The 141,208-nt window shown below is 36.6% G+C and overlaps 3 protein-coding genes across 3 annotated transcripts; 2 read left to right on the forward strand and 1 right to left on the reverse strand.

The window, feature by feature from the left end:
* Positions 1 to 3,031: 3,031 nt before the first annotated feature.
* Positions 3,032 to 4,145, forward strand: PMCH (pro-melanin concentrating hormone). Its single transcript, XM_066356534.1, has 2 exons — positions 3,032 to 3,608; positions 3,933 to 4,145. The coding sequence occupies exons 1-2, from the start codon at positions 3,360 to 3,362 to the stop codon at positions 4,137 to 4,139; spliced, it is 456 nt and encodes a 151-aa protein (XP_066212631.1). The 5' UTR covers positions 3,032 to 3,359; the 3' UTR covers positions 4,140 to 4,145.
* A 5-nt stretch (positions 4,146 to 4,150) lies between these two features.
* PARPBP (PARP1 binding protein) lies at positions 4,151 to 68,054 on the reverse strand. Its single transcript, XM_066356519.1, has 12 exons — positions 68,037 to 68,054; positions 64,393 to 64,548; positions 48,448 to 48,681; positions 45,022 to 45,078; positions 41,112 to 41,219; positions 34,332 to 34,502; positions 32,926 to 33,080; positions 23,372 to 23,555; positions 19,713 to 19,891; positions 17,632 to 17,713; positions 5,667 to 5,802; positions 4,151 to 5,170 (listed from the first exon to the last, which is right to left on the reverse strand). The coding sequence occupies exons 2-12, from the start codon at positions 64,543 to 64,545 to the stop codon at positions 4,830 to 4,832; spliced, it is 1,800 nt and encodes a 599-aa protein (XP_066212616.1). The 5' UTR covers positions 64,546 to 64,548; positions 68,037 to 68,054; the 3' UTR covers positions 4,151 to 4,829.
* A 132-nt stretch (positions 68,055 to 68,186) lies between these two features.
* On the forward strand, positions 68,187 to 116,882 carry NUP37 (nucleoporin 37). The gene is made up of 10 exons (XM_066361213.1): positions 68,187 to 68,251; positions 69,578 to 69,798; positions 75,872 to 75,996; positions 81,557 to 81,629; positions 85,132 to 85,226; positions 106,744 to 106,834; positions 113,221 to 113,402; positions 113,890 to 113,940; positions 116,074 to 116,167; positions 116,638 to 116,882. Exons 2-10 carry the CDS (start codon positions 69,643 to 69,645, stop codon positions 116,749 to 116,751), a joined length of 981 nt encoding a protein of 326 aa, XP_066217310.1. The 5' UTR covers positions 68,187 to 68,251; positions 69,578 to 69,642; the 3' UTR covers positions 116,752 to 116,882.
* The last annotated feature ends 24,326 nt before the right edge of the window (positions 116,883 to 141,208 follow it).

Consider the following 141,208-nt stretch of genomic DNA (forward strand, 5'->3'; position numbering starts at 1 on the left):
TGGCAATCTTTGAGTGGGATGATGCTCTAACCAACTGAGCTACCCGTCGAGGGCTAAAAGACAACATTATTAATAATGTTATATTGGCAAATTTGAAAACAAATGAAATAGACAAAGTCTATAATAATTTAATTTCTTTAAACAAACTAAAACAACAACAACAACAAAAAACAGAATATAAACATTTCTACAACTACTGAAGAAAGTAAATCAACCATTAAAAAAAAATCTCACCAAGACAACAACAAGCCCAAATACTTTTACAGGAGAGAAAAGAAATAAACCTTGCTCCCCAGTTCATTTTATGAAGCTAGTATAAGCTTAATGCCAAACCAGACAAAGGCAATATAAGAAAGGGAAATTACAGATCAACCTCACTCATAATAAATACAAAATGTACTAAATCACATAATACCAAATTGAATCCAGTAACATTTTTAAAAGGTCTGTGTCATAAACACATGGTTGGTTTAACATGAGAAAACTCTGTTCATTTCATTTACTAAAGAGTAAAGGAGAAAAATGGCATGATCATCTCAATAGATGTAGAAAAGTATTCAGTAACATTCAACAACAATTCACAAGCAAAACTAATAATAAGCCAGAAATAGAAGAGAACATCCTGTAAGTTATAAAGAATGCCCATAAAAAACCTAGAGCCAACATCATGCTCAATGGTGAAACATTAAAAGCATTCTCTGTAAAATCAGTAAATCTGAAAAGCTGTCTTTATCTCCATTTACACTTACTGGAGGTTTTGGTTAGTTTTTAGGTGCACCCTGACAGACACAGATAAAACCACACACAATTATATAGAAAGACTTGCAAGGAGGAAATAGAATTCCATTACTTTATTATTTATATCAATTGTCTTCATAGAAAACCTCAAAGAATTAATACATTTATAAACTATTTGGAATTAAAGAGTTTAGAAAGTTTTTTATAAGAGCACTACACAAAAGCCAATTACATGTGTACAAACCAGCAATAATGTTAGAAAAGGTAAAAGTTTTTAAAGACACCATTTACAATAACTGAAAATAAGAATTTTAATTACAATTATCAAGAATTATAATTCTTTCAACAAAAAAATATGTAATAAGGTTTTATGAAGAAAACAATAAAATTTTATTGAAAGATTAAAGAAGTTTTAAACAAATACAGAAAAGTACCATGTTCATGGATAAAAAAATTGTCTTAAGGGTGTCAATTTCCCTCTGAAATCAATCTATGGAACCAAAGCCACTCCCTTCATAATCCCATCAAAGTTTCTCACAGAACTTAAAGAACTGATATTAAGCTGTATATGAAAAAGAAATGGACAGTAGCCAAGGATTTGCTGTAGAAGAAAAACTAATGGGTGAGTAGGAGGCTGAAAAACTTGTCATATATTGAAGGTTGTTACAAAGTTATAATTATTACAACTATAGATTTAGCAATGGATTAAAGAGTTTATAAAGAGACCCATATATATCATATATACACAAACCTGATACACTGCAGAAATGGTATTGCAGATTAGAGGAGACAGGATGAATTATTCAAGAATGTGTAAAGACTTTTAGAAAAATAAAACTGTATTCTTGTGTTGTAGGAGAAGACCCTGCACCAATATAAACAGCAGTTAACTGCAGAACAAGGGTTATTTGGAGACAAGAGATCTTGGAGTATATTAGCCATAATAGGAGACTGGCCTGGGTTACTTGAATGCAAGTACGCAGGATTCTTGAAGGAATGCCTCCAAGAACCAGATGTCCTTTATGACTGATAAGCTCTGAGACTCTGACTCTTCTCATGTCCTTGTTCATGAAAGAAACAACAGACATGCAGGGTTGGGGATGAAACGGATAGGAATAAAGGCTTGTGTAGCTTTCTAGTTTTATCTGCTGAGCTATGGCTTTTGGAACTCAATAAATATGCAGTGGCGCAGTTTCTCGGGGCTGAATCTGCCTAAGAACTTCAGCCCTCTGCCCAGTTATCTGAATCTGGTGTGTCTTTTGCCTCGTGAGTCCGAACCGTAAAGAAATTCGTAACATTGTGTCATACACAAAATTCCAAATAAATTAAGAATTTAAATGTGAAAGTAAAATCATTTAAACTTTTAGAATATAAAGAAATATGTTAATTATTTCAGGGTACATATAATTAACACATAATTAATATCCAGGATATATGTATATATATAAAGAAGTCACATGAATCAAGAAAAAGACAAACCACACACCAGAAAATGAACAAGTATTTTCTTAAAAGACATTTTACATAAGAGGAAACACAAATGGCTCATAAACATATAAAAAGACACTCAACCTCTTTGGTAATTACAGAAATACAAATTCAAAAAACAATAAGATATCCAAGTGTTGGCTAGGACATGGAGCCATAGCAACTCTCATAGCCTGCTGGAGGAAGCTTAAATTGGTTGCTACTATTCTGTAATTATTTTGGCATCAGTAAACATCAGCTGAACATGCACATGCTCCATGACCTAGCAATTCAATACTTAGAAAAAACTCTTACACATATGTATCAGAAGACATATAAAACATTGTATTCTCTTACTTAGTGTGGTGAAAACTAGAAATTAACTTCAAAATGTTTAAGTAGAAATCATACAAGATAGTCATCATCCAAAATTAATATTTAAGGACCACATAAATATTCCCTTTATAAACTTATTCATTGATTTCTAAATTCATTAATAAATACCAGTAATATACTTTTGTAAATGCAGGGATAAAGCACACCTGACAGGTATAGCACGAATGACTTTTTTTCACACTGACACTTTAACAATCAGTCTATTTCAAGCACTTACACCAATGTCACCCCACTAAATTCAATTTAAAAGAAAAAAAAGCATTTATGAAAGAAAAATGTTTTGAAGATTATTTCAATTTAATCAGGATTAAAAGTAAATAAAACTTTTATCCTTATCATCGAGTGAAATAACTTTGGTTTTAATATGTTAATCAGAAAATACACAGAAGCAAACAGTAAGAATATGGAAAGCCTGATGTCCTGTGGTCTTCCTTAATAGCCACCCATTTCAAGAGACCATAATCTGCTCAACAGACAGCATTCTACCAAGATCTTAAGGTATCTTAATTAGATTCTGAGAAAATTCACACTCCAAATAAACAATATGCCACTAAAACCAAAACAATGTAGGTATTAGCAGCTACACAAAAGGTTAGTTCTACCTGATGAGTCATTTCTTAAAGTGATGAAAGCCTGTCTTTGAAGTGCTTTCTATTCAAGCTAGAAAATATATAAAGGTAGGAATCATTGACAAAGCAGGTGGAGAAATCTTCATTTTACACATCCTTGTTTGCCTCTATGCAAACATCAAACTAAGAATGGCAAAAATGAGTCTCTCCTCCTACATAATAATACTAACTTTTTCTTTGCTTTCTCAAGGCATTTTACTTTCATCATCAAAGTCCATAAGAAATTTAGAAGATGACGTGGTATTTAATACACTTAGGCTAGGGAAAGCCTTTCAGAAGGAAGATACTGCAGAAAAGTCGGTCGTTGCTCCTTCCCTGGAACAATATAAAAATGATGAGAGCAGCTTCATGAATGATGAGGAAAACAAAAATTCAAAGGTAAGTGGCAATATGACCTGTCCTTTATTTCAATGGATATTTGAGTGGTTTTTATGAATCTTTTGAAAGTAAAATTGATACTTTTTTATTTTATAAACAGAAGTATATATAAACAGACACAATATACATTAGGACAATTGATGAAATTTCATACATACCAGAACAACATCTGATATCTAAAAGTTATTTTTCCAAAAATGGAGGATATTTTTTAAAAGTTGAAACAATGCATCTTTGAATTAGTCAATAAGAATAATTATGCAATTGTATTATATTACCATTCGCAATAAGACAGCTAAAACCAAATCAACCTTTTCTTTGCAGAATGCAGGCTCCAAACATAATTTCTTAAATCATGGTCTGCCACTAAATCTGGCTATAAAACCTTATCTCGCATTAAAAGGATCTGTAGCTTTTCCAGCTGAGAATGGAGTTCAGAATACGGAATCAACACAAGAAAAGAGAGAAATTGGGGATGAAGAAAACTCAGCTAAATTTCCTATAGGAAGGAGAGATTTTGACAGTGAGTAGTCCTTTAAAATTCAATTCCTGTATCTTAGTACCATAAAATAGAACTCTGAGTTCAAATAAATTTGGATCCAATCATAATAAAATTAAGTAAGACCATGGTTTAATTACACTTGATATTAAGTGATCCCTGTCATATATGTGGAATTAAAAGGCATTTAATGAGTTATGTTGCTTTATTCAGAATTAGCTATACTAGATCCATTGTTTTCATTTGTGATAAATTTTGTGTGATAATAACAGTCCTTTAAACAATTTAAACTTTGTCTTTCCTTTTCAGTGCTCAGGTGTATGCTGGGAAGAGTATATCGACCCTGTTGGCAAGTCTGATACCTGTTGGTCCACATCATCTTTTCAGAAGAAAACAAAATCATTTACTTGCTCGTGGGGGAAAAAGCCCTTAATGTTACTATGATTTATATTATTTTAAATGTCTGCTTTAAAAGAAAGTAGTATTAAGAGATATCAGTAACCTAAATGACATGATTATTTCTGCATTAAACTTTGTGAATATTCTGCATAACTATGACTTAGTAGTATTTTTTAAACAATGCTTGACATACTAACCTTCCATATGCTCAAAACCAAAACAGTAAAGCATCATAATTTACACCTTGATCTCTTAAAAACTATAAACGCCTTTGGTGAATGGTTTTTATACATACACAAATCTGAAGCACATAAAAGACAAATTCATAGTCTAAAAAACTGAGTTAACTTTGTCTGGCCAGTAATCAATTTGTCCTTGGCGGCATACTTCTTGCTTTTTGCTACTCTCGCTAGTTTGCCATCCAATTTATTCCGCAAATCGTTTGATGTCTTAGGTATCTTAACATTTTTATGTCGGGGTGGTTCATTTCCGTTATCACAGAGAATGTTTTCATCATCTAAATCCACCTGTTTCCTTTTTGAGCTTTTATTTCCTGTCCGACTACTTGATTTTCGTTCTACTTTTTCATTTTTACTTCTGTCCAGATGAACATTTCCAGAACTTGTTCCAATTGTTGGTCTTCCAACAGATGAATTTACACCTTCTGTTATGCAAGATGGAAAGAGGGAAGGGATTATATAATACTTAGTATTATTACACATGAGAATTTTACAATAAACATTAAAAATGCTTAAAAATATTTAAAAATGTTTGATTTGCAACCAAATAATGTTATAAATTATGACTATATTATTATCACATTACTTTTCATTTTACTGTATCACTTTTCATTCCTAAAAACAACAAATATTTGCTTTGTTTGGATGCATGGCACTTAGTCCTTAAATGTTACAAGTTGGTTCTTAAATACATTTAGGTAAATCAAACTGTGTCCTATCCCTATCCATAAATTTGTACTTAAGTACAAATTTATGGATAGGGATAGGACACAGTAAATAAACCCAAGCCTTTATGAATACACACCTTTACATTTCACATTTTATACTTTGCAAAAAAAAAAATCTAGTTTTACTTAAGTTAAAAACAATTAGCATACTGAAATTAAACTGTTATTTAATTGCTCAAATAAGGTTACTTACCAGAAAGCTCATTTTCCATGTGAAGAACACACAATGGTTTTGATGCTGAATGAACATTGCTCCATGTATTCCTGCTTATCAGGCAGTCATCTTTATAAGTACAAGAAAACTGGGATCTAATTAAGACTTGCTTCATCTGGTAATGGGAAGAAAGAGGAAAATATGCAATTTATTCTTTATTTTTATTTAATTTTTTCATCTATATAGAAATACACTCTGTGAAATATACTCTGGTATCATAAAAATTCCCCTTACAAATTCCATTATTCATTAAGAACTTTTAACCCTTGATGTTTTGTAGTTTTCAAATTCATTCATTGTTACAACTAGCATTTTTATGCATTTTAGTAATACCAGTTCTATGTATTCCTTTCATATTTTTTGTAAGTTTAGAAAAACCAATTTTTAGACTGTTCAGAAGCCTTCTTACACATTGCTGTGTCTCAGCTGTTTTGGAAAGAAAGTTTTATAAGTTTAATAATAATATGTGTCATACATAATCTTAGAAAAATAAAAGTTCTTCATCCTAAGAACTACAGAGTATAACTCTTTTAAAAAAAAACAGCATATGTAATTCAAGAACTTAAGAAATTGATAAAGAGAAAAATGCTCAGATAGAAAAGAGAATTAAGAAAAGGCAAAAAAAAAAACCCAAAATAGAAGACTAACAAAGAAATAAACTGAAGGGGAAAAAAATGGTAACTGAGGCATTATTTTTTTATTAAAAACTTGAATATTTAAGAAAATAAGAAAGATGATTCAAATATATCACTCTAAGAAAATCTGACCATGTGATTTAATGGTTGAATATTTGAAATACACACTTGCATTTATCTTCAAACGTCATAAATAGGAGAAAATTAGAAAGCTAAATTTAATTCTTAACCACTGAAAAGAATGCCAAGAAAGTAAGTTTTGGAAATATATTCTGCAAACATAAAACCAGTGTTTGTTTTAGGGATAGATATTAACTGCAGAACAAAGTAATCTACACAGATAAAGCAAATTTCAACATCTGATGTGTAAGTCAACTCAGTTAAAAGGAGATTTCTCCAAACCCAAAATCATCCCAAATCCTTTTAGAAACAAATGAAGTTTAAATTTCAAGCAAATAATTAAATAAAGAGGACTTTAACATTTTAGAGTATAGCTACATTATGCTGAAGATCACTTACAGAACATTTATTTATATAGTTCATAAAGCCTAAAATAGCACAAGTTTATAATATATATTCAGTAGTTACATATTATGTTATATATTAAAAGAGATCATTAAGTTAAGCCACTCAGATGTTTGCAAAGACACTGGCAGTGAAACCCATTGACTATGGTTTAGAAGAAAGCAAACTAGTCTCCAGTCCAGGTGCTTCATAAACTCAAGTTTTCTCAGAATAACAAATTTTAGGTCTTTCTGACTAATGACATTTATGAGAGCCTTCAGTTCCCAGATCACTTATAATATTTCATTAAGATTTAAACCATTGGAATTTATCTTCCATTTAAGCACAAAAATACATAAAATTGAAAAAAGAATGTAAAAATTTAAAACATCAAAACTATTTCTGATTAAATTAAATAGAGTAAGCTCGATAATATATATATCTGTAATCCCCTATCTTCATGAATCCACATGGACACAACTACTATTATATACATAGTTTCCATCATGAGATGTCCTAAAATATAACTGAAGGTTTTAACTAGCCCTTTCTGGACTTTACAACTTCCATATGTATAGAATTAAAGCAATTAACAAAGCTATTAAATAAATTTTGTTAATAAAATAAACTTTATATTATACTACATCATATCATTATTATAGTAACATTATCTAAAAACTTATTTTCATCTGCAAAACCAGTACTAACTCTTGACATTATCTTTTTACTCAATTTTTCTTTCATTTCACCAGAGTTATTGCTTCTAGAGAATCATAAACTTACTGCTTATAGAGAACTACAGGGTATGGTAAGCCCATGAAGGTAAACGAGTGTGAAGTGGCTGCCTAGGGTTACTCCCATAGCACCTAGAGAGTGATGGGGGGCTTGGGAGACTTTAGCCTCCTACCACAAAGTCTTCATCAGTACCACCCATAAAGTACTCTAAATAAAAACACAATAATTATTTAGTACAGATAATCAATAGTTTCTCTCAATCTCATGTTTAACATGAACAAAAATTTCTTTAGAAAGCAGTGTTATTTTTATTAATTTTTAATATACATCCAAGTATAAAAACCTTTCTCTGCTGTTTAAATACAGTTAAAAACAAGTGCCATAGCCTTCCTTATCATAACTGAATTTCTTCTCCTCAGGACTCCACTGAGAAATTTTCGAGACTTTAGCGACATTATGGAAATTTCAGAAAACTAGAGTTACAAGGCAAAAGATTCTTAAAATCCTGAGAATAGATTCAAGTGTGGGGAAAAAAATAGTTAACCTCTTTATTTTTACCATGAAAAATATTATTTATATACATATCAAAACATAAGAGAGACCACAATTGTTCTATGGAAATCTTAGAATACTTGTGTCCAAAAGAAATAACTGAGTTATATTGAGGATATTTTTTCTTTTTACAAATGATATATATAGGTTTTCCTTTCCCTACCCTATACAAAAGCCTTTTTTTATTAATTACTACTTATTAAGTTCCAACTTTATGTGAAAGGCACATAGTATATTACAGAGAGTGCTAGGATAGCTTCCATAATCACACAGACATTCTACTTATAAAATATGCTGTTGACACACAGCTGGAAGGAATAATAAATAAATTGGATAACAAAATCAAGATTGAAAAGATCTCAGATGGCAAGAACCATAAGTAGAAAATAATAAGATGAAAATGAATGAGGATAAACAAAGTCCTGTATTTAAGTTCAAAAAATCAATTACAGATGTACAGGATGAGAAGAGCCTAACTTAAAAACAACATATGAAAAAGATCTAGAGATTTTAATTGATCATGACCTTGACTGGAGCCAACAATATAATGTCCAGCTAAGAACACTACCCAAAAAGCAATGATAGCAATGATGTGATGGGAAAGGCACCAGATTTGCAGTCAAAACACCTGGCTTATAATTCTGGCTCTATCACTTATTAACTAGATGATGTTGAGTAAACTTCTAAACTTCTCACTTATCCACATATAAAAGAGAACAGTATTTATCTCATAAAATTGTCAGGATTAAATGCAGTTAAAATATGAAAGGGCTATATAAACTCTAGAGATCTGTGTCAATACTATACCATTATTAATTGCAATAACATATATGAAGACAGTATTTCTACAGAATGAGAAATCTGTTTACTTAGATTTCTCAGGGCAGGCCAACTCTAAAATGATTCTAGGAATGCAGCTCAAAAAAAATAAGCTTACAATCAGCATCTTCATTTTAGTTATTAAAACAATACAAGCTACATTGGCTTGTATTTATAACTTAAAAGAGAACGCTTTTCCTTTGTTCATACAAGTTGAATTTTTCTGCACAAGATTAGTGGCTACATAGAATTGAGATTACTTCCTGTTGCAAATCTTCCAAATCTCTCTGTGTATTTGATTTGGAATCACAAATAAGCAAAACAATTCCCTCTTGAAAGTGCTTTTGAAGTACTAAACAACTAAGAATAATGTCCAGATTCATACATGGCTGTTAAAATCATTTTATGTTCAAGTCACATGAGAGAAAAGGATTGAAAGTTTTCCTTTGTAGAGTGATTTCCCCTCTTTGGAAAGATTTCTATCCACAGCAAAATTGCAATGAACTTCAAACTTGCCAAGAATTGGAAAAGTCTTTTTGCCACAAGTTCTTTTTAAATTGAAATTATTAGTAGGTTCCCAGTTTGAGGAAAATAGTACTGCACATAGGAAAGCCTGACTCCAGTTAAAATGAGTGAGTCAAAATATTGAAAAGTTGCAGACACTCTCAGAGTATTATTAAGGAAAAAAAAAAGTTCTATTATTTTGGAAATTAACCCCTTATCAGATGTATCATTGGCAAATACATTCTCCCATTTAGTAGGTTCCCTTTTCATTTTGTTGATGTTTTCTTTGCTGTGCAAAAGCTTTTTAGTTTGATGTACAGTAGTCCCAGTTGTTCATGTTTTCCTTTGTTCCCCTTAACACTCCATAGCACTAATAACCCACTTGACCAGGTGGTGGTGCAGTGGATAGAGCATCGGACTGGGATGTAGAGGAGGACTCAGGTTTGAAACCCTGAGGTTGCCAGCTTGAACGCGGGCTCATCTGGTTTGAGCAAGGCTCACCAGCTTGAGCCCAAGGCTGAGCAAGCAAGGTCACTCGCTCTGCTGTAGCTCCCTGGTCAAGGCACATATGAGAAGGCAATCAGTGAACAACTAAGGTGCTGCAATGAAGAATTGATGCTTCTCATCTCTCTCCCTTCCTGTCTTCCTATCTGTCCCTCTCTCTGACTCTTTCTCTCTCTGTCTCAATCACAAAACAAACAAAAAAACAAAAAAGAAACACAGCCCTGATAACCTTCTAACATACCATATAATTCACTTGCTTGTCTTGTTTATTGTATGCCTCTCCCAACTTAAATATAAGCTCAATGAAAACCCTTAGTTTGGCAATTAACTGGTGGCCTATTCTGGCCCGCTTGTGGCCCTCCCCTCCCCACAGGAAAAGGAGTCCAAGCGATCTCAGAGTTGCCCACTAAGAGGCCATGACTCCCCTTTTAGGTACTTTTGCAAGTATCTGGGACCCCAGAATTCTCTGTTCAAACTGTGCTAGGCCCTGGGCTGGCACTGGCCTCTTCCTCTAGACTGAAGGGCTGACTGTTTATGGCAAGAGCAATGGAAATTGGGTGTGACACCTCTTGGTGAAGTGTCCCTAACAGTACAAAACAGAACCAGGGTTGAAGGGTGTAAAAGTGGTCAGGGACTTCCTTCTGGATTCTTTCACCCAGCCCCCAAAGTATTTGAAGAAGACTTGTACATAAGGGGGCTTTGGTCTGATTTGTTTAGTAATGTTTCTCCAGTGCCTAGGACAGAGCCTAGTATACAGGAAGCATTTAATACATACTTTTTAAATGAACTGAGTAAAATTATAGCAGACTATAACAGGTGTATGCAAGCAGAAGGTATGAGGAAACAAACATGAGTAAGCAAAAGCATAGAGGTACAAAAAGATGCACAAAAGCTATTCTACTCTTCTAAACAGAGCAAAGAAACCACATGATAGAGAAATTAGAGAAGTAGACTGACAAAAAATAGCTAAATAACCCTCAGGACAAAAGCTTTGAGATACAAAAATATGTACAGAGTGAACTCTATTCAATAAAGTAATGAAACCATTTGATTTAGAAACTAGACAGAAGTATACACGCAGAGAAAAGCTAAATCACATTTAAGCACAGAGAACCATGCAGCTGAAGTCCTTAAGCTCCATTATATCAACCATTCCTTTCAAGTTCTTAAATATTCCGCCTTCCTCTGGTTCTCATGCACATATCCTTACAATTAGCCCTACAAAAAATAACTGTTCCTTAAAACCACAATAGCCACATTTCCTTAATCTTGTCCCACATTACTTATTCACTTATTATGCATGACTACCCAATACACAGTCACTTTATACCTGTAAGGCAATCTAATACTTTCATCAGGTTGTTTGCTCAGCCTGAAATGCTCTCTTTCATTCTCTCTGCTTGTTTAAATTCTATTTACTCTAATTCCTCATGTTCAAAACACCATTTTCTCTACTTATTATGGATTTTTAGTTATTGCATTCATGGGTATCCCTAATCAATTAGAACTGCAATTGTTTAACATGCTAGCCACATGTAATTAATTTAAATTAAATAAAATTAAAAATTCAGTTCCTTAGTTGCAGTAGCCATGTTTCAAGTGCTCAGTAGGCAAATATGGCTATCACCTCTAGTATCAGCATAAATATAGAACATCTCCACAGAAAATGAAAAGCTCTGTTCTAGAACAAAGCTTGACAATCTATGTCCTGTGGCACTTTCATGTGCTATAAACAGATTCTCAAGGGACTCTGAGACATTTTTCTTTGTTGGGCCCATAATATCAGAACCCATATGCAACTCTGTACTAGTAATGGAAACCTTACATGTATTCCCCATGTCTTCTATTACTTGATGTGAAACCAATTAAGCTTTGGGAAAAATTACAATCACTGTATATTCAAATATTGTTTCCATCCTTTTTCTTCTCTTGTTCTGGGGCTCCAAATAGGCAACTGATAGACTTTTTCTCTGTGCCCTGTCTCTTTTGTTTTTTCATTCTGTATTCTCTCTAATGACCTATCTTTAGGTCCGCTTACGCTACCTATTGCTGTCTGATCTACTATAAACTCATCTAATGAATTCTTAATTTTAGATAATGTTTTTATGGTTCTGAAATAACAATTTGGTTCTGCTTTATAGATTTTAACTCTTTTGAAATTCCCCAATTTTCCATCCATTTTGTCCATGTTTTTTACATGTTGAAAAATTTTAAATTCCTTGTCTGCTAATTCTAGTATCTGGATATTTGTTAGTTTTTTTCTCTTGACTGAAGGACAAATCTTCCTTCCCCTTTTCATACCCAGTATATTTTATTCCATGCAGGTTATTGTGCAAAAAGGAAGTGTACAGGCTCTAGAAGAACCATCTCCTATCACAAAGGGTTTCTTTCCCTTGTATCTTCTAGGCAGACACAGGAAGGGCTGACAGCCTCAATGCAGTCAGGACTGAGCGGGGTTAGAGCTGGGTTGCAGTAGTCATAACTCCTGTTTGTTTTCTGGCTCTTCCTTCGTCCTCGGGAATGTCCTTCCCAGGCTTTCAATGGAGAACCTTGTGTATCTCTATGACCTGTGACCTGAAAGTTTGGAGGATTCAGTCTGTCCTTCAGAGGCTTTTATATATATATATTGTACAATATATATATTGTACTCTTTGGTCTTCCATCTCACTTCATGTCCAAATGTGGCACACATCTTGGGAAGGAGACAGCCATGTGTCAGGGAGGTGCCAGTCCTCAAGTAGAGTGTTTTATCCTAGCTACCTCAAGACCACAGCTGATGTTAAAAATAGTGGATTGGGGCTCCTTAGCCTTACTCTCAGCTTCAAAAATTCAGCATATGTGTGTTAAGTAAAAATAACTGTGCATTCAGGGCTCCTGAAGTTTCCACATTGTTGCCAACCTTTCAAGACACCCAAGATCTTTGTCAGTTCCTCTTTTCCTCTTGAGTTCCTTTATATGGGCCAACACTAATCCTTAGGTCACACCCAAACTGGCAAATAATCCCAGGGGAGAAACAACTGATAATAGCTGGCTCACCTCAGAAGAAACTTACCCTCCCCAGATTTTTAATCTATTTAAACTGTTTTAGTTATATAGATTTCCTAATGTCTTTAAAATATATTGTCCCCATTTTTTCCTGTCTTTTACTTTGTTATTGTAGCAGAAATGACATTCTGCTATGACCTACTATATCCTAGTTAGAAATACTGTCCCTCCAAGTCTGTGAGTGACTTTTTTATTCTGTTCCCTCCTTATTTGAGAGCATTTTATTTTCTCTTCAGTTATATTTTAAAGGTTGTATACTTTGTCATTCATCATTTTCCTGTAACCTGAGGGATGGTAGAAGCAGAAAGAAGGGTTCAGCTGAGAAGATACATAGTTTGAAAAAAAATTCTGGGTACTGCACTCTCCTCTGAGAGCTTATTACACAGTTTGCTCCCCCTACTCAAGGGACTGTCTTTCATTAAAATCGAAGGGGTCATTCAGATAACTTCTCACACTCACTGTGTCACCCTAGAGTAGGTGTATGAGTTCCAGGGTTCATTTTTCTACGTTTTATCCACATTACTATCCACTTGCCCTTTCTACTGTTTCTCTGACAAGAAAAGAAAGAACAACAAAAGAAACACACATTAGTTGGCTCCTCAGTTTTGGAAATATTAGTGAGCATTCTCAGGATTTTGTCAACTTGGTAGTACAATATTTGTGTACTGGAGCTAGGTTAAGTCACTAAGTCATGCTGTCCCTCTTTACTCTGAAATCTTCAGTTTCTTTTCTTGGCCATAGATTTTGATACTTATTATTTCTAATCACATTATTCTTTGTTGTTTGCTCTTGGTGAATATTTTTGCTAGTTTTTACTGTATTTTTACTCATTTTAAGGGGAGGAAAATTCTGTGAGTTGAACTAAGTCCACCATTTTCATTTGGATATACTCAGAGTTTTCTAATGCCAAAAGGTTAAATTTGGGTACTCAATTAAGAATTTGCTAACACCAGGAGCACAGGACTGGCTGGCAGCTTACAAAAGTACCAGTGATAGCAGTCAATTTTTCACACTACCTTAAGTCCAAATTTTCACTGTCCTGATTATTCCATCTTTTAAAGATCCAGTATTTATTTCTAATCAGCTCAATTAAGTTAAGTCAGTTAACCCTGATGATTATTCTGACATACATATAATATAGAGTAATGGAAGACAGATCTGTATATATGACCTCTCAGTTGTGCCTGATGTGCAAATGCAAAATATTACAAAACCAAGCTGGAATGAATGAAACACATTTATTACAGAGATATAAGGAGGTAAGTATCCTTGATAATTTTTTAATAAGAGAGTATAAGGGTATTTGTATAAATTGCTTGGAAATTGGGGGTAAAAAAATAAGGAGAAAACATTCTCTACAGGTTCCTATCAAAACCATGAAGATTCTAGAAGAACCTTCTGATTTCCTTTGCAGGAAAATTTACTGGACCATAATAGACAGGATTCCTAATAAGCTACAGTAGGACATAAAACTTGAGGACTTAAAACAATTATGTTAATAAATACTTTCCATAATGGTTTCATAGAATTTTGTGTTCAGAAGAGTATCTATTTCTATTTATAAATGAGGAAACAAAAATCTAAAAGTAGTTAATTTGCCCCATATAATAATGATATGGATATTTCACAATCAAGTATCATCTACATCCACATTCTACATTCCTCATATTGTCTACAGTTGCAGTGCTCTTTCCAAGACAGTATTTTAAGTGTAGATCATATACTATTTCCATGACTTAAGAAAAAAATAAACTGTATGCCACAAGAGAAAAGTAACAGGATAATAATAAGATAACAAGCTGTTAAATTACTTTTCCATAGTTACTTAGTAGTAAATATTAGCAACACTTAAAATTATAACATTTTAAAAATATTGGCAACAATATTAAAATTATTAAAAAATAACATATTAAAACTATAGTTTGGCTGTATACCTGGCTAAAACAATTATTTTCACACTCTTTTAGAAAGAATACTATACCGCAAAATATAAATATAAATACCAATTCCTTGGTTTCCCTAGTGTCATTTAGATTCAGAGCTATGTACACTAAGCCAGCTCCACTATTAAATAATAAAAGTAATGTAATTATAATCTCAGTATTTAACCATGGCTTTGCAAACTGGCTTAAAATATTTCCTGGTAGTCATGAGATATTGGGTAAGGTGCTTTCTCAGGATTATGGTCTCCTCATCTACAAATGAGATTGGATTAGACAATCTCTCTTCTACTTTCCAAAACTTTGTAAATTTCTCTATGCATTAAATTTATGGGTATTATATATTATATAGTATTAGTTGACTCTTACCATATCTAAAAAAATACCCTTCTCACTCTTCAGATAGATATTTTCATTTTAATATTCTTAGTTCTAACAAAATATCTCAGTTGATCTTTTTTTGTTGTTTTATTTTATTTTATTTCATTTTATTTCTTAAGTGAGAGGAGGGAAGATAGTGGGATAGACTCCCACATACATCTCAACTGGGATCCACCCAGCAACACCTATCTGGGGCCCATGCTCAAATCAATTGAGCTATTTTTAGCATCTGAGGGCTGATGTATTCAGACCAACAAAACTATCCTCAGTACCTGGAGCTCACGCTCAAACAAATTGAGTCACTGGCTACAGGAGGGTAAGAGGGAGAGAAGCAGAAGAGGGAGGGGGAAAGAAGCAGATGGTCACTGCTCTTGTGTGCTCTATTGGGGATCAAACCTGGGACGTCCATACACCAGGCCAACACTCTACTGAGCCACTGGCCAGGACCAATGATCTTTAAATAAAAATATTAAAGTCTGTCAGTATCTACAGCAGGAGAAAAAAAAAAAAACTTAAGAATTTATATGTTCCTAGCGTGCAGAGGACCCGGGTTTGATTCCCGGCCAGGGCACACAGGAGAAGCACCCATTTACTTCTCCACCCCTCCACCGCGCTTTCCTCTCTGTCTCTCTCTTCCCCTCCCAAGGCTCCATTGGAGCAAAGATGGCCCGGGCGCTGGGGATGGCTCTGTGGCCTCTGCCTCAGGCGCTAGAGTGGCTCTGGTGGCAACATGGCGATGCCCAGGATGGGCAGAGCATCGCCCCATGGTGGCCGTGCCAGGTGGATCCCGGTCGGGCGCATGCGGGAGTCTGTCTGACTGTCTCTCCCTGTTTCCAGCTTCAGAAAAATTAAAAAAAAAAAAAAAAAAAAAAAAAAGAATTTATATGTTACATTTCTATTTCTAACCAAATCTAAAGAATAGACTTTTTTTTTAAATCTCATGCTTTAACTACAAGTTCTTACAGTTAATATAACAAAATTGATAAATTTTATTCATAGAAAAATTGTATAAAACCCAATAATGTATTCCACAGGTATTCATTATTAGCAACTACTAATAACCAATAGAAAGATAAGACATTAATACATATAAACTAAATGGAGTTGGGATATATAGATGAAATAGATGATAACTAAAAGCTTTGCTAATTGGAACTAACTTTCCAAATGAGAACATAAAGAACATACAAATTAGAGGTCTCAAAGTTGTAACAAGATGAATAATTATTTGATAATTTTAGAAAAACTGTAAATTTTACATGAAAATTTTGTTAAATGAATTCCTCACCATAGAAAATTTTGTTAAATGAATGAATTCCTCACCATATTCAATAAATGTATGTTAAATAAATGAATGAGTTAAGACGAAATTTTTTTTTTTCCTGCATTTTTCTGAAGCTGGAAATGAGGAGGCAATCAGACAGACTCCCGCATGCGCATGACCAGGATCCACCCGGCACGCCCACCAGGGGGTTAACGCTCTGCCCATCCGGGGTATCATCCCGCTGCGACCAGAGCCATTCTAGAGCCTGAGGCCATGGAGCCATCCCCAGCACCCAGGCCATCTTTGCTCCAATGGAGCCTCGCTGCAGGAGGGGAAGAGAGAGACAGAGAGGAAGGAGAGGGGGAGGGGTGAAGAAGCAGATGGGCGCTTCTCCTGTGTGCCCTGGCCGGGAATCGAACCCGGGACTTCCACACGCCAGGCCGACGCTCTACCACTGAGCCAACCGGCCAGGGCCAAAACCAAATTTCATTTTGACAAATAAGATCAAAATAATTTTAAAGGACTGAAAAACACATTATTGACTACTTATGATAGGAACAAATGTTTCAAGTGAGAACAGAAAAACTTAATTTAAACCAAATGAAAATGTAAAGAGCAGCTCTAGTTAATGAACAATGTGAAATGTTCTTCTTGTCCAGATCTACAATTAATTATATTCTGCCATTATGTCTTTAGACGAGACCAAAACTGGTATTATGCATTTTCTCAAGATTCAGTATAAGATACAGAAATGTAAATGAGAAAACATGTTCCTTATTTCCCCCTTCATTCACTGAGCAGATATTTCTTGAACACTTATCATAGCAGGTGCTATTCCTTCCTTTTTCAGATCCAGTGGAATGAATAAACCAGAGACAGATTAGCCAAGATTGTATTGATATAAAAGAGTTTCTGTATGTCAACTGTTGTAACTCATTTCCCAGTTTAATTCCTATTGTTCCAAGCACAATGCATATTTACTATATCCAGGTCAGCTTTATATAATTCTTCTAAAAATATAACAATTTCTATCACGTTCATGATAATTCGTTAAATTATACCTTAGTTTTTTTCTCTTCCATTGAGTTACGAATGCGTTCTCTTAGTGGTTTCACCAATGAATTATTCACTTGTATGGGCGATCTATGTCCAAATAAAGCAAAAATTTATAAACCAAAGTAGCTTTCTTAAATCTGGTTTTCACCCTTCCCCGACCCAAAAGCAATTATGAAATAAAAGACAACTGAACCTAGTTGTTTACTGTATGACATAAAAATACCAGTATCCCTATTCTGACAGTTCTAAATATTAGTAATTTGCTTGATTAATCCACTCACTAGATAGAGCTTCTACTATATGTATAACATATTGTGAAGACTAGAAAGTTCATCCATTCATTCAGTATCCCTTAATTCACGTATCATGAAGTCAAAGTAAGGAAAATAAGACATCCACCTAACTAAAATTAAATTTAAAAAAGGACAAGTGCCATAGCAGAGAAATTCAAAAGAGAAAGCATAGTTTATAAATAGAAGTGTTAAACAAGGCACAATCTGAATTCCTCAAAATTCCTTTTTGGCTTCACAGAGCCAGTCACGACACCTTCAACTCAAAAGACCATTATGTAAGAATAAAGGATAGTCTATTCTAAGAAACCCTTGTGTATAACCTTAAATTGACATATATTCATACACCACATTGTCCTTAATTTTATCATTTCAATGAAGACCATTAAAAATTTACTTTACTATGGACAGGTCCCTGTCTGCACAATGACAACTGGAAGTACCAAGGCAACTTGTAAATAATTAAAATGTTTTTGTGCAAATGACTGAATACAGAAAAATACCTCTCGAACATGGATGTGAGATTAATTTTTTTTAAAAATTGTCTATTAACACAAAACAACTTTCTCTAAGAAAATGATAGAGTTAAATGAGAGAATATTTAAACCATTTATATTTTTACATAAAAAGCAAACTTTGTTAAACAGAAGGTAAAAGGAGGAAAAAACAAAGATTCATTTTCTTGTCTCATCTATGGGATTCTAACACGGTATAAGTAAGTCATTGATAAAATATATTTTCACTGTTAGGAAAATATTTGGGCATTTTTAAGGTAGAATATGAAAGAATTGTATTATGCCCTGATATAAAAGAATAATTATCGGAAGCTGGTAAAGAAGACAAGATTTAAAGGCATTACAGGACAAAACTGAATTACAGATCATTAAGGTTACTCTTGAAAGAGAAAAGACAGCAAGGCACAGGAGATCCTGCATGAAGCAATCATGCACAAATGGATACGAACAATTCTAGACTAAAATTAGATTTCTAAAAAGAAGCTCAAGCAGAAAACGGAAAGGATCAAACAGTAGGATGACATTGTAAGAATTCTCCACAATGTACTAAACACAATCTAAAAAGGTTGTTTTAAAATTTTTAATGTTTCTATAACTGAACAATCATTAATTAAAAATACTGTCAAACTACTCAATTTTGACCTAACTTGGTAAAACTGGACAGTATCAATGTCTTGCATGGAATACCCAAACCAATTTAGTATTTTTCTTTGTATTGTGAAGAAGCCCAGTAAGTGTCAGTTTTAGTGGAAGTTTGGTGTTATGCTCTCTCCTTTTCTCGGGCAGAATAGCACAGTCCTTGGAGGAGAGACCTCGGGCTTTAGAGAAACACACCTTTGCTGCTTGCTAAATTAGCTCTCTTAGAAAAACTACTTACTATTGCTCTCAATCCTCTAATTCTCACTTAAAAAGTAAGGATACTATTACAAGAGGTTACTATGAGGGCTGAGATAATATAATTGAAAACACTGAGCAAGGTTCTTGGCACACGTAACAAAGCAATTAAATATTTCCATAGCAAAAAAATAAGAACAAAAACACAAAATCAAAATACACCTGTCATACTCTCATAAAATACTACCTTTTTATATAAAACTCTCTCGCACACAAGTGTTCAATCTCCTTTTCACTAACTTTTGCTTTCTCTCTTCATACTTTTCTTTGTCTTCAAGTTTCCTACCATAGCATGTATTTGTTTTATAATCAATGAAGTACTTTTTCAAAATCTCCCTTTATAGACTAGAGTTAACATTCACGTACATATAACTTCCCATTACTTACCTAAAAAGTGTAAGGATTGAAGTTCCATTATGATGAATGGTGTTTTCATCGTCATATAAAAGCTCTGCTTTGTTTTTGGTAGGAGCACTGGCTGCTTCTTCATCCAAAAGAACTAGTAAAATTTTCACAGTATCTCTGCCACAGTATGCAGTGCCATGGTTTATGGCATAAGATTTTGGCTAGAACAAAAAATAATTTTAAGGAAATGTTATAATCACCTCAGCTGGGTCAATCAGCCCCTCTTTTCCATACCATGTGCCGCTCTTCTCCTTCCTCCTCTGCTGTTTAAGGAAAGATCAGCCATGAGAAATGGCTTTTGCAGGGGTCCCCAAACTTTTTACACAGGGGGCCAGTTCACTGTCCCTCAGACCGTTGGGGGGCCGCCACATACAATGCTCCTCTCACTGACCACCAGTGAAAGAGGTGCCCCTTTCCGGAAGTGCGGCGGGAGCTGTATAAATGGTTTCAGGGGGCCACATGCGGCCCACGGGCCATAGTTTGGGGATGCCTGCTTTAAGGCATGAATATATTTCTCCCTCCAGCCATACTAAAATCAACCTTATCAACTTTCAGAAGCACAAAACAATACAAAAAACAGTATCATAAAAGAGAAAAAAATTAGGTTCTAGTCAAAATAACATTAGGCTTTAAGTCAGAAAACATAGCTACTACCAAGTTATGCAACCTCAGCCTCATGACTTAACTTCTCTGAGTATTTTTTATCTTACACCAAAGAGTGATGGGGTTGGCGATCTAAATACCAACCCCACAGAGGGCTGTAAAGATCTACTCAAACACAAAAAATGGAAAAACTAATTGACATTCATTCATTCAGTAATCATGGATAAGCATATACTAAGTCTCAAGTGCTGTGTTTGAAGCTAAGACTACCAAGATAAAAACCACTGCCACAGAAACACACAGTTTCCTTGATAAAATGAGTAAGCAATAACTACATTATACACTGCTCAGTGCTATTTCTAATATAATGAATACATGATCAGACAAAAGGTAGTGATCAATTCACCTTGAACTCAAGGATGGCTTCATGGAGGAGGAGACACAAAGGGGTAGGAGAGAACAAGCTACTTTCAGGGACCAGGTAGTATGATATGGCTGAAGAACAGGGTAACAGATAGGGAGTTAAGTGAGATGAGCCTGGGAAAGCTTTGTGTATAGGGCAAAGAGGTTATAAGTCTATTACAAAGTTAAGAATCTGTTGGTTTAGCCTAATCGGTGGTATGCAGTGGATAGAGCATCAACTTGGGACGTTGAGGTCCCAGGTTCGAAACCTCAAGGTCGCAGGATTGAGCACAGTCACTCCAGTCACCAGCTTAAGTGTGGGATCATCAACATGATCCCATAGTCGCTGGCTTGGCTGGAACCATCTGATCAAGCCACGTATGAGAAGCAATCAATGAATAACTAAAGTGACGCAACTATGAGTTGATGCTCCTCATCTCCTTTTCTGTCTCTGTCTCTCAATCTCTCTCACTGAAACAAACAAACAAACAAAAACCACTTGGTTTATTATGGAAGGAAATAAAACAATGGCACTTAGATTTTAGAAAAATGATGGCAATGTATAAAATACATTCCTGGGTAAGAATGTTATTAAATCTGAAGATAGAATGACAAATTAAGAGACTAGAATAGTTCAGCCCAGAACTGAAGAAGATCATAGCTAGTGGAGATAAAGAAAAGGCAGATTAAAAGAGGAGAGCTAGAAAAATTTAATGACTAGATAGAAGAATAAGCAAAAATATATCATAATAAAATATACATAGATACATATAAGCATAAACTCTGAAGGCAGTTCTGCCTGATTTTGATACCAACTTACTAGTTGTATGTGCTAAGTCTGGGAACGTTGCTTAACCTCAATGTGCTTCAGTTAAATCACTGGTAAAACAGGGGTAATTATAGTGTCCACCAATAGGGTTACTAAAAACTGTGCCTAGATATCAAAGTTGCCCTTTCTGGGACATTCCTCAACTTTCACCAACATATTCTTGGCCTCCCTTCTCTACCTGGCTGACTCAGGCTCGTGCTACCAGTGAACTATAATGCATACCTACACTGGAATTTTAACCAGTTCACTATGACAATCCAATCCTTAATATATGTATTTTTCTTTAGCACCAGATAAATCCATATTGATTAATACTAAATTCACTGAGGATTATTAAACTGGATTTTTCAAAGTTTTCTGATTTGGTTAAACATACAATTAGGAGCCACGTTCCCATTTTTATATCTTGTGACTGAAAAGGGGAGAGACTGATACTCTTAATTATCTGAGTTGTGACGATCCTGGATTTATACTGATAGTAACAACCTGGTTGTCATTTGAGCCAAGCTAGTCACAGGAAGTGTTAACACAACAATGGGATAGATAAATGGGGAGCAACCCAGAATCTCAAATTAATCCTAAAACATATATTGTTATCTTAAAATAATCTAAATATAGTCCCCAAGAATAAATAAGCAATAAAAAATAAGCAAGTCTTTCTTCATACACTGGATGTCACAAATAGCACCAAATGAAAAGGGGCCTTTTTTGTTTGAATAATTAAACTGCAACAAATTTTAACACATACTCCAAAATTATGTTCTAGAGCTAAACACATGGTAGTCATTTTTTCCCTATTAACACTAGAGTTGTAATGCTACACAATGTTCAAAAATCTATGTAAAATAAAAAACAAAAAAAAAGTGAATGTTCTGGGATATATAGTTAAACAATTTCTAAGTGTGGGAGAAATCCCCTATGTTCATACCAGGCTGGCAATGGAGATAGAAAAAAAACATCATGAAATGAAAATATTCTATAAAAGAAAAATAAACTGCTAAATAGAAACCATTTCCATTGCTCTTCTACAGAGTGCTTAGTACTGAGGTCAGAACGAAAAAAATCAAGTTCTTATTTTTATCTCAGTAAATGAAATAATAAGTTTCATAAGAATAATTATTGAGCTCTACCAGGTAGTAGCTCAGTGGGTAGAGTATCAGATTGGGATGCAGAGGACCCAGGTTCAAAAGCCCAAAGTTGCAGGCTTAAGTACGGGCTCATCCAGCTAGAGCACAGGCTCACCAGCTTGAGTATGGGATCGCTGGCTTGAGTGTGGGATCACAGACATGACCCCATGGTTACTGGCTTGAGCCCAAGGTCACTGGCTTGAGCAAGGGGTATACTCGCTCTGCTGTAGCCCCCCAGTCAAGGCACATATGAGAAAGCAATCAATGAACAACTAAGGTGCCACAACAAAGAATTGATGCTTCTCATCTCTCTCCCTTCCTGTCTGTCTGTCCCCATCTGTCTCTGTCTCTGTCAAAAAAAAAAAAAAAAGAATAATTACTGAATAACATGACAAAACACCTTAGTATCCATCAAGAATTATAAATTTCTCATGCTCCTAGAGATGCTGAAGATTATCCAATGCCCTACTTTAACAAATACAATTTGGTCCAAAGATGTTAAGATTTATCCAAGTCAAATATAATCCTACATAATCCTTTTGAGAAACTTAAATTTTCAACAACACAACACAGGAAACACACTCTTTTGACTTAAGTGGCAACAGCAAACCATTTCCACAACAAAGAGAAAAGAAAATGTTTTGTATAGAAGGATAATAAATAATAAAAAAGTTCATTACCCGTGCAGGACTGATGTCAGTGGTGCTAGCAGCTACGTATCCTCGTTGAGAACTGATAATACTTTTAATCCTCAAATCCAAATCCTGAGCAACTTCCTCCACTGCTTTATAGAAAGGATCCCTGCTGTTCTGGCCTTTAATCAACTGCAATTTTATCACTGAGAGTAGCCGACCCCCTGCCATGCTGAAAATAGAAATCAGATCACCTTCATAATAGTATTAGAAAAGACAATATACTCACAAGCTTGAAAATATAATTCTCAGAGTTAATCAACACTCATCAAAGAATATAGCTTTGATTTTGAAAATCAAACAGTAACACATTTAAGAAAAGAAATAAAATGAGAAGCAAAATTTAAACATTTTTCTAAAAGCAAGTTATTTCAACAAGGTAAGTTACTGATTTGAAACCTAAAGGGAAATAATTTAGTTATATACAATACAGATTCAGATGCAGTTATATATACACAATACACTTAAAATATATACCTTTAGATACAACTAAGGTAACAAAAGCTACCTTTTATTGAATACCTAGAATCCTACTATCATTTTTTAATCTTAAAACCTATTTAGTCAATATTATTACCCTTAAATAACAAGTGAGAAAATTGGGTCTCAAAATGGATAGATAGCTTGTCCAAGAATATACACTGTTCTAGACTAGGAAAGAGGTGGTAAGGAAGGAGACAGACCTGAAACACAAGTTACTGCACTATAATATGAGATGAGTTATTATATGGAAGAGGAAAGTAAGCTAGTTAATACTGACCTAAAGCAAAGCAGAAACTGGAATAACTATGGCCAACAGATAAGTGTTTTAAAAAACCTGAACTCATTTGTTTATTTATACTAAGCCTGAACCTGAATGAATTTGAGTTGCAATTTCTGCTCTAGAAAACAGACCTAAAACCAATGTGAGAAATAGAGAGAGGAAAGGATTTTGGTCCATTACAAGAAAGAAATTATAGGTGTTCAACATTAGAAGAAGGCTTTTTTGAAGTTAGAAGATCTCCATCCTGGTGGAAAGGTTGCACTGTGCCAAATGAGAAGAGGATGTGGTCTGAGCGTGGAGTCAGCCAGCCTGAGCAAAATCACAGCCCCTCACTTCCTACTCTGGGTATGCTTTTCAACCTCTCTGTGAATTTTATACTGCCAGAAAGGAAATTATGAATTAAGGTGTTCATCTTCACTGCTTCATTCCTGACTTTATGTTTTGGGGAACAAGTCAGGTTCCCCAAAAGTCACTGGAAATACATTTTTTCACATTTAGATAGCTGGTCCAAATAGAGAAGGAAAGTTAGAAAAAAAATGCGGAGAGATTTAATATATAGTGCCTTAGACAGTGTCTCCCAAATCTGCCTGATCATCAATCATATTCAACATTAGTTTAAAAGATGAGCTCCAGTTCCCACCCTAATGAATCACAATCTCCAGAGAAGGACATTGAACAGTGTGTGGTTTTACAAGTACCACAGGTGATTCTTATGACTAGACAAGCTTGAGAAACATTTCCAGAAAACATAAGCTCCTTGACAAAGGAACCGTATTTTAATAATCTTCATATTACCAGTTTCCACTTAGGACACACAAGGGATGACTGTTATGCTTGCTAAATTGACCACTATCACACACAAAAATTCTTAAGTCTTAAGACAAAAGATATATATTTTACTATGATCCATATTGTTATTTTTATTTGCAATACAAAAGCACTTAGGGGGTGTCCACTGGATACTAGATACTCTTTGGGAACATATTACTGAGCTTGGCAAAAATAGGGGAAAATCTCCAAGTATCACCCAATCTTTCCCCAGGAAAAGAAACAAACGAGCTGGAGTGGAGAAATGGAAGCTGTGAGTGGTAAGCCAGCAGGATGAATGGGGTTTTCCTAAAGACAAAAATCTCTCGTAGCACATTAATTAGGACACAAAGCTCTGGTTTACTTTCTAAATGTGTCGAACCTTCCAAGGAAAAAGAAGTAGTATGTCTTTTATTAGATTTACTCCACGTACTTTATATTTTTGATGTTACTTTCTAATATTTTCCATTTGGTGGTGTTGAAGAAATACAACTGCTTTTTGTTTACTGACCTTGTGTCTAGTAACTCTGATATAAAGTCTATCATTAATTTCAATAATTTTTCTTTTGATTCTTGGAGTTTTCTAAATATATAATCATATCATCACCAATTAGGGTTGTACTTCTTCCTTTTCAGTTGTTATATCTCCTATTTCTTTTTCTTGCCTTACTACAATGAATTGGATGGACATCTAATACGATGTTGAAAAGAATGAGATTAAGAAATCTTGTGTTGTTCAAAACAGTAAATAGGATGCTAGAATATTTTAGCATTAAGTAGGTTTTCATAGAAACCCTTCATTAGATTAAAATCCTTGTTCTTAATTCATTTTGCACTGAGGGAGTAGCCATGTAGGGTGGGTATTCCTAATAGACTCCTCACCTTGGGCAGTCCTAGGGCTTTGTCCTCTGTCCCCTCAGACGTTGGCGGGTATAAGAACAGACTCTTCAAACCACCAAGTTCAGCAAATATTCTCAAAATAAAAGCTGGCTTCCTTTCTTGACTTCCCTTTCTGGATTTCTTCATTTCCTTAGTTTCTATCTGTACGTTCATTGCATTTGCCTGCTTATTGATGCATTTAAAAAATGTTATCCAGCATGATTAATTATTGTCAAAGGAAGGGTCAATCAGCCCACCTAGTCTGCTACACATTTGTAATCAGTAGACTCTAAGATTTATTTTATGTATACAGGCACTTTCTTTTTCAGCTAGTTTTTTCTCAGTTTTCTATTAAAAGCACAGAAAGTAATTAGATGAAATGTAGCCAAAATAAAAACATAATTAACATTATGTGCTTTTTCTGGGAATTAATCTCTAATGAAAAAGTTTTGGAAAAGATTCAAAAGGATAATAAAATATGAAAGAGTGCCTTGGTCAATTATAAGAACCAAAAACAACAACAAAAAACAAAGGTTTAAATAATACTAGGTAAAATCATCTTTGTCCCCCTTTCTCATTCTTTCCACAGAATATACTAAATTTTGAAAATAATATAGCCAGACAAGGCAGTGGCACAGTGGATAGAGCATCAGACTGGAACACAGAGGACCCAGGTTTGAGACCCTGAGGTTGCCAGTTTGAGCGCCAGCTCATCTGGTTTGAGCAAGGCTCGTCAGCTTGAGGCTAAGGTCGCTGGCTTGAGCAAGGGGTCACTTGGTCTACTGCAGCCCCCTGGTCAAGGCACATATGAGAAAGCAATCAATGAACAACTAAGGTGCAGCAACAAAGAATTGATGCTTCTCATCTCTCTCCCTTCCTGTCTGTCTGTCTCTATCTGTCCCTCTCTCTGACTCTGTCTCTGTCACACACACAAAAATAATAATAATAATAATAATAATATAATTCACTGATTGTATTTTATTTAGCAAAGAATGTATGACTTGTATTTAATATACTTGTCAAGGTCGATATATGGACCCCTGGCAAAATACTCCAAGCACTAGTGTTATGACTAGTCTGTTGCTATACATTCACTGTGTACTAGCCAACCACTAACTATTCAAATATCTGCTCAGCAACACAGTGGTTTAATTCAAACACTTACTTCTAAAGCCTGGAAACTCCTGAAGTTTTAACTCAAATAACATGAGGACATTCGTGCTAGGCACTAGAAATATAAAATGAAAACTTTTCTCTTCAAAAGGTCACCATTGATTATATGACACAATTAGATACTAAAGGTATAGAGACAGTTTGAGTGTGGAAAAAAGAGAAAAAGGAGGTATTCGAGAAGGCTTCCCAGAAGATACTTCATGATGATGCTGGATAAACAATCATAGAAGAATTTAGGTGACAAAGGTAAACTGCAGCTCCTAACTACTAAATGTATCACATTCGAGCCCTATAGCAGAAAGAGAAAAATGGGGATAGTGAAAAAAACCACAAATAAACCTCCAAGCTTGTATCAAACCATAGTGACTGAAAGAGAACAATTAAGCAATAATAAAAACAAATGATTAGTAATAATTTAATGTAATTACCAGCTATCTTTATCAGATAGAGCAACTGGTTTTTCCTCACCATCTTCATAAATTTGATAACTATTTGTTAAAATAAATTATATCTCTACTAATTAAATATAATTAAAGGCGCTACATAAAACATATCAAGATGCTTCTAAAATATTTTTAAATGAAAAAAATGTAACATTAGAATTCTGGACTTGATCATTTCAATCAGATATACTATTCTATAAATGCATAATATTTAGTCCAATGCATATATAATTCAGGTGTGCTATTAAAGAGTTGTTTTGTAATAAACTCAAAATACAGAATTTTAAACATCTGAACAACAGAGAACTATGCAACCTGAAACCTCTTTTTTTCAGGTGAAAGTATAGGATGCATTTTCTGGTGGCACCCACTGGCAAAGGGCAGGAAAGCAGCCAAACTCTAGCTAAAATGGCCAAATGAAAACCTGGCAGTGGGGAGCTGTGACAATGGACTCCTCGATTTCTCCCCTGTTGGCCTATTTCTAATCCTCTTTGGACTCAAAGATTACTGTGGTTTTCCCTATCACCACCACCCTATTATAACACAAGTAGTACAAACTTACCCTCAGTTATAAGAGTTAAATATATTTTTATTTCAAAGTTTTAACAATGAAAGACAGAGTGAGTTACAGGCAGGAGTTAGAGTACAAAAAAATTAGTATATCATACTGAAGTTACTAGTATTATCCTTTACCTTAATGGGATCTTTAAAGTGTCTTAATCAGGGAAGTAACATCTGCTGGTTCAGAAAGATCCCTGGCAGCAACGGGACAACAGGAAGGAAAGCTCAAGATTGGAGGCAGAATGAACAACTCAGAAATAAGTGAAAAAAATCCAGGGAACAAAGAGTGAGAATCTAAAAACAGGCAGTGTAAAGAATGGAAATAAGACAGTAACTATAGGAATAGAGAATATCAAAAATGTTAAGAAGAATTGATGGATCTTAGTGACTGAAGAGATAGAGGAAGAAGAAAGATGAGTTTAAGACATGGTCCAGATTTCTGCTTGGGTGACTAGAGGGAAAGAGGCTTCATTAAGCCAGGGGGATAAACAGGTTTCCAAAGAAAGAAGACAATTTCGGACATGTTAAGTGTGAGGTGTCTATCAGTTAATGGCCTATTTATATAGGGAATTAAAGATATATTTTTGAAATTCAGAAAAGAGGTTTAAATTTCACTGAAATATATGCTTAGAATTTGCATTATATGCAGCCATAGAGGTTAAGGTAGAAAATAAGAGAATGGAACCTGAGAAGTTATGGGGAAAAGAGAAAATGATCCAATTTGAGGACTCAAAAGAGACCAAAAGACTACAACAACTTGAAGATCAAAAGTGATCTTTGCAGATTAGCTTCAGTAAAGTAGAAAAGTATGAAATAGCTAAATACAGACAAGTTAATAAGTATTGAGGGTCTAAGCTGCCAGAAATGAAGCTAGGGTTAGAGAATATTAGTGAAGAAAACCAATAATGTCCTCCTAGAGTTTACAGCTCAGTAAGAAATGGATAATACATAGACATTGGGAAGTGGAATAAAAAAACAGTATTTTTTTTCAAGAACTTGAGCTATAAAAGGAGAAAGAACTAAAAAAGATAATGGTTTGAGATGATGGTTTCCTGTTTTTCCTTAAAATCTTTACAGATTGGGGCTGAAGTATGAGTAAAGAGAAAGTTGAAACTATAAGACAAAATGAATAATTGATGAAACAATGTACCAACAGATTACCCATATTGTGCCCACTGGAGGAAATATGCCTTCTTCCCATCTGGGCTTCACTTCATCCCCATGATCCACATCTGGCTGACCCTTGAAAGTCATCCTTAGAGATTAAGCTCAACTGTAATGATCCCTGGCTCCCAAAAACTAGGTCAATTAGCCTTTCCTCTGTTCAGCCTTCTGTTGTTGCAAAAGTAGTGCATATGTTTTTAGTTTTTAATACTTTACTTTTTAAAATTATCAAATGAGCCTGGTGCAGTGGATAGAGCATCAGACTGGGATGCGGAAGACCCAGGTTCGAGACCCCGAGGTCATCAACTTGAGCACGGGCTCATCTGGTTTGAGCAAAAGCTCACCAGCTTGTACCCAAGGTCGCTGGCTCAAGCAAGGGGTTACTCGGTCTGCTGAAGGCCCACGGTCAAGGCACATATGAGAAAGCAATCAATGAACAACTAAGGTGTCGCAACGAAAAACTAATGATTGATGCTTCTCATCTCTCTCCATTCTTGTCTGTCTGTCCCTATCTATCCCTCTCTCTGACTCTTGCTCTCTCTCTCTCTCTGTAAAAGATAAATAAATTAATTTAATTTAATTTAAAAAATAAAAAAATAAAATTATCAAATGACAATATACTTAATATATATATATTAAAGACCATATATATATAATATTATATATATGAATATATATATATAAAAGATCACCATAAAGAAGAAAATAAAGATTGCTCAGGTGGTCTATCAAACGTACTCATTATTCAGACATGCACTCTTTCAGTGTCTTCCCTAGAACATAAAGTAATTACTCATTATGACCAGAAAGAATATTCAAAATAACTGGCTTTTAATTTACTCAAGAAATTTAAAAATTTAAATGAAGAACTTAAGTCTATATCTCGCCCTAGATGCCTCTAAAATGTACTTCTATCCTTTTTCACAAATTACATTACAGATATACTTCTACCTTGTTGATAATTTAAGCCAACCAGAAATTCCTCCAAAGGAAATGTAATTAAAATAAATTATATTGGATTGAATATATGCATTTATAAGTTGTCCCTCTCAAAATTCTACTAAAATGAGAAAAAGGCCAAGAAAATTTTTAACTCCATAAAGAAAAAGAGAATGGGAGAGGAGACAACGGTCAATGATAACAGAGACATATCATGAAAGTATGGAAAACTGAAAACCAGATGGACAAGTGGTAACTGACAATCTAGAACAGAGAGCGCTAAAAACTAAGTAACTGCTAAAAGAGACACTAATAAGAAGCAACCTCAGAAATTCTCAGAAACTAAAGGCAATACTGAAGACTATTGTAAAGGTGGAGTTACAAACAAGAAAGTTGGTTCAAAGTCTACATGATGAACACTTCGACCTCTATATCTTCTCTCCTTTCTGACAAATTAGGCTAGCGCACATCTCAGCTCAGCATGATAAGCAGGCTCACTCTGCAGAAATTAAGCCAGGCAGGGTCCAGACCTGGAGGCACAAGGAACTGGAAACAGAGGGATTGAGTCAAGGTCTACATGTTGAAGTGGGAGACTCAACATCAACCTATCTCAAACACCAGAATATTACTGGCCAGACTTATAGCTTTCAGAAAGAGATTCCTCTGTAGAAATTTTTGAGAAAGTCCCAAAGAAAAGACCAACAGCTACTGACTTTGGGAGAATCCCAAACAAAAGAGCCAACTGGCTACCAAGTCTACTGTAAAGAACAGGCTAATCAACTTTACAGAACCTCGTTCTTAAATACGAAAGGACAGTACAGAATCACCACACATTTTAGGAACTCCTCTAACATGAAAGAAAGCAAAACAAAAAGAAAAACAGCTTAGATAAAACAAAGATCACCCAAGCAGATAAAAATAATTTTAAAAATGAAATAACCTCAGAATGAAACATGGAAGTTCACCTACAATCAAGTGTGAGAACAGAATAAAGATATTTGTCATAAATTAACAAACAAAATTAAAATAGACTCATAGATATAGAGAACAGAGGGAAGGAGGGTTGGGGGATTGGGTGAACAGGTAAAGGGATTAAGAAGTACACATTGGTAGTCACAAAACAGTCACAAAAATGTACAGCACAAAGAATATAGTCAATGATATTATAATAACTATGACAGTGCCAGGTGGGTGCTTGAAATATAGGGAAAACACTGTAAAGTTTATGGCTGTTTAATTAACCACTATGCTGTACACCTGAAACTAGTATAAAATATTGAATGTAAACTGTAATTGAATTAAAACAAATTTTTATAGGAGAAAGATATTCATCTCCCATTTACTTTTTCTCAGAAAGCTATTCAAGCAAAATAAGGTGTTTACCAATGAACCGTCATAAGATCCAGAAAGCAAGGCAGAGGTAATGAAAATTCACAAGGAAATGATGAAGCTTTCCCGCCACCACTCTGAAACAGGCCCAGTGATTAAGGCAATGGCTCCAGGGTCAGAACTGGCTGAGCTCAGATCCCAGCTATGCTACTTAATAACCATGATGATCAGTATAAATTACTTAATCCTAGTGTTTCAGTTTCTTCCTCTCTAAATTAGGTACCTATCCATCACGTTAAATCATTGTAATAATCAAATGATAATCCCCGTAAAGAGCTTAGTACAATGTCTGACATATAATAAGCATTCAATAAATACCAACTATTTCTATTAGTACTATGCAATGGCATACCAAACAAATTGACAGTAATGTACTAAAATTGCTAGCATATATAACTCACCTCTGCCCCCAAAATTAATCTAAAAATGACTCATCATCCTATATACCTATACTATAAACAAATCTGTCAGATTATAAAAACAACCTCTTACTTCTGATACCACATAAACACAAATTTCAGGTGAATCAAAGATTTATTCAAAGAAAATGCAAAACAAAATAGCAGAAAATAGACTAGGAAATTCATAGTATCTATCAATTTACTTATTCATTCTCTATAAGGAATTTCTTTATTACTAATTTAAAAGTTGAAAGAAATGATCTATTAAGTCATTTTTAGTCCTAAAAAATCTGTTCCTTCCAGATAAAGACAAATGGTAAACCCTCTTCTCTAAACAATTTTAATTTGAACATGCCTTTTTTTTTTTTAAGATTTTTTTTTTAACTGATTTTAGAGAGCAGTGGTGAGGAGAGAAGGAGCAAGAAGCATCAATTTGTAGTTGTTTCACTTTAGCTGTTCTTTGATTGTCTCTTGTGTGTGCTTTGACCAAGCAAGTCTGGGTTTTGAACCAGCGACCTCAGCATTCCAGGTCAATGTTATATCCACTGTGCCACCACAGGTCAGGCATGAACACATCTTTTGACTTTGGCAAAATTCTAAAATCATTGAGAAGCAGGAATTTAGGGAGAAAGGTCACATAATTATACTGATTCATCTAGATATATTTTCTTCTCCCTATTGTTTGGTCTGATGGTTGGTTATTTCAATAGCTTTTATATGTCTACCTCAGATTCTGTGAAGTTTTTTGTTTGTTTGCTTCTTAAGAGAGACAGAAAGAATGAGAAGAGACAGAGAGAAAGAAAGAGAGAGAGAGCGCACAACATCAATATGTTGTTCCACTTATTTATTCATTCATCAGTTGATTCTTGTATCAACCCTTCTTCATGCCCTGACTGGAGATTAAATCCACAACCTTGGCATATCAGGATAATATTTTAACCAACTGAGCTACCTGACCAGGGCTCTGTGAAGTTTTAAAGATAGAATAATAACACACATTTGTAATTTATGAAAAGTCATTACCTTGGATTTGATATTTCTCCAAGAATCTCATCTAATTTGTCAATGAAATTGATAAACATAGACAATCCTTTTACATGTGTCCTTAAAGGATCAGATGGTGATGGTGCATATCCTTTCCCTCCAAGCTCTATTGTTCTAATAAATGATGTGGCCATCTATAAGTTAAAACAAATGATTTAGTTATGTTTAATGGTTTAAGTAAGTTAAAAATACAATTTACTTCACAAAGCTAGGTTCCTTTCTATAATTCTAGTTATACAAGTGCAGCACTTTTGTGACTCATACCACACTTCAATTCAGAAGCAAATAATCAAAGAAACAGGTGCCATACAAAATTCATAACAGCAAAGGTTAGGAAATAAACTACAGGCATGTTCATAAGAGTATATAGCATTGACTACAAAGAATTGTTTATGAATATATTCTGATATAGATGGACTACTGGCTACTGGAATTGTTACATGGAACAAAGGAATTTTCAGTGTCAATTGTGTTGATTTATTTAAGCTTGGGCCATTAATTCAACTCTTCCAAGCCATAGCTTCTTTATATGTAAAATAAAGATTTAGACTAGATAATCACTAAGTCTTACCTAGTTTCACATCCTAGGATTAGTTGATCATGTGTAGACACAGACAACAGTATTGTGGTTACCAGAGGGAAGGGGGTGGGAGAAAGTCAAGGATAAAACAGGCCAAATATATGATGACGGAAGATACTTCAGGTGGTGGGCACACAATGTAATATACAGATCGTATATCATAGAAATGTACACTTTAAACCTCTATTATCCTATTAACCAATATCATCCCAATAAATTTAAAAAATAAAAAAAAACATATAAAATGGTTATATAGAAAAGCATCTCCACCTAAGAAGAAATATTCTAAAGCAGTATTTTCAAGAGTGTATCCTTAGAAAGACAAATTCTGTGAAATTTCAATACTAAGTGGAAAAGTCCCATCATAAAATACTTAGGAAACAACAGAGTAAATAACAAGGTTAACCTAAGTAGATTTTTTAAGGCAAGACTTCTCAAAGATTTTGATATATAAACATAAATTTATGTATACCCAATAGAGATATATAATACTATTTCCAAACTTTTGCTCTTGGAACATTTATTCAGGAAACATGTAATAGGTCTTTTGCCTTTGGGCTACCACTCTACAGAATACATGTAGGAAAATACTCCTTTAGAGAAATTCTCCCTTGTCAAATTCGAAGGATATGAAAAAATATATATATTATATATATATATTATAGATTTTCAAATATAGAGGTAAGACAAAATAGCACTTTAAAAGTTATGTCATCATAGTTAAAAGAATTCTACATTAAGGTACATGGATCTACTGTTCAGAGTCTTTATTTAAAAACTACTTGAAAATGTGACGTATCCATACCAGAAAGATAGACATCTGTTTCTCTCGAGCAGCATGTTTCAAATCGGTGAAGGCTTCTCTTCCAAGTCCTCTATCAGGAATATTGAGAATATGAGCCAGAGCCAGGTCATTCTTTGAATTCACTAACAGGTTTAGATATGAGTAGATAATTTTTTTTGCTAGTAACTTCACCTGCACAATAAAATATTATTTTATTTATTGAACTTGTTCTAATTCATAATTTTTTTTTATATGTAGTAAAAATACTCCTGATCTTTCAATGACAATATCTCACTCAGATCTTTGGGGAAAAGAAATACCAAATAAACCAAACATTTGGGTTGGACAATTAACATATCTTTGCTCAGAAAACCAAAGTGCTGCAATGCAAAGCTATAAGTAAATACCAGCTATCATAATTATCGGAAAATGGCTCTTAGAAAATGATATAGGCCCTGGCCGGTTGGCTCAGTGGTGGAGCGTTGGGCTGGCGTGCAGGAGTCCCGGGTTCGATTCCCGGCCAGGGCACACAGGAGAGGCGCCCATCTGCTTCTCCACCCCTCCCCCTCTCCTTCCTCTCTGTCTCTCTCTTCCCCTCCCACAGCCAAGGCTCCATTAGAGCAGAGTTGGCCCAGGCACTGAGGATGGCTCTGTGGCCTCTGCCTCAGGCGCTAGAGTGGCTCTGGTCGCAACATAGTGACGCCCCGGATGGGCAGAGCATCGTCCCCTGGTGGGCATGCCGGGTGGATCCTGGTTGGGCGCATGCGGGAGTCTGTCTGACTGCCTCCCTGTTTCTGGCTTCGGAAAAATACAAATAATAATAATAATAATAGTAATAATAAAACAAGAAAATGATATAAAAGACACAGTCCAAAGTCTACATTTCTGATGAGGCCTGATCTCAATTCCCCACATACACCTGCCACTAAATAACAGCCAATAATGAAGCCCCCTGAAGCCTAGAGCATGGGTTAACTGGTACTATTTGGTCCTATGTCCCTTACAGGACTAGATATAAAGGATAAAATTTATGGTTAAACTTTTGGAGAATTATTAAGATACTGACTTTGATAATAAGTTGCAACTAAGCAACTAAGTATTAAAATGAAAAGATTCAACCAAATGCTAAGCATATAGAAGCAAATAATTGATGTGATGTTAACTTGCCAAAAGAGATCTATAGGCCATTCAAGTACAAGATACACAATATTTGAGAGCATTAATATGGGCATCATTTCTTTCATATATCCTATACTTGTCCTTCACGGTCAAATGATTAAACAAGGCATAAAGAGAGTTAAAGAGGTAGCAATTTAAAAATTACAAATAATTTTGAAGTCTCTTAGGTAATTATTAAGGGCAGCTCAAGTTCATATACATCTTAAAAGCACTTTTAAAAATAATACCCTTTTGAATTACTTAAATTTCATGTGAAAATTCTTGAAACATGGGAGACAGGGTCAACTTGAAAAACCTCATTGGACAGGATAAGGTTACCTTAAATATGGACTTAAGCTATAATTCATTAAAAGAAGTCTAGACCTAGCCAGACAGCTCAGTTGGTTAGAGTATCCTTCCGACATGCTGAGGATGCGGGTTTAATCCCTGGTCTGGGCACATACAAGAATCAACCAATGAGTGTATAAGTAGGTGGAACACAAATCAATGCTTCTCTCTCTTTCTCTCCCTTCCTCCATCTCTAAAATCAGTTTTTAAAAATTAAAGAGAGAGAGAGAGAGAGAGAGAGAGAGAGAGAAAGGGGCAAAACGGCCCTTAAAAAAAAAGTCTAAATATTAACTCCAAAGATCTTTTTTTCTTAAATATTAAAGATACTAGAATTTATTACCTTTGCAGAGAGGCTCCCTAATTTCCCAATATAAAATAGCCATTTACATATTCCTTATCGCCCCATTATAACTATGCCTATCAGTCAATTATGTAATTCTCTGCATAGATTTTAATACTTTCTGATACTTTATTTTCTTAATATTTCTACTACTTAATGAGTTCCATGAGAGCAAATGATATATACTTAGGGCATAAAAGAATGATTGGCATTATATTAGGAAATCAATCTTTTTTTTTTTTTTTTTTTTTTTTTTGTATTTTTCTGAAGCTGGAAACGGGGATAGACAGTCAAACAGACTCCCACATGCGCCCGACCGGGATCCACCCGGCACGCCCACCAGGGGGCGATGCTCTGCCCCTCCGGGGCGTCGCTCTGTCACGACCAGAGCCACTCTAGCACCTGGGGCAGAGGCCAAGGAGCCATCCCCAGTGCCCGGGCCATCTCTGCTCCAATGGAGCCTCGCTGCGGGAGGGGAAGAGAGAGACAGAGAGGAAGGAGAGGGGGAGGGGCGGCGGAGAAGCAGATGGGCGCCCCTCCTGTGTACCCTGGCCGGGAATCGAACCCGGGACCTCCGCATGCCAGGCCGATGCTCTACCACTGAGCCAACCGGCCAGGGCCATCAATCTATTTTTGTTAATAGGTTCTTAACCAGTTTTCGTTCAATAATAAATGAAAGCAAATTAATACATGTATTTGGCCCTTTAAGATATTTCAGAATTGAAACTATAGATAAAAACTATTATGGGGAAATAAGTGCTCAGATGTTTTTATTACATTGCCTTAAAAAGAAAAGTACTCTAACATACAATTAAATTATAATCTCTTTAAGATCTGTCCTAAAGTTTTATAAACAAAGATATAACATAGTTTTCATCTTATATTTCAAATATCTTTTTATCTTTACTTGCACAGTAAATCACAATGCTTCATGTGACTCCATAATACAAAAATTTCCATTTTACTGTCAGTGCAATAGTATGTCTAAGTCATCTCTCTTCTTTATCCTTTTGACATTAGAAAGAGCAACACAATTTGCCAAAAATCAAGGCAGAGAAACAATGATATTCACACTGTAATCAGAAACTTTTTTACTTTTCCTGCATTTAATTTCACAAAACTACAGTAGTTTCACCGTGCTTTTTAGTTTTACTGTCCCAAACTAATAAGGATTTACCAGTATGTAAATATCTGATTCTTACTGGGTGAAAAACCTGGTCTAAAACTCCACATCTCCACCTTGATTTTTAAGGCTAGCAAATTGGGACCTTCAGATGCTAGGCAAGTATCAAGGGAAAACATCTTGTAGTCCTCACAGTTATGAGTGTTTCTTTTAACTCCTGGCTGTAATTAGGAATCCGTCCCTATCATTATGGTCAGATAACATAGCAGTTATGGTTTCCCTGCTCTTGTATTTGCAAGTGGGTTTTAAAGAGGCTCTCTGGAAAAGCACTCCACATAAAAACAGTTATAATGTCCAGAAGAAAGAGCCTAAATTGAAAAAATCCACAAGATTGAAGCGTTTACCAAGATGCCAAAAATAAAGATGCTGTTCTATGTATTTGTTTAATAAACTGATTCTATCCATACCACAAAATATTTGCAATGTTTCTTTAAAAGTTAAACAATTTTAAGCTTTCTGAAGATTTCGAGTTTCTTTTCCTATCCCTTAATCATTACTGAAATGCAGATATTCAATCTCAATTTGAAGTCAGTTTTTCTAAATAGATAAGATTAACAATTTATACAGGTATATTTTACTTTCTTTGCCAACACATAAGTAATTACATATAATGACAAAAAGAAAATTGGACTAGAAGTAATACACTGATTTAACTGATGATTTCTTTGGGGACCTTTATTGTATTTTTCCCTTCAGTACTTCAGAATTTCCTAAGCAATAGTTTAGTCGCATAAGAAAAAGAAAATAAGGTAAAAGAAGGAAACAAAAACACTTCCTCAAATTCATTCCATTCATCTACTTGAGGACTCCTGTGTGGCATTAGTAAGTACAATGGCCATAAAAATAAATCTATGCAAGACTACAGTCCAAAAAGTTACTCTGGAATTTTAAAAGAAATACACTGCCTTCCAAAAATACTTTGTAAAAAATAAATTAGAAGTCTGTAAGGAACAGAAAAGTGGCTTAGAGGATGGCTGCTACTTTAATAGACCTCATAAAATTTAATTCATCAGCTAACTAGTAGATAAAATTCTCCTGGAAAATACAACCCAAAAGACAAAGACAAAAGACAAAAAACAGGATTAACATAATCTTTGCTTTTTAAATGAGAAAACTATATGCTTATAACAAGGACCCATTGGTTTCTATAAACTATAACATTTTCTCACAGGTATACCTTTAAGATAATGTTTTGTATCCGTAAGCCAACACTCTAAAAACTGAGGTCATTTTACATGTACAAATTAGTTCATTTCTCTTAATTAAAAGGCACAATAACAATTATTGTTTCCTCCCTGTACAGCTTGTAAGATAGATCAAAAATGAATTCATACCCTCTTGATGTATGAATATGTACTCCTAAGTACTACTGATAAAAGGCCAGGTAATTTAGTAAGTGTTTTGTCAAGATTTAGGGCAGGAGAAAAAAACAAGCAGAATCTAAGGAAAAGCCCATTTCAAACAAGAGATAATAGTTACAAATTACTAAAAGGAATCACAAATCTTAAAGAAATAAAAATAAATATATAAAAGGAATCTTGAATCTCAGCAGGAAACATTCAAAAGTGCCCTTCGGATACTTTCTGGTACTAAAAAGGGGGAAAGGGTTCACAAGTATAACAGGGTCTATGAAAAAGATACAGCAGGCAGCTTGAAAAGCAGCCTCTATTTTAGCATCAAAGATTAATGGCTGTTATTCATTTTAAAACTCTAAATAAATAAAAGTCCATGAGGCCTAGCAATATATAGACACATAAAATAGGAGAAAGATACATAGAAAAAAAATATCTAGTTTGCCTATGTTATGTATAATTATTACATCAACTGCTAAACTGATAATTAAAGAGAAAGAATTAAGTAGCGACCCTGCCATTTTTAGGAAACTGGACTTCATCCCAGTTAATAAGGTAAACCTCTTCTTTATTGAGAAATGGCAGCTAATTAATGTAAAGACATGACAGTAATAGAAACTGGCCGTTCTGCAAATTCTAATGAAATAATTGATTTAGACCAGCATGATCAATGCATGCTTAAAACCATTCAATGAAAGACCGTTGGGGACAGTTAATAACACAGTGCCAAAGTATCACCCCACAGATATTTGCTAAGAGCAAAGGGAAAACCACCTCTTTATACTAGTGACTGGGTAATTCAAGACAAAGTGAGTTTGTGTCTCCTGCTATGATACAAAATGAAATACTCAGCATGAGTTACTGGAGAATTTGTTAAGAAATGTTTCAACCTCAATCTAAGCAAGCTTTTAGATGTAACTCCCAGTTTAATGGAAATAGAGAAACAAGTTAAATAATCAGTAGGAGTTAATCAGATAAATAAGAAGTAAAAATAAAACTGAGGAGAATTCTTGTAGACTGAGTCTAAAGTAAAAGCCATTTTGGGGACAAATAGATAAATGAGAATAGGGGAGACAGCAAATGATACCAGGGGTAATGATATTGTGGTTATGGCCATATTTTCAGGAAATGATATGCTGAAGAAACTTAGGGATTAGGTGTTATGCTATCAGCAACTTTCATGCAGGACAGAAAAATATTAGATGCAGATATAAAGTGAATTATTAAGTCTAGGAAATAGGTATACAGGTATCTATTTGAGGGCAGTGATAAAAAATATTTTTAAACATGTTATCCGTCTAGTATTAGACTTATGAGAATGTTTTGCCATGTTTCCTGAAAAGTGAAGACAATGATTCATCTAATGTGTTAACTTACTGAAGCAGATGGATTTGAAAGTAGGCATATTCTAAACCTTTCATATACCATAGTTTTAGATATGTTGAATGATATTTTACTGCTATTTCCAATACTCTTAAATTTTCATCTTAATGGTGATTGTATCAACCATAGAAACTTTCATAAACATGGCTCTCATGGTCAGTGAAGCGTTACTATATTTAATTTGGCACTTCACTTTACCAGCTGAAGGTAAATGATAGTAGACCAAACCTGTACTTGGCACTACTGCTCCAGGGTGTGTTTGCACAACAAACCCTGTTACCAGAACTCATGGTGCATCAGTTATTCTACCACAAAGGACACAGAACAGAATTTCCAATTATACATAGGTTTCCAAGAAGCAATCATATAAATAGAAATTGTGAAGTTTACCAAATACAGTCAGCTCTCTGTATCCATGGACTCTGTCCGTATCTATGAATGCAACCAACCGCAAATCGACAATATTTGAAATTTTAAAAAAGTTACATTGCTGCTGATGTGTACTATGTAGTTAGGCCTATGATGATTGCATCTATAAGGAACACATACAAATTTTTTTCTTGTCATTGTTCCCTAAACAATACAATATAACAACTATTTATACTGTATTAGGGATTATAAGTAATCCAGAGATATTTTCAAGTATAAAGGAGGATGTGTATAGGTTATTTGTAAATACAATGCATGTTATTTTATATAAGGCACTTAATCATCCATGAATTTGCTATCTGAGGGGGGTCCTGGAACTAATCCCCCACAGTGACCAAGGGACACTACACAAAGATTCAAAGAACTCTGGCAATCTGGACCTTCAACCCCTTCTGATACCTCTTTTTGCAGTGTCTGTTACCTTGGCCCAAATCCACAAAATAACTGACCGCTCTCTCCAGTCTCGCATGTATTACTCTTTGCAAACAGTTTTATTTAAACAAATTAAAAACTTTAATTAAATAAATAGTATCTCTATGGACAATCAAACTTATAGTGATTTGAAAGAGATCATATCCCACTTTACTTTACTCACACTTTATCATTACCTTTTCATTGTCCTGGTTGTCTTTACTTACTGGCGATGTTGGTACATAAAGATCAGTTTCATCATCTACTGCAGACCGTCTGCCAGAGAGAAAATCCCGTAGTTGATACTGTAGGAAATACAGGATATTACTAATAAAATGCTATGCCAGCTGTAAAATATGTCATACCTAGCTCTACTCAGTGTCACTAATGTTCTGGTATATAGTGGATTACCTGACCTTTGTTGTTAGTCAACAACATGTAAACATGGAATTAAACTTCTTAACAAATTGCTTCAATTAATTTTCAATGGTGCCTGACCAGGAAGTGGCGCAGTAGACAGAGCGTCAGACTGGGACACAGACGACCCAGGTTCGAAACCCCAAGGTCACCTTGATCACGGGCTCATCCAGCTTGAGTGCAGAGTTCCTGGCTTAAAGCCCAAGGTCGATGGCTTAAAGCCCAAGGTCACTGGCTTGAGCAAGGGGTTACTTGGTCTGCTGAAGACCCACGGTCAAGGCACATATGAGAAAGCAATCAATGAACAAGGAAGGAGCCCCAACGAAGAATTGATGCTTCTCATCTCTCTCCCTTCTTGTCTGTCTGTCCCTCTCTCTGTCTTTGTCTCTCTCTCTCTCACAGACACACATACACAAATAATAATTTCCATAAGTATCTGGATTCAGTGAGTTTCACAAGTTGTGAGTTAAAAAGATGACCTCGGAAATGTAATCTTAGTCTTTTATTTCTTATGGAAGAAAGTAATTAAAGAGAAAGAAAAGTCTTGCCTAAAGCCCACAATAAATGATTCATTTTGGAATATACATAAGTCTAGTGTCCTAAGCAACACATTATTTAAACAAAATAGTTTTCATGGGCCCTGACCAGTAGTTCAGTGATAGAGCATTGGCCTGGCATGTGGATGTCCCAGGTTTGATTCCCGGTCAGGGCACACAGGAAAAGCACAATCTGCTTCTCTACCCACTCCTCCTCCTTCTCTCTCTCTCTCTTCTCCTCCTACAGCAATGGATGGATTGGTTCGAGAGCATTGGCTGGGTGCTAAGGATGGTTCTGTGGAGCCTCTACCTCAGGAACTAAAAATAGCTGTTGTGAGCACAGCCCCAGATGGGCAGAGAATTGGCCCAGTCAGGGGTTGCCAGGTGGATCCTGGTCGGGGCTCTGCAGGAGTCTGTCTCTGTCTCCCCTCCTTGCACTTAAAAAACAAAAAATAGTTTTCATGAAAAAAATGTATGAAGAGATGTTTGCTTTCACCATGCCATACTACTCAATATCTCCATGGTATTTCATTTATTCTAAGGAACTGAAGATTATTCATATGTATACACATATACACACACACCATTCCCAATTAGTAAACCTGTAGCAAAGGTACAATGGAATTAACAAAGCCCAATGAGATTGCAAATCACTTTTCCTCTCTCATATTACTAAGTTATAAATATAACTCACCAAAATATACCTCTTAAAAAGTAATAGCATTTGCCACAATTCTATTGATATGAACTAGTACTCATAAAGAGTTTGTTGTAAAAAAAAAAAACAAAAAAAAAACCAACTACATAGCCTAGGATTTTGTTCTTTATAATATATACAATTTTTCAATCTCAAAATATAAGATTAAAAAATTATAATTTAGCAAATTTTTGAATAGAGGTAGTCCTCACAGTTGTGGGTCTGATATTTAAAAAGATGTTGAAACCAAAAATTCATTTTTCTTTAAACACAATGTTATTTTTTTAATAGGAGAATGTTACCTTTGGTTTCATATTTAATTACATGTAAAGTCCATATTCTAGATCAGTTCAGTGCATTTCGAAATGTGGTCCAAACTGAGGTCCCCAAGAGCTATACAGGAGATTCAGAAAATCCTACCTTTTCAACTATGTATCAATGTTAACCCAAATTTTCTTTATATATATATGAGTCAAAATGCCATATCAAACAGAAGCAGATATAAGAATCCAGCTATTTCTATCAGATGTGACATTAGAGATATTTGTAAAAACGTAAAACAATATTCCTACCTCCTATTTTTATAAAAGTTATTCTTCATAAAATGTTATTTATGATAACATTTAATAGGCTTATTATCAAGATTTTTAATAACTGGTACTATAAACATGCCTCAATTTTAATTTTTAATATGAAAAATACCAATAGCTATAACCTACATAAACAAAATCTCCTTGTAATTCTAAATAATTATCTTTTAAGAGTGTAAACAGTTTCCCAGACTTGAAAATTTGACAAGGACTCAATAATATAGCATAAAGCTTTCTGAGATAAGTATAAAAATCACAATATATTTGTTGTGATATGCTATTAATTCATTGCTCTTTACCTTTACTGATTTGTTAAGTTGCTACCTATTCTATTTCTATTCTATTAACTTAGAAAATGTACCATATTTTTCCATTCCATTAATGATTACCTTCTCTTTCTCCATACTCAGATCAGACCCATATTTCTCTATCACTGTTTTAAAGTGATAATGCCTGCTACTTGCCCCCAACTATAATATTTAGCAGTTTTAATTCTAAACTAATATCAGAACTTCCCTTAGTGTAAGCCTTCCACTTCAGCACACATGCCCAGTCTATCCCTATTTTAACCACACACACACACACACACACACACACACACACACACACACTCTGCAAGTTTTATTGTTCAACTACCATCTTCCCTTAGATAGCTATCTGTTCCAGTTCATCTGTTTAGTTATTATGATCATTGGAAAAGTAAATTCTTTACAAGAGGTATTAAAACAATATTCTTTAAATTTTTGCACATCCTCACAAATCCCTTCTTTAGTTTGACTAATCAATGATATATTGATTGAGGGTAAAATTCTTAAGCCACTGTCCTCTTCTTTCAGGATAGGCCATTTAATTTTTTGCTCTTTATTCAATAACTTGTTCTTTCTGCCAGAAAACATATATTTATCTTTTTTCCAAAAAAAAATTTGACATTGATTAATAAAACTATATAGGTATCAGTTTTCTATATTATCTGTATATTGCATTGTGTTCACCACCCCAAGTCAAGTCTCCTCCATCACTATCTATCCTCCCTCTATCCTCCCTCTACCCTCCTCCACCTCCCCACCCCTTCGTTCTTGCAACCCCCACACTGTTCTCTGTGTCTCTAAGTATTTTTCTTTGCTTAATCCCTTCATCTTTTCACCCAGCCCTCCACCCCCATCCCCTGAGAGTTGTCAGTATGTTCTTTATATCTAGAAGTCTGTTTCTATTTTGTTCGTTTATTTTGTTAGATTACACAGTGGCCTGACCAGGCCGTGGCATAGTGGATGGAGCATCAGACTGGGATGCGGAGGACCCAGGCTCAGGACCCTGAGGTCGCCAGCTTGAGTGCGGGCTCATCTGGCTTGAGCAAAGTTCACCAGCTTGGACCCAAGGTCACTGGCTCAAGCAAGGGGTTACTCGGTATGCTGAAGGCCCACAGTAAAGGCACATATGAAAGAGCAATCAATGAACAACTAAGGTGTCACAACGAAGAAAAAAACTGATTATTGATGCTTCTCATCTCTCTCCATTCCTGTCTGTCTGTCCCTATCTATCCCTCTCTCTGACTCTTTGTCCCTGTAAAAAAGAAAAAAAAAGGCCCTGGCCGGTTTGCTCAGTGGTAGAGCGTCGGCCTGGCATGCAGGAGTCCCGGGTTCGATTCCCAGCCAGGGCACACAGGAGAAGCGCCCATCTGCTTCTCCACCCCTCCTCCTCTCCTTCCTCTCTCTCTCTCTTCCCCTCCCGCAGCCAAGGCTCCATTGGAGCAAAGATGGCCCGGGCGCTGGGGATGGCTCCATGGCCTCTGCCTCAGGCGCTAGAATGGCTCTGGATGCAACAGGGCAGTGGCCCAGATGGGCGGAGCATCGCCCCCTGGTGGGCATACCGGGTGGATCCCAGTAGGCACATGCGGGAGTCTGTCTTGCTGCCTCCCCGTTTCCAACTTCAGAAAGAAAAAAAAAAAAGATTACACAAGTGAAATAGTAATATAGTACTTGTCTTTCTCTGGCTTATTTCACTTAGCACAATAATCTCAGGTCCATGTATACAGTCACAGAAGGTAAAATTCCCTTCTTTTTTATGGCTGAATAGTATTACATTGTGATAATGTATCACCATTTTTATAATCTATTTTTATCTAATCATCTACTGATGAGCAGTTGGGCTTTACCTATATTTACCATTATCCTTGAGTTCAGAAATTTTACCAGATTATGCATAGGTATATGGCTTTTCTCATCAGTACAGTCTGAAACTTTGTAAGCACTCTGAATCAGCAGACTCAGGGAAATATTTACAACAAAAGTAATCATAATAAATATGTTATTTACTTAATCATGGCTTCTTCTGCATCTGTTCTTTTTTCTCCTTCTGGGACTCGATGTTAAATCCTCTAGATGTAAACTCCAAGTTTCTTAACTTTTTTATAAGTTAAGAATGATTCCTTTATATATTTTTCTCTGTGCTTTAAATATTTATTAAACTTGACTTTCAGGATACTAATTTTGGTCTGAACTTATCTGTTGCATGAGAAAATTTTTCTCCTTTCTTTCTTTTTTAATGTGTAGAAAATCTTGCTTTTAGGTGTGGCCTTGATTTCCTTGCATATTATTTGTTGTTGTCATTCCCCTCTAGCAGCTCTGTATTGTTGGGCATGCGTGTCCTCAGCTGACTCATCTTTCCCTAGCTGCTGAAACTCCTTAAGTGGCTGTTTTATTTTTAATTTTTATTTATTGATTTAGTGAGAGAGAAAGGGAGAGAGAGAAAGAGAGAGGAACAATGATTTGTTATATATATCCCCTGACCGGGAATCGAACCAGCAACCTCTGCACCCTGGACAATGCTCTCAACGACCCAGCCATCTGACCAGGGCGCATGGCTGTTGCTGTTTTTTCATTGGCTCTTTGGGGCTTAGTTCTGACTGTTGAGGTACTTTAAGTGTATTACAGTTCTACAAGTATGCAAGTAAATGGTCTCTCCTCACCGAGCGGCAGCGGAGAAATAAACAAGCTGATAGTCAAATGCTTAGGCCAAGAGAAAGTCTTCTTGCAGCCTCTCAAGCCCCACCAACAGTAAGCCCCATCCACTCAGCTACTTGTCAGCTTCTTCAAAGTCAGGGAATCCTGGCACTTTCACTGAGGACATTTGTTGACCTTCCCAGAAGGTCCCCAGATCTCTGATGACTGCTAAACTCTTCTTATGATCTACCATTTCTGTCCAGGCCTTGATGTTGTCTTCCAGACGACTGCTTGGGCCATGAGAAAGCAAGCTCTGCCCAGGCCTTCTATGCTCCCAGATGCCCATGGGCCCTGCAGCTATGTCCTTGAGACAGGGATTATAAAGTAAGGAAATAACCGGGCACTGTTCAAATTATCATGTTCCCAGAGCTTCCCTATTTTAAGTTTACCTTAATTCCTTATAACTCCTGCCTTACTGAGACTGAAATAAATAAAAAACAAAACAAATAAAACCTTATCAGGATTATAAAACTGCAGCATTCTATAGTTCAGAATTATTTGAAATTTTCTGATACATATATTTAAAGAAACTTTTAGCATAAATTTGGATTATAGTTTGTGCATTTTTGAGGACTCAGTCTGGGGATATTATTTTTCTGCTCATTTTTTTTTCTCACTGGAAATTTTCCTAGAACAAACATAAGTATCAGAGATCAAGTTGTCTGTCTTCCTGGGTTTAAGTACAGAAAATTTTCTGCTTTGTATAGTATCATGTTAGCAGGTTCCACTGCCTTCCTGATGTTCTACAGAGAAGGCATGCTGATGTTTGGGGACACAGAACTTCGTTCAATGCAGACCCTGATATGTCTTATACTATAAGTTGGCTCACTTAAATGAGGAAACTTACTTGAGGACTTAAACAGGGGCAAAGAATAAGAGGAACACCATTTGCCCAAAGACCTCAGGCAGATTATATCTCACTGACCTATTAGATTTTCTTTGTTGGTCCTACAATCCAACACTTACTTTCAATTAGCCTCTCTAACTATGTGAAAAGTAGTCAAAAACCATCTTTGCAAGCAAGCAAATAAAATATAGCAAGGGAGGAATAAAAAAAAACTATCTACACTCACAAGTTCCTTACTATACTGTAGGTGTGTATGTGTATTAACGAATGCATGTGTGCTCTGAGAAAGTTAAAACAGGGCAAAGGCTTCCATCATAGCTCAATGAGACAAAGATAGCAAACTGACCAACAATATCTATGCTCTCCTTCCTCCTTAGTAATGGAGCTTTTATTTTTATTCTGTCATGTGAATACCTAGAATAAAGACTATATGCTCCATCCTCCCTAGCACCTTTATGTGGTCATGGGAGTAAGCTGTGGGCAACGAGATGGAAGAAAAACAGCTATGTCTCTTTAAAATGAAGAGTATTGTGCTGCCTTAGTACTTCCTGCTGCAAGAACTGCTGATATGATGCCTGGAGCTGTAAGCAATTATACACCACAAATAATTTTGAGGGTAGAGGTCAAGAATTAAGATGGGAGAACAGAATAATAGAATAACTTAAGTTATAACTTAGAATAATATAGAGTTATATCAGTACTGGATGTTTGCCTTTAGACATCTTTTATAAAAAAGGTGATATAAACTTCCATTTTCTTAAACCATTGTTATTGTGGAGATTTCTATTATAAGCAGCCAAAATATTATTCCCAAGTATCAGACAAGTATTTAGAAAAATAGTAATATCTTTGAAAATACAGTAAACATTCTCTTCTAACTACAGGTAATTTAGTAATTACCACTATTTAATTACTCTTGATTCACACTCAGTAAATGGTAAAATAAAAAAAAATATTTTCAACCCTTTAAAACAAACCAAATATATCCAAATATATTCTAAAACAGTTTACTAATTCTAATGTAGACTAAACCAAATATCAAGAGTTGCTACTCCAATAATTTTTAAATTTATACTCCATAAAAAAAAGACAATTATGTGTGTGCTAAAAAGGGAATAGTTCCGTTATCTAATCCTCACAAAATGATACCACCATCTCAGTAAAATAATATTATTAATCCATAGAGTCATAGAAATAATTTATACAACACATGCCAAATGAGGCTATTTTTACATTCCAATCAAATAATAACACAAGTTCATCAAAATTTACCACCAAAACATTTCTTTCAAGTAATAACTAGCTTTCTGGTAGCTAAATTTTCCAATCTTAACATGATCCAAAAAGCAAAAGCATTATCAAGTTACTATAAATGTTAATACCAGAGTTAAAAATAAATCTAGTCAAATTTTAATTTAAGATAGAATTGTTTTAAAAAAGTACTTACGGGGGATATGTTGGCATTATTTCCACAATTAGAAGTCAAAACACTACATTTTTTATACACATCAATCAGATCTAACATATTACTATTCTTTAAGAAATTATTGTAAGTCCTCCTAATGTCCTCATAATGGTCAACCACTTCCATATTTTCAACTGGTAAGTTCAATTTATCATGTAGTAAGTGTTTCCAGGTCAATAAGACATCGCTGAGACACACTGTAAATTCTCCGCCGTGCTGAAAGATATAATGTTAAAAATAAAAAGATAAAGTTGAGTACCAGAATATTGATGAACTTACAATTGAGATGTGAAGTATAAACTGAATTGTATTAAATTCTTGCAAATTGGAAGAGAACTTCCAAGTTGAGCTATAAAATAATTTTTAAATCATATATAAAAAAGTATTTTTTTCCAGATGACGTCAGAGTAATGGCGGGGTAGGAAGCGATACCGATAAATCTCCCCCAAAACTCAACAAGATCTTCAACCAGAAACAGAAAAACCTATACTTGGAGCCTCCAGATGATTCGCAATACACCCGAAGGTATGGTCGAGTGAAAAATTGGCTAAATATATAACCAAACCCCGAAGGAAATAAGGAGTAAGAAATGCTCCGCCTTCCTCACTAACCTAAACAGGGCGGCTTTCTCTGGTAACTGTGAATATAGAAACGGAGGCGGGCAAAGGGGGTAAATAGATCCAGGCCGCGGCACAAACGGCCAAACCAGGCTGTGGCACGGAGACCCAAGCCAAGGAAAAACTGATCCTGTGGCAACCCGGGCAATACAGCTAACACTCACGCCAAACCCAAACAAAGAAAGACAAGCGGGCGGCCATTTTACCCGTTCTCCTGGTCTGTGCGCAGTTAGTGGGCGAGAGATTTCTTCCTAAGCCCCGGAAGTGGGTGCCCGTGTTACCCCACAGAGAGGCAGAGTCAGAGGCCTTTCTGTGGGCCGAAAGCAGAATCTCTGAGCAGCCCCAGCGCCCTGGGAAAGCCGCGCAGGGGAGGGAGCGAGAACTAATTCCAACGGTGGAGATTTTCCGTGCTGAAGGGGGTTTCACTCAGAGGGAAACGCGGCCGGCCTCATATCCTGGTCTGCTCGCGCAGATAGTGAATGAGAGATTCCTCCAAGTACCTCGGCAGTGCGCGCCCGTGTTATCGCACAGAGGGGCAGAGTCAGGGGCCTTTGTGTGGGCCAAAGCGGAATCTCGGGCCGCCCCAGTGCCTTGCAAAAGCCGCGCACGGGGACGGAGCGAGAGCCAATTCCAATGCTGCAACTTTTCCCTGCGGTTGGGGGTTTCACTCAGAGCGTGAGACTGCTGGCTGGATATCCTGGTCGGCGTGCGCAGATAGCAAGAGTTTCCTCCAAGCGCCCCGGAAGTGGGCGCCCGCCTGTGTTACCGGACAGAGTAGCAGAGCCAGAGGTCTTTGGGTGGGAGAAAAGCCCACCTGATTATGCTAGCAGCTCTGACTGACTGAGCCTTACCCAGAGCCCTGTGCTGAGTGGAAATAGAGTGGGGAGTTGCCAGCTCTTTGAGCCTCTTACGATCCAGGCAGAGGCAGCAGCAACCCCATAGCTGGATTATCAGGCTACTAATTGAGGAAGGAAAGACTAGGAGAAAGGCTCCAGGAACACGGACTCTCTCACTGTCGGAGCCTATAAATGCTAATGAGCCTCGACTACCAACGAGACTAAAGCACAATACATGACATTGCCATAGAGATTTATCAACTGTAAACCTCTACCTGAGCGTGCCAAAGGGGCAGAACCCGGGGTACAGAGTCACCGACCAGGAAGAGGGAGAGAAAAGAAAAAGCAAGAAGATAACCTCTCAAAATCAAGAATAATCTGCAGACTTTATAACCTATCCCATTTTATTATATTTGTTCGTTTGTTTCTCTTATATTCATTTTTGATACTTTTTTCCTCCTCCAATTTGGCCGATTAACTCTCTGCCGGTCTTGCTCTCTCCTCTCCTTGAACTACACTACCCATAAGTGTTACATCTCCCATTATCTTTTCTCTCCTCTTCCTTTCTCTCTATGAGGGTTGCACTCCAAAACCCTTAACTCTCTCTCTCTCTCTCTCTCTCTCCTTTCTTTTTTCTTCTTTTAGTGGTTCCCTCTTTTTTTCTCTCTCTTTCTTTTCTCCCACTATATTAGTTTCTACCTTTCTCCTTTACATCTCCTCTCATTCAAACCTCAATAACAAATTATCTTATCTGGGACTCAAAGTTATGTTTATGGCATTTTGGGGGGTTTTTACTTCACCTTTTTAACTCACTAGCAGTGCTCCCATCCCTGGCTCTCCATTTTATCTAGTTCTTATTCCACTAAATACAATAGTAATTTTTTAATTTGTCCCCCCATTTTTCTGTTTTCCTCTTATTCCTCCCATCATAACTCTTAGACAACCAACACCTAAAAGCAAATCATTTTATTCTTGACCCAAATTTTTTCCTTATTTGCTTTTTGTGGGTCCATACCCCCCCTTTTTTTTTCTTTTCTTTTTTTTTTTTTCTTTTTTTTTGTTTTTTTTTTGCCCCTTTATTACTTTTCCCCAATTCAGGCCCTCCATCACAGGCATTGTTTGTTATAATTCACAGTTCACCACAAGATTTTCTCAAGAAAGAGGGGAGAAGAGAGGAGAGGAAAAAAGGAGGGGGGGAATAATTTCCTTTTTTTTAAATTTTTATTTTATTTTATTTTTCTTTATTTCATTATTAATTTTAAAAAAAAAAAACAAATCTTTTTGATTTATTTTTTTATTTTTTTTAACTTTTTATTCTTTATTAAATCTCATTAATACTATCAACAAAACCACCCTCAGAGGCCATTAAGGAAGAGAAAATCGAATATCATTGATACAAAAGAAAGAGAGGTAACACAGCTAGATGAGGAAAAATCTATGGAGAAAAAATTTAATATATTGGAAACCTTGGAGCTAAATGACAGAGAATTCAAGATAGAAATCCTAAAAATACTCCGAGATATACAAGAAAACACAGAAAGGCAATTGAGGGAGCTCAGAAAACAACTCAATGAAAACAAAGAATATATGTCCAAGGAAATTGAAACTATAAAAACAAATCAAACAGAGATGAAAAACTCAATTCACGAGCTGAAAAACGAAGTAACAAGCTTAGCTAATAGAACAGGTCAGATAGAAGAGAGGATTAGTGAAATAGAAGACAAGCAACTTGAGGCACAACAGAGAGAAGAAGAAAGAGACTCAAAAATTTAAAAAAATGAGATAGCCCTACAAGAATTATCTGACTCCATCAAAAAGAATAACATAAGAATAATAGGTATATCAGAAGGAGAAGAGAGAGAAAATGGAATGGAGAACATACTCAAACAAATAATAGATGAGAATTTCCCAAGCCTGTGGAAAGAACTAAAGCCTCAAGTTCAAGAAGCAAACAGAACTCCGAGTTTTCTTAACCCCAACAAACCTACTCCAAGGCATATCATAATGAAATTGACACAAACCAACAGCAAAGAAAAAATTCTCAAGGCAGCCAGGGAAAAGAAGAATACAACATATAAAGGAAGGCCCATTAGATTATCATCAGATTTCTCAGCAGAAACTCTACAAGCTAGAAGAGAGTGGACCCCAATATTTAAAATCCTGAAAGAGAGGAACTTTCAGCCACGAATACTATACCCATCAAAGCTATCCTTCAAATATGAAGGAGAAATAAAAACATTCACAGATACAGAAAAGATGAGGGAATTTATCATCAGAAAACCCCCACTCCAGGAATTACTAAATGGGGTTCTCCAATCAGATACAAAGAACAAAAAAAAAAAAACAGAGCCAGAAGTAAAAGCTCCAAGAAGAACACAATAAAACCAAATTTAAACTGTGACAACAACAAAAAGAAAGAGGGGGAGAGGATGGAGATTAACAGTAGCAAAGGACGATGGAGTGCAAAAGTACTCACAAAATAGTTTGCTACAATGAACAGGGTAGGGACCCTTTTCATTACTCAAAGGTAACCACCATTGAAAAAACCACCACAAAAGCACATGAGATAAAAAAGATAGCAACAGAGGAAAGATGTATGGAATACAACCAAATAAAAACAAAAGATAGAAAAACGAAAGAGAAGGATCAAACAAGACACAAAACCAACAGAAAGCAAGATATAAAATGGCAATAGGGAACTCACAAGTATCAATAATTACACTAAATGTAAATGGATTAAACTCACCAATAAAAAGGCACAGAGTAGCAGAATGGATTAAAAAAGAAAATCCAACTGTATGCTGCCTACAGGAAACTCATCTAAGTAACAAGGATAAAAACAAATTCAAAGTGAAAGGCTGGAAAACAATACTCCAAGCAAATAACATCCAAAAAAAAGCAGGTGTAGCAATACTCATATCGGATAATGCTGACTACAAGAGAGGAAAAGTACTCAGAGACAAAAATGGCCATTTCATAATGGCTAAGGGGACACTGAATCAAGAAGACATAACAATTCTTAATATATATGCACCAAACCAAGGAGCACCAAAATATATAAGACAGCTACTTATTGACCTTAAAACAAAAACTGACAAAAACACAATCATACTTGGAGACCTCAATACACCGCTGACGGCTCTAGATCAGTCATCCAAACAGAGAATCAACAAAGACATAGTGGCCTTAAACAAAACACTAGAGCACCTGGATATGATAGACATCTACAGGACATTTCATCCCAAAGTGACTGAGTATACATTTTTCTCCAGTGTACATGGATCATTCTGAAGAATTGACCATATGTTGGGCCACAAAAACAACATCAGCAAATTCAGAAAAGTTGAAGTTGTACCAAGCATATTTTCTGATCATAAAGCCTTGAAACTAGAATTCAACTGCAAAAAAGAGGAAAAAAATCCCACAAAAATGTGGAAACTAAACAACATACTTTTAAAAAATGAATGGGTCAAAGAAGAAATAAGTGCAGAGATCAAAAGATATATACAGACTAATGAAAATGACAATACGACATATCAGAATCTATGGGATGCAGCAAAAGCAGTGATAAGAGGGAAGTTCATATCACTTCAGGCATATATGAACAAACAAGAGAGAGCCCAAGTGAACCACTTAACTTCCCACCTTAAGGAACTAGAAAAAGAAGAACAAAGACAACCCAAAACCAGCCGAAGAAAGGAGATAATAAAAATCAGAGCAGAAATAAATGAATTAGAGAACAGAAAAACTATAGAAAAAATTAATAGAACAAGGAGCTGGTTCTTTGAAAAGATCAACAAAATTGACAAGCCCTTGGCAAGACTTACCAAGGAAAAAAGAGAAAGAACTCATATAAACAAAATCCAAAATGAAAGAGGAGAAATCACCACGGACACCGTAGATATACAAAGAATTATTGTAGAATACTATGAAAAACTTTATGCCACTAAATTCAACAACCTAGAAGAAATGGATAAATTCCTAGAACAATACAACCTTCCTAGACTGAGTCAAGAAGAAGCAAAAAGCCTAAACAGACCTATCAGTAGAGAAGAAATAGAAAAAACCATTAAAAACCTCCCCAAAAATAAAAGTCCAGGCCCTGACGGCTATACCAGCGAATTTTATCAAACATTCAAAGAAGAGTTGGTTCCTATTCTACTCAAAGTCTTCCAAAAAATTGAAGAAGAAGCAATACTTCCAAACACATTTTATGAGGCCAACATAACCCTCATCCCAAAACCAGGCAAGGATGGCACAAAAAAAGAAAACTACAGACCAGTATCTCTAATGAATACAGATGCTAAAATACTAAACAAAATACTAGCAAATCGAATACAACAACATATTAAAAAAATAATACATCATGATCAAGTGGGATTCATCCCAGAATCTCAAGGATGGTTCAACATACGTAAAACGGTTAACGTAATACACATATCAACAAAACAAAGAACAAAAACCACATGATCTTATCAATAGACGCAGAAAAGGCTTTTGATAAAATACAACACAATTTTATGCTTAAGACTCTCAACAAAATGGGTATAGAAGGAAAATATCTCAACATGATAAAGGCCATATATGATAAACCATCAGCTAACATCATATTAAATGGCACTAAACTGAAGGCTTTCCCCCTTAAATCAGGAACAAGACAGGGTAGTCCATTCTCTCCACTGTTATTTAATGTGGTACTAGAGGTTCTCGCCAGAGCAATCAGAGAAGACAAAGAAATAAAAGGCATCCATATCGGAAAAGAAGAAGTAAAGGTATCACTTTTTGCAGATGATATGATCCTATACGTCGAAAACCCCAAAGAATCCACAAAAAGACTACTTACTAGAAACAATAAGCCAATACAGTAAGGTCGCAGGATACAAAATTAACATACAGAAGTCAATAGCCTTTCTATATGCCAACAATGAAACAATTGAGAACGAACTCAAAAGAATAATCCCCTTCACGATTGCAACAAAAAAAATAAAATACTTAGGAATAAACATAACAAAGAATGTAAAGGACTTATATAATGAAAACTATAAACCATTGTTAAGGGAAATCGAAAAAGATATAATGAGATGGAAGAATATACCTTGTTCTTGGCTAGGAAGAATAAATATAATCAAGATGGCTATATTACCCAAAGCAATATACAAATTTAATGCAATTCCCATCAAACTTCCAATGACGTTTTTTAAAGAAATAGAGCAAAAAATCATCAGATTTATATGGAACTATAAAAAACCCCGATAGCCAAAGCAATCCTAAAGAAAAAGAATGAAGCTGGGGGCATTACAATACCTGACTTCAAACTCTATTATAGGGCCACGACAATCAAAACAGCATGGTATTGGCAGAAAAATAGACACTCAGACCAATGGAACAGAATAGAAAGTCCAGAAATAAAACCACATATATATAGTCAAATAATTTTTGATAAAGGGGCCAACAACACACAATGGAGAAAAGAAAGCCTCTTCAATAAATGGTGCTGGGAAAACTGGAAAGCCACATGCAAAAGAATGAAACTGGACTACAGTCTCTCCCCCTGTACAAAAATTAACTCAAAATGGATCAAAGATCTAAACATAAGACCTGAAACAATTAAGTACATAGAAGAAGACATAGGTACTCAACTCATGGACCTGGGTTTTAAAGAGCATTTTATGAATTTGACTCCACAGGCAAGAGAAGTGAAGGCAAAAATTAATGAATGGGACTACATCAGACTAAGAAGTTTTTGCTCAGCAAGAGAAACTGATAACAAAATAAACAGACAGCCAACTAAATGGGAAATGATATTTTCAAACAACAGCTCAGATAAGGGCCTAATATCCAAAATTTACAAAGAACTCATAAAACTCAACAACAAACAAACAAACAATCCAATAAAAAAATGGGAAGAGGATATGAACAGACACTTCTCTCAGGAAGAAATACAAATGGCCAACAGACATATGAAAAGATGCTCATCTTCTTTAGCTATTAGAGAAATGCAAATCAAAACGGCAATGAGATACCACCTCACACCTGTTCGATTAGCTATTATTAGCAAGACAGGTAATAACAAATGTTGGAGAGGCTGTGGAGAAAAAGGAACCCTCATCCACTGTTGGTGGGAATGTAAAGTAGTACAACCATTATGGAAGAAAGTATGGTGGTTCCTCAAAAAACTGAAACTAGAACTACCTTATGACCCAGCAATCCCTCTACTGGGTATATACCCCCAAAACTCAGAAACATTGATACGTAAAGACACATGCAGCCCCATGTTTATTGCAGCATTGTTCACAGTGGCCAGGACATGGAAACAACCAAAAATCCCGTCGATAGATGACTGGATAAAGAAGATGTGGCACATATACACTATGGAATACTACTCAGCCATAAGAAATGATGACATCGGATCATTTACAGCAAAATGGTGGGATCTTGATAACATGATACGAAGCGAAATAAGTAAATCAGAAAAAACCAGGAACTGCATTATTCCATACAGTAGGTGGGACATAAAAGTGAAACTAAGAGACATTGATAAGAGTGTGGTGGTTATGGCGGGGAGGGGGGAATGGGAGAGGGAAAGGGGGAGGGAGAGGGGCACAAAGAAAACAAGATAGAAGGTGACAGAGGACAATCTGACTTTGGGTGGTGGGTATGCAACATAATTGAACGACAAGATAACCTGGACTTGTTATCTTTGAATATATGTATCCTGATTTATTGATGTCACCCCATTAAAAAAATAAAATTATTATAAAAAAAAAAAGTATTTTGATGATTTTATAAAATATGAACAACTATGGCAAGTTCACATGTGACAAATTGGCAAATATGTATACAAACATTGTCTGTTACCTGAACTTCACTAAATTTCTTCTACCCAAATTGGGGGAATAGATTGACTGTACTTAATTAAGTACTACTGATTGGGGAAACATTTGATTCTGTTAATATTTAGCTTCTATTAGTTCTTTTAGCTAATGTATTTTTAATCTCTTATTTAAAAATCGTCAAAAGTCATAGTGAATTCCCACATACCACAAACACTATTTATTCCAAGTGTTAGTCTTAAAATTTGATTATAAAAACTAAATTTTAAAAAATTATGTTTCATTTCATTACTCTTCCAGGTAAAGCAAAATATCAGTTCTAAAACCTTGAATCAAAGAAGATTTCTTTTCTTCCCTGCTCAGGGACACACTAAACTGTATGCAAGCAAGTGCTAAAAAGTCACATGCAGGTTTCTTTCTAAAAGCTGTTCTCTTTTTTCTCTTCTTCAATATCTACATGGTAGATTATTTCAATGGACATTTTGAAGGCTTTTTTTTTATAATGATTACATTCTGCCTTCAGTTTATATCCCAGATATTAATAACAGTGTCCTTCACAAAATGTCAACCCCAATTCAGTAAAAAAAATCCTAACTGCTCCTTTCTAATGCTTCATGAATAACAAATATTTTTAAGTTTCCCTATGTGGTTTTGTAAAAGTATCCATGTTGCTCTCTTCTACAGTTAAGCTCCATTAATATTCTAGTAGTTTCTGCTAACACCTAGTCTTTCCACTAATTGCATTTAATGACTGGTGGATATTTTAACTCATTGGAACTAAATTGTAACATAATATTTAGCCAATGAAGAATAACAGAATGAAATCAAACAGAACTATATAATGTAGTACTATTTCTATATATCTGACTCTTTCCCATCTATACCTTTATATCTTTTATAAAGATTAGCTGTAGTTTCTAGTTACTACTATCCAAATTTAAGACAAAGTATATAAACTGCCTTAAAATAATAAGCTCTCTACTCATCCATATGAAAGCCACTAAGACAATTATCCTTATTGTCCTTAGAGTAGGAACCTGTTACATCAGTTATGAGAATTAATCATATTTCATAAAACTAGTTCAATGAACCCCCAAAAAATCATTAATTCTCAAACCTTAGATCCATAATCCAACACAAGACAATTCGTAATATCTCAGCATTAAATAAAAAATTGCAAACTTTACTTCCCAATCTCACAAAGGTTACATACTATAATATCTCCAAATGCTATTTAAATTAAATAAATCCAGTTATTTCGAGTTTCAAAACTAAATTGTTTTATCTCAAAAATTCTTTTATTTTTTTCTTTTATTAAGTGAGAGGAAGGGAGGCAGGGAGCCAGAGAGACAGACCCCCACATGTACCCTGACCAGGATGCACCCAGCAAGCCCACTAGGAGGCAATGTTCTGCCCATCTGGGGCCGCTGCTCCGTTGCTCTGAACAGAGCTATTTCAGCACGTAAGGCAAGGCCATGGAGCCATCCTCAGCACCCGGACCCAAATTGCTCAAACCATGGCTGCAGGAGGGGAAGAGAAAGAAAGAGAGAGAAAGAGAAAGAGAGAGAGAGAGAGAGAGAGAGAGAGAACGGGAAGGAGTGGAGAAGCAGATGGTTGCTTCTTCTGTGTGCCCTGATCGGGAATCAAACCCTGGACTTATACATGCCTGGCTGACGCTTTACAGCTGAGCCAACCAGCCAGGGCCTCAAAAAATTTTTAAACCATTTTAGTGCAACAACCTTCATGGAAAAATGAATTAAGATTCTGCTTAATGTAAATGTAAAATTATTCTCATTCTGTTGACTATAACTGGTTAAAGTAAAAATATGCAAGTTCTTGATCTTGTGAGAAAAGGCTCTGACTAGATTAACTGTGTTTATACTGGAACTGTAAAAACATTTTAAATCCAAATAAAAATGCACTCCAGATATCAGTTTTCATGATCAGGTGCCTACCATGACAGCATATTCTATTATTCAAACCTGGAACAACTGATTGAGAGAGAGTCTGTGGTCAAATCAGAAAATGTTTTGCTAGGAAAACATGCCAGCTGGCTAATATTCGAAAGAAGTTCAAAATGTTCAAAGCTTTAATTCTTTGATGAACATACGAAGGATTATATTTCACAAGAATAAAATGAGAAAAAGCAAGAGTTACACTTTTTCAGAGCACTCATACTTTGTATATTTTATCCAAGTTATTTTTGTTATTACTCAACATTTTAAATAAACTTTATATTTTTAACTAACTAGAATTTTTATTATTAAAAGAGAAAAGAGAAGATCTACTTAACGGTATTAATTGGCTGTGTGAAATCCTTCTGAGTTAGTTTCCCTGGTTATAAAATGAGATTGTGAAGATTAAATAACACCTTAAGGTTTGGAAACAGCCCAAGTTACCATTAGTAGAGGAATGGATAAAAAAGCTATAGTGTATTTACACAGTGGAATACTACACAGCTGTAATAAAGAAGGAAAACTTACCTTTTGCAACAGCATGAATGGACCTAGACACCATCATGCGAAATGAAATAAGTCAGTCAAAGAAAGACAAGTACCATATGATTTCACTCAGATGTGGAATCTAATGAACAAACTGAACTAATAAACAAAACAGAGACAGACTCAGAGAGCAGGCAGACAGCTGTCAGGAGTGGGAGCTGGGTAAGGGCGGTGGACAAGTGGACAGATTATGCAAAAAAGATGAAAGGAAAAAAAAGGAAAAATTAATGGACATAGAAAACAGTGTGGTGACTTATGGGAGCCATGGATGGGGAGGTGGAAGAGAGTAAGGGGGGATAAATGATGATGGAAGGAGACTTGACTTAGAGTAGTGAGCATACAATACAGTGTACAGAGGATGTGTTTTAAACTGTACACCTGAAACTGCATAATTTTGTTAATCAGTGTCACTCCAATTAATTCAATTAAATAAATAAACAAACAAACACCTTATAAATTGTAGGTAATCAAAAATGTCAGTTGCCTTTCCCTTCTAATTCAATGTAAAATAATTGTTTGCTGGGGGAGGAAACGTATATAAGTGTAATTCAATTTTAAAATCTGTTTCTTCTTGTTATGTCTCTGTTACTCCATTTTCAAATATGAGTCAACCACAGGCTAACAGTGAGTGGTTGCTTTCTACAAAGCTATAAAATTAACATCTTTGTCTGTTTCATCCAAAGGAACATTTGCAATGTTCTGAAGGCTTTTTAAGGTGAAAAGAGCCTTTATAATGCAATTGCAAGACCGAGTCAAGCTCTGAAGCCAATTCCAAAGGAAAGAAAAGCTAAAATATTATTTGCAACTTAATGAAGTCACATATATTTGCCATATAATGAAGTCAATAGTGAATGAATCTACAACAGGTTAAATCTTTAGTGTATAAAACTGCTAGAGAAGTGTAAAATGATTTAAGCTAAAAAATCTGCCTTCTCTGAAAACATGCCGAAAACCTAAAACTCAAAGATTATTATCTTTTTTTTTTTTTTTTTTTAGAGACAGAGAAGAGGGATAGATAGGGACAGACAGACAGGAACAGAGAGAGATGAGAAGCATCAATCATTAGTTTTTTATTGCGACACCTTAGTTGTTCATTGATTGCTTTCTCATATGTGCCTTGACCGTGGGGCTACAGCAGACCAAGTGACCCCTTGCTCGAGCCAGTGACCTTGGGTCCAAGCTGGTGAGCTTTGCTCAAACCAGATGAGCCCGTGCTCAAGCTGGCAACTTCGGGGTCTCGAAACTGGGTCCTCTGCATCCCAGTCCGACGCTCTATCCACTGAGCCACCGCCTGGTCAGGCTCAAAGATTATTTTAATATACCTTTTCTGTTTCCCCACTGAATCAGTTAAGAAAAGAAACATGCCAATAGACAGACTAACAATTTTACTAGGTACTCAAAAGTTTTACCATAGTCAAATTCAGTCATAAGGACTATACTTTAGGGACTCATGTTCTCAAATTTAAGAGAATTAAAAACCTAGACTGCAAACACAGCATAAAAAATATAGGTGAAGGATATACACAACCAAGTCCACCCTTTTATTACTGTACGAATGCACCTGCAGGCATATCAGCATGTTGCTTCATATGCTGAGCAACTGGGAAGTCTGAGCACAGTTGAGATTGCCTAAGCTAAGTCTGCACATAAAGTTAGAGTAAACATGAATAGCAGCCCACCCTCTCCACTCCAGGTGTATATATCTACACAAACTGTGAAAAGCTCAGATGCAATTCACCACTCTTTCTTTCCCACCCAGAATCTGAACTTTCACACTGACTAAAGTGAATTAGCAAGTAGAAATGCTACACAGATAAGTCCTGAAGAAAAACTGACTTAGATTGAATATTTTATATATATCAAAATTTGTACAATGAGAACTAAAATGTTTTCAAGCTACATCCTACTTAGCTTGTTGATATATTTACTTTTTCATTATTTATATACAAGTGAACAAAAATAAGAGGTGATCTTAACATGCTCTGATTACAGAATAGCCCTCAATTACTAAACAATAGTGATTTGTAATAATTGCCTCAATTTCTCTCTATTTCCCCGTGCTTGGTCACCAAGGTTCAACCTTCAGCTAGCCCCTTCCATTTATACAGTATCCTCAGAATCTATTATCTACCTTAATACCATTTCTTCAGATTATTAAAATAGGACATATTTTATTTTAATGCTCAAGCAATAAGACTGGAAAGACTTAGAAATGTATTGCAGTGGGGATCAAAGGAAAGAGACTATGATGACCCTTAGGGGTCTGGCGTCAGTGATAGAGTGAACAATGATACATACCACTGAGACTAAGAGGATAAACAGGATAGTAAGTGGAGGGAGCAAACAATGTGGTCTACTTTTAAAACCAGATGTGGAGACAGTAATGAGACATAAAGGTAAAATGTCCAATGAGTACTTGATCATATCATACCAAAGTAAAACTCAATATCCTCAATTCTGAGGATACTGTATAAATGGAAGGGGCTAGCTGAAGGTTGAACCTTGGTGACCAAGCACGGGGAAATAAAGAGAGAGAAATTGAGGCAATTATTACAAATCAGTCTGGCATACTGATGAAACAACATAAGGCAAGTACACCCACTGGAAGTGGGTTGCATGGAGCACACTGAAAGACATCAACAAGTATAAAACAAAAAGTATCTAAAATACATGTAGAACTCTTTCACAGAATAAGAAAGAAACATAAGCAACTCAATGGCAAAATAAATAAACAGACAGTTTAGGAAGCATACATCTAAATGGTCAAATAAACATTTTAAAAGATGTTCAAATGCTTTAGTTAGTTATCTGACAATTTAAAATGAAGTACCATTTTTTTCTCTTTTCTAATGAAGTTTGACAACATCTAATATGGAGAGAAAGAGAAGGAAACGGTACTTTTCTGCACTGTTGACATAAATGTAAATTCTAGCAGCAAGTTGAAGAGCAGTATGGTACTATTGAATCAAATTATAGACCTGCTGGGCTTGGGGGCGAGAGAGCTTCTTTTCAGTGCAGGAATGCCTGTAATACCAAAAACTTCAAACAACCCAAAGTTTCAAATGTGAAAAAAATGTATCAGTCATACAAAGGATGACTAATAAGATGAATGAATTAGATCACCATTTCTATCAGTACCTGAAGAGGTCTTAAAAACAGGGCTGGATAATAAAAACAAGATGCAGAAAGAATGTACACCATCTGTTATAATTTATAATAAACACATTACATATGTATCAGTATTTGCAGAGAAACCTCTCCTGGTATAAAATACCTAAAAGTACAGGAGAAAACAGGAACACATTTTTTATGCATTACTGAATTGTCCATAAGAGAAGAGAAATTACAAAAGGTCAACAACAAAAGAAAGGGCCAATATAAAGGGTAAGCAAATGGAGGGCCTGTGTTTCCCTGCTCTCTACCACTCCCTGGCACCCAAGACCACCTGGTTTTTATGAACTCTGAGCACAAAGTTTAGAAGACAAAGCTGAGTACATAAAGGGGAAACTGGATAGCAGACCCTCACTGCGCACCCTGCCATGTAAAGCCCAAGTCCTTAAAGGCAAATCATCTTAATATAGCCACCAGAAAGAAAAAATCTACCCATCGGACGGTGACAGTGAAGACACTTGCCTATGAAGAGATTTTTGAAGTAGCTTCAGTATTATGATTACCTCTCTGAGTAATTTCAATTCGATTTTGCCTAATAGCTCATTTCTGCTGAAATTGGGCACAACAGTCACCTATCTTGGCAGAAAATCCGAGGTTTCTTTCCTGGTGAGGGCAAACCAGTCTCTGGACTGAAGAGAGCAGCTGAGAAGAGCACCCAAATGAAAATCACATGAATGACAGGTCTGTTCATATTCTAATGTTGACGCTCCCTTTAGGTTCCCAGCACATGGGCAGCTCAACCGGACACCATTCAAGCAGGATGAGAAGACTCTTTTCTGAGGAAACTGTTCCATAGGGGCTATCCTAATATCACAATGCCTGGTGGCACCCAGTAGAAGCTCAAAAATAACTAAATAAATAAAGAAAGAAGGAGAGAAAAAAAATTGGTGGAATAGAGGGAAAGGGGAGAAATGAACATTTATATAAACAGCTGTAATTGGCTTTCTTGCTGTTCCTTGAACATGCCAGGCATAGTCCCACCTCAGGGCCCTTGTATCTGCTTCCCCTTTGCCGGGTAGTTCCTTCCCACCTAAATCTCCACGACCAACGCTTCCTTCCACTCATTCAAATCTTTGCTCAAATGGAAACTTCTAGATGAGGCCTTCTTTGACCATCCTATTTCAAATTGGAAGAACTCCCTTCATAAATCTTCTTCTCTAGTCAAGACAGCCTCCTTATCATCTTCAAATCATCATGACTTTGATTCCCCCTGGATGCTTCTTCTAAATTTGCCCCTTCCTTCATACCTTCTTTACCCTTTCCCATCCAAAGACTTCCATTCCTTTAAGAATACTATCTAGAATTCTACCACTGCAGCCTATAGTCATCCATCTCTCATCTGAATGGCTCTAGCCCTCTAACGTGAGCTCATTTTAAACAGTAGTTTGGCCTAAACCAACTATTGAAGAATCACTTCAGGGAGATTAAAAAAAAAGACAATTTCCAGGATCTCAGTGCAGATTAAGAGAATCAGAATTTCCAAGATTGGGGCACAGAAACTAATTTATTTCAAAAGCCTTCCCAAATGATTCTGATTCACAGCCTGGCTTAGGTACAGTTAATCTATACTAGAGAGTCTTAAATTAGTCATAACATACCTTGATTATATTAAATAAACATTTTCTATGTGTACTTTCCAGATCTTTTTCGAGAAGGAAGTCTTATAAAAGATAATTAACCATAATAATCATAAAAGTTGCATGTTTACCTTAAGACTTCAAATTAAATATCAAATGTGCATGTCCTATGTTAAATTATACATATAAAGACCTTAATTTTGAAACAAATCATTTCAAATCCAATAGTTATTTCTCACACAGATATGCAGAAGCATTTGAGAAAATAGTATATTGATATTATCATAGAAGGGCATCTATTGCAAACTGGATAATGTAATGAAGTTTATTCAAATAGGCAGCAACCAAAATTCACTTTTTAAAAAATGTTAACCTAAATATAGTCTACGAACCTGTTTGTTGTTCTCTGCTATGGAAAGCTGCAATGCCAAGAGCATGGAGTCAGCACCACACACAGTAGTCCTCTCAGAGTCACAGAAAGCGTGCCAATTTCTTCTGAACTCTTTAATCATATCCAAGACAGACTTCTGATGAAGCACAGACATCCTCTTAAAGTAGGACAGAATGCAATGTTAAAAAAGTCTTATTTTAACTGGAAATTAATATTTAACATGTGTAAGCAAGCAAGAATTAGAGAAAAGTAATGAACACGAGGTCATTTCATATTTACTAAGATTGCTTTTAATTAAATTTAGGAAAACAGTATAAACCAATTTCTACCCAATCATATTTTCCTCTCCTTTAGTTTTCTTAAGCCAAATCTTTTGAAATAACAAGATCCAACCTTCAATCTGAAAATTCATACAAAACAGATACACCAATTCTGCAAACTTACAGACATGAAGCCAATTAAAACTGTTTTAAAAATATTTGTTTTGAGATAGATGGTTGAGTGGGGGGCAGGAGAGAAGCCAATTTCCTTTCATCATTACACTGTCCCAAAAGAGATGGTCTATTTTCCACCCATTTGAATCTGGGTCAGCCTTGTGACTTGATTTGACCAATAGAATATAGGAAGAATGGCATCGTGGGAGTTCCGTACCTAAACCTCAAAAGGCCAGTACAGAAAAGTGAATACAGCAGGCCTGACTGCTATCCTTCAAAAGGCCTGCTTACAAAGTTGGCCCTTTGCTGGAATCTGGAAACTTAAATTTCAGGAGGATTTCCAGTAAGAGTGGCTCCCTATACCTAAACTGTTTATACAAACAATATAGTTTATGCTGAACACATGGGTTCCTACTGAATTTGGAGTCTCAGAACAAAAACAGGATGCCTACATGTTCAGCCCCCAGTAGTGAGTCAGTAGAGAACTTCCCTGAGAGACATTTCATATACGTTGCCACACTTGTTGCTGGAAGAATTAAGCAAGTCTGTGTGACTCCACTAAGAGCACTTTTGGAAGCTTGTGCTTGGTCTCCTTGGACTTTGCCTCATGTACTTCCTATCTCTGCTTATTTTACTTAGCATCTTTTTGCTGTTATAAGTTATAGCCGTGAGTACAACTATATGCTGAGTCCTGTGAGTTCTCTTAGCAAATCACCAAACTAGAAGGTGGTCATCAGGGCCATTTGACATAAAACCTTGAAGCTTTAGCTCCTACTGGCTTGCTACTCTCAGATTGCCATATAAAGAAGTCTAAACTAGCCTGCTGGAGAAGCCTTTTGAAGGAGAACCAAAGTGCTTCAACTGACAACCAACATTAACTCAAAGACAGTCCAGTCAGGCTACTTAAGACTATCAAGCCCTACTCTACCTGCCAGATAAACTGCAGCCACATGAATGATGTGGATATATATCTTGGTTTTCTATGATTGAGAAAATGGGCATATGCTATTTACAAAGTAATAACTTACAGACACAATTAGTGATGCAACTGTAATTTATAGGTATTAAGACTGTAAATTGCCTGACCTATGGTGGCACAGTGGATAAAGCGTCGACCTGGAAATGCTGAGGTCGCTGGTTCAAAACCCTGGGCTTGCCTGGTCAAGGCACATATGGGAGTTGATGCTTCCAGCTCCTCCCCCCCCCTCTGTCTCTCCTCTCTCTCTTCTCTCTCTCTCTCTCTCTCTCTCTCTGTCTCTCCCTCTTCTCTCTAAAATGAATAAATAAATAAATAAATAAATAAAAGAAGACTGTAAATTAAAGTATCTACATAAAAACAATACTAGCAAATGCCTAATAACTATACTCCCCTTAAAAATACCACCATCTCTTATAAGAAATAAAAAAAGAAAGTGAAAAAGTAACATTTTGGTGATATGATCACTTTGCCTGAAATAAATCTTTAGTTGTAAATTACTAACTAATTAGTGTTATTTAAAGGTACTGAGTGCAACCTGACCAGTGGTGGCGCAGTGGATAGGGCATCGACCTGGGACGCTGAAGACCCAGGAACAAAGCCCCTGAGGTCGCCACTTGAGTGCGAGCTCATTCAACTTGAGCCCAAGCTTGCCAGTTTGAGCGAGGGGTTGCCAGCTTGAGCAAGCGGTGCCAGCTTGAGTGTGGGATCAGACATGATCTCATGGTCGCTGGCTTGAAGCCCAAGGTCGCTGGCTTGAGCCCAAGGTTGTTGGCTTGAGCAAGGGATCACTGGCTAGGCCTGAGTACCCTGGTCAAGGCACATATGAGAAGCAATCAATGAACAACTAAAGTAACACAACTATGAGTTGATACTTCTCATGTCTTTCCCTTTCTGGCTGTTTCTTTTCTCTCTCTAAATAAGTAACTAAATAAAGGTACTAAATTCAGATTACTAGGATGGAATTAGACTTTTCTGAATCCTGGCTTTACCACTAACTGTGAGATCTTGACAATTATGTCACCTCTCCCTGCCTCAACTCCATGCACTGAAAAATGAAAAAGAGTGAAAAATTTTCCTTGTAAAAAGTAAATGGCATCAATATCAACAGTGCCTGGAACATGTAAGAGCCAAGTCTCATTCAGAGGCAAATAGTAAATATTTGAGAAGTGCAAGCCATACAGTCTCTGTCACAGCTACTCAACTTGACCTTGCAGTGTGAAAACAGCCACAAACAATACATGAACAAATGATTTCAACAAAATGTAATAAAAACTGAAATCTGAATTTCATATAATTTTCACATATCACAAAATATCATCCTTCTTTTTTTTTCTTTTAACCATTTAAACATGTAAAATCCATTCTTTCCTTGGGAACTAGCTGCCAAAAAACAGGCAGTGCTGCAGGTTTGCAACCTTGGTCTAGTCTCAACTCCTCCAGTAGCTAGCTGGCTTCACACCTGACTGCCTAGGAAGGTGTATCATCAAATGGAAAACAAATAATACCTTCCAGCCAGTTATGAAGAGTCAATGAGACAATGAATATACAAGCTATCTGAATGTCAGGCAACACTATAAAATAACAGTGGCAGAAGGAGACAGTGATGATAAACACTTGTTTAAAAACAAAAACAAAACGGAGATTCCAAGCAGCACAGAGCAAAAAGACAGGAAATTGTCATTGGGGAAGAAAGGTGAACTGATTACAAGAACAACACTTTTGAGTCAGACTGACCAGGGTCCACATCCAGACTTTCCCATGTGTTAGCTGTATGTCTTTCAGTATTTAAAATCTCTGATGAACATATATTTATTCATCTGCTAAACGGGGAGGATATCGCCTACCCCATAAAATTATGAGACGTTGGGGAGACAACTAAATAATCCACCCAGTGTCGGGTACTTAGTAGGTGCTCAATAAAGAAATGGCAGTCGTTGCTGCTGTCACTATCAGATTACAGGTTCAAAAATGTCTCTTACAAGGATATAATAAGGACAGAGTGTAGCTTTTGCGACTAGAACTCCGGTTTCTCGCCTACCTAATGAATCTAAGTAGTCCTCAGTGCGCCTCAGCCTTCCAGCTCCACCCATTACTAGATACTGTGAACTCTGTTCAACACATCCAAACACAAATACCTTAAACGGTCATATTCGCTTTTCTGTCACCGAAAAACCCGAGAACTGAATCATTACTTACCGTGTGGTGGATGGGTGAGAAAGAGGCGAGACTCACCTGTCTGGGGGAGAGCCGGGAAGTAATGACCAACAGAAGTGAGGTCCAGCTCAAACGCAGATGTTGGAGTAGTCGCGGGTTACTTTTTAAATCTCGCGGGAGAGCAGGAGAGCCAATCGCCGCTCCCGCCCCCTGAACCGGAAGCAGAATCCCGCGAGCTGCATCAACCCCCAGTGGAGATTTGTTCCCCTCTGGCCTATTCTCGGCGCCCTCCGGTGCGTATCACGGAGCCCAGGGGACCGCGTCGACTTGCTACCGATCGCCCCGTACTCGTTGGGCGGCTCTTCACCCGGCTCCCCCCTCCGATCTCGGGCTCGGGGAGGTGGGAGCGGTACTTCGCGAGACCTGCCTCGGACAGGGAGAGGCGTTGGGCCCCTAACAGGAATTTCTTCTATTCCCTCCTTCCTGTACCCTTCCAGTTTTACAGGGGGCCAGTCCAGCCCGCTGTGCACTGTGAAACTCCGATGTGGAGTCTGGGCATTACCTTAACGAGCAGTAGAGGGAACCGAGTATCCTAATACCGAATCTTTTGCACTCTGAGGGCATCCCAACTGCTGGTCACCTTAAGATAATGCCCAGTCTCGGATGCCCACTTATAAGATTACTAGTTTATTGGCTCACTGAAGTGGAACTCATTTGATTTCTCAGTAAATCCTTGTCGTGGTGTATTTGATGTGTTCCTTACCGAGCCCAACTGTTTTCAAGACAACTCCTGCGTCCAACTAAAAAAAAAAAATTTTAAGCCCTCCAGAATCCTTAAGTCTTATCTGGGAATGCTACTTCCAGAGTGCACACCAGGCCATGCCGGGGTAGTTGAAGTTGGTGCCTGGTCTTATGAATATTATTTTTATGTCACATTTTGGCACTCCTTCCATATTCTCTATTTTTTATCTGCTTATGTTATAGCACTTTTAAGACAACTATAACTATTCCTGGATTGTGAGCTCCATCGGGAGCTCCTTCTCGAGCACTGGAGTCCAACACATAGTAATGTTTCCAAATTCTGGCTCATCATATGATTTTAGCAAGCTAATTAACATCCTAAAAGTCTTGATTTCTTCACCAGTAAAACAGAAGCCATGGGTAATATCTCCCTCTTCGGTTTACGCAAATATTTGATGTGATAATGTCAGTAAAATGTTTAATATGGCAGAACTATGTAAATACTATCCTTAATTTTTAAATCTTTATTTAGAAAATTAAATTTAAAGGGGTGCCATTTATCAATAAGAGTACATAGGTTTCTATACCACTTGTTGATTATGTTGTGAACTCATCACCCAAAGTCAAGTCATTCATTAATTTTTTGTAAATATATTTATTAAATTGCTTTCCTCTAAAAGTACTTGCTATATCTTTTAGATAATCTAAACAAAATTATCGTGATTTACTCTGCAGGTATTCAGAAAGTATTTAAATAAGAACTTTTAATTTTTTTGAGTAGTCTATGACCTTTGCAACACTGCATTCTTATTTTGATCATTTGCTGAAAGTGGTAACATTTTGACCCTTTCTAATTCTATCTATGCTATAATTCACAGTTTCCTGACCTTGTCCAGTAGAAGACTATTTAATTTCTACGACTACTCAAGCTTTGACGTACAAAATGAAGCAAGATGCCACAAGAAACGCTGCCTACACTGTGGACTGTGAAGATTATGTGCATGTGGTAGAATTTAATCCTTTTGACAGTGGGGATTCAGGAAATCTAATTGCATATGGTGGCAATAATTACGTGGTCATTGGCATGTGTACATTTCAGGTTAGTGTACAAAATTGCAGTGAATAATAGTGAAGATATTTCACTGACAAGAAAGTTTATGAAAACTTGCGTAAATGTTTGCTAAACTTTGAAAGTATATTCAGTTAGAATTTTTTAAAGTGATATGAAGATCTACAGAGAGACAGTTCCAGTAATTTATGCCTGAGATTTGGCCCAACATTAACTGAAAAAGAATTCAAGGCTTCTTTTTTGCCTTACAATTAGAAATGGAATAAGTTTGTAATTGAAGGTTATGTCTAACTGACCGTTAGTATGTATAGGGGAAACAATTAAATGAGATTAATTATTTAATGCAATTTTTCTGCATTCCACTTTGAGATAGGAAACAAACTAATGTTGAGTGCCTAAAAATGATTCTCCAGAAGGTGTTATAGCTATCATGAGTTTCTGCTTTCCTATTAATATGGTCTCGTACTTTTAATACATCTAAAGCATGCATCTATAGACTATATAACATATAGGATCATATTAATCAAACAGGCAGTTTAGCATAGTCACTAAGACAATGAACCCCAGCCAAAATGCCTACATTTTTATTCCTGCCTAGCTTTACCTCTTAATAGCTATATGTCCTTGAGCAGGTACTTAACCTCTCTTCTATAAAAAGGAGGAAACTAAAAAAAATAAATAAATAAAAAATAAATAAAAATAAAAAGGAGGAAACTAATGATAAGGTTTTGTGAGAGTTCAGTGAGTTAGTACATGTGAAGTTCCTGGAAGGCATCTGGCACATTTAATACATATTTATGTTTTAGTTGTCATTGATTTCGTCAGGGGTGACATTCAGGCACACCCTCATATTTAATCACCAAATTTCGGATTGCTTTATGGTGAGCACATCATGTTTTCTCACAGGAAAGCTAGTTCTACATGTAAGGGAGTCTTTGAACAGTGAGGGTTCAGCTATCAGGAATCTCTTGTTAATCTTGCATTTACCAGAGTATTATTCATACAGCAGTATTTCTCAAAGTTAAGCAATAAAGAAATTTGACAGCGATTCATTTTCAAAACTTTAAAATAACTTTATTATAAACATTATAAATAATATTTCCTCTTTTACTCAGGAGGCAGTTTAGTGTCTCACAATGTTTTGACATCATAAATGTAATTTAAGTTAGCACTTTACAGAGCAATAAATGTATAAAGTTATATAAAATTAGATTGTATGCATATTTATCCCAAGGGGAAAGTATGGCTAAAAGGCTTCAATTTGTTGATTTCTGCGCAGATACAAGAGCTCTAATATTATTCCACATTTTTCTCTTAGGGTTGGCATAGGAATTTCTAGCTTTTAGGTTTAATGTGACCCTCAGACTGACTTCAGCTGGACTACCAGGTTAGGATTGTAAAAAGTCACATGATTATCTCTAATTAAACACTATTAAACATTGCTCTCATTCTGTCATGTTAGTACCTTTAAGTTCTGTAGCACCCAGTTTTATGCCTCCCTCTTGCCTTGAGAGAAAAACTAAAGGTAAATCAAATTGAAAGATTTCCACATCCCTGTCTGAAAGGCAATCAATCATTCTAAGATTGGTAGAAAAACACTGTCAATAAAGTAAATTTGAACTTCAAAACATTTTCTCAGAATCTCATAGAGTTATTTTGAATAAGATGGAAATTTAAGCTGAATGATAGTATTGATTGGTGTCATGTATTTGTCAAATATTCATAAAGTGCAGATCTGGTGCAGGAACTGGTGATAACATGTTAAAAAATCAAGGGCCCTGCCCTCAAGGAGATTTTAAGTGTAAAGCAGTACAGTAAGAAAACTTCTATAGAAGTCCATTATGTAGAGGGGAGAGGGAGAATGAAAGTTTCTGAGTCTATTCAAAGGTCATCAATAATGAATTAAGGCCTCTACTGGGACTTGGATGAAAACACTTGATTTAAACAAGCACATTCGATTTATATAGAACATGAACTGAGAAGGATACGTAATGTTTTGGATGGCAGACTTTATTTAACAAATACCTTTTGCACACATAGTATATGTCAGACTGTGCTCTGAATCCAAATATTGTATAATAGATTGAATTAATGAGCCAACTTGAATAGCTAAAATTTAATAAAGATGAATATAAAGTCTTAAAATGATAGATTGATAGAGCTAAAAGGGATCATTGTGACTTCCAGTTTTTAATCACCTAGATGTTCACCATGAATCCATGCAATGATTAAACTGCCAGAGGGAGCTAATTCAGTGCTCTCCAATAGAAATATAATGTAAGCCACAAAGATAAATTTAACTGTTGTAGTAACCACGTTATGGAAAGTGAAAAGCAGATGAAATTAATATTTTTACCTAGCATATCCAAAATATCTTATGTATAACCAATATAAAAATTATTAATGAGATATTTTATATTCTTTTATATGAAGTATTTGAAATCTGCTGTGGATTTTGCACATAATAAAATGTACATGTCTCAGCTTAACTAGCCATATATCAAGTGCTTAAAAGCCCCATGTGGCTTGTAGCTACCATATTGGATAGCACAGCTCTACATTATAGAGAATACTCTCTATAAATTGAAAGTAGTGTTTAATGTTTACTTCCATTCTCAGCAGAGTATTCTGATTCAAATGAGGTGATGTACTTGAAGACACATTTCAGAGTGGTATGTTTACAACTGTCACATAAAAGAGGGATTAGACTAAGAATAGTAAATGTATTTCGTGTTATTTGTCAGTTCTATTTGAGTGGAGTTGTTGCTTATAATTCTTTAAGATTAATGCCAAAACTCCTTCTTCAAGTATTGCCCTAGGAGGAATCAGCTATGGCTAGGCATTTGCCATCACTGAATTAGAATTACTCTTTGTGGTTCCAGAGAGCAGAATTTGGAGTCATGAGTAGAATTTACATGGAAAGAGATGTTGGTTTACTATTAAGGAGAACTCTTCTAATAATTAGATCTACCCTAAATGAAATAGGCTCCCCCAAAAAGCAGCTAGTTCCCTCTCACTGATTGTGTTCAGAGAAGGGTACAAACTCCTTTTTCAGATGTTGTACTAGAGATTCAAGCATTCAGTGAAAGAAGTAGACTAGGTAAACCTGGCAATTTCATCTAACTAAAATTCTTTATTTGGCCTTAACTGGGTGTGGTGGGGTTGCCTGCCCATTTCAAATCCTTAAAATAGCCCTTTCCTCAACGTGGCTTAGCCCCAACCTCCAATATGCTGGAGGCCTGTATAGTGATTTGTATTATAGCAAGTTTTCCAAAGTATCTTAATTTCCTACCTATACAATACTGGCTACACCCAAAATAGCATTTGTCTCTGCCTGTAACACACACACACACACCCCACCCACTGGCTTCTAGTTGGCTCAATGGCAGACATTGCTGCCAGGAAAAAAAGGTTTTACTGGTAATGCATAAAGCTCAGGCTGTACAGTCCCTGAGATTTCTTTACCCCCAAGACCACACAGTATCTTCATATACACTTTGGATAGCAAATTACTGAACCTAATTGTCAACACGATTGTTATAGTAGCAAAATAAAGTTTTTTAGCAAAATAAAGTGTTTTAATGGTAAAAACTTTATTTTTGGAAGATTGATCTGTCAAGTGTAGAAAAGAAAAGGTAACCCAGACTATGAAGTCAGCTATGATTAGGCTTCTAACCTTTTTTCAAATTGCTTAGTGGTTGCTGCCTTGGCATATCTGGCTGTTAGCCATAAATTATTACACACACAAATTATGAAGTAGTAAAATTTGACAGTGTTTTTCTTTCCTTGATAAATACATTTTTATTCTTTTTTCATTTCTAGAAAGACTTTTTGCTATTAACTGTAAGTTCACTTGAAATTTATTTTCAAGGCATGTCTGAATTAGATAAAGAGAAGTGTAGTATATTTGTGAAATGACTTTATTCAGATCTCAAAGGCTAGTCTGAAAAAATCAACACATTCACTAGGATTCAGTGAAAATACACATTATAAAACTTTGCATTTAGATTCAGGAGAATTTTTAGAACAAGCCTTCAGATTATTCCATTCTGTGGAGACACATAAATTCCATTAAATACCAAGTCTCACCTGCTCTAGATTTTACATTATATTTTATAATAGTATAAATTTTTATAAAAGATAACTATAGTCACTTAATACAAAGATTCCTTGGGCAAACTTGCCATAAAAATTTTTACTTTAGTTTCTAAATCCAGTTAGGGTATTGATTTAAATAACATAACCATGGTTTATTTTTAAAATCACAGTATTCTAAGCTTATAAAATGCATTTTAAATATATGCTATCAATATAAGATACAGAGAATAATAATAAAATAGATCCCTGTATACCTAGCTTAAGAAATGGGACATTGGCAGTTCTTTGGAAGCTCCCTGAGTACTTCACTGACCGGCTCTCCTCTCCCTCAGAAGTTACCATGTCTTAGATTTCGTTTTGATGATTGCTTTATAGAGTTACCATATGTGTAGGTGTTGTGAATCAATATATTGCTTTTCATGTCTTAAACTTTATATCAGTGAAATTATTCTGTATTATGTTCTCCAGTTTGTTGCTATTGGCATTATATTTGTTAGTTTTCTCCTTGTTCAATTTAATTTATTTTCACTGTTATATGGTGTTTTATAATATGAATATACTACAATTATTCCTCTATTGGATATTTTGGGTTATTTTTAATTTTTTTTACTACTGAAAATGCTGTAATATACATATTTTTTGCTGCCTGTTCTGCTACTCCCCCTTTTATTTTTTCCCTCCCTGATAGTTTGAAAGTTTTACATCCTGTTTTTCTTCTTTGAATGTTTACCAGAAACACTTAACTTGCATACTGAATTAAACAAAGTCAGAATTAATATCTTGAACTTCTTCACGAACTAAACAGGGACCTTTGTCACATGAACTATTATCTCCCCATCCAGACTTCCACTGTTGTCGTATTTTAGTTCTCTATCATTTTTCTTTGTATTTTAACCCACAAATTTGATGTTGTTTTATGTGGCTCACATTTACCCACCTGTTTGCTTTTGATTGTTTTACTCACTGTTCCTTATGTCTAAGGCCTTCCTTCTGAGGTCATTTTTCTTCACTCAAAAGCACATCTTTATTACAGAAAAGAGTTTTCTAGTAAACTTATTTTGTGAAGGGCCAGATAATAAATATTTTAGGCTCTGCCAGCAACTTAAAGAATCTCTTACAGATTAGTCTTTGTTTTTTACAACTCCTTGAAAACATAAAAGTGATTCTCAGCTCATGGGCCATACAAAACCAGGCCATAGACCAGATTTGGCCTATGACCCATAGTTTGTGAGGCTGCTTTAGGAGATCCTTTAGTGAGATTTTATTGATGCTAACTCTTGGATTTTTGTTTTTAATACAGTTATTCAATGAATCAGTTAAATCCCATACCCCATTTGCTCTTGAACTTTTCAAAAGGAGATACAGCAGATTCTTGAATAATGTCTTTTTAGTTCAATGTCATTTTATTATAAGTTGATGAGGGGGAAAAAAATCAATTCTGTGTATAGTTTGAATATTATCCCCAAGTCTGTGGGGTTTTTCTGGGCACTCCAGTTTCCTCCCACCTCCCAACGCTGTGCAGGTGAGGTGAATTGTTGTATCTATGGAGTCCTGGTCTAAGCAAATGTGGAGGGTGTTGAGTGTCCCTGTGATGGAAGGGCATCTTGTCTAGGGTGGGTTCCTACATTGTACTGTGCTATTAGGAGAGGCTCTAGCCACCCACAACCCTAAACTGGAATGAGATTGGAAATTCATTATCTTATTTGTTAATCTTTTTTACATAGCTCACATTTTAATGTTCAATATTAGAAGTTTTCTGGGTCTTTGTTTAGAAGTTTGATAATGTTTTTATGACCAAAAATATGTCATAAGAACTTATATCAGTTAGCCACCAGTAAATTAGTTTTGTTATACATCATTTTGCTTAAAGTTACCATTTTCAAGAACCTATCAATGACATTGAGGACTTACTGAACATGGCCTCCAGGTAAATTCTATTGTAATGAAATACAGAGTATTATATTGTCTGTTCTCATGCCTTAAAACATTTACTGTGTATGCTTAGGAGGAAGAAGCAGATATTGAAGGACTTCAGTTTAAAACACTGCAAACAATTCACCATGGAGTCAGGGTCGATGGCATAGCTTGGAGCCCAGAGACTAGACTTGATTCATTGCCTCCAGTAGTCAAGTAAGTTTAAACTTATTAAGTGCAGTATTTATTAATATCATTTGTGTTAAATGATGTGATGCCTTTGGTCATTAAGGACTTTTTCCCTCTCTTTTCATTTCTCCAACTCTAAGTAGTAGGTATTTTAACATTTGCTATTATTTCATAATTTGGGCTTATTGTCTGAATTTTTGGTTTAAATATTCAGCCATGGCAGTGGTACCTTGAGCACATGTCTGGGCCTATGACAAAGCTGTCTACCTGACATCCAAATCATTTTAAGTCTTCACAGATTCTTCACTGAGTTTTACCACTGATTGAAAGTATAACTATTAAAAGAACTAAATTTGATTAAGTCATTAATCAACCTTACTACCCTATACATAGGCCAAGGTCACATTTTTTATGTTTAACAGTACATAAAACTAATCTAATCTTTGGGCTTCAGTTGTTGTGAAAAACTTTTGAAAAGAAAGATTACTTTATGAGAAAAACTGGACTGACCTGTGGTGGCACAGTGAATAAAGAACATCAACCTGAAACACTGAGGTTGCCAGTTTGAAACCCCAGACTTGCCTGGTCAAGGCACATATAGGAGTTGATGCTTCCTGTTCTCCCCCCCCCGCCCTCGTTCTTTCTCTCTCTCTTTCTCTCTCTCTCTCTCTCTTTCTAAAATGAATAAATAAAAATCTTTTTAAAAAAAACACAACACTACCTGCTAAGACCTCTTTCACAAGGGTCAATTATGTCAAATTATTTAAGGTTTGTTACAAAACTTTGCTTCCACAAATACAACATCTAAAAGATATGCCTTCTCTTAATAAATAGTATTTAGCCAATCACAAGTTAGCTCTGACTGAGCTAACCTAATTTTTTTAATTAAGGGATAATTTACATACAGTGAAATTCTCACTCTTAAAGAGTACAATTTCATCAGTGTTGACAAATTACATACCCCTGTGTAACCCACTGGTAATACTTGGCATTTCTGTCACCGCAGAAGGTTCTTGTGCTCCTTCCCAGTCAATTCTTGCACCCATCCCCTGCCAGAGCAACCTTTGATCAAGTTTCTGTTACCAGAAATTAGTTTTGCCTATTCTAGAATTTCATGTAAATAGAGTCATACAGAATATATTTTCTGTATCTTGGGTAATGTTTTTAAGATTCACCCTTGTGCATACCAGTGGTCCATTTCTTTTTATTTTTGAGGCGTATTCCATTACATTGTATAAATATCCTGCAATGTATGTTCATTTTCCTATAAATGGACGTCAGGCAGTTTGCAGTTTTTAGCTATTATTACTAAAGCTGCTATGGGCATCTCTGTATACAGCTTTTAGTGGATAGGTGGTTTCATTTCTCTTAGGAGTGGAACTACTGAATCATAGGGTAGATGTGTATTTAATATTTTAAGAAAGTACCATCTACCATTTTGTATTCCCACCAATACTGTAAAGATGTCCAACCTGCTCTACCTACTCTCCGGCATGTATTCTTGACAATCTTTCATTTTAGCCATTCTTGTTGGTGCCACATGGCATTTCCTGATGACTAGTAATGATAGTCTTCATGTGCATTCTATTTTCTACCTAAGATTCCTACTAAGGAATCTTCACCTACAACAAGATTGTGAAGCTATTCTGTGATTTTTTCCAGAAGCTTTTACAGGTATCAGCTACCTGAATTTTGAATAACCTACACAACAGCTCTTATCAAAATACATATGTCATTAATATCCAGGGTGCTGTTCATTTCCTTTTTTTTTTCTTTTTTTTTCTTTTTTTTTTTATTTATTCATTTTAGAGGAGAGAGAAAGGGAGAGAGAGGAGAGAGAGACAGAGAGAGAAGGTGGGGAGAAGCTGGAAGCATCAACTCCCATATGTGCCTTGACCAGGCAAGCCCAGGGTTTCGAACCGGCGACCTCAGCATTTCCAAGTCAATGCTTTATCCACTGCGCCACCACAGGTCAGGCTCATTTCCTTTTATATTAAAAGGAAGTGTCAGAGACTCTGGAGCTCAAGAAAGGTCAGTCAGCAGTCTTTTTGCATTCTCAAGCAGATTTTGAAAGCTATAGAAACCGTCATCTTCCCGTGGTTTTCTTGGCACCTGTTTTCCTGTCCTCTTTTTAATGGATTTGCTGTATTGTGTCATCTTTTATGTCATAGCTTTTTGATTAGCTGTCTCAAATCCTTTTTTGGAACTGTACCAATATAAATTATAAAATCAAAACATTAACCCTCCATTTATTTTAAAAACAATAGTTTTAGACCAAGTTGACATGACAGTTTTGTTCTTTTCAAATAAATTATATATTTTTATTTTAAAAGTAATAGACGCTTACTATATCAAGTTTAGAAAACACAAATATTTTTAAATGCCACCTATGCACCTAATACCCTTTCTATTTTTTTCATAATTTTATACAGTTTTGATCAAACTGCATATGTAAGTTTTTTTGTGTGTGTATGACAGAGACAGAGAGAGAGACAGAGAAAGGGACAGATAGGGACAGACAGGAAGGGAGAGAAAAGAGAAGCATCAGCTCTTTGTTGTGGCACCTTAGTTGTTCATTGATTGCTTTCTCATATGTGCCTTGACCGTGGGGCTACAGCAGACCAAGTGACCCCTTGCTCAAGCCAGCAACCTTGGGTTCGAGCTGGTGAGCTTTGCTCAAACCAGATGAGCCCACTCTCATGTGGGCGACCTCAGGGTTTTTGACCTAGGTCCTCTGCGTCCCAGTCCAACACTCTATCCACTGCGCCACTGCTTGGTCAGGCTGCATATCTAAGTATTTATACTTCTTATTTTACTACACATTTTTTCATAGTATTTCACAGTAAATAGTATTTTTTTCATGTCTGAATAGTATTCTATCAAGATGACTGAGGTATAACTTTGTATCTCTCTTACCTTACCATCATTATCTTTTATCTTATAGTTAGAAAGAAACTCTTAATATATTTTATCTTTAGCATTTAGTTGCCTTAAATTCTATTCTATTCTCTCTCTCTCTCTCCTCTTTTTCCATACCCACATGATGAAAGGTCATCTTCATTTCTCGAGGTTTTCTGGTTTAATTAAAGAATGGCTTAAGGCCCTGGCTGGTTGGCTCAGCAGTAGAACATCGGCCCAGCCTATGGAAGTCCCAGATTCTATTGCCAGCCAGGACACACAGGAGAGGGGCCCATCTGCTTCTCCACCCTTCCTCCTCTCCTTTCTTTTTCTCTCTCTTCCCCTTCCACAGCCAAGGATCCACTGGAGCAAAGTTGGCCCAGGTACTGAGGATGGCTCCATGGCCTCTGCCTCAGGTGCTAGAATGGCTCCAGTTGCAATGGAGCAACGCCTCAGATGGGCAGAGCATCGCCCCTTGGTGGGCATGCCAGGTGGATCCCGGTCGGGTGCATGCAGAAGTCTGTCTGACTGCCTTCCTGTTTCCAGCTTCAGAAAAATACAAAAAAAAAAAAAGGCTTAAATGCCCTTATCATGTTTAAAATAAGCAGTAAAGATTTAGAGGAAGGTAGAACAACACAAGGTTGGCCATAAAGTTTTGTGGTTGGTTTCGCTGATTACTTTTCAGTAAAGATACTTTGACTCTTACAACTCCTTTGTTCACTATGTTTTTACTGAAGTTGACCTCATTTTATAGTAATACCTTCTTTACAAACTTTTGCTTAAGATATTTCTTTTAAAAACTTTTTAAAGTAGCCTTTACTGTTTTAGAGATGAGATTACGAACAGATTTTTCAGTGATTTCTTTATAACATAACTGAGAAAATCTGCTTTAAGAAAGTCCCTCACATTAGTAATGTAGCAAATTTGTTCCTGAGTTTTTTCTGAGGGGGGAAATAAATGAATACCCAAAATAATGATGGCTCATTCACAGGAAGACAATTAGGTAGATGTTTTGTTTTATAGTTTTTTATCTTTTATTTATATGTATGAAATATATATATATCTTTTTGGCACATATAGCTAGACATATATTATAGAGAGAGAGAGAGATACATCTGTATATATATGGAATCCTCCATGTTCCCCTCCCCAATTACTGAAAAGAAGTATGGTCACAGAGATCAACCAACACATTCAGGTCTATAAATCAGAAGCTTTGCTTTTATTTAATTTAAATGTTATTAAATAAATTTATTAGTTGCCAGGGAAAGTGGTTAACTTTAATATAGTCAAAACTAAATAAATTTGGATCTATTTGATACTTATTCACCTAAAAAAAGCAGAAATAAACTTTGTTTTTCAATATATAAATATAATTTTTATTCTTTCTTCAGCCATAATCTGACATGCTGAGACTCTAAAAATTTCAGGATCAGCCTGACTGGTGGTGGCACCATGGATAAAGTGTCATCCCAAAACACTGAGGTCACTAGATTGAAACCCTGAGATCACTCACTCTGAGTGTGGAATCATCCACACAATCCCAAAGGTCACTGGTATAAAAAGCCCAAGGTTGCTTGCATGAGCAAGGGGATACATCTCGTTCCCAGTCAAGGCACATATGAGAAGTTCAATCTACAACTAAAGTGAAAGCAACTGCAAGTTGATGCTTCTCATCCTTTCTCTCCCTTCCTCCCTCTTTCTCTCTGTATCTCTCAAAAAAAAATTAGGATTAGCCTGACCAGGCGGTGGCGCAGTGGATAGAGCGTCGGACTGGGATGCGAAGGACCCAGGTTCGAAACCTAGAGGTCACCAGCTTGAGCGCGGGCTCATCTGGTTTTGAGCAATACTCACCAGCTTGGGCCCAAGGTCGCTGGCTCAAGCAGGGGGTCACTCAGTATGCTGAAGCCCCATGGTCAAGGCACATATGAGAAATCAATCAATGAACAACTAAGGAGCCGCAATGAAGAATTGATGTTTCTCATCTCTCTCTTTCTGTCTGTCTGTCACTATCTGTCCCTCTCTCTGACTCTCTCTGTCTCTGCCACAAGAAAAAAAAATAGGATTAGAGGCAAACTAGTTAAAGATATTATTGCTTAGATTTTGTCTTTTAATGTACTGTAAGTCGATGAACTACTAAAAAATATCTTAATAAAGTTTAGGGTCAGTACAAATATAACTCCAGCTCTTAGTAGATATAAATATACCCTCTTTTATAGGTATAAAATATTATCATCTTTCATCTGACTTAATTTATATAGAGGAATAGAAAAATAAGGTTTATGAGTAACTGAAGAAGCCAAAGACTAAGTTGATATGTAATGATAGTTTTAATATCTAATATTGACCTAGCTAAAATTCAGATACTTTTTAAACCACATCTTTTTATACTTAAAAAGTTAAATATGTATGGTGATTTATAATAAAATTGTACATTTTCATTAATGAAGAGACAAATCCAGAATATACCAAATTTGTATTTTAAAAAAATGTATTATCTTCTACTTTCAGTAGTGGTTTTATAACATATTTTAGGATAGAGTCACAGCATACCCCTTTTTTTTAAAAGAAGGCATGATTATAAATTATTAAAATAGGTTTGGTGACTGGAGGGGGGATCTGGAAGGGATGAGTAGAGAACTTATATACAGACACTAAAAGTGAGGGTTTTTGTTTCTTTTGCTTTCAGATTTTGTACTTCAGCTGCTGATAGGAAAATTAGATTGTTTACTTCGGATCTGCAAGGTAAAAATGAATACAAGGTATGCTTGACAAGTATAATTTCTAATTTTATAGTTTATTTTAAAACATATTTTGCTTTTTTAAATTGGTTTTAACCTAATTTAAGATGAGTTTAAATTAAAATATTAGGTTGGCACAGCAAATAAGGGAGAATTACAAATTCACAACTGGTATAGTAGCAATATAAAAGACATGAGTACATGTAGAATACAAGCCAAACTTCAAGGAAATGGCCCTGGCCAAGTAGCTCAGTTGGTTAGAGTATCGTCCCAAAGGTTGCGGGTTCAATCTCCAGTTAGGGCACATACAAGAAACAACTAATGAATGCATAAATAAGTGGATCAACAAGTCGATATTTCTCTCATTCTCTCACTCTTTCACGCTCTCTCTCTCTAAAATCAAAAAATAAAAAAAAGAAAAGAAAAATTTGAAACAAACAAATGACCAGTACAGTTTGGTGCAAGGGAGGACTCCAAATTGATTTAAAGCACAGACACAGGAGCCTAACCACCTGGGCTTGAAGCCCAACTCTACCACTTTAATAACTGTGACTTTGGTTACCTTCCCAATCTCTTTGTGTTCATTTCCCTATCTTTAAAATGGGGATAGTCATGGAATCTGCCTCATAGAATTATGGACTAATTTGTATAAAACACTTAGAACAGGGGTCCCCAAACTACGGCCCGCAGGCCGCATGCGGCCCCCTGAGGCTATTTATCCGCGCGCCCCCCCCCCCCCCCCCCCCCCCGTCGCACTTCCGGAAGGGGCACTTCTTTCATTGGTGGTCAGTGAGAGGTCGCAAAGTGCAGCGTCGCTCACATACAGGACTACTTCCAGTGACGAATATGGAACTGGACATTGACCATCTCATTAGCCAAAAGCAGGCCCATAGTTCCCATTGAAATACTGATCAGTTTGTTGATTTAAATTTACTTGTTCTTTATTTTAAATATTGTATTTGTTCCCGTTTTGTTTTTTTACTTTAAAATAAGATATGTGCAGTGTGCATAGGGATTTGTTCATAGTTTTTTTTATAGTCTGGCCCTCCAACGGTCTGAGGGTCAGTGAACTGGCCCCCTGTGTAAAAAGTTTGGGGACCCCTGACTTAGAACAATGCTTTGTACATAGTAAGCCCTGTATGTGTGTTTTCTATTGGTATTAGAAATAGTTCTGTAAAATAAGTCAGAGAAAGATAAATACAGTTGACCCTTGAAAATACAGGCTTGAACTACACTGGTCCACTTATACAAGAATTTTTTTCAACAAATACCTGAGCTATTTTTGATCCACCACTGGGAATGCACTGATGTGGAGGGCCAACTGTATACATTTATCTGCACCATTTTATTCATTTTATTTTATTATTTTATTTTTTTGTATTTTTTCTGAAGTGAGAAGTGGGGAGGCAGAGAGATTCCCACATGCGCCCAACTGGGATCCTGGGATCCACCCAGCAAGCCCACCAGGGGGCAATGCTCTGCCCATTGGGGCGTTGCTCCATTACAACCGAAGCCATTCTAGCGCCTGAGGCAGAGGCTGTGGAGCCATCCTCAGTGTTCAGGCCATCTTTGCTCCAGTGGATTCTTGGCTGTGGGAGGGGGATAAAGAAAGAGAGTGAGAGAAAGGAGAGAGGGAAAGGTGGAGAAGCAGATGGGCGCTTCTCCTGTGTGCCCTGGCCAGGAATCAAACCCAAGACTTCCACACACTGGGCCGATGCTCTACCACTGAGCCAACAGGTCAGGGCCTACACCATTTTAGATAGAGGACTTGAGCATTCTCAGATTTCTGTATCTGTGGGGGTCCTAGAACCAATCCCCAGCAGATAGTGAGGGTAGTTAAACTTTGGGGGAGTTAAAAGTTATACTCAGATTTTTGACTCTGCAAGAGATTAGAACCCCTAACCTCCACATTGTTCAAGGGTCAATGGTATTGTAGGATCTCACCAATATGTGGAATTTTTAAAAGCTAAACTCATAGAAACAGAGAGTAGAATGGTAGTTATCAGGCTGGGGGGATAGGTTGGGGAAATGGGGATATGTTGGTCAAAGGGTACAAACTGCAAATCAAAATGTGTAAGTTCTGGAGACTAATATATAGCATGGTTAGTATAGTTAACAATGCTTTATTATATCCTTGAAAGCTGTTAAAGGAGATCTTAAATGTCTTCACCACAAAATAAATTTTGTGAGGTGATGGAGGTATTACAGTATAGAGATATTCATTTTATAATCTATATGTGCATCAAATTATCTAGTACACCTTAAACTTATACAGTGTTATATGTCAACTATATCTTGGTAAAGCTGGAAGAAATTAAATAGCACTCAGTTTGTGTTGATATTACATCGTATTTTTTATAGACTTTAGTAAATCAAAAACCTGAATAATTTTATAAAACAAAAATAAACTATAAACCTTTTCAATCATTTTGAAAATAGTAAAAAAATATGCCCTGAGCTATATACAATGTACTGTTTACAGTTGTACAGTATACTACTATATATACTAGTTAGTATAAGGCTAAACCAGTGATATACAAGTGTACAAATGGCACCTAAAATTGTGACCCATCAAAAGTGAATGTGCTAGTGTTGATAGATATTGAATAATTCATATTAATTTAGTTGGTCTTGTAGACTATGGCATAAGTTTTGAAGAATGATTTGGAGGATCTGAATTTGTTAAAGTTACACAGGAATGTTTAAATCAAAAATTTTTTTTTCTAATGATATACTTCTAAATAGTAGCAGTTCCAAATAGAAGCACTCTATAAATCTTAGAGTGGAGATCAGATGTGAGTTTTGGGAATGAATGGACGTAGCAAGAACAATATTCATTAAAATATTTAAACATCTGTTACTTGACAGGCCTGTTAGGATTTCAATTAGGATTTAAACTAATTGAACCTTACCTGCTCACATAGTCCTTTCCCTTGCACTTTCCCCTTTGTTCCTTCTGTGGCCAGAAGCGGATTTGTGGGTTGTTCTGATTATGGGGTGGGCTTATAATACTAGCTATGTCCAGTGCTGGCAGTCACATTGAACAAGTAAGTAAAGACTATAGAAGGTCAGGTTCATACTGTGTGCTTATTAGGCAGCAGCAAGTATGCAGAGCAGTAGGTATGAGGTAAATAGTTGAGGGGAACTCTATCCCAGTGCCCCTAGAAAGTTCTGGCTTTAATTTTTATCTAAGCTTTATGTAATAAGGGAGAGAGGAGGTGATATGAGGACAGGTACAGTAAAAAAAAAAAAAAGTATGCGTGTTTTTGTAAGAAACGCATACTAGAAAAAGAAAGATCAGGCTAATAGCAATGTGTTTAATAATCAGCTTCTTTCCAAAATAAACCTTCCAGAAAAGTGGGTGTATAAATCATACTTTAAAAATAGCCAGTTGCTTAAGAAATATTTATGGAAAAGAGGAGCATGTAGTAAAAGCTTTTAAGGCAGTGAAGTAAAAATATTAGATAGGAATATTGTTGATTTTTTTCCCCTGTGTTCTTATTCATTTTTCCCCTTATATCAGGTTTTAGAAGGCCATTCCGATTTCATTAATGGTTTGGTGTTTGATCCCAAAGAAGGCCAAGGAATTGCAAGTGTGAGTGATGATCATACTTGTAGGTATGTTGCTTATGATAGAAGCATATTTTTAAATTTTATTTTATTTTAACAAGAATTAAATTTTAAAAATTAGAGAAAATGTAACTTCTATAGATACTCCACAAACTGATACTTTATGTAAATTTCAAATATGACACAAATGTGAGTTTCAAAACTGGTGGGTTAAGTTCTCATCCTACTTTTAGAAAGTTCCCTTGCTGATTCATGGGTGCCTCTTACTTTATATTTGCACATATATGAGATCTAAATATATATTGGGCCAAATTCTCCAATACTGGGCAAGATCAGTAAGATAATAAAAGGCAGTTTCCATATTGTGAAATTATTTCACAGATCCTGTCCGGTAAGTTAGTGTTTTATAATGAATTGTGAATCTCATTTACTAAAGCAAGACTCATGAGAAATTGAGTGCTTTTACAAATTTGAAAGTTCCTATATAACGTTTTCTGTATATAGAATACATTTCAGTATCACATTTGTCTATCCCTCCCCCAGTTCAGAACAGATGTGGTAGCTATAACATTTTGGTAGTGCCTTAAGCTGGAGAATATCACAAGTGAAAACAAGATGAAGAGCCAGAGTAGGAGGTGAAATAAGTGGTGGAGTCAGGAGGGAAATGAGTGCATCAGTCATTATAGCAGTGCCAGTTGCTTCATTTCTTTAAACAGTACTATGAGAAAAAGAAAAAAACCACTGCTATTTTGCATAGTTTTAATGTTTGATAAGGTTATGACAAAATCATTAGTATTTATGAACACTTGTATACATATAAAACTATTAAATTTGTGTCCTTTCATATTGGAAGTAAAGCCACTATCCACATTTTAAATTTTAATCTTTGTAATAGCTCATCTTTTTAAAATTACAGTCAGAAGCCATTATTCTTTATGTACTGCCTGTTAAAATTTTCATTGGGACATGAATGATTTATATGACATTAAGATTTTAGGGCCCCAAGTATTACATAACCAAGATTATATATAGAACTGAAGAGTAAATGGGATATTTTTTTTAAATGGGACTGTTTTTAAGATAAAAATCAGATTAGATCACTAGAAATAAAGAATGACATTTTAGTTCTCTAAAACATGGACTTTCCTAATCGAATGCATTTGGAATAATGAAACCTGAGAAGAGGGAAATGAGTGTCTTTGGGAGCCAAGGAATACCCTCTGAGTAGTGAATAAGAGCCAGAGACCTGGAGTTACATTCAGTGGTCTGTGATGATTATTCTTTTTTTTATAGTAGACTTAAGGATTTTTGTAGGCTAATAAAATTGTCCTAAAAGTTTGAGGACTGACAGAGGGTCTCCAACTTTTTATTTTGTTAGGTAATAAGAATCTTAAAAGTTCTACTGCCTTCTATTACCATAATTTTATGAAAGAAAGAACAGTATTACTTTAAAAAGAACAAAAGGGCTTAACTTCAAAGTGAAGTTAAGCTGAAATTTAAATTTTTGAGAAACTCACTATGTTTCCCCTAATTGTCTTATTTTGCTAGACTGTGGTTGACAGTGTTACTGTTCAGCAAATACTTGCTCCCCTCCCCCACCCCGGAAGGAAGAGATTGTCCCACTATGTTGAACTTAATCATGTGACTTGTTTCAGCCAATGTAACATTAGCAGTTCTGACACAAGCAGACACTTTAAACGTTTTACTTTGTTTGTCTTAACCTACTATCCTCTGTCCTTGCTGTAAGATGAGCATGTCCTAGATGACTACTGGCCCCAGAATGAGAAACACATGGAGCAGATATGGCCCCATCTGGTATTATGAAATAAAGCTTCCCACAGACCCATGAGCAAGAAATTTATGCCTATTTTTGTGAGCCACTAAATTTAGGGGTTGATAACATCATTGTAGCAATAGCTAGGGAGCTAAATTTAGAACTCATCAACGTAGTTCACCAGCTAGATGTACAGAATAGTTTCGATTGGCCATTAAAGTCAAATGTCTTGAGCCAAAAGGTAAACAATATAGATAGGATTTTTAAAAGAAACAGAAGATACAAGTAAGTCAAGAAGTTTGAAGTAAAGAAAAGAAGTAAGCATCATATACTCACAATAACAAAGGAAAGAAGACTTCTTCTACAATAGAAAAATGTTTCAGTGTGACTATCATCATTAACTCAAAGTATAGGATTGCCAAGTTATAAGTAAAGACACCAGCCAAATGGCAACTATGTCACTGGTGCAGAGCACAAAGCCATTTGCATCCCAGGAATCATTCCTATCACTGTACTAAAGTAATGCCTTTATAGTCTCAGTCTGCGTGTTGGTGCTGAAACCCTTGTCCAATCATAGTCAAAGCCTGTGTCAAGTTGGGAGTAGTTTTATGTGCAAGTGATACCAAGCTTTAAAAAGACCTGCTAAGTAGAATAACTAGAATGAAGGTCAGAAAGAAAGTTTGGACAACATTATGAACCAACTATATATAGTAGACATATAGAAAACACTCAGCAGAGTACATATTCTTCTCAGTTCACATGGAGCATTTTACAGAATAAATATATGTTAGGCCTCAAAATAAATCTAAAGAAATTTTAAAATTAAAATTACAGAAAGCATCTTCTTTAAACACAATGGAATGAACTAAAAATCAGTAACTGAAGGAAAAATGGAAATTAAACATCATACTCTTCAGCAGCCAGTGGGTCAAGAAGAAACCACAAGAAAAATTAAGAAATCCTTTGGATGACTGAAAATGAAAACACAATATACAAAGTATCAGATATTACGAAAGCAATGCACAAAGGGAGTTACAGCTATAAACACTTACATTGAAAAAGACAAAAACTCAAATCAGTAACCTGAGTTTACACCTTGAGGAGCTAGAAAAAGAACAGAGGAAACCCAAATCTAGCACAAAGAAGGAAAAAATAAAGATTAGAACAGATACAATGAAAATAAAGAGAAAATAATGATGACATGAAAAATTGGTTCTTTGAAAAGATATAACAAAATTGATAAGCCTTTAGCTATACAAACAAAAAATAAAAGTGCGGACATTACTACTGACCTTACAGAAATAAAAAGGCTAATAAGAGAATACTGTGAACAGTTATATACCAACAAAGTAGATAACCTAGATGAGCCTGACCCGTGGTGGCGCAGTGGATAAAGCGTCGACCTAGAAACAGAAACACTGAGTTTGCCTGTTCGAAACCCTGGGCTTGCCCAGTCAAGGCACAGATGGGAGTTGATGCTTCCTGCTCCTCCCCCTTCTCTCTCTCTCTCTCTCTCTCTCTCTCTCTCTCTCTCTCCCTCTCTCTCCCCCCTCTCTAAAATAAATAAATAATTTTTAAAAAAAGATAACTTAGATGAAAGGTACAAATTCTCAGACACACAAAACTAAGAAAAAATAGAAAATGTGAATAGGCTTATAATAAAGGATTGACTTAGTAATTAGAAACATCCTAACAAAGAAAACCCAGGACAAGATGCTTCACTGGTGATTTCTATTAAACATTTAAAGAAGAATCAACACTAATCTCTAAAACGCTTCCAGAAAATAGAAGTGTTCAAGAGAATCCTTTCTAACTGATTCTATAAGGCCAGCATTATGCTGATACTAAGACAGACAGAGACATCACAAGAAAAGAAAATTGCAGACCAATATCCTTTGCTAATCTAGATGCAAAAATCTTTAGCATCTAGCTAGAAACTCTTAGAAGAAAACTGGGGCATATCTTCCTGACCTTGGATTTAGCAATGGCTTCTTAGATAAGACACCAAAAGCACATATAACAGCAACAACAACAGAGATAAATTAGGCTTTATCAAAATTTAAAACTTAAGGGTATATCTCTGTTAAGTGTGTCATATCTAAAATATATAAGTAACTTATAATTCAAAATAAAAAGACAAACAACCCGGCCCTGGCCAATTGGCTCAGCAGTAGAGCGTGGGCCCAGCATGTGGAAGTCCCCGGTTCGATTCCCGGTCAGAGCACACAGGAGAAGCGCCCATCTGCTTCACCCTTCCCCTTCTCCTTTCTCTTCTCCCACAGCCAAGGCTTCACTGGAGCAAAGTTGGCCCCAGGCGCAGAGGACAGCTCTCTGGCCTCCACCTCAGGCACTAGAATGACTCTGGTTGCAGCAGAGCAATGCTGCAGATAGGCACAGCATCGCCCCCTGGTGGGCATGCTGGGTGGATCTTGGTCCGGCACAAGCCGGAAATCTGTCTACCTCCCACTTCTCACTTCGAAAAAATACAAAAAGAAAACAAAAAACCTACAACCCAATTTAAAAGTTGGCAAAGGACTTGAATGGACAGTTCTCAAAAGGAAACATTAAAAAGCAAACAAGTACATGAAGAAACGGTGAATATCATTAGGGAAATACAAATCAAAAGCACAAGGAAAGCCACTCCACACTCACTTGGATACCTAACTAAATAGATAAATATATATATATATATATATATATATATATATATATATATATATATATATATATATATATATATATATTTTTTTTTTTTTTTTTTTTTTTTTTTTTTAAGCAGAAAATAGCAAGTGTAGGCAAGAATGTGAAGAAATTGGAATTGTAAATGGTGCAGCCACTGTGGTTAACAGTTTGGCAGTTCCTCGTTAAGCAAGTGACCCAGCAGTTCCACTCCTAGGTACAGATATATACCCAGAAGAATTAAAAACAGGTGTTCAAACACAAACTTGTGAAGGAATGTTCCAGCAGTACTACTCACAATAGCCAAAAGGTAGAACAACCCAAATGTCCATCAATGAATAAATGGATAAACAAAATATGGTATATCATTTAGATATTATTCAGCTATAAAAAGGATTGGAAAGTACAGCTATATATTTCAACATGGATAAAACTTAAAAACATTATGTTAAGTGTAAGAGGCTAGACTGAATACTCTATGTTTCCATTTATATAAAGTATGCAGAATAAGCAAATTCATAGAGAGAAAACAGACAGTGGTGCCAGTAGCAGGGGAAGAGTGGAAGGTGTGTCTGCTAAGTGGGTATGGTGTTTTCTTTTGGGATAATAAAAATGTTCTGGAACTAGATAGTGGTGATGATTGCATAGCGTTGTGACTGAACTAAGTTCCCGAAATTACATACTTTAAAATGATTTAAATAATAAGATAAATGAGTAAAATAAGTTAATAAAATTTCTTGAACACTAAGCTATATTATGTAAAATGTTACAACCTGTGCAAAGCAATATTACATTATCACATATGTGTAATATATGAGCAGTTCTGTAATGTAGATTCTTAACATTTTGTTCTATAAAGAGCAGAAAGAGTATTTCTCTCTGAATCAGTACCAGTATTTTAAATGAATTTTTAAATACAGTATTTTGATCTGTGCATTTTTTTTTTTTTGATTTTTGACTTTGGCATTTTCAAGAGACACATAATATTATAATCAGCTAGGAGATTTATGGCCTAAGGAACACGATTTTAAAACAGTGTACCCACTGAACAGTTTCATAAAGTTTATATATTTTATTGAAAATTACCAAATTCTGAATCAGACAGAATGAAGATAATTCTCATTTGCACTACTATGTCAGTCTACCCATTAAAAGTTGTCACTTATCTTTTGTTAGAATAAGTAAATGTATACAAAATACATTAATATATAGATTAGTTCGTTCAGTCAGCAAATATCAAGTGTCTACCATGTGTCAGTCACTATGCTAGGGACTCGATAATCACTGATTTATTTTTCAACTGTGAATAATGGTTTCAGAACCATGTCAGGCTTCTCAACGGTATTTATTTTCTATATTATAAATTGCAATATTAATAAGTAAATATTACTAAATATTTTATTGAGTGCTTTACTGTATTCTCACCACTCTCAGTGCCTCTATCTATGGAAATTTATTTAATTTCTACAACTCTGAGATAGGTACTATTTTCATTCTTATTTTACAGGTAAAGATACAAGGAATAGAGAGTCTAGGTACCTTTGGAAAGTTACACAGCTGTTAAGTAGAGGAACAAGCAGTCTGGCTCACCTACACTCTTGAGTTACTCACTGCCTCAGTGACAGTTTTTAACTTTATCCTGAGCAGATGGTATTTGTATCTAAGAATATTCTAGGTCTTTCTTACTTCTCTACATTCTGTATATAGCTATTAAAACTCTGAACCAAGGGCTACTCATCATGTGAAATGTAATTATGGAAAATGACAAATTAAATTTTACATAAGATTTCATCTAGTTTTAGTATTTTGTAATCTGTGCAAGTTATTTAAAAAATTGAGCTTTCATTTAAGTCAGTGGTTCTTTATCAGTCCCAATGCCCCCTTTTTAACAAATATTTAATACCTACCATATAATCTTAAGTGAAACTCATACAAAATATAACCTATCAAAATATAAAAACAATAGTGCCTTGATTGTATTAAACATTTCTATAAAAAGAAAACAAAACAGTGCATATACGTACTCAAGTATGACTTTGTAAAAAGACATAGTGAGGCAGTCTTTGTCCTGTTGTACAGTAAATACATTTGGATGTCAGAAAAATGAGGTAACAGAGAAATGTAAGGGAGAAGCAAAGCTGCCGAGTCGCACAGTTCCAGGGCTGTGGCTTGCATACAGTGCAGTGTAAATAGTGCCATCTGGAGTTCTGCAGTGTCATAGCCCTGAGTGAAACTTCTTAGGATAAAAACTCCTGTCCGTAGTAACAGAAAAAGACTAAATGTGGTAAATGAAAGACAGAAATCATGTTAATTAAAATAGAGATAACATGACAAAACAAATCATATGATGTCAAGTAGAGAAAATAAGGAAGGATAATAACAAATCAGCCAGTTTTTATATGTATACTATCAAAATAATTCACTGTTATGCCATAGGATGGAATATAACAAAGACTGCAAAAAACATACCTCCTCTCTTGAATTGTGCCCACCTTTTCAGGTATTTCTATAATAAATTTCTCTGGGACATCCAAAAGTCATGTAGAACTTCTACCACCCCTGTTTCTGATCCACTAAATGCCTGTAGCACCCCAATTATTAGAACAATCAAAAATAGTTTCTACCTGTTGGAACCACCACCTGTTGCAAATCATTGATTTAAATAATATGTGACCAGGCACTACTCTAAATGTTTTATATGAATTAATTTAATCATCAAAAACCTTGTATCATGGGTTATCTTGTTATTTCGTTTTTACAGGTAGAGGATCCCAGGCAGTCTAGTTCTAAAGCACTACACTATACTGTTTCTACATGTAGGTTCTTTAAGAAGTTTTAGTCTTTTTTTGTTATTGAAAAAGCATATGTTTGTATTTCATGTGTGTTCTGATAAAAATCAGGCATCATGTAGGGCAGGGGTCCCCAAACTACGGCCCGCGGGCCACATGTGGCCCCCTGAGACCATTTATCCGGCCCGCCACACTTCCGGAAGGGGCACCTCTTTCATTGGTGGTCAGTGAGAGGAGTAAAGTATGGTGTCGTTCACGTACAGTACTACTTCCGGTGACGTGGGACGTATGCGTCACGGCTCCGAGAGCGCGTCCTATCACTTGTTAGGGCTAGCAGTGACAAATATGGATCTGGACATTGACCATCCCATTAGCCAAAAGCAGGACCATAGTTCCCATTGAAATACTGGTCAGTTTGTTGATTTAAATTTACTTGTTATTTATTTTAAATATTGTATTTGTTCCCGTTTTGTTTTTTTACTTTAAAATAAGATATGTGCAGTGTGCATGGGGATTTGTTCATAGTTTTTGTTTTTATAGTCCGGCCCTCCAACGGTCTGAGGGACAGTGAACTGGCCCCCGTGTAAAAGTTTGGGGACCCCTGATGTAGGGCTTAATAAGAGTTATGGAATTGTCCTTAGAGTCATGATTGCAAAAGTGTTATCTTCTACTTGTGAAGAATTTATGATTTTTAAAAGATACCTAGTTTACCTAGTGCTAAAACACTCTAGTACCAATTCTTGAAATGCAGCCTTCCTTCTTCCTACTTCATTAACTCAATTTTTAGATGGAAAAGAAGAGTAAAGAGAAACAGACTTTTCTCGAGGATGAAGAAAATTATCCTAGAGTAGATTGTTTTTGCCTTTTCACTGCTAAGGTACTTTGCAGAATCAGTCATGGCTTTACTACCTAGAACAGTGATTTTCAACCTTTTTTGAGCCGCGGCACATTTTTTACATTTACAAAATCCTGGGGCACACCACCTACCAAAATAACACTCTAACACAGTACATATTATACATATAGTTAATAATATAGTTTCTAAATGTATTTATACTCAGTGTGAAACCTGGGCCTGTTTTGATGAACACAAAAGGGATATCCTGGCAGGAATGGTAGAAAGACACACACGAAGCTCTTCCTCAATAGTTCTCAGTCTCTCTCTGTTTTTAGTTTTTATCACAGTCAAGCTTGAGAAGCTCAGCTCACATAGATATGTGGTTGAAAACGGGAGCAATGTCAAAGTAGCTTTGTTGGCCAGAATGGGGAACTCCTTGGCAACAGATAACCAAAAACTGTCCAAAGGAAGATCAGCAAACTTTAGCTTTAAAGTTAGATAACACTGTGATGATGCATTGTGATGCATTGTATATTACCCTCTGCGGGGGCCTCTTTTAAAAAGAAAAAGGTCAAATATCTATATATACTATCAGGATAGACATAACCAGCTGAGGCTGAGGCTTCATCTAGTGGTGGCAACATTTACCTCCAGTCCTGACCAGGATTAGAAATCGGGACTATGGGGAGGAGTAGCAGCTTCAACTACTCATTGCAGCCACACACACAATGACAAGTGCGTGGCAGCCTGAGCAGGGACTTTCCTGGGTGTGGATGAGAGGCAGCCTACTATTGGTTCATCGCTAGTGGTCGGGATGAATCCTAGAAGGTGATTGGTCAGTGAGCGTTCCCTGTGCCTTCACTCTTCCTGTCGCTGATAGCTGGAGGGATTGTGAGGCGAATGTTTATGTTCGGATGGAGGTGGCTGGTGGCAGGCCCGATAAATAGCCTCCGCGGGCTGTATCCAGCATGCGGGCCATAGTTTGAGGACCCATGTTTAATTTCTCCATGGCACACCTGACCATGTCTCACGGCACACTAGTGTGCCATGGCACACTGGTTGAAAAACACTGACCTAGAGTCATCACGGCACCTGGAAGAGGGCTCTTGTGGGAGGTACTCCAGGAGTGGGTGAAGGAATATTTGAAGCTCTGTAGCTGTTGCCATGTCTTTAGAAGAAAGATGCTGTTATCACACAAAGCATCTGGTAGATGTGTTTAAGAAAGAAATTCCAAGTAAGTCATAAAGTGGGATTGCTCACCATTCAGCCTCATGTTCTACACCATTTCCTTTATGGTCCCTTATGTCTACCATATGCAAATACATATGCATACATACATGTACACATATCTATATAAATATCTGTATATATGCATACACACAAGAAAATGTAAATGCTAGTGTGTATAATTATGACCCAGCATCATCAAAAGAAAGTTAAAATTGTTATAATTTATATTTGAAAAGTAAATAAATGAATATTTATTTAGGCAGTTTTATTATCCCCTATCTACAAAAAAGGTAAAAATGGTGTTTAAGTATTTAATGGGTTAAGCTTATTATTTTAAAAACTCACTAATACAGAACATCTTATTTCCAGTCAGTGCCAAATAACAGATGTTCTTGTATATTAAAAACAGTACCATTCTGTAAGAGCAAGTGAGATCAACAAGTGATTATTAAACATGCTTAGTATAGCCAACATTTAGTACTTTGGGGGATACAAAAGAAACAGAAGAACCAGTACTCAGTGTAACTACAAAGGATGTCAGAAGTAAATCCCTTTCCTCCTCCTCCCCACCAATAATCCTTTAAAATATTACATAAAATTTATGGTGAAGGAAAATTGGCTTACAGAAACTAAGGAATTCTTTGTTTAAGACAAAAATAATAGAGGCAAGTAATGTGCCATTCACTTTGACTATAAAACATGGGATATTAGGAGTTGTCATGTTCTAGCTGTCATCATTTTTAAAAAGAACAGGAGAAGGAGTGGGATATAGAAAGGGAGTAAGATCATTTTTTAGGAATATAACCAAATCACTAGACAAGGGAATACACAATTACCTAAGATATTCACTAAGCTAATAGTATTGTTTTTTGAAAAATTTTATAAGAGGAAAAAGAATGTTTATCAGATGTCTTCTGTGTACCCCCTGCTAGCTGATTTCTTTCCACATTACCTCTGTTCATATATATTAGAGTCTTCAACATCCATAGTTAAGGTAGAGTGTTCCTTCCCTATGCTCACCCCAGTGGGATCATAAAATGTGTGATCTATTTAAGAACAATCTTAGTGGGAAACAAAAAGAAGAGGACTGGGAGCCTTCTGAAGTTAGGCCAATGAATTGGCCCCAACAAATAAACTGCCGAAATACAAAATTCCAGGTGCAAAGTAAAATCAGAAGAATTTATACTATTCATTATGGTGTTATGGTTAAATAATTCCAGAAATAAGAATCTCTGCTTGTCTCTAAAATTCCTTCTAATTTTTTTTAACATTTTAATTATTGTATAGTTCTAACAAGAACTTTAAGAATGAGATAAAATAGTTTGTGTTGAGTTTGGTAATAGTTCAACTCTTGCAAATGGAACTTTTGTCTTTATTAGAACTATCCAAAATTTATACTAAGACCTGCTGATCACCATTGCAGACATTTTAATTCAGTGAATTGAAATTTATGTTAATGAAAGATTATACTAGAGTAAAAGTAATGAAGTAGTAAAAGAATTTTCTGAAATTTTATATGACGGTATACTGGTGACACCACTTCCTAGCATTCAACTCTCTGTTCCCTCTCATGTGCCCAGAGAGATGAAATGGAAAACCAGTACTGTATAAAATTTAAAAGGACATATTAGTGATTGCAGTAAGTTAAACCTGCTTTATGGGGCCCTCTTGTTGGTGCAGTAAGGGAATTGTATAGACCAGGGGTCCCCTAACTTTTCACACAGGGGCAGTTCACTGTCTCTCAGACCGTTGGAGGGGTGGACTATAAAAAAAAACTATGAACAAATCCCTATGCACACTGCACACATTTTAAAGTAAAAAAAAAAAAAAAAACGGGAACAAATACAATATTTAAAATAAAGAACAAGTAAATTTAAATCAACAAACTGACCAGTATTTCAGTGGGAACTATGGGCCTGCTTTTGGCTAATGAGATGGTCAATGTCTGGTTACATATTTGTCACTGCTAGCCATGACAAGTGATATGACGTGCTTCCGGAGCCCTAATGCGTGCATCCCCTGTCACTGGAAGTAGTACTGTACATGAGCAACGCCGCGCTTTGCATCCGCATCCTGTGCTCCTCTCACTGACTACCAATGAAAGAGGTGCCCCTTCCGGAAGTGTGGCGGGGGCCGGATAAATGGCATCAGGGGCTCACATGCGGCCCGCAGGCCGTAGTTTGGGGACCCCTGGTATAGACTATCCATAAACATGTTTTAGGTTTATTTTCAAAGTCCACTTACAGAACTAAGCGTACTGTCCCTCATTTACAACATAAAATCAAATTTTAAGTTGTAAAGTATATCAAAATTTTTCTTAGAAATAATGAAATGCGGCCCTGGCCGGTTGGCTCGGCGGTAGAGCGTCGGCCTGGCGTGCGGGGGACCTGGGTTCGATTCCTGGCCAGGGCACATGGGAGAGGCACCCATTTACTTCTCTACCCCCCTCCCCTCCTTCCTCTCTGTCCCTCTCTTCCCCTCCCGCAGCCAAGGCTCCATTGGAGCAGGGATGGCCCAGGCACTGGGGATGGCTCCTTGGCCTCTGCCCCAGGCGCTGGAGTGGCTCTAGTCCCGGCAGAGCGACTCCCCGGAGGGGCGGAGGGGCAGAGCATCGCCCCTGGTGGGCGTGCCGGGTAGATCCCGGTCGGGGGCCTGCGGGAGTCTGTCTGGCTGTCTCTCCCCGTTTCCAGCTTCAGAAAAAAAAAAAAAAAAAGAAATAATGAAATGCTGCCTGACCAGGCGGTGGTGCAGTGGATAGAGCGTCGGACTGGGATGCAGAGGACCCAGGTTCGAGACCCCGAGGTCGCCAGCTTGAGCGTGGGCTCATCTGGTTTGAGCAAAGCTCACCAGCTTGGAGCCAAGGTCGCTGGCTTGAGCAAGGGGTTACTCAGTCTGCTGAAGGCCCATGGTCAAGGCACATGAGAAAGCAATCAATGAACAACTAAGGTGTCGCAAGGGAAAACTGATGATTGATGCTTCTCATCTCTCTCCTTTCCTGTCTGTCTGTCCCTATCTATCTCTCTCTCTGACTCTCTCTCTGTCTCCGTAAAAAAAAAAAAAAAAAAGTAATAATGAAATGCTAATATTTCCTGGGTAGTATTACTGGTGTTTGTATTAAGGTTTATGTTTTTATGTTTAAAGGAAAAGTCCTTTTACTTTGAATTCCTTGAAGATGAAACCATTACATATGATCTGTTTGAAAACTACCATATGATGTTTCTTTTTTTTTTAAGTTGAGGATATTAATTTTGATGTAATTTCTTTTTTAACTTTGAGGTTTATTTTTAAATGTGACAAAAGTTCCCGTTTCTTTTTTTCAAAAATCTATTTGACTCATAGATACAGAAGATTGATGGTTGCCACTGGGGATTGGAGAAGGGAGACTGGTTGAAAAAGGTGAAGGATTAAGAAGTACAAATCGGTAGTTACAAAATAGTCACAAGGATGTCAAGTTCAGCATAGGGAATATAGTCAGTAATGTGGTAATGATATTTATGGTGTAAGGTGGGTACTGGAAATATTGGGGGGAACACTGTGTAAAGTTTATGATTATCTAACCACTACACTGTACACCTGAAACTAATACAAAGTGGTGATGTTAAATGTAAACTATAATCAAAAAATAAAAATTTTAGCCTGACCAGGCGGTGGCACAGTGGATAGAGCGTCGGACTAGGATGCAGAGGACCCAGGTTTGAGACCCCGAGGTCACCAGCTTGAGCGCGGGCTCATCTGGTTTGAGCAAAAGCCCACCAGCTTGAACCCAAGGTCAGGAAGGAAGGAAGGAAGGAAGGAAGGAAGGAAGGAAGGAAGGAAGGAAGGAAGGAAGGAAGGAAGGAAGGAAGGAAGGAAGGAAGGAAGGAAGGAAGGAAGGAAGGAAGGAAGGAAGGAAGGAAGGAAGGAAGGAAGGAAGGAAGGAAGGAAGGAAGGAAGGAAGGAAGGAAGGAAGGAAGGAAGGAAGGAAGGAAGGAAGGAAGGAAGGAAGGAAGGAAGGAAGGAAGGAAGGAAGGAAGGAAGGAAGGAAGGAAGGAAGGAAGGAAGGAAGGAAGGAAGGAAGGAAGGAGGAGAGGGAGGGAGGGAGGGAGGGAGGGAGGGAGGAAGGAAGGAAGGAAGGAAGGAAAAGTTAGTTATTAAAAAAAATTTTTTTAAATCTGTTTATATAAGTTAAACAAGATGTTGTTAATTCTCTGGGGTGGCCTCAGGTAGCTTTTCACATCTGTGATGATAAACTTGTAGTTGCTGCTGAATTTGTTTATAATTTCAAGAAAACAAATGAAGCAACATGTAAGCTGTAAGTTTTTTAAGCTCTCCAAGACTGCATGAAGATATACTGTAGGATATTATATTTTCTATGGCATAATTGGTTTACTGATGTGTTTAAAACAGAAAAGGACGGGCTCTTCCTTTCCCCTCCAAAACACGCACAGCCTCTGATTATTGATTGTATTTTTGACTCATTATTTTAAATTATTGAAGAGTAATATAAACATATGCAATTATCTCTCATTGTTACCCTTATAATTCTTTTTAATCTCAAATCAGTGAAATTTCTGGAAATCTATTTCTTTTATTATGAATACCAACTGGTACATTAATATTATTTGGTTAGTAGTTTGGAGTATTTTTGAAAAGCAGAATTAATCTAATCTTAACTCTGAATATATTTCAAACACTCACATACTTAAGGCACTCTTTACAAAACTGATTTTATACTATTATGCCATTTTGTTGCCTCCACTAATAAGACTTTTTGCCTAGCTACCAAAGTTCTTCGTAGTCTAAGCCACAGGCTGATAAAGTTGATTTATTCACCACTCTAACCTGCCATATCCATCTAATCTCTAGACTGATGTTTTCAATTATGTGGTCCCCAACCTCTGAACTCCTTTTGCATTTAAAGCCAGATTTTTAACACTTAATTATTTTGTAATTTGTTTCACTTTTCTTCTAATTGTTTGTTCACTTAATAAAGAAATGCAACATGTCTGTTCCTTTTTTGAATCATCCATAACATGATGAATAATTTACAGATTATTTGGAAATAAGAGGGGACAGTCTTCATTTTGCTATCACAAATTTAGTGGAAAATATGTTTGTTGTCTATAAATGCTGGAGGTCCCTTTCCTACACCCACTAACATTGTAAAGTGCCTTCTCATCCTTATAACTACATCTCCATATTACTATAGTTCTTGCTGTCATATTTAATTAATACAGTGATTAATATGATCCAGCCATGTCTTTTAAATTGTGGTTTATATTTTTTGCTTTACCCGTTACAGAAGGCCAAATGGATACAGATGTATCATTTAATGTCATCCATTCCTTCTTTGTCTGTTTTGTCAAAAACATTTGGTAGCAGAAATTTCTTTATATAGTGAACTCCATAACACACAGTGAGCTGCCAATTAAAAATAGAGAACAAACAAATGAAAGAACAGAGTATTACCCAGGAAGTTTCCTTTTGAATGCTCAGAGGGAACAATATCTTCCTCTACTAATTTTCACTTTAAAAGGCCCTTGAGAATACCTAGGATATCCTTAATATGCCAACAACCAGTTTATGGGATCTTTTTTTTAACTAAATGGAACAACTACATTTAAATAATATATGGTAGGAATACTTAATGTTCTGCTGAAAAGCACTCAGCCTGAAATAATTTAACAATAAACTACCAAATAATTTTAACAATGAACTACCAAAAGCAAAGTAATTAGAATTCATAATCTTAGATCTGTATAGCTCTACATCCATACATACAGCTATATCTAAGAGTTCTATTTAGGACTACAAAATTGGGAGTGGTTGGAGATATTTGTTATAATTATAGTCAGATTGGGTAAATACTTTTGTTTTACTTACTTGAAGAGGGATGGCCTTTGATTCAGTCTATATTAGTGGCTTCTTAATATGTCAGCAGATTGACTTTACCTCAAAAGCTTTTACTTTGAAATTTTCTTTGCAAACATTTAAGACATATATCTTTCATATAGATCCTGATTTTTGATCAAACTTGTTTTAAATTTATAGTTATGTTTTTCTACTTTTATAAATGGTCTTTCCATATGTTTCCTTATGTATATTAACTAGGCTATGAACCCTAACAGATTTTCTATGATTTATCACTTTTCTGAAAATTATGTTTCTGTGGTTATAATTAGCTTTTAGATAATTTTATTTATTATAAACTAATAGATTAACAATAAATTTAGAAATATAAAAATGTGAATATCCAAATTTATAGACTTTTTTTCTCATTTCAGTGAAAACTATCTTTCGTGGTCTAAACCATAGTTCTTTAGATAAGCAAAAAGTAGTAAACTCAGGAGATCATTTAAAGGAATGTCTACCTACCTTATTTTCATCTACAACATATTATACATATGAAAACTTGTCAACTTGCCATTTGCCAACCTTTTTACATGAGCCCAAGGCTTTCTTTTTTCTTAAGTTACATGTCCATTGATTAGTGTTGGGGACCTCTTTTTTGCATGACCTACACCTGTAATATAATGCAGTGTCTACAATGAAAACACTCGCTAAGTAGTCCTAGTTTAAATATATCTAGATTTTTATAATATTTATTGCTTAATCTTTTTTAACTGTCTCACATGCCTAATTTAAGAATTGTTTTTAAATTTAGATACAGTACATACCTTTAGTTAGTTGTCATCAACTACAGAGGAACAAAGGGAGAGTTTCAGAAGGTCAGTTAAGAGATATTCTACTGTATAAATATTGTGTTCACTACATTTAAAACTGATGCAAATTTATCTATTTATGGACACATGAAAATGACAAAAAATACAAGAAAAAACAGATGATTTGAGAAATCTACCTTACAAATAAGACCAGTTAAAAAGCTGTACCTTTTGCCATTCAGATATTTTATTTTTTAAGATTGTTTTTTTGTCAGAAAATGTGTTAGAGGAAGTTTAGAGTTTTTCAGTTGGTAATTTAAAAGAAATACGAGAGAAAAAAGGGAAAAAAAGAAAAAGGAGATACAGCCAATTTGGAAACCTATTAACAATACCTGCTAAAGTTGAATGTATTTGTAAGCTACTATCCAGCAATTCCATGCCTGAGTACATAACCAGCAGATGGGTGGGGGTCTGTGTGTGTGTGTGTTTGTATGTAAGTGTAGGGGGAAGTAGGTGTGTGGGTATCTATGGTCACTAAAAGACATGCAAGAAGTTTATAGAGGCTTTGTTTTGGTAATGACCAAAAATTGGAAACAACTTAAATGTTTATCAGCACTAGTATCGGTGAATACGTTGCAGTTTACTTAATGGAATACTACAAAGAACAATGAGAATTAACAAAATACAACAACTTGCACCAATGTTGATAAATTTTACAGAATCTAATGATGAGTGAAAGATGCCAGACCAAGCAAATATATATACCATATGATCCCATTTTTTTTTAAAGTTTTTTTCCTTCTTTTAGATTTTATATATTCATTTTTAGAGAGAGAGAGATTAGTGGGGAGGAGCAAGAAGCATCAACTCCCATATGTGCCCTGACCAGGCAAGCCCAGGGTTTTGAATCAGCGACCTCAGCGTTCCAGGTCAACACTTTATCCACTGTGCCACCACAGGTCAGGCTGATCCCATTTTTGATATTCAAAACAGGCAAAATTAATAGTGTTAGAAGTCAGGATAGTTGGGTACCTTTATGAGAGGGCAAAGAAGTATGACAAGAAGGAAGCACAAGATGACTTTTGGAGTGCTGAAATAGTCTTTTTTTTTTTAATACTTTATTTATTGATTTTACAGAGACAGGAGAGAGGGGAGCATGGAATGAGAAGTATCAACCTATAGTTGCTTCATGTTAGTTGTTCATTGCTTGCTTGTTGAATATGCCTTGACCAGGCAAGCCCAGGATTTCAAACCAGCAACTTCGGCATTCCAGGCCAAAGGTTTATCTACTGTGCAACCACAGGCCAGACTGGAAATAGTCTTTCTTAAATTGGGTACTGTTTTCTTTTAGTGTGTTTTCTTTGAGCTTTATGTTTAAGATTTGTGTATTTTTATTATATAAAAAAATATTCTATAAATGTGACTTTATCTGGTGGAACTAATATTAACTAGATGAGCCATGTAGAAAAGACACAAAAATGAGGATTTGAGAAGAGCTGAAATATGGAATCTAAAAAGGAAATATGACTTAACACTTAAAGTGTACCATCTGTAGTGAATTTAGTTATGATAACTTATTTCAGCCCAGTTTGTTATATTTTGCATAGTTGGTATTTGGATTATGCAACCAATGAGAATTATTTAATAGGCATATAATTATAAATCATAAACTATTTTTATTCAATCTATAAATAATCTTGATCACACTCCTCATTTTTAAGTCAGTTTTTATTTTAAAAGTGTCAGGTTCTGTTCAGAATAAAATACAATGGAAAAAAATTGTTTCAGCCAGGGTGAGGAGAGGGAGGAGAGGAGGCTGTAGGGGGATAAATACTAATGGATGAAGACTTGACCATGAGGGATGAACACACAGTACAGTGTACAAATGTGTGTTGAATTGGGCACCTGAAACCTATATTATCATGTTAACTAGTGTCATTCCAAGAAAATCATTTTTTTAAATTGGTTCATTGGACAGGAATACACTTTCTTAATTGACCTGTTTTTATAGAATATCTTTATCCATATTTTTCTACATCTTCGGTTTCTTTCATTTGAAAAGGAAAGAAACCATGAAAATATTCCAATATGTATTTAATTTATATAATTGCAAACAAAAATCAAATACATATTAGAATTAAAATTGAAAGAATGGAGCCTTTAAACCATTCCCTAACAGGACTCACTGAATTTGCAAGACAAATTCCTATTTCAACTGTGGTAAAATACATGCTAGCCCAGCCCATTATTATACATAAGACAATGGAGAAGAAAGAAATAGTAAGTTGCCATAATTAATAAACTTCATTGTGGGGAATGAAACACAATTGCATAAACTCTTGGTAAATTTAATTTACCTCCTCAAATAAAGTGTAATTCTCTATGTTTTATAGTACATACAGATGAAAAGTGTTGATTTGGCAAGAGAAAAGAATATGCTTCTAAATTATCTAAACAAATAATCATTTTGAAAGACATTTACATTAGTTTATATGTTACTATAATATTTCATGATTGAAGACCCTATAACTTCTTCAAGGAAGAAAAAATATTTAGATTAATACTGATTGATACAGAATAGTAGCATTGTTCAATAAATGTCTACTTTCATTGAAATAAGTTTTTGCCTAGACTTTAAAGATAAATTCTTTTTTTTCTTTTGTTTTTTTTACAGAGACAGAAGAGGGACAGATAGGGACAGACAGACAGGAAGGGAGATGGAAGCATCAGTTCTTCATTGTGGCACCTTAGTTGTTCATTGATTGCTTTCTCATATGTGCCTTGACAGGGGGGCTTCAGCAGAGTGAGTGACCCCTTGCTCAAGTCAGCAACCTTGAGCTTTAAGCCAAAGACCTTTGGGCTCAAGTCAGCAATCATGAGGTCATGTCTGATCCCACGCTAAAGCCAGCGACCCCACGCTCAAGCTGGTGAACCAGTGCTCTAGCTGGATGAGCCCTGTTCAAGCCGGCGACCTCGCAGATTTGAACCTGGGTCGTCTGCATACCAGTCCGACACTATCCACTGTGCCACCACCTGGTCAGGCTAAAGATAAATTCTTTAATTTTGTTAAAATTGTTATTGTTCCTCAAAAAATCATTAGGTTTATATGGAACTATAAAAAACCCTGAATAGCCAGAGTAATCCTAAGGAAAAAGAACGAAACTGGGGACATTATAATATCTGACTTTAAATTACATTATAGAGCCACGATAATCAAAACAGGATGGTATTGGCAGGAAAATAGACACTCAGACGAATGGAACAGAATAGAAAGCCCAGAAATAAAACCACATGTATATGGTCAAATAATTTTTGATAAAAGGGCCAATAACACACAATGGAGAAAAGAAAGCCTCTTCAACAAATAGTGCTGGGAAAACTGGAGAGCCACATGCAAAAGAATGAAACTTGACTACAGTTTGTCCCCTTTTACCAAAATTAATTCAAAATGGGTCAAAGACCTAAGTATAAGACCTGAAACAACAAATTACATAGAAGAAAACATAGGTACTAAACTCATAGACCTTGGTTACAAAGAGCACTTTATGAATTTGACTCCAAAGGCAAGGGAAGTGAAGGCAAAAATAAATGAATGGGACTATATCAGACTAAGGAGCTTTTTGCACAGCAAGAGAAACTGACAACAAAATAAACAGACAGCAAACTAAATGGGAGATGATAGTTTCAATCAACAGCACAGATAATGCCTAATACCCAAAAAACACAAAGAACTCATAAAACTCAACAACAAACAAGCATCAATCCAATAAAAAAATGGGAAGAGGACATTAACAGACACTTCTCCCAGGAAGAAATACAAATGGCCAACAGACATATGAAAAGATGCTCATCTTCATTAGCTATTAGAGAAATGCATATCAAAACTACAATGAGATACTACCTCACACCTGTTAGATTAGCTATTATCAACAAGACAGGTAATAACAAGTGTTGGAGAGGCTGTGAAGAAAAAGGAACCCTCATCCACTGTTGGTGGGAATGTAAAGTAGTACAACCATTATGAAAGAAAGTATGGTGGTTCCTCAAAAAATTAAAAACGGAACTACAATATGACCCAGCAATCCCTCTACTGGGTATATACCCCCAAAACTCAAAAACACTGGTATGTAAAGACACATGCAGCCCCATGTTCATTGCAGCATTGTTCACAGTGGCCAAGACATGGAAACAACCAAAAAGCCCTTTAATAGAGGATTGGATAAAGAAGAAGTGGTACATATATACTATGGAATACTACTCAGCCATAAGAAATGATGACCAGATCATTTACAAAATGAATGGACCTTGATAACATTATACTGAGTGAAATAAGTAAATCAGAAAAAAACTAAGAACTATATGATTCCATACATAGGTGGGACATAAAAATGAGTCTGAGGGACATGGACAAGAGTGTGGTGGTTACAGAGGGGGGTGGAGGGAAGGGGTGAAGGGAGAGGAGGGGCACAAAGAAAACCAGATAGAAGGTGATGGAAGACTATATGACTTTGGGTGATGGGTATGCAACACAATCAAATGTCAAAATAACCTGGAGATGTTTTCTCTGAACCTATGTACCCTGATTGATCAATGTCACCTTATTAAATTAATTTTTTAAAAAGTTAAAAAATAAAGAAAAAAATTATTACCATTCCTAATGAGGTATGAACTATAAAACCTAGAAAAAAAAGTCCAAGACATTCTAATGAATGAATTCAGTTCTTAAGGACCAGAATTCTGTGGGCACTTTGCCAAACACCCACTAACTTTGTCTCCTGCCATGCTAACTGTGCCACACTCAGAACCATTGAGATATAGTAGGGGCTAAGTGTGAGGAATGAGCTGGAAAATTACCCATCTGATTAGGGGATAACCCTTCATACAACAAAGAGAGATTTCTGACTCTTGATCTCCACTCAGGATGGGAAAGAAATTGAGATAGAAAGCCACATTAGTTACAGAGGAGTATGGGAGGAACCAGATATATTTTCCTTCAGTTCACTTTAATGTGGTAGCTGTCAATCAGACTACCTTGAGGAAGAACTGGGGAAGTAAGCCAAATCAAAAAACATATGATAGGAATTAGTCCCTGAAATGGAAGCCCAGAGGCAGAAGGAATAAGCAACAATTGCAAAATTACTTATTATGCTAAATTCACATCACCTCGTACTAGCTTCTTTATATGTTAGTTTGAAAATGGGAGCCCAGGGGAGTGGGGCATGTGCTTGGGGGTGGGCATGGTTGGTAGAAATTGTTAATTGAAATGACTACAGATGTAGGAATGCAACCTAATTAGTTTATGCTCCTGCCCACAAAATAAGGAGGATATGAATAATTTAGTTATAGTTGTTACCGTATTTATTAAAGAAAAAATGTATATGACTGGTTTCCCAAGATAAAGTAGGGTAGAAGTTAAATTCTTTATATACTACTTTCACCATTTCTAAAATAATTATAATTATGTTATAATTGTCTTTAAAAGATACATTTTAAGTACAAATGTCTCCTGTATAATCTTTAGTTAATAGCTTTGAATAAACTCATGGAAATTTTATTTTTTTTGTGTAGTGATATATCAAAAATATTTAAAATTATACTTCTTTTCTTTTCTTAGGATTTGGAACTTGGAGGGAATGCAGACATCTCATTTTGTTCTTAATTCCCCTGGAATGAGTGTGTGCTGGCATCCTGAGGAAACTTTTAAGGTTGTTATTTATAACTTAGCTTTCTTTTATCAAGCTGAAAAGATATGTACATGTGTACTACACGCACACAAGGAGGAGAAAAATCAATGATTTTTTTTCATCCCAGAGATTCTAATTGTCATAAATATATTTACTTTACAAATCTGCCTTAAAAGCTTTGTATCATTAAGTTTTTATTTCACAGGCATCACCTGTAAGTGGCATTTATTCAGAGTGCACTTTTTTCTGATAAATTGAAGTCTAAAAACTGATGCCCAGACTATCTAGTAGCAATATTTGTTTAAAAAAAAAATTAAATTTAAATCCATGCTTGTAAGCAATGTATAACAGAAAGCATCAGAGGCATACGGGAAATTTGACATACAGTAACTGTAATGATATTCAATTCCTATACAAAGTACAGCTTTCCTACCTTAACTCCTTTCATTGAGAAGATAGGAGCCATTCAACAAGAGTTCTCTCTTTCACTATTATTTTTTCTTGGACATCGCTTTATTCAGTATCTTTCAACTACCGGAGCATGGACCAGTCTACGAGAAATTTCATGCTGGTCTGCGAAAGAGTTAACCACTCAGGTGTTGTATGAAGATTACAGATCCATTGATCTTAGTCAAATTTGCTTATGCTCAGATAGATTTCTGCCTTAGCATTCCCCCAAATAATTCTATTTTCGCCCATCTCCAGGTGTAAAAAGGTTGAAAATCACTGCTCTATTTTATCTTTCTGTAATATCTAAGACATTACCATGTTCATCTTCTTAAAGTTAATCCTTCAGTTGTTTCAAGCTGATGTCAGTTCCGTAAGCATTCTGCATTCATTGCTCTAAAGCAGGGGTCGGGAACCTAAGGCTCGTGAGCCAGATGTAGCTCTTTTGATGGCTGCATCTGGCTCACACACAAATCTTTAATAAAAAAAAACATTAAAAATATAAAACATTCTCATGTATTACAATCCATTCATTTCCTACCACTCATGTTCATGGTTGCGGGTGGCTGGAGCCAATCACAGCTGTCCTCCGGGACAACATCAAATTTTTATTGGATAATGTGTAATATACATGGGTCATTGTATAGCTCTCACGGAATTGCATTTTAAAATATGTGGCGTTCATGGCTCTCTCAGCCAAAAAGTTTCCCGACCCCTGCTCTAAAGTATTCATACTTTTCCATTGAATCTTTTCTTTCCTCATACTTGCACAAAAAGGCAAGCTTGACTGATCATAGCAAACATATACTTACATATGTTTGGCCCATTGTCAGCATTTCATGTATGTTAGCAGCTCATTTAGTCCTCATGGCAGCCTTAAGATATAGGCACCTTAATGAGAGCCTCATATTGCAGATAAGGAAACCAAAGCTTAGAGAAATTAAGTTACTTGGCAAAGTCACACAGCTCCTAACTGGAAGAATTGGCATTTGAATCCAAGCAGCCTGCTCCATAGTTCTTACTCTTAACCATTACAATCTTTCATTTCCCCATTTAATTTGTCTATCTTCTTCACACCTTTCTTTCTATATTTTGAACCTTTGATTTCTGTTTCTCATTTCCAAGTTCTTGGTCTAGCCCTATAATCTCACTCAGTCTCCACTACTCTCTTAGAAGTCATCAATGGTATTTCTAACAAATCCAGTGGGCTTTTCCATTCTTAATCTCATAGCAACTTTTTACACTATTACTCACTTCTGTCTTGAAACCCGTTCACTTAGTCTTTAAAGGTGCATTACTCTGGTCCTCTTGAGCATCTTTCCCTGTATCTTCTCTTTTTCATTCTCCTCTGCCAACCCTTCTTTCACCATGTATTTGTTAATTGTTGCAAGGGGTGGTTATCACCTACCCTTTATTGTAATAGAGGCTAAAGGAATGAATAAAGTCTTACCCTTAAGTTATACACTGACTTACAAGGAAGAAATATATGTACATACAGCAACACAGATTTTAAGGGTTGGAATCATAAAATCTAGGAAGCAGCATGATGGCATAAAGAAGGATTAATCATATCTGTTCACAGCCTTCAGAGAAGAGGTAATTCTGAGCTGAGATGCCCCAGACTATTTAATGTGTTTCCTGTGTCCTGGGATCTCATGAACACTTATTTCAGACGTATTGTATCTTTCAGAACTAGAATTATACTCTGTATGTACATGAGTGAAATTTTCTAATTGACTCATTTTACATATGTAAAGATTGTTTCCATATATAATTTATGAATTCATGTTCTAAATTTTATACCTAGATTTCTCCCTTGCAGAAGTAAGTCTCCATGAAGCATAATTAGTGATTCTACCAAAATGTTCATATTCCCATGTATAAATAAAACGGGCTACTTTTTAAAAACTGACCTAGATGAGAAATGAGAGAATTTATTACAACTTCTATCTGAAAACATATTTTAATGCCTAATTTGTGGTTATTACATCCATTTCATCTATATGCTTTAAGTTAGTGTTTTTTCCTCATATATATACCGGTATATCATTAAAATTCCACCCTAGCTTATCTCTTTTTTTTTCTTACTGTTTCCATGACTTCAGAATGTTTGGAATCCCCTGCCCCAAATCATGTAAACTCAAAATCCTCAAGTGACCTTTGATATCTTTCCTTCCCTTTAACACAAACGTTTTTAGGTCCTTTAATTTTTCCTTCACTGTCACTAGAATACATTTCTCTCCATAATAAAGGTGCATTCTTCACCTTTCTGGTCTCAAGAGTAACCCTTAGCTCCTTAGCTTGTTTCTAAAGTCTCCACTGTTTGATTCTTCTTGCCTACTTTAGTTAAACTAAGCTTAAAATACCAGTTTCATCATGTCACTACTAAACTCAAAAACCTGAAATACAGAAAGATGACACAGAAGTGATTAAGAGGATGAACCCGAGACTGGCTGACCTGTGGTGGCTCAGTGGATAAAGCGTCAACCAGGAATGCTGAGGTCACCAGTTCAAAACCCTAGGCCTGCCTGGTCAAGGCACATATGGGAGTTGATGCTTCCTGCTCTTCCCCTTTCTCTCCCTTCTCTCTCTCTCTTTCTCTTTGTCTCCCTCTCTCTTGTCTCTCTCCCCCTCGCTAAAAAAAAATGAATAAATAGAAAGACTATGAACTTGAGTTAACTGCCTGGAGTCAGATCCCAGTTCACCACTGACTAGCTGCGTGATCTCTGGCAAGTTACTAGCTCTCTCAGTCACTGCTTTCACTTTCTTGCTCAGAAAATGGAAGCTTATGAAGATGAAATGAGTGAACATTTCTAAAATCCTTAAAAGAGAACCTGTCACATAATAATCATGCAATCCATTTTAGCTACTTGTCATTTTGACATTATCATCACTGCTAATGCAATCTAGTGGTCCGCCATATCAACTCAAGCCTGGAGTTTTTGTCCTGTTGTGCTTGGTCTTGATGAAAAGGAGGCAGCAAGAGAAGAGAGAGAGAGAGGGATGGGTCCATGATTATCTATCTCAGAATTCTTATGAAAATCATATGGGATATAACAGAGTCATATAATCTGGAAAGCACAAAGCAAATGCTAGCATTTAATAGTAAAAAGACACAAAAGTTGAAAGATCTCCAGAAACTAAGCTTTTAATTCCAATAAACCACAGTTGGAGCTAGGACTTCAGCAGGAAGTTATAACAGAACCAAGAATTTAGGATGTCATGAGATTAGAGAATTGGGATTGGAGACATTTCAGTCTCTGACCCAAAGAGAAAAGGGGTTAGGGAGCCACTAAATGAAATGAGGTGTGACGATCAACAATTACTAAATGCTTTCTCAGTGCCAGGAGCTATGCTGAGTACTGCACATGTGTTCTGTCATGTAATTCTCACAAGGCACTCTGAATTTGGTAATATTCTTCTATTTTATAGATAAGAAAACTGAAATATGAGAAGGTTTTTAAGTAATTTGCCCAAAGTCACAGCCACAGGTTTGACCTCAGTCTGGTTCTGTGCTACTTTAGATATTCCCCCCATGAAAATTCAGTGCTTATCACTGTTTATGGTTCTGAGAAGTCCTAAAGGAAAAATTCCTCTGTAAGATTTTTAGATCCACCAGTTCCCAAATTTAACTTTTTAAATCTATCTGCTCTCTTAACAATAACAACAAAAATATCACAATTGAGCTCAGTTTTAGAGATAGTAAATAAAGAAAATTTTTAGTACAACTGTTTTCAATCTGACTTCAACCTATAATAATAGCTCATGTTTTTTTAGTGCCAACTGTGTGCCAAAACAGTTCTAAGTACTTCACATATGTGAACTCATAACTGTTCTTCAAGAGTCTATGAAGTAAGTATTGTTATTAGCCCTATTTGTACTAATGAGGACCTGAGGCACAACATGGTTATTTGCTCAAAATCATGTAGCTCCAAAGGGCAGAGCTGGAACCTACTAGCCACCCAGACAATTTGGATAGAGAAGTTGCACACTTAACCCACCATGCTTTATTGCCTGCCCTTCCTAGTTTGGGACTGGGCCTGGGTAGACTTGGCCCTTCCACAGTCTAAGTTATCCCTGAAATCCTCAAGATTTTGAGTCAGATTCAAAATCTCAAATATTTTTACTAGGTCCTGGTTAGTCTTCCTTGGTCTCCTCCCTTTCCAGTCATTCCCCACCCTCAAATATGTATAGTACAGCAGACCACTGACCAACCTAGCCTTGTAGTTAGGAACACGTGTGCTCTGTAGTTAGACAGACCTAGGTTCAAGGCCTGAGTTCAAATGAGGCTCTGCCATAGGCTAGCAGTGCAGCCTCAACAAGTTATTTGAATCATTCTGAACCTGTCTCTCTCTGAAAACAGGATTAATGATAACGATTTCCTTGCAAGCAGTTGAGAATTAAACTAGGCAAGGCATGTAAGGCTCAGTGCTGTGCTTGTTTTTGTTGTGTCTTTGTCATTGAGCTCATGTTATTGTCATTAGTATTAGTATTTAAACATTCTGCTGATTCTTGAATAGTTTTAAATTCTACCTTTTTTATTAATAATCCCATAATACCAAAGACGAACCATATTGTAAATAATTCCTCCTTTTGTATCCCAGGGTATTTTGCCTTCACTTATGGTCCGATTTTTTTTCACAATTCTTTTCTCTAGATGGAAGGTTTTAAGATCTATGATTATTTCTTTTACCTTTGTCGTCTGTCAAATTAGCATAGTATTTTGCATATACATGTGTGTATAGAGTTGACCTATAACATTCATGGATTCCATATTTATAAATTTTTCCACTCAGTGAAACTTATATGTAACTTCAGAATCAGTACTCATGGCACTTCCACGTCACAGACACGTGCATAGGAGCAAAAAATTTGAGTCAGCTAATGTGCATGTTTCCAGACAAATTCAAATAAAGTGCTGCTCTCCCCATTTTTGCTCTCATGCTGTAAATGAGTGTCCTACATGGTCTATTTAGTGCCACATCTTTGTGCTTTTTGTTAGTAACTTCACTATGCAAAGTGGTCCCCAAGCATAATGAGTGCTGTCTAGTGTTCCACCAATCAAAGCCTTATAACTTGGTCAAGTCAGCTTTTAAGTGGAAGGTATAGCCTTACTCCCCAAGTCAGTCTGTGCTCTTTAAGCATGCCATGCTGCCTTCTATCTGGATACAAACTTACGTTGCATGAGAATATGTAACACAGCCTGACCAGGCAGTGGCACAGTGGATAGAGCATCAGACTGGGTCGCAGAGGACCCAGGTTGGAAACCCCGAGGTCGCCGGCTTGAGTGTGGGCTTGAGTGCGAGCTTACCAGCGTGAGTGCGGTGTTGGCTGGCTTGAGCGTGGGATCATAGACATGACCCCATGGTCGCTAGCTTGAGCCCCAGGTTGCTGGCTTGAGCAACAGGTCACTTGTTCTGCTATAGACCCCCTCCAAGGTCAAGGCACATATGAGAAAGCAATCAATGAACAACTAAGGTGCTGCAACAAAGAATTGATGCTTCTCATCTCTCTCCCTTCCTGTTTGGCTGTCCCTATCTGTTGCTCTCTCTGTCTCCCTCTGTCTCTGTCACACACACACACAAAAAAAAAAATAGAATATGTAACACATCAATATCTCTCTTGCTAGATACACACTTATCTATTCTTTCTGGACAATATAACTTAAGGACTTTTTCCCAAAATGAATCCTTAGACTGATTTATTTCTGGTGACCATATATCACTTAAGACTGTACCAAATTTTCTTGAGTCTTTCTTTTGCCAATTTTCTGTAAGGTTTCTTAAAACATATATTTGGTAAAGAGTTTTACATAGTCTTTCTTACTTCCTTTGCACTTCGTCTTTCATTTATAATATCTGCAAATACTTGAATTTTACTGTATAAATTGAATCCTCTGCCTACTTCTCAAATTTGGTGAATTAGGGTAGTTGAATTTTCTTTATTTTTCTGTCTTACAGCTGATGGTTGCAGAAAAGAATGGAACAATCCGATTTTATGATCTTCTGGCCCAACAGGCTATTTTGTCTCTTGAATCAGAACAGATGCCACTAATGTCAGCACACTGGTGCTTAAAAAACACCTTCAAAATTGGAGCTGTTGCAGGGAATGATTGGTTAATTTGGGATATTACTCGATCCAGGTATTTTTTTAGTACCTTTATTGCTTACCAGAAAATTAGTCACTATTTTTAAAGGATCCACTGAGCCGTTTTTGTATAGCTGGCCCTCACTGTCGACCAAAATGTAAGTCTCTCCTGTAGAAGGGCCCGAGCTTTAGGTTCTTAGATAATACAGATGGGCATCCTGTGCTCTGCAGGTTTACTTTGAATATAACCCAGAAAGAGCAATGCAGAGGACGAAACCTGCGATCTGAGCATTGTTTACTTACATGAAAAAGAAGAAGAAAAACACTGACCCTGTTGAGTGATGGGGTTTTGTAATAATTGTGTCGTGCTTATATCATTATCATATTTCATCTGTTTTAATCCAATGCTTATTTGAAATTTTGTCACAGTTTAAGTATATTGGACATTGTATCGTTTAAAAAGAAAATAACTTTTAAACCTTAATTTAAGTTCTCCTTGAGACTGGCACATAATTCCTAAAATCCAAAATATTATCTTTTAGTTACCCTCAAGTTAAGAGACCTGTCCACATGGACCGAGCCTGCACATTTAGGTACTGTACCATTCTTGTTGGCGTTATGATTTAATTCTTGAGTCTGGTTACTTTGTTCTTGCTGTGCCACCACCTGGAACACTTCACCAGTCCTCTCCTTTGTTCTGGGTTTTTGTTTGTTTGTGTATGTGTTTGTTTGTGTGTTTGGTGGTTGTCTTTTTTCTATCATAGCTTTATAAATGGCTATGTTGTTTTCCTAAGTTTTTGCTTTTATCTTTTGGTTTAGTCAAGGGAGTGATTTTTCAGTGGTTTTTTAAAAAATATTATAAAACACACAAAACATGTTGCCACTATACAAATAACACCCCCACAGTCGGAGCATATGCTTCCTTGTTGTTTGTACTGATTCAAGATATAAAATGTAGGTGGACCAAATATTTACACATAGAAACTTCATTTTTGTGCTAAATGAGAACATGTTAGATATTTATCTGCAACTTGCTCTTTTTTTCACTTAAATTAATATAGACTTGTCTACCTTGGTTTTTCTTCATTTATTTTTGCATAATATTCCATTGGATAATCTAGTCTTCAGGGTCCTTTCAGCTTCAAGTAATAGGAGAACTTATAACAGAGACTAGTAGAACATTGATTATATGCTATCTTACATCAAATCTCAGATACTCCCAATAAAATTGTAGAACTTGGGGATGCCACTTTCTGTGCTCCTAAGAAAAACAAATATACTCAACTAAATGGAAGAATGCCATCAATTGTAAGATGCATCCTGATTTCAGAGATGTGAACAAATAAACATTTAAAAATTCATGAACTGTGGTACTTAGCAAACAGTCTGAAGGAGGCTGTCTCAGGATTGGTCTAATAGCTCATCAATGTCATCAAGAGTTCAAACCTTTTTCTCTGCCATCCTCAATGGCAAGGCTTTGGACTTGTTGCATCACTGGCACAAGATGGCTACCAGAGTACCAGGCATCGTATCATCATCCATCCCACATTGTCCAAAGCAAGGGGGGGAGGAAGAGTACTCCCTCTTCATTGGGAATTGCTGTCATTGCCTTAAACCAGATGTGTCTCATCCTTTGGGGCTGGACACGCTCTGCAGAATGTAGTTGGGATTCAGTTAGCATGGAAAGGGGGCAGAATGGCTATTGGACAAGCAATAACATCTGCCACACATTCTTTTTTCCTTGTCAAGGAATCCTTTTTTTCTTCTCATATCTCCTCTACTTACTAGAGTGCTGGACATGCACCAGAGCTCTAATAGCACTTGTAGCATTCATTGATTTATTGTATTCCAATGTCTAGGATGCCTTGAAACTTAAATGTTTAAATGCCTACATATTCTTTTTTTTTTTTTTTTGTATTTTTCTGAAGCTGGAAACGGGGAGAGACAGTCAGACAGACTCCCGCATGCGCCCGACCGGGATCCACCCAGCACGCCCACCAGGGGCGACGCTCTGCCCACCAGGAGGCGATGCTCTGCCCCTCCGGGGCGTTGCTCTGCCGCGACCAGAGCCACTCTAGCGCCTGGGGCAGAGGCCAAGGAGCCATCCCCAGCGCCCGGGCCATCTTTGCTCCAATGGAGCCTTGGCTGCGGGAGGGGAAGAGAGAGACAGAGAGGAAGGAGGGTGGGGTGGAGAAGCAAATGGGCGCCTCTCCTATGTGCCCTGGCCGGGAATCGAACCCGGGTCCCCTGCATGCCAGGCCGACGCTCTACCGCTGAGCCAACCCGCCAGGGCCAATGCCTACATATTCTAAGTGCTGTTGTTATCCTGAGGAATTTAAACTCATGAGTTTATCACTATTAGAACAAATGTCAATAAGAAAATTCAGTGTTTTTTAGTGTGTTATACTGTGAAATACTTTATATCTGTGTGATGTCTTGTTTGTCTTTTCTACTGCACTGTCAGCCCTTTGGTCGTGAAAATACAACTGCTAACCTTGTGTAACTTTGGAACTTAACAAAGCGGCACACAATAAACACGTAATAAATATTCACAGAATGAGAATATATAGTTAACTTTCCTGGAATTCCCACTCTAATTTTAAAGCCATATTAACAAATTTAAGGTTATAAAGTGCAAATAAATAAATAAATAAATAACCTGTTTCAGAAAAACTTATAGTAATCTGTAAGATACTGTACTTATTTTTACCCTTTTTTTTTCTTAGATGGTCCACAATTAGTGAACACTTATTTGCAACCACTGGTTATCCTGGAAAAATGGCAAGCCAGTTTCAAATTCATCATTTAGGACACCCACAGGTAATGTGGAGATGTTTCATGGCAATTGTTTTTAAATTTGTGTTTTTTTACTTTTCTACTTACAGCCCCCAAATTTGTAATATGTAACTAAAGATATTTATGAATATCTGTTATCTGCTTAAATTGGAAAGAGAAGGCTGTTTTTGATTTTTAAATCACCAGTAGTAGTAAACTTTTTGTCAATATTTATATAAAAAACAGTTTATTTCTTCTATTTTTTTCTTCACTTAAATTAATAATTTCACATGCTTGGTTCACTTAGGCTGCACCTGTTACTCACAGATTATTTGTAGCCTTCATTCCAACCAGCTACAAACAAATAATGCTATGTCACCTCCGCGGAAGCATATTGTTTAATTCTGTTATAAATAAAGACAGTGTGTTGATGTATTTTTTATTTTTGAAGGGTAGTTTTTGTTTACTAACTTTGATGATTTATTGAGCTTCTTTAATTTTCATTTACTTTATAGCCCATCCTCGTTGGTTCTGTAGCCATTGGATCTGGCCTTTCCTGGCATAGAACTCTCCCTCTATGTGCAGTTGGAGGAGACCATAAGCTGTTGTTTTGGGTAACTGAAATGTAAAATAAATTTTCTTTCTAGCTTCAGTCCATAAGCTTTGTATTTGTAGTACATATTTTGGAGAATTCCTTATTTTTATATCAAATATACTATAAGCTCTAGAAATGTCCCAGTCCTTTTTATTAAATAAAATATCGATGGTTTGAAAAGTTGGTTTTCTCCTCTGTTCAGTGGTTGTGTGTGTGTGTGTGTGTGTATTTTAATCATCTCTTAAGACTATAATTGACTCAGCAGCTCCAGAAAAGAAATGTCTAGAGAAACATGATGTTTTTATTTTATCACAGGATTAACCAAAGTATATCCTATCCCAGTGGTTTTCAACCTCTTTATGCTTGGGGACCAGTGAGAACAGAATTATTTCAGAGACCGCTAAGGCAGAAATCACCCTGAGCAAAAGTGAATTCAACCTAGATCATTGGGTCTATAATCTTCATACAACATCAGAGTGGTTAATTAATTCTTTTGCCGGCCAGCATGAAATTTCTGGCGGATCGATCCGCAGACTAGCAGTTAAAAACCACTGTATTCTCTATACTTTAAATATATGCTGTTTTCCTAATTCTCAGGGACAAATATTTACAAAAGGGAAAAAAGTGTTACTCAATGTTTCTCTGGGAGTTGTAGAATGTATACATGTGTGCATATGCATTTTTTTTAGCAATCCGTTATGTGTAGGGATCTTAGAACTTTTTAGAAATTATTAAAAATTATTAATATAAAAAACATTTGTAATTTCTTAAAAATGTGAGCGATTATATCACTCAACTGTTTACTATATGCAAATTCCTTTTAACCATACATCTCTGCATTCTTAGAACATCTAGTTTATAGGATAAAGCTTAATTTGAAGAACGACTTATCATTTAATAACTTTTAACAGCCTTTGCCTTCTATGAATTTTCACCATTTTTATCAAGAAATTTAAATATTTTCAAAATGCCATCTAGTGGTAAAAGAACTGTATTCACCGTCTCAGAGCTCACTGAAATGAGTATTATGTGAGGCAGTGACCGTGTTTTTGTGACACATCATGAGGTAATCAGAAGAGTTAAGCCCAGGGTTCTGCTTGTCAGTCAGGGTTGGCACTAAGTAAATTCCTACAAACTCTGCATACCTGTGAGTTAATGCCCTCTCTGAAGCTGCCTTTCATCCTATAAGATAGCGATAGGAACCAGCATCTCATTGCATCACTGGGGGATTCAGTCAAGGTGAGTAAAAATATCTAAAAGTATCTGCCACACTGTTAGGGATTTATAGAGATTTATTTCAGAAATGTATAGTTCTCATTTTTGAGCAATTGGAAGTTTATTTTCATTAATAATACCAATAAATATCTGTACTTAAGTTCTCTAGTTATATAATGTCTTTTTTGTGGTTTTTAATTTTTATTTACTGATTTCATCAAGAGAAGAATGAGGAAGCCCTGGCCAGTTGGCTCAGCGGTAGAGCGTCGGCCTAGCGGGCGGAGGACCCGGGTTCGATTCCCGGCCAGGGCACACAGGAGAAGCGCCCATTTGCTTCTCCACCCCTCTGCCGCGCTTTCCTCTCTGTCTCTCTCTTCCCCTCCCGCAGCCAAGGCTCCATTGGAGCAAAGATGGCCCGGGTGCTGGGGATGGCTCTGTGGCCTCTGCCTCAGGCGCTAGAGTGGCTCTGGTCGCAACATGGCGATGCCCAGGATGGGCAGAGCATCGCCCCCTGGTGGGCAGAGCGTCGCCCCTGGTGGGCGTGCTGGGTGGATCCCGGTCGGGCGCATGCGGGAGTCTGTCTGACTGTCTCTCCCTGTTTCCAGCTTCAGAAAAATGAAAAAAAAAAAAGAGAAGAATGAGGAGAGAGAGAGAGAGAGACAGAGGAACATCGAGCTGTTCCCGTAAGTGCCCTAACTAGTGATCAAACCAGAAACCTCTGTGCTCTAACCAGCAGAGGCACTAACCAACAAAGCTATCTAGCCAGGGTCCTATGATGTCTTATAATAAGTATCTTATGGAACCAAGAAAATTATGTTTAAGAGATAGGGAAATGTTGCAACTATTTTAAAATTTTCAGTTAAGTTTTCTAATCATGTAGATGTTTGGAATAAACTGTTATATAATTAAAATACAGCTGAAAAATTACAAAGCACAGCAATTTCCATGACAATTATTTAATACAGAAAATATTACTACCAAATAATAAAAATAGTTTTCTTTATCCCTCCATAAGCAGGTTTTGAACTTAAAAAGCAAAGAGCAGAGAATTTTGATATGGTTCCTGTTAGCAGTCTGTGCTATGGGACAGAGAGCCCTAAAAGCATTAGGGTAGACCAAAGAATTTTAAAGAATTTGTCATTTCAGTATATATTCCAAAAACAAGGGATACATCCTGAAATAACAACTTGGGCCAGTGTATTTAAAAATTGTTTATACTTAGAAAAGTTTACTTAGGAATGGAGTGGGTTGTTTTTAGGAATAGAGCTTGGAGAGAGAAGTATGCTGGGCTTATTATCTAGGATATGGATTCTCTGGAAGGAGGCCTTACCCGAATATAACACTGGTCTGGTGAACTTACCCAGGAGGACTACTCTCTGTTAAGGGAAAGATAACTCGTGTTGGTTGTATAAATATGCCAAAGAGAGGCAGGCAGTTCCGTTTATAAATCAACATGGTGATTCTGAGATAAGACATTCTCAAGAAATGAGAGGGATGTCTTTACCTCTTACTTTCAGAAGTGGTATACATTTTATCCTAGTAAGAACAGAGAACTGTAACTTTTGTTTGTTTTTAGATCTTACATATAGGCTATACAACCATTTTCCAGTTTCTCCTTTGTTAAACTTTAGTGTGAGCCCTGGCCAATAACTCAGTTGGTTAGAGCATTATTCCAATAACACCAAGGTTGCAGATTCCATTCTTTGTCAGGGGACATACAAGAGTCAACCGATGAATGCATAAATAAGTGAAACTTATTAAAGAAATTAATGTTTCTCTCCCCCCTTCTCCCCCCTTGCTCTTTCTCTAAAATCAATCAATAAATAAAAGTTTAAAAAATAAACTTTAGTGAGTACAATTTCTTTAAATGGTGTAATAATACTCTTTTTCCTTGGTAACCTTTGTTCTTAGTAAACTATGTTTAAATTAGACCAGTGGTTATCAACCTTTCTAATGCTGTGACCCCGCAATACAGTTCCTCATGTTGCGGTGACCCCAAACTAAAAAATAATTTTTGTGGCTACTTCATAACTGTAATTTTGCTACAGTTATGATTCGGAATATAAATACCTGATATGCATTATGTATTTTCCGATGGCTTTAGACGACCCCGCTGGGGTCGCGACTCACAGGTTGAGAACCGCTGAATTAGACTAAGGCAGGAAGAAATGTTTGATTAGGAATAGTTATTGGTCATCACATTTAATTCTTGATAATAACATGAGATCTCATTGTGTGTGTGTGTGTCCCAGTTAGTTTTAGTATTTCCATGTTTATAATATGTCTAAGATAGTTTTTCTTTTGTTAAAATTGAGTTTTCCTCAAGATTCCTTCACTTAGAGACATTGTGAAAAGAAAAAGAATTGTACTTATGTTCTAAAACTTGTATTATTTAGGACTGTTGAAGCAAAAGTCAGGATATCACAAATCTGCAAGATGTCAGAACTAAATTCTACTCTTTCAAAATGATGGGATCATAAGTCCCATTTTATTTGTATGATTTGGCTTGTATGTTGTGAATACTTCATTGTCTCTCCGATGCCAGAACACAAAATTGCACACCCATGCACTCCAATTTGTTTCTTTTCTTTGATAATTTGCGACTACATATTGACACTGACTTAGAAATGTTCCTGTGGCTGTTTTAAATCTCATGTCAGTGGAGAAGAAATTGAAATCTGGTTTGCACATTTGTGTCTGGTATTTTGTAATTGTCCAAAATCTGACATTATCCCAGAAATGCTGATTGGGAAGTTATGAGACAGTATTGTGCCCTAGACTAATTTCTGAGGAGAGAAAAGGTATTTGCCCCAGATCATTCCCCATGTTTTTCTGTAGCTTAAAAGGTTAAACTCAATTTAACTCATCTTATGTCATACCAGTAACTGCCCTAGTTCTGAACCCAAATAAAATCAAAGTAAAAACTACCATTAGGATGGTCCATTTCCACATATCCCTCATGAGAGTGGTGAGAGTGGTCAGTCCTCAGAAGCAGCACTCTGTTCCAGGATGTCGTTACCAGGCTGTCAGTGTGCTCAGGACTGGGACAGCCGAGAACACTCTGTTTCTCTAATCTAACACCTTGCTGATTCAAAAACATTCATTTTAACAGACATTGGAAAAGGTTTTCAAAACAGCTAACATGCGTTTCTAATTATACGTTTAAAGAAATATGCCCTTTAAAACATGGGCCCTTTTTTTTTTTAACATGGGACCTTTTTTGTTGTTATTAGCATGACTTTAACAAATCACTGTAACACAACAAAATAGGATATCAGCTTTGAGGATCTCATTTCACAAAAGGAAAAATGAATACACATTGGATGACATATCCATTACTCAAACTCAATAACCCAAGTTTCTTTTGCATGCATGGACACAGACTTCATGGGAAATACAAAAGCATCAAATCTGCTTTCTACCCCTTTTGGCTGTTCTTTGAACTACCTTAGTGAAAACAATCGTGCCCCTTATGTAGGATCAAGTTACGTTTGCCTAGAAATTTCCTTGGATCAGCTTATTTCTGTTTAACATGTCTGTTATATAGCTATTTGCCTTCGCAACCACTTTTTAACAGAATACTCTGCCTAGGGGCCTGTAACACTTACATAAACTTATAAAAGTCATATGAACAATGGTAAGTTAAAGGGCAGGCCACCAGGTTTCTCAGCCTTAGCAAGCAACTTGAGTAACCCAACAGATTTAAAGATACGTGAAATGCGCATTCCTGCCAACCGCATTTTCAGTGCTGTATTGAGTTGAGTACCTGTGTCCTTCCTCTGTAATAAAAGGCAATAAATGCTGCTGGTAACTTTGCGTCTAATGGTGGTTAAACAAGACTTTGATCTTTTTTTCTTTTTAATAAACACAGCTATTGTCCTATCATTGAGCCAAATCCAGACAAGATTAGACTCCAGCCAAAATTAAGGTTAATCTCTGCAACCATTTCAAGTAAGAATTTCTAATACTGTTTTTAGGAAATCTCTATTTTTGATACGGTGTGTAAAGGAAATGAACCCCAGACAACTCACCCCTAAAGTAAGCCAGAGGCTGCTGGTGATAAATTACACCACAATGATAAAGAGGATAGAGTGTCTAAACAAATTCATTTTGGTTCATTTTTACTTAGATAACTGTAAGAAATGACTTTCTTAGTTAACATTAAGTTTAAACCAGGCCAATATGAAATATTTTTTAAAGAACTTTCCACCTCTTAATGTAATATTTCCTTGGCTAATTGCTAGTTTCTTCTCCAACAAATACTAATGAAAATTAGGTGTTTATTTATTGTAGCTAAAATAACTCATATATTTTATTGTAATTATTGTATAATAGCTCACTTTGGTTTCCAGCCTACAAAAAAAAAATACATTTTTTCATTAAGATTTAGACTCTGGAATTTTAAATACTTTGCCAAATGTTCTGTAGGGCTGGTTCTCCTGAGAGTTGGACCCTGGAGCCTCAAGCTGTGTTGTGAACAGCTAATGATGCATCTGTCTAAAATGCCTGTACCAAGGAGAACATCTGTGCATGTGTCCCTCACTGAAATCTGTGAAGCTCTATTAAGATTTCCCTGGCGCTTGACTTGGAGCAAGTACAGGACCTGGTCATATGCACAGCTGCATCAGAGGTCTTACCCCACAAATACTTTAACCATCAAGCCCATGGAGCCATTGTGTAATTCTTCCATTGTTTTTAACCATCATTCCACTCATTGGCCACAATAACTAACATGTGTTTACATGTGTATATAATCTTTACAAAACCATGGGTCATTGCTTCTCACCCACTGATGGCTAATAACTGCGAGAATGGGGAATTACTGCAAAGGTTTCTCAATATTATATACATTTTAACCACTATCAAAATCCTTTTTCCTTTGAAGCCATGACTTCCTGGAGTCCTAAGATAACATAGACATCTCCAAAATCAAATTAGTCCACTCATAATCCTAGCAGACGTTAACCACACGTGTCTTGCCATCTACCTCTTCCTACCCCCAAACACCACTAACAAGTAGGAAGAATGAATCTGCCAAAGAACCCTTCCCTCCAACTCAGGGAGAATAGACTTTGAAGATCTCATTCAGAAATTTTGAGAGGGTTAAAGAGTTCCCAGATGCATCAAGGTGTGCCTGTCATCTTGATATCTATTATGTGGCCCCAGGTTTGGCTCTGGAGTTGAAAAGCCAGAATACTTTTAACTATTCTTGCCTACATGATATATAAGAGGCAGGACTTCCTAAGGCAGGGTGTATTGTAGGAAAACTAATAAAATTTAGCTTGGAAAATAAAAGAGCACAAAATGCTATCTTTGAATTTAAATTTTGGGATTTGAAAATGAAATTCCCAATATAGCTCACCATTTTCATTTAATATTGCCCTTTTAAATACTCAACAATGTATATGTGTTTGTTCAATGAATATTAAATATATAACCACAATCATCTAGGGAACCTCAATTTTTTTTTCTACTAAGGGCTTCTCATACTGGAAAATATTGTGAACTGCTTTCCTAGACTGACTGGCTCACTCCTCCTGGCCCATTTTTTTAAAGAGTAATAGCAAAGGTTCTAAGATGATCATTTTGGACTCTAGAAACGAGGATACAAGACCAAATGTTGATGTTGAACTTCCAGAATAGTGTTAAGTGATTTTATGTGGTTGTGATTCAAAAAAACCTGACCACTTGAAGTAATCCAGGTGCTGAGTCATGGACTGAAACAGCCAGAGTAGGTTAATTAGAAGCAGCTGATAGTGGCATCATTTGCTGCAAATGTTTTTTAAAAAATAAATGGAGAGGGTCATTCTGTGAAGAGGACAGAGTGTTGCAGAGTGTACAAAGCTAAGCAAAGACTCATGACTGAGATCTACCTCATTTATACCCCTCCAAGGGCAAAGGACGCCGACTTCATGAACTCAAGATAAAATAACTTGCCTCTGTAAAAATGGTAATGGTCACTTCTAAGAAGAGAGACTATGAGTGGCAATCTTTCTTCCTGTACTTTTCGCTTTACTCTGTTTTCCATGATAAATGTTTCACTTTTATAATAAATTCTTAAGAGTAAGCAGCTATTAATTATCATGTGCATGGCTGTATAATGTTGTAAAAGAAGTTAAAGAAATGAAAACTGGCCTCTGACCACAAATAAATTACAAGGAGAGGTTGGCAATACCACATGGTCACAAAAGGATAAAAGTAACATTTTGTAGGTATCATATGAGTGATAAAAGCAAGGAGCAATATAAAGATTATAAGAAGAGCCTGACCAGGCGGTGACGCAGTGGATAGAGCGTCGGACTGGGATGCGGAAGGACCCAGGTTTGAGACCCCGAGGTTGCCAGCTTGAGCGCAGGCTCATCTGGTTTGAGCAAAAGCTCACCAGCTTGGACCCAAGGTCTCTGGCTCGAGCAAGGGGTTACTCGTTCTGCTGAAGGCCCGCAGTCAAGGCACATACAAGAAAGCAATCAATGAACAACTAAGGTGTCACAACAAAAAACTGATGATGCTTCTGCTTCTCATCTCTCTTTGTTCCTGTCTGTCTGTCCTTATCTATCCCTCTCTCTCTGTCCCTGTAAAAAAAAAAAAAAAAAAAAAAGATTATAAGAAGAGAAATATCATTTTCTCAGGCAGAAAAGTTAAGACACTTGGAGTTCTTGGGGCATCAGTTCCTCAGAAGGGAGGGTGGAGTATTTTCATAGGTTACTAAAACCAGTTCAATGGAGAGTCTGGATGAGGAATGATTAGATCCCCCCAAATGCCCTGTCGTCTCTTGCAGAGCCAGGAAGCGACTGCTTGCCTTATGATCACTTATTGAGAAATTGAATGAGACCCTAGACTCAGGAGAGAAGTGCTTTACTGAACCCATTACCTGAAAGTCCACATATGCAGGTGAGTGTTAACATGTTTTCCTAGATTTTGTATTTCTCTTTTAAGCATCCATTCAATATGGGGACCATTATATTAACTATATATATTTTTTTATTTTCTGCATTCTTGAAGCTCTGGCATTTGTGGCCTTTACAGACCCTTGGAGAGATTGCCTCTCTCAGACCTAGCTAATTCCTAGAGATAATAAACAGCTTACTTAGAAACACATTTTTATGTGCAGATCAACCAATCCATAATCCATTACAGGTTTCCTTGAACTCTATCTGAAGGTAGAACGTTCCTATGAAAACTTTCTAGGCTGAAATGGTATGAGACAAAGAAGAAATTACCATTAATTTATATGGAAAATTTTATGAGCAGTCTCAGACCCCAAATTCAATGCACACACATGTTTTTATTTTGTTCAAGATGATCAAAATGCTTAATTAGGTCCAGTTTTATGCCAAATGTGACACCATTATGAGCTCTCCTAGCAGTTCTTTGACCTTAAGAGGACATACCTTGCTAATGGATGCACAAAATACTTGAGATAAAGCCCAGATGCACACAGACCGAACAAAGTAATGGCGGGTTGACGCTGAGATGCTGAGTGTACTTCCTTCTGGGGAAAGAGTGTGGTAGCACCATTTGGATGCTGGGGGTGCACAGTGCCTCTATAATGGCCCCAAGCAAAAGAAACACTGAACGCTATTTTCCCTTTTCACCTTTTTTCACAAAAATTAAAATCCTCTTCAGCTTTCATTTGGTTAGTGAAGTGGCCTAACAAGAACTTGGTACCTATACCCCCATCCACCTTACATAACTTTTCATACACCAAGCCAATACTTCCTCTGCCCTAAGTCAACCCAGAGCCAGGTACAGACAGCTGGGGACAGTCCTATGCCCCAAAGCTATCCAGAATCATTCACACTAGCCAATCTTCAACTGCCCTGCCCTGCCTTGCCTTTGCTACAAAATATCCCAATAAAGACTCTGGCCTCGGCTGCCTGGTTTCTGCTTCTGTCTGCCTCCAAACCAAAATCTACTTTTGTCATGGCTTGACCCCTTATCTTGGGAAATGTAGAACTGAATTATTTTAATGGCATTAGCCTCTCTGTGTTGTCACTTAGTCACCTGCATATATTGAAACCCATGAGTATAAATGCCACTGAGGTCTTTCCAAACCCCTCTCATTAGGTACCTGTTGTTTTATTGGAGACTCCCAAACTTGAAATATCTTTGGATCTCTTCTCTTAAAGTAGTCAGCTTCCTAAGAATGGAATCCAGTTTCCAGATGAGAGGATATAAGTCTACAACCCAAATTTCTGAGTGAAATTCCAAAAGCAAGAACAATTAAAAAGAATCCTGAAACAATGAATTCTTACCCAATTGAAATAAACAGGGTAGAATTCCTTCACTTGACCTAATCCCAAGAGGATTCATATCACTCCTAAAGCATGGGGCCCGGATAAGGGACATTTAATTGTATTTTCTCATTATTATGAATGCCATACCCCTCTAACTTCCATCCTGAAGCAGAGCAGGAAGAAGCACAAAAGAAAAATGGGAACCCAATTATTATTTATTCCACCTAAGATTTTTTTTTAGATTTTATTTAGACAATTAATTTTAACAGGGTAACATTGATCAATTATAATACATAGATTCAGAGAAAACATCTCCAGATCATTTTGACATTTGATTATGTTGTATACTCATCACCCAAAGTCAAATCGTCCTCCGTCACCTCTTACTTGGTTTCCTTTATACCCCTCCCCTCCCCCTCATCCCCTCCCTCTCCTCCCTTCCCCTCACCCTAGTAACCACCGCACTCTTGTCCATGTCCATGAGTCTCAATTTTGTGTCCCACCTATGCATGGAATCATATACTACTTAGTTTTTCTGATTTACTTATTATATTCAGTATAATGTTATCAAGGTCTATCCATGTTATTGTAAATGATGCTATGTCATCATTTCTTATGGCTGAGTAGTATTCCATAGTATATATGTACCACTTCTTCTTTATCCAATCCTCTATTGAAGGGCTTTTTGGTTGTTTCCATGTCTTGGCCACTGTGAACAATGCTGCAATGAACATGGGGCTGCATGTGTCTTTACATACCAGTGTTTTTGAGTCTATTCCCAGTAGAGGGATTGCTGGGTCATATGGTAGTTCTATTTTTAGTTTTTTGAGGAACCACCATACTTTCTTCCATAATGGTTGTACTACTTTACATTCCCACCAACAGTGGATGAGGGTTCCTTTTTCTCCACAGCCTCTCCAACTCTTGTTAGTACCTGTCTTGTTGATAACAGGTGTGAGGTGGAATCCAATTGTGGTTTTGATTTACATTTCTCTAATAGCTAGTGAAAATGAGCATCTTCTTTATTATATGCGGCTTAAGTGTCTGTCGCCGATAGCTTATTGGTTGCTTGCGTTACTGTACTAGCCAATGGGGTGAAGTTGCCACGGCTGAACGCAAATTGAGCGGGTCAGGGGGAAGATGAACATTTGTTTGCATTGGCAATCATCTGCTTTTGAAATAATTTAAGGCTGAATGCAAATTGAGCGTGTCAGGGGGAAGGTGAACATTTGTTTGCATTGGCAATCATCTGTTTTACATAAAAACTACGTCTTAACGTAATTTCTTTTAAGAATGCCTCCTAGAGGCCCTGGCCGGTTGGCTCAGCGGTGGAGCGTCGGCCTGGCGTGCGGGGGACCCAGGTTCTATTCCCGGCCGGGGCACATGGGAGAGGCGCCCATTTGCTTCTCCACCCCCCCTCCTTCCTCTCTGTCTCTCTCTTCCCCTCCCGCAGCCAAGGCTCCATTGGAGCAAAGATGGCCCGGGCGTTGGGGATGGCTCCTTGGCCTCTGCCCCAGGCGCTAGAGTGGCTCTGGTCGTGGCAGAGCGGCGCCCCGGAGGGGCAGAGCATCACCCCCTGGTGGGCAGAGCTTCGCCCCTGGTGGGCGTGCCGGGTGGATCCCGGTCGGGCACATGCGGGAGTCTGTCTGACTGTCTCTCCCCGTTTCCAGCTTCAGAAAAAAGAACTTTAAAAAAAAAAAAGAATGCCTCCTAGAAAATAGAAAATACAGCACTGAAGAGGAGAGAAAAGGAGCTAAAGCTGCACAAAAATGGCTTTCTTGACAAAAAGAAACCACTGAGCAGAGAAAGACAAGGCTTGCTTCAGTCGCAGAGCAAATGCGTCTTTCAATTGAGACGTAGACAATTTCCTGTAAAACTTGCCTTTGCTATGACCATCAATAAGTCTCAGGGCCAAACGCTTAATCGTGTTGGCATTTTTTTACCTGAGCCTGCATTTGAACACGGTCAACTTTATGTTGCCTGTTCAAGAGTTCGTGAAAGAACGGACGTAAAATTAAAAATAATTGATGGTCCTCTGCAAGGCGAGCTTAAAAATGATGGAAAGATCTACACAAGAAATGTTGTGTACAAAGAGATCTTTGACATGTGAATTAACATTTTATTATTTAAATCACCTTTATTTATTGAGCTAGCAGTGGCTCTTAAGAAATGTACCGCCAGTGGTTTCCTTCATTGCACTCTACTTTAAGCAATTAAGCAAGTAGAAGGGGGAAACCCCATGGGGCACTAAGCAAAGGGGCGTCCTCGCAGCCTGCCCTGGGTAATTCAGTTTGAATTAGCAGACACCTTTGCACAAATCATTTTGATTACAATTTATAATATATAGAACAGCGGTCATTTCATATGACCGCCGGGCTTTCTAGTTTCATATATCTGTTGGCCATATGTATTTCTTCCTGGGAGAAGTGTCTGTTCATGTCCTCTTCCCATTTTTTTCTTGGATTGTTTGCTTGTTTGTTGTTGAGTTTTGTGAGTTCTTTGTGTATTTTGGATATTAGGCCCTTATCTGAGCTGTTGTTTGAAACTGTCATCTCCCATGTAGTGAACTGTCTGTTTGTTTTGTTGTCGGTGCAAAAGCTTCTTAGTCTGATGTAGTCCCATTCATTTATCTTTGCCTTCACTTCCCCTGCCTTTGGAGTCAAATTCATAAAGTGCTCTTTGTAACCAAGGTCCATGAGTTAAGTACCTATGTTTTCTTCTATGTAATTTATTGTTTCAGTTCTTATATTTAGGTCTTTGATCCATTTTGAATTAATTTTAGTACAAGGGGACAAACTGTAGTCAAGTTTCATTCTTTTGCATGTGGCTCTCCAGTTTTCCCAGCACCATTTATTGAAGAGGCTTTCTTTTCTCCATTGTGTGTTTTGGGCTCCTTTTCAAAGATTATTTGACCATGTATATGTGGTTTTATTTCTGGGCTTTCTATTCTGTTCCATTGGTCTGGGTATCTATTTTTCTGCCAATACCACACGGTTTTTGGGTTTTGGGTTTTTTTTTTACAGAGACAAAGAGAGTGTGTCAGAGAGATGGATAGATAGGGACAGACAGACAGGAACAAAGAGAGATGAGAAGCATGAATCATTAGTTTTTCATTGCGACACCTTAGATGTTCATTGATTGCTTTCTCATATGTGCCTTGACCGTGGGGCTACAGCAGACCGAGTAACCCCTTGCTCAAGCCAGGACTTCAGGACCAAGCTGGTGAGCTTTGCTCAAACCAGATGAGCCCGAGCTCAAGCTGGCGACCTTGGGGTCTCGAACCTGGGTCCTCTGCATCCCAGTCCGATGCTCTAACCACTACGTCACCGCCTGGTAGGGCAATACCACGCTGTTATGATTATTGTGGCTCTATAATATAATTTGAAGTCAGGTATTGCAATGCCCCCAGCTTTGTTCTTTTTCCTTAGGATCACTTTGGCTATTTGGGGTTTTTTATAGTTCCATATAAACCCGATGATTTTTTTGTTCCATTTCCTTAAAAAATGACATTGGAATTTTGATGGGAATTGCATTAAATTTGTATATTGCTTTGGGTAATATGGTCATTTTGACTATATTTATTCTTCCTATCCAAGAACAAGGAATATTTTTCCATTTCATTGTATCTTTTTCGATTTCCCTTAACAATACTTTGTAGTTTTTATTATATAGGTCCTTTACATTCTTTGTTATGCTTATTCCTAGGTATTTTTTGTTGTTACAACCATAGAAGGGATTATTGTTTTTGAGTTTGTTTTCTGATGTTTCATTGTTGGCATATAGGAAGGCAATAGACTTCTGTATATTAATTTTGTATCCTGTGACCTTACTGTATTGGTTTATTGTTTCTAATAGTCTTTTTGTGGAGTCTTTGGGGTTTTCGATATACAGGATCATATCATCTGCAAAAAGTGAAACCTTTACTTCTTCTTTCCCAATATAAATGCCTTTTATTTCTTTCTTTTGTTTGATTGCTCTAGCTAGAACTTCTAGCACTACGTTGAATAAGAGTGGAGAGAGTGGGCAACCTTGTCTTGTTCCTGATTTTAGAGGAAAAGTCTTTAGTATTTTGCCATTTAATATGATACTAGCTGATGGTTTGTCATAAATAGCCTTTATTATGTTGAGATATTTTCTTTCTGTACCCATTTTGTTGAATGTTTTAAACATAAAAGGATGTTGTATTTTATCAAATGCCTTTTCTGCATCTATTGATAGGATCATCATTGATAGGTTTTTGTTCTTTGTTTTGTTGATATGGTGCATTACATGAACTGTTTTACATATGTTGAACCATCCTTGTGATTCCAGGATGAATCCCATTCGGTCATGATGAATTATTATTTTAATGTGTTGTTGTATTCGATTTGCTAGTATTTTGTTTAGGATTTTAGCATCTGTATTCATTAGAAATATTGGTCTGTAGTTTTCTTTTTTGTGTTGTCCTTCCCAGGTTTCAGTATGAGGGTTATGCTGGCCTCATAAAATGTGTTTGGAAGTATTGCTTCTTCTTCAATTTTTTGGAAGACTTTGAATAGAATAGGAACCAAGTCTTCTTTGAATGTCTGATAGAATTCATTAGTATAGCCATCTGGGCCTGGACTTTTATTTTTTGGGAGGTTTTTGATAGTTGTTTCTATTTCCTCCCTGCTTATGGGTCTGTTTAGGCTATCTACTTCTTCATGACTCAGTCTAGGAAGACTGTATTGTTCTAGGAATTTATCCATTTCTTCTAGATTGTTAAATTTGATGACATATAGTTTTTCATAGTATTCTATGATAATTCTTTGTATATCTATAATATCTGTGGTGGTTTCTCCTCTTTTATTTTGGGTTTTGTTTATATCAGTTCTTTCTCTTTTTCCTTAGTGAGTCTTGCCAAGGGTTTGTCAAGTTTGTTGATCTTTTCAAAGAACCAACTTTTTGTTTTATTGATTTTTTTCTATAGTTTTTCTGATCTCTATTTCATTTATTTCTGCTCTGATTTTTATTATTTCCTTTTTTCTGCTGGTTTTTGGTTGCCTTTGTTCTTCTTTTCCTAGTTTCTTAAGATATGATGTTGGTAGAGCGTCGGCCTAGCGTGCGGAGGACCCGGGTTCGATTCCTGGCCAGGGCACACAGGAGAAGCGCCCATTTGCTTCTCCACCCCTCCGCCGCACTTTCCTCTCTGTCTCTCTCTTCCCCTCCCGCAGCCAAGGCTCCATTGGAGCAAAGATGGCCCGGGCGCTGGGGATGGCTCTGTGGCCTCTGCCCCAGGCGCTAGAGTGGCTCTGGTCGCAATATGGCGACGCCCAGGATGGGCAGAGCATCGCCCCCTGGTGGGCAGAGCGTCGCCCCTGGTGGGCGTGCCGGGTGGATCCCGGTCGGGCGCATGCGGGAGTCTGTCTGACTGTCTCTCCCCGTTTCCAGCTTCAGAAAAATGAAAAGAAAAAAAAAAAAAAAAAAAAAAAGATATGATGTTAAGTTATATACTTGGGCTCTCTCTTGTTGGTTCATATAAGCCTATAGTAATATGAACTTCCCTCTTATTACTGCTTTTGCTTCATCTCAGAGATTCTGATAGGTTGTATTGTCATTTTGTTTGTCTGTATGTATATTTGATCTCTACTTTTATTTCTTCTTTGACCCACTCATTTTTCAGAAGTATGTTGTTTAATTTCCACATTTTTGTGAGTTTGTTTACTTCTTTTTTGCAGTTGAATTCTACTTTCAAAGCTTTATGGTCAGAGAATATACTTGGTATACTTTCAGTCTTTCTGAATTTTTTGATGTTAGTTTTGTGGCCCAACATGTGGTCAATTCTTAAGAATGTTTCATGTACACTGGAGAAAAATGTATACTCTGGCATTTACAGATGAAATGTCCTGTAGATGTCTATCATATCCAATTGTTCTAGTGTTTTGTTTAAGAAAATCACAGAGGCCTGAAGTTCTAAAGCACATGGTCTCAAAGGATTTGATGGGGCCTTAGAGCACTCAGAGATACTGAGAATTTAATACAGTATGCATTTGCTTATGTAGATAGAGACTTTGGTTGTTCCCTTAATGGAAGTGACTGAACTGACAAGGTTCCAGTTAGCAAATAGCATAAACACTCCCCATAGTGTCCATAGCCTTATCCAACTGGTTGGTTCTCTTAATTGAGAATGCGTTTTAGCTAGTGAGGTGAGTTGGATTATATCAAGCATTTGCCATCCTTTTAAGTGATTGTTTCTGCTACTACATGGACTCATGTTACTGTGAAATTTGATTTTTCTGTTTGGATTAACGATCTATAGCCATCAGCAGTGTATTGAGGTTTCCAAGTATGATTATATTTTTGTCAGTTTTTATTTTTAGGTCAGTAAGTATATGTCTTATATACTTTGATGTTCCTTGGTTTGGTGCATATATATTATGAAGTGTTATGTCTTCTTGATTCAGTGTCCCCTTTATCATTATGAAATGACCATTTTTGTCTCTAATTACCTTTGCTGTCTTGTAGTCAGCATTGTTAGATATGAGTATGGATACATCTACTTTTCTTTGGCTTGGAGAATTATTTTCCAACCTTTCACTTTGAATTTGTTTTTATCCTTGTAGCTTAGATGTGTTTCTTGAAGGTAGCATACAGTTGGATTTTCTTTTTTGATCCACTCTGCTACTCTGTGCCTTTTTATTGGTAAGTTCAAACCATTTACATTTAATATAATTATTGACACTTGAGGGTTTTCTATTGCCATTTTATATACAGTATTGCTTTCTGACAGCTCTGTATCTTGTTTGGTTCTTCTTTTTTGTTTTTCTGTCATTTGTTTTTGTTTGGTTGTATTCCATATTTATTTCCTCTGTTTCTTCTTTTTATAAGCCATGTGTTTCTGTAGTGGTTTTAAGGGGTGGTTACCATTAGGTAATAAAAAGGATATATATCATATTCATTGTAGTATATTATCTCATGAGTACTTCTGCACTCCATCCTCCTTTGCTGTTGTTAATCTTTGTCCTCTCCCCTCTTTTGTTTTTGTTGTCACAGATTAATCTTGTTTTTATTGTGATCTTGTTGGAGCTTTTACTTGTAATTTGTTTTTGTTTTGTTCCTTGTATCTGGCTGGATAACCCTCCCCTTTAGTATTTCCTGAAGTGGGGGTTTTCTGGTGATAAATTTCCTCATCTTTTCTATATCTGTGAATGTTTTTATTTCCCCTTCATATTTGAAGGACAGCTTTGATGGATATAGTATTCTTGGCTGAAAGTTCCTCTCTTTTAGTACTTTTAATATTGGTGTCCACTCTCTTCTGGCTTCTAGAGTTTCTGCTGAGATATATGATAATCTAATGGGCCTTCCTTTATATGTTGTATTCTTCCTTTCCCTGGCTGCCTTGAGGATTTTTTCTTTGTCATTGGTTTGTGATAATTTCATTACAATGTGCCTTGGAGTAGGTCTGTTTGGGTTAAGGCAATTCAGTGTTCTGTTTGCTTCTTGAATTCGAGGATCTAATTCTTTCCACAGGCTTGGGAAGTTCTCATCTATTATTTGTTTGAATATGTTCTCCATTCCATTTTCTCTCTCTTCTCTTTCTGATATACCCATTATTCTTATGTTGCTATTTCTGATGGAGTCAGACAATTCCTATAGGACTTTATCATTTTTTTAAATTCATGAGTCTCTCTCCTCTTCTCTCTGTAGTGTCTCTAGTTGCCTGTCTTCTATGTCACTAATTCTCTCCTCTATCTGGCCTGTTCTATTAGCTAAGCTTGTTACCTCATTTTTCAGTTCATGTACTGAGTTTTTCATCCTTGTTTGATTCCTTTTTATAGTTTCAGTTTCCTTGGTGATGTATTCTTTTTGTTTATTGAATTGTTTCTTGAGCTCTCTAAATTGCCTTTCCATGCTTTCTTGTATTTCCCTGAGTATATTTAGGACTTCAATCTTTAATTCTCTGTCATTTAACTCCAAGGTTTCCAAGCAATTGAAATTTTTTTCTACAGATTTTTCATCATCTATCTGAGCTACATCTCTGTCCTTTGTATCCATGATATTTTATTTCTTTTTCCTTAATGGCATTTGAGAGTGGTATTGTTAATAACACTAATAAGAGATAATTTTTAAAAAGATAAAATAAAAATTGAAAATATAGTGAAAAAATGAAAAGTCTATTATGATAAGTGGAACAAACGCTACAGAGAATGGGGAGCTAGAACTAAGGGAAAATGACAAAGAGATAAAGAAAAATAAAGTAAAAAACATGCAAAATGCCAGAAAGAAAAACATAAATCCAAAATAAAATAATTCGTTGATAAATGATGACTGAATGAGAGAAAAAAAGAAGAAAAAAGGTTAAGGTTTTTGAAATGTAACCCTCATTAAAAAAAAGTAACAACTATGGATAATGAAGTTCAAAAGGAAAAGGAAAGAATAAAATGGAAAGAAGATAAAAATCACCAAAGTGGAAAATAAAAGAAAAATAAGTTATAAAAAATGTAATGTTTTCTTGGTTTTGAGAGGTAGCTTTTTCTTTTTTTTTTTTTTTTTTTCAGCAGGTGGTGTTGTACTACAGGTTTTGCCCCTGTGGGGCTCTTGAGCTGAGATTTGCTGTTGTGTTGCTATGGCAATGACATAGGCTGGACCTCAGTCCCATTGGTAGGCGGGACTTGTTAGGGTTTGCAGGCTCCCACAATTAGAGACTCAGCTAGTTTTTCAGGTACCTCTCCCCACATCTCCCTCCTGAGCTAGCAGCCTGGGGACTTAGCTGTGAGGTTGCCCCCACCCTTGCTTGCAGAGCAAGAGGCTCTAAGAGCAGCTAGGTCCTTCCTCTAGCACCACTCAAAGCACAGTTCTGGGTAAGGCTGTGCCAACCAGAGCCGCCAGCAAGAACAAGCAGGGATGGGAGGTGATTGCAGACCTGGCGCCTTTCTAAGGGCTGGCGAACAGGTCTAGCATGACTTAGTGTGCCACGAGCTGGGAACTGATTGCAGATCAGGCTGCTTTCTGAGGGCCCCTGGGCATGTCTTGTACACCTCAGCTCTCCATGAGTCTAATCTCCATAGGCTTTCCTCCCTCGTGCCCTGTTTGGTAGCCCACAACAAGCTGCATGAGTGCCCAGCCCCCACGACTTCTGCAGTACACACGGAGGTCTGCTCCTGCTCACTTAGGTGCACAATGCCTGTGATCTTAGTCAGTGCTGGGAATGCAGCAAAGCACTTTGAGACCTGTATTGGCTCATGGAGGCACCCCGTCCAGACAGGTCCAGGCCTAGGGATCCCAGCCCTTGTGCACTTCCTTGCTGTTGGTCGGGGAGTTGGGACTACACAAAAATAATGGCTACGGCCCACACAGATTTCGACCACTGATAATCTCAGGCTAACCCTTCCAGCCCAGGAGCATGCCTGCCCACTCCAGAGGCCCCAGGTGTAGCCACTTGTACACCACCTGCGATTGCGAACCCGGAGTGCACAAAGCTGCACTGGGGCCAGCCTCCACGGGCAACCTGCCCTGCAACCTCCATTGGAGCCTGCCGACCATGCTAGCCCCACATCCACAATCTCAGGCCCAGCCAGCGCTCTCTCTCCCCTGCTTTATCATCCACCCTATCTCAGCTTCTTTCCTCTGCCCCAGATCCTCCATTTCTCTTGGTTCCAGGTGAATGCGGCCTTTCTTCAGATCAGTGAGGAAAGTGGAATACTCCATTCTCCATCTTGTTTCCTTCAGAGTGGATTATATATTCAGCCACCTTTTCGCCCAATCGTACCTTTGTCAGGTATATGTATATTTCAGATGCTCCTGAGATTTTTTTCTTTGTCTTTAATTGTTGAATTTGTTGAAATTTCAGGGGGAGATATCAGAAGTACCCCTCACGGCACCATTTCTCTGATGTCACTCTCCACCTAAGAATTTAATCCATGATAAAAATTAAATAATAGTGAAAAAAATAAATAATAGTGATTTTTCTAGTAATCTGCTATGAAAACTAAGATAATTATTTTTAAATTCTTAAGAATTTTTTGAATGGATATATACAAGTGGCACAACATAGTCTCTGCCCTTTGAAACCAGTATTCATTACAAACTACCCTTCTTGCCTCCAAAATTCACTATAGTAAATGAAACCTGCTAATACATTTCCAAGGAGAGAAAGCCTGGAAGAAGGAGTACATACTTCAGAGATTTCTGGTGGCTGGTCAAGACTTAGTTATAGATTGATTTTACTAGTCCTGGAAACTCAATTATTAAATTGTGAATGGCACTGCTGTCGGGAGCTATGGATGACTGATGATCAAAGGTCCCAAGAGGAAGAGGAAAACTGCCACTCTTCTTCCTGTTAATTAGAGAGCACATTTTCTGCATTATATTTGACTTTAAAAAAACACTTTGAAAAAAAATTTCTGTCAATTAGCCAACTGAGAGCAAATTCATATTTTATAATTCTATACTATATATTTGTCATTCATAACCATGAAATGACGGACTGGTTTTGTTTTGTGTTTCTCTGGCTGGAACCTCTTCTAGCTCTGGGGAGGAAGGCTAGGCTGGTTAGTTGGGGATTCTGCTCAGGAAAGATGATTGAGTTTATCCAGAATGGTAGGTTATAGTTATAGGTTATATATATATAACCTGAATCAAGCGTTCATGGAAGACCAAGTAAGATGTGGAAGCACAAAGATAATTAGGCTTCAGTATTATTTAACAAGTACTTACTAAGTGTTTACTGTAGGTCAGACATTGGGTTAGCACCTTAATAGTGAACAAGGCAGGATCTCAGCCCTAAATCGATAGTCTAGTAGGCATTCAAATAGGCAAGTATAATTGTGCTAAGATAGAGTGAAACAGAGAATGCTAAGGAAGCATGCATTTGGAGGGACAGTTCATCTAGTCTTGATGAGTTAGAGAAAGCTCTCTGAGGAGAGGATGAAAGATTTCTGCTACTGATTATAGAGAGATGCAAGAAATCCTCTCACATCTGTAGTAATAACAAGAAATAACTTAATAAAGTAAACATACCCTTCCATGGGTTTGTTGGAAAGCAGTGGATGCAAGTAGACCTTAATGAGCTAAATGCAATGGAGATGTCTACGTCTAGAGGGACGCAGGTGAGCAGACAGCTACTCAGGGAGAAGGGTCTGGTCTAGTTCAGTAGGTAGAAGAGCAAGCCTATGACAGATACTCTGGGAGACTTTGCAGAATCAAGAAGAAATAAGATATATCGCCAACAGTATAAGCTGGTGGGACAGATTCAGGTCTATAAGGATCTCATTAATAGAAATAAATCACTTAAGCCTAGATCCCTCCCACAAGATTGCTAAGATTGAAGATGCAAGGGAGAATGGTTGAAGTACGAGGGTAGAGAACAAGAGCACTGGAGGACAGTTGATGGAATCTTGAGAGATCAGGATACCAGAGAGATGACCTCTGTAGATACTCAAAGCTCTGGAACTATAATAGTAGTGTTAGAAACAATGGCAGTGAGCCCAAAACTAAGAACTTCAAGGAATGAGTATTAGTAACCCAGAAGTCTGTAGATGACTGCTACAAGATATCATTTTACATCTGATAGCATAAACTCAGAGCTGTAAGGCATTTTTATGGGGAATAGGAATGATCTGGAAGCAAGGAGAAGCAAAGAAAACACCTACCCTTCCTCCTGGCCTAATAATGTGGGGTTGTGGGTGAGAAAAGAACCACAGAATGAACAGGACACACTATGTCCTCAAGGACAGTCAAATTTGAGTTGCAAGAGGGAAATTATCAGAGGTTGAGAAATGAGGATTTTTCTAATGACTTAATTCTGAAACCCAGCAGGTGTCCCCAAACTACAGTCCGCGGGGCACATGCGGCCCCCTGAGGCCATTTATCCCCCCCCCCCGCACTTCCGGAAGGGGCACCTCTTTCATTGGTGGTGAGAGGAGCACTGTATGTGGTGGCCCTCCAACAGTCTGAGGGACAGTGAACTGGCCCTGTAAAAAGTTTGGAGACCCCTGCCCTAGAGGAAGGGTCTAAGAGTTGGGGAATGGTCAGAAAAGGTGATGTAGAAAGTCATAAAAATGTCTGAAGAATGAGGGATGACTTGGAAGTCTGGGACTAATTGTGAAGGTTTTAAGGCACAGAGTGGTGGTAGATGAGGAGGTGAGATGCTGGCAGAAGCAGGCAAAGTTCACAGAGTAAGTGATGGCCTTCACTCCTACTAAAAGTTTATAGGCCAGGGAAGGAGGAGGGGTGCTCTTATCTGGAGCAAGTAGATCTCTGGAGTGCAAATTTCAGTGCCTTTGTACATGCTGTTCCTCTTTGTGAAGGGATCCTCCCCATTCTTCTTTATCTTGCTAACTTTTATGTCTTCAAAATTCAGCTAAGACATGAGTTCTTCCAGGAAGCCACTCCTAATTTCATCAATCTGAGCAAAGTACTCCTATTTTGGGCATACTTTAGCCTAGCCCTTATCTCTTAATCTCTTAGCTATAATCTCTTTTCATTTTTCTATCTTCCTTCCTGGACTATGAGCAACTTCCTACACATTTGCTTACTTATTTATTATCTGTTTACCTTCATGAGGGCAGAATTTTTTTACTGTTCTGTTTACTGCTGTGTCCCAGATTCATATACCAGTGCTTGGCACATAGTAGGAAATGTCTATGGATGGACAGCTCTTCAATGCCTGGCATCATCTGAGGTCATAGCAAACCCTCAAAACTGTGTGTAAAAATTATTAATGATTATCCATTTAAAGTCAGGGTGGTTGGTAGTAGCTGAGGAATCATAAGAAAAAGATAATCCTTGTCCCAAGGAATTTACAACCCAATGGAAAAATTCCTCTTCAAATGGATTTGATCCAGGTTTAAAAACAAAACATAAAATACAGTTGCCTAGAACTGTCACAATGTTTATCTTTTTATAGTTGTGGCACTAGTACAATATTTAGAACATGGAAGGTGCTCAATAGATGTTGAAAAATAACAATGAAATTTTCAATTATAGATATGAAGAGATTATATAGACATAATTATATACATATAATTATAGACATGAAGAGATACATATTTAAATGGATTCCTAGGTTACCCTTCCTCACTTCTACCTCTTATTTCTACCTGTAAAAATTCTACTCCTAACTTTTCTATTTTTATTATTTTATTTTTTTTTTTTTTAAGAGAGAGTGGGAAAGACAGGAACACCGAGCTGTTTCTGTATGTGCCTTGATTGGGGATGGAACTGGCAACCTGTGTGCTTCATGACGATGCTCCAACCAACTGAGCTATCTGGCCAGGACTTAATTTTTTATTTATTGGTTGACTTTTAGAGAGAGAGGAATGGAGAGGGGGGGGGGGAACCATTCATTTGTTGTTCCATGCAGTTGATCACCTGACTAGTGATCGAACTTGCAACCTTGTTATTTCCAGACAACACTCTTAACTCACTGAGCTAACCCACAGGGCCCAAGGTTTCTGTTTCCAACATTTATTATACATATATGTGCTAGGCATTATATAGCCTTTTTACAAATGTAAATCATGCCACTCTTCCACTCAGAATTCTTTTTTTTTCCACTCAGAATTTTTAATGGTTCCCATCACCTATGTGTAAAGCCAGCAGCCAGAGCCAGGGCCACTATCACAGCTGCCCGGCCCATGCAGGTTCGCATTGGATTCGGACAGTTGGTAAAGGAACAACGGAGCCAAAAACTGATGGGCTGTCATCTTTAATTCTAGCTTGCACCCGGCGGGCAAGTAAAAACACACACTGGGCTCCAAAACCCACTCACATTCAGTGCTCACAAAGCTACGGACTTATCCAAGTTTCCTAGAATCAAAGGTTTCTAGCTCACCAGCCTTATTCTCCTCAGTTCCCCATCTCCTTCCTTATCCCAGATACAAACTCTACACAAACTGGACTCTCACTCAGCATTCCACCATCTTGGCTGCTTCTCCTGGCCTACTCCACGTGGCCTCCTTCTGCTCTCTGCTCTGCTCTCTCCTCTAATGATAATCTCAGGAACCAAGAGCAAGCTTCTGCTCTGCCCCTATTTTATAGTGTAGAAATCCAAACCTTTAATCCAATATACAAAATAGGGAAGCCTCTAATACAAGGTCACTTCTCTGAGGCATGATTGGATTTTACCACCCCACATCAAAAAGGGTGGGAAAGGCTTAATCCCAAAACCCAGCCCCAGGCTACAAGGATTCTCAACACACATTAATATCACCTGGGTGACGGCCTCCATGTGGGCAGCGCCATCTTTAACAAAGTGAGCATAATACATTTTATCTGCCCAACACTATGGAAGTAATTTTCTAACATTTTGGTTCAGAATAATTGGGGATGGGAAGGGGAGATTGGTTAAAATGTAGATTTCCAGACTCACTCCCAGAGGTCCTGATTGTTTATCTAGGGTTAATTCCTGAAGTGTGCATTGTAAGAAGCACCACTCACTCCTAAATAATTTCTCACTCTTTAGAGAAGCATGGACTCATAAAAGAGCCTTAAATGAAATATTCTATCTACTTTTCCTGCCTCTTTTGCTATCATTCTCCATTTCTGGGATTTTTTGCTTCAACAGAACCTAAAAATTATCCATTTTCCCTACCATAATCCCCTATGCCTTTGTACAAAGGTCCACTGAAATAGTCTGGCTGGCTAATTCCACTCAAGTACCTGCTGAAAAGCTACCTTCGCTGGTTTTCTTATCGGATTTAGGAGGACCTATCCACAGTACCAATGCGCTTTGCATCTGTGTGGCTGTGCACTCCCATTTGTGTGCCGCGCACAACTTTCTAATTATTGTTTGCATGACTGCCTGGATATAGCACTTCTAGACTCTGCCTCGAAGGCGGAGACTATTTTCTTCTTCAGTATTTAACATCTTGCTTGGTAGTCAGTAGAAGGTCAACAGACGGTTTGGTTTTTTGGTTTGGTGACTTGTCCTAAGTCACATAGCTGGTAAACTGCACAAAATATGAGCCAAGTTCTTCAAATCCTAGATGTTTCTTTCCTGGTATATGTTGCACCTTTTTCATGATCTCTCTAACTGGTTATCCTTTCCATCGCTTTCTGCCTTCCTAGTAGCATTTGACA

The sequence above is a fragment of the Saccopteryx leptura genome, chromosome 1, assembly GCF_036850995.1.
Source record: "Saccopteryx leptura isolate mSacLep1 chromosome 1, mSacLep1_pri_phased_curated, whole genome shotgun sequence".
In the NCBI taxonomy this organism is placed as follows: Eukaryota; Metazoa; Chordata; class Mammalia; order Chiroptera; family Emballonuridae; genus Saccopteryx; species Saccopteryx leptura.

What these genes read in the sequence shown, in the direction of transcription:
- PARPBP (XM_066356519.1), bottom strand. Translation starts at nt 64,545, where the DNA reads ATGTCTGTGCTTCATCAGAAGTCTGTCTTGGATATGATTAAAGAGTTC. An exon ending in GGAGAAATATCAAATCCAAG is followed by an intron (nt 23,556 to 32,925) that starts GTAATGACTTTT and finishes TTCTATTTTCAG; the next exon opens with CATGGCAGGGGGTCGGCTAC. An exon ending in TCAATCCTTACACTTTTTAG is followed by an intron (nt 17,714 to 19,712) that starts GTAAGTAATGGG and finishes ATTTGGACATAG; the next exon opens with ATCGCCCATACAAGTGAATA.
- PMCH (XM_066356534.1), top strand. Translation starts at nt 3,360, where the DNA reads ATGGCAAAAATGAGTCTCTCCTCCTACATAATAATACTAACTTTTTCT. An exon ending in AGGAAAACAAAAATTCAAAG is followed by an intron (nt 3,609 to 3,932) that starts GTAAGTGGCAAT and finishes TTTTCTTTGCAG; the next exon opens with AATGCAGGCTCCAAACATAA.
- NUP37 (XM_066361213.1), top strand. Translation starts at nt 69,643, where the DNA reads ATGAAGCAAGATGCCACAAGAAACGCTGCCTACACTGTGGACTGTGAA. An exon ending in TTGGCATGTGTACATTTCAG is followed by an intron (nt 69,799 to 75,871) that starts GTTAGTGTACAA and finishes GTGTATGCTTAG; the next exon opens with GAGGAAGAAGCAGATATTGA. An exon ending in TCATTGCCTCCAGTAGTCAA is followed by an intron (nt 75,997 to 81,556) that starts GTAAGTTTAAAC and finishes TTTTGCTTTCAG; the next exon opens with ATTTTGTACTTCAGCTGCTG.